Here is a 144,179-nt window from a genome sequence, read left to right on the forward strand (position 1 = left end):
AGTAAGTATCTTGGAATTGTAGGCACAAACAGCATAGGTACAGTTCAAGTGTAGAATTGGCACTCTCGGTCTGTCTGTCCGTCTGCGAGTGGTGGGCGGTGTAATATCTGTCGTCAATGGCAAATGATGAAGTCCGAACCTTCCAAAAGCGAGAGGTAAACAGGGTGCCTCGTTCCGTAACTAACTATGATTGATGGCAATCCAAAGTACCGGAAAACATTTCTAAGAAAAAGGTTAGCCAAGACGGGCGCTGATGGAAGACCTACACAGGGAACAAACAAGGCCATTTTGGTGTAGTAGTCCACCACCACCCAGATAGTATTGTTTGTTTTTTTGTTTGTTTATTAATTTGTATAGCGCACCAAACCCAAAGGTAACTGGGCGCAACAGAGAACAGAATACATGGATACTTTAAGCTTAGTTACAAAGTAAGGCGCAGGTAAATGCAAAGCATTACAAGTAACTAGAATGACAAATCAGGAGAGAGAATATACATATATATAAGCATAGAAAGTTGGGGTCAGGAAGGTATTTAGTAATTGAAGTAATTTGTGGTTAGTCCTTAGGGTCATTGGAGTGTAACCATACAAGAATATTGCGTCTGAAACTGTAGTAGGATTGTAACCTTGAACTGGATGTAACTCGACAACGAAATCCATTGAAATCATATGCCAGGGCATGTGTGGCACTGGGCGAGGTTGCAGAAGACCCACAGGTTTGTTCCGTGTAGACGTGTATTGTGCACTGATAGCACATGAGGAAAGATGATCAATGACATCACAGGACATAGAAGGCCACCAGGACTAGCGGCGTAACAAATCCAGGGTCGTCTGCCGGCCTGGATGTGCAGCAGTGAGGGAGTCATGCGACCAGAGAAGTGCGCAAGCCTGGGTCTCCCCGGGAGGTTTGTATAGCCTCCCCTGAATATAGGGCAGACCCTGGACAATGTCCAGGTTCAGGTCCATGATCTCCTCCGGATGAGTGGATACCCAATCTCGAATAAGTGACCGTAGGGAAGACTAAGGGGTACAGCCACAAGCAACCCGACTGGGCAGAAGCAGGGGAACGTCCCCACCGCCAGCATGGGACCCAGGATGTAAATGGAAGAGGGCGTCCGCACAAGCGTGCGGAAGGGCGGGCGGTAGGTAATCAGGAAATCAAACTGTGAGAAGAAAAGATGCCAGCGTGCCTGCCTGGCTGTGAGACATTTCATGGACTTAAAGGCCAGGACGCTATGATGGTCGGAATAGACAGTGACCGGATGACGGGCCCCCAACAGGTGATGCCTCAATTCCGTGAAGGCATCCTTGATGGCCAGCAGCTCCTATTCAGTAACTGTATAGCTCTGTTCATAAGGTGTCAGTTTCCTGGAATAGAAGGCTATGGGATGGACTTCTCCGGAGTCGGGGCACCACTGGGAGAGGATAGCACCTACTGCTAGACTAGATGCGTCTACTTCCACAAATAAAGGCAGCTTTGGGTTAGGGTGCTGCACGACTGGTGCTGTGGAGAAATCTGCCTTCAGGGTCTCGAAGGCTGCCTGTGCCTCAGGAGTCCAACGGATTGGCTTCTTGGCGCTGGTTAAGGTAGTCAATGGAGCGGCAATGAGAGATAACAAGTGTATAAAACGACAGTAGAAATTCAAGAATCCAAGAAAAGACTGAAGGGCCTTGATCATAGTAGGCATAGGCCAGTCCAGCACTACTTTAATCTTGGAACAGCTCATCCTGATGCCATGATTAGTCATGTCATACCCCAGAAATTCCACTTCCGTAGCGTGAAAGACACATTTCTGTGTCTTCACGTATAGATGAACGTCCCGTAACCGCTGTAGTACAGAGCGTACATGCGGGATGTGCTGTTCATAAGAGGGTGAATAGATCAGGATGTCATCAACGTAGACGACCACGTATTGGTACAGCACATTGTGGAAGACATCGTTCATGAACGCTTGGAAGGTTGCGGGGCGTTGCACAGGCCAAAGGGCATGACGAGATACTCAAATGACCTGTAGCGGGACTTGAAGGCTGTTTTCCACTCATTCCCCTCTTTTATGCAGACCAAGTTGTAGGCACCCCAGGGATCCAACTTAGTAAAGACGACAGAGGAGACGAGTTGATCCAGAAGGACCTAAATGAGGGGCAACGGGTATTGGTGATTGATAATTATTGTGTTCAGGGCCCAGTAATGTAATCTATGCAGGGCCTGAGGTCCCTCTCCTCCTTCAGAACAAAGAAGAGAGGTGATGCTGCAGGTGACTTGGATGGCCAAATTAATCCCGTGGTGAGAGCCTTGTCAATGTAGTCCTTGAGGACCTGATCTTCCTGAAGTGTTAGAGAATACACTCTACCAGAAGGGATCTGGGAACTAAGTCAATCAGGCAATCGTAAGGTCAGTGAGGCAGCAATGTTTCCTCTTTGCCCTTGTCAAAAACATCCAGAAAAGCAGAGTACTCGGTTGGGATGCTGGAAATCGGCCTGGCTGAAACCGAACCTATGAGAGACGTTGTGGCAACCATATCTTGACACAGGGTCCTCTGGGACACCATGAGACTGAAAACACCTATCATTACACACGGCCAAAGGGAACTGGATGGTTTGCGACCCCCAATCAATACGAGGGTTATGAAGCTGCCACCATGGAAGGCCCAGGATGACCTTAAACTGAGGCGCAGTGATGAGGTCAAAGGAGATAACCTCCGCGTGTCCACCCTCCGTGTGCATGTGGATCGATGTGGTCTGCTGGGTTAGCAAACCCAACACCAGGGCAGTACCGTCCACGACATTCACCGCTTCCGGCTTGGGTTTAGTCATGACAGGAATGCCAGAGGTGAGTGCGCACTCGAAGACCATGTAGTTCCGGTTAGCTCCTGAGTCAATAACGGCCAGGGCTGCAAAGGAACTAGCGAAGGACACCGAAAAGACCACTGGAAGAGTGAAGGGAACAGACAGAACAGCCTCATGGGAGCCCAAGGGAGGAACCCCCGGCATAGGGACTCCTTCTATCGCCGGGTTTTTGTGTTTTTATGACCAAATCGAACAGTCCTTGAAACGCCGTAGGGACAACAGGGACGGTGGCCAATGTGTCCTTTAGGTCTTCGGAGAGACCCTTGTAGAAGACCACCACCTTTTTCTCCTCGGGCCAATCCGTCTCAGCAGCCAGCTAATTAAACTTGGCCAGATAAGTCAGCAAGAGGGTGCTCCCCTGACGAAGGTTCAAGAATTCCAGGTTTGTCGCCTGGGTTTTATAGCGAATATCGAAGATCCTGTTCATTGCTGTGATTAAAGCATCCCAGTCATATAAGCCATAGCTGTTAGTTTCCAGAACAGGATTAGCCCAGGCTGCAGAGGTACCCCCAAGGTAAGACAGAATGAAGGCTGCTTTCATGCTTTCGTGGTAGAGTTCGGATAGGAGGAAGGGTGACAGAGGAAGTGCAATTTGCATTGGTTTATAAAGGTACGGTAATGTTTGGGATCTCCCGTGAACCATTCGGGAGCGGCTAAAGGGAACTGGGTGGACATCAGGACTGGCATAAGGTCTTGTCTTGGTAAAGGAAAGCTGGAACCAGAGGCATTAGCCACAGATGTCTCACCCCCTTGAGAATGGGAATGGGCCAGATCCTGTAAGTAATCAATCCTATAGCATAAAGCATCGTGAGCAGCGACTATATGTGTCCGGAGGTCAGCGACCATCTGCATCAGAGTGGCCAGAGTGTCAGATGCTTCTGTGGATTCTGATTCTGTTACTCACCGACCAGTTTCTCCGGTGGAGATGACAGGTGCGTGTTGGATCCCTTGGGATTCTGAGTTGATTGAAGCACTTGGGTATTCCTTAACCCAAGCCTCCTCACTTGAGGGGACTCTTTTCTATGATACACCCTTCTGTTGTATGAACAGAACAGTCAGAGGAGCAGATCAAATAAAATTGCGAGTAGAACACACCACCACAAGACCAGGCTGAAAGGGAAAAAACAAAATGGTCAATGGTGCGCAAGAATGATAATTCCTGACTTCTCTCTGTGTGATGGTCATTCACCTGTCACCATTCTGTAGGGCGTTCCAAACCAGGCCGGAAGGTGAAGATGTCAGAATCATGGTTCCTAGAGATAAACAAGATATGTATCACATAACTACTATAAGGATTCTAGTACAGTATGGTTCATAGAAGAATCTCTTAACGGTTTTTACTGAGCAGTGAGGACAACTGTGGAGGAATTGCAACCAGGGTCGGACTGGCCCTTTCGGTCTTTCGGCCCGTGGCCGATCAACTTTGGGGTCCCCTGGGGCCGGTTTTCCGGCAGCCACCTCTGGGGCCGGTTTTTTTTTTGGCATGCCGGGCCAGCGGCCCCGGCCTAGTGTGTGTGTGCTGCTGAGCTGCGCCGTGTGGAGCTCGCGTTGCGAGTATTCACGGCCGGCGGGAAGTCAGATGGGGATGGGGGGAGGGGGAGGGGGAATTGGAGGGGGAGGGGTGGTTGAGCCACCTGGGATCAGGGCTGGGCTGCGCAGCAGGGCATGGCAGGGAGCCAGGAGGGGGAGGCGCCGCGCGCCGGCAGCACTGTCTGACTCTGAAGCACAATCATCATAGCAGCAAGGTAACACTAGATGTTACCTTGCTTTGATGATTGCATCTGCATCATGCATGCATCATAATTTATGATGCATGCAGATGCAGATGCAAGCATGTGCATAATTCATTCACGCCACGGCGTCGGTGGGCCTGGGCCACCAGGCCGGCGGGCGGCGGCCATGCCGCCACTGCAGGGGGCGGCGGCGGCCGTGACTAAGGCGTGGCAGGCAGCCTCAGGCTGCAGCCACTTAACTCCGGGGCTGCCGTACTCGCCTCGGGCTGGCTGGCTGCCCCGCTTCAAGTGTTACATATTTAACATCTACTGGCTTGGCTTGGCTGCTTCCTGTGCCTGCTGCTGGGCTGGGAGCTGCCCTGGGGGTGGGCTGCCCCCTTCCCCCACCAAGAAGTTCATGCCATATAATAACAAGTTGCTTTCAACTTTGCACTTTACAAAGTTGAAAGCAACTTGTGCCTGGGGGCTAGGGATGCGGCTGACGGCTGAGTAGACTCTGTGCCGCCAACGCAACGCCAAGTGGACTACCACGTGACTCTCTCTCTCAGACAGAGCCAGAAGATAAAGTTGGGCCTCTTCCTGGCCCTGACATGATTTTGGCCAGCGGCAGCCACCCACAAGACACGAGTCATGACTGTGACACCCGCCGTCCAGCACAGCAGCAGCAGGCCTTGGCCCTTGGGCAGTGTGCAGCAGTAGGACTAGGCAGCACCTCTGGTAGTGGGCACACAGGGCACCGCACCAACTGCAGTGTGGCTGGCCTGGCAGCCAGAGCCAGGCACAGTCTCTACCGGCCCGCCTGACAGCCGCTCGGCTCAGCACTTGCTCCTCCACCTCTGAGTCCGAGGTGCAGTGCAGCCTCCGCTCAGGTTGGCCCGGCCTCCAGGCACACAGGCAGCCAGCAACAGCAGTAGAGAGAAGGAGAGAGACCCCCTGAGGCAGTCTGGATTGGCACTACTAGGTAAGATAATCGTGCCCCCATGATCTCTGACCCCATGTGCGTCTGCCCCCTGAAGCAATACATTGCCAGCCAGGAACCAGCCCTTTGTTTGTAATTGTAACCCACATCTGTCCTCTGCATGCGATCTGCTCTGCACCTGACCCTCATAGTTTCTTTCCATGGGTTGGGGACATTTAAGCTCCTTTATTGCACAGTTGAGTGAACGTCCAAGGAAAATGATTCAATTAGTCAGGCTGCCATGCCACACAATCCTGCCGTTCCTGTTAACATGTTTTTCCTTATTAGATCCCGCGTGAATAGGCAGGCGGCCTGATCTACCAACATTTCTTCGAGTTTATCATAAAATAAATGTGCAATGCTGCACTGCAGACATTATCATCACCACGCCCACTTAAACACATTGCGCTAGTCTCCCGCCTCCTTCCAACCCTCCCCAGAGAGCGCCCCGATTATTCTTGCCCAGCCCATGGTCCAGGGATCTCTGCTGCTCATCACATCAGAATGTACAGATCTGCGTGACTGCGTCCTCGACTCCCACCCTCTGAGTCTGGCCCCACACCTCCTGGTAGGAAAGTATGGATGGATGGGCTGGGAGTTAAGAAAAAGCAAGTGGCCACCTTAATGTTGCAGAACGTGAGCCATCCAGACATCTACTCTGACCCGAGAGTCCCCCTCGTCAGCGTCCAGTGGCAATTATTAACGTAGAGCATTTTATTGTTAGAACCTGCATTTGTATATATTTTCAGGCCATGAAGGAAGTGTGCTATGCATATGGTGAGCAAAAGTAATTGGACGGGACCCATGCTTTGAACTGTAGGGTTGGTGTGTGGTGCAGAGCAGCACCGCCCTTTGCGCGGGCAGTGCCAGTGAGGCGCCCAACGTGCGCTATCGAGTCAGCAGATACCCCCATAAGCCCTCTGTGCCGTGCGTGCCCCGATCTCGCAAGCTCATGCCCCTTGCCAAGTTGCCAGTAGCAGTCACACTGCCTTTAAGCCACCCTATAGGCTATGTGATTGTGCAGTGCAAGGCATATCAGGGTGATCCATCCGATAGTGTCAACTTGATACTCTCGGATGTTTCATATGCTGCTTGTCAACTCAATGCTTCATACCATAAAAAAGTTGCCTCTGTTATGCTGACGAGAACCCCCCGCCCCCCACCTCCACCCAGAATATAAGCAAGCTGCTGGTGCCTACCCAACCCATCCCCTGGACTGTGACAACGCATTTTTCTTTTTAATATACCCCCTTGTTCTAATATCAAAAGTCATAGAATTAACCAATTTCCCAACATATAACCTCTCAGCAACAGTCGCTCAACCTGCTGGGCGACCATGGTAGCCCGAAACTGCAATGTTCTATTGATCCCTTATTGCTATCCTGCCTACCAATGGTGTGTCTTGCCTTGGGCACTATATGTGAGGATGCAACATGCCACCCGGTTTCGAGCGCATCTACCCTCGGCCAGCTGCAGGAAGAACACCTTTTTTTTTGCTGTAGTATTTAGAAAGTGGGCCACTCCTCCAAAGTTTGCCCTGCCCAAGTGCCTGCTTATTGGAATGTCTCTCGCCGCCCCACACAGAGTAGAAAATGTAACATTGCCACTGCGCTTCTCTGTGAGTGATGGTGGTTAGGAGAAGGCACAGTAAACTAGGCCCAATTGATGTGTATGGAAATAGCCTGTCCTCGATAGACACTGTCATGTGCGCCATGTGACAGAAACCATGTTCACATCATTTAAGAGATTCGCTAATTCTAGCCATGTGATCCGTGTGTTATAGAAGCATCATTTGACATGCATTTGCATGCCCAATAGTTATCATGCTTCACATTGCAGGACTGTGTATTTAGTGATCTTTATTCTGCACTTCGATGCACATATTACAAGAACGTTACACAGTTGCTTGCAATGCAAATGTTTGCAGCAGTGCAAAAAAATGTACGCTTGCTGGTTTAATAATGCACAGCAAATGCTAACTACCTTTATTAATAGGGACCTGGTGAGTTGTTGCTCTACCTCTGTGTACCGTTGATATGTTAGTTGGCATTTGCATAGCACACATCTCCAACTGGTTTTGCTTCATAGCACTGTGATAAACAAATACACCATTATGAATGTGTCTTGACGCCAAGCACTTGTTTCATTACTGCAGGGCTGTCGCTAATGTTAGACATTTAAGCCACCGAATTTCCAGCGCATTACTTTAGATCCCTGCCAGCAGAGAAGATTCAAAACCAAAGGTGAATTGTTAATTCTCTTTTTTGTACTGCCCACCCCGACTGCTGCTGTCTGAGTTTCTCTCTCAGTGGCAAGGGTGTTGCATTCCAGGAGAGTAATAGTGCCCCATTAGTGCCTGGGGTGGGTGTGGGAAAGCTGCATGCGTAATGCGTTGTATGATCTGCATTTTCTGGTACAGCGCATAATGGCCTGTACTCACCCATTGATTGCACAAAACCATGCTAATGTATATTCCCACCAAACTCAATCCTGGGATCTGAGCTAGCTCTATCAAGCAGTAACATCAAACGTTGGCCGGCTAGTGTTATCTAAGCAGTCTGCTGAGAGTTAATGACTCAATTTCTGCTGTAAAAGAGCCCCTGTTGTAAAAAAAATGTCTTAACCAGGTGTGCCTTTAGCTATTTATAAGTAAAATGTTTGTCCTTGCAATTGTTCCTTGATCTGAAGTCCTGCTAAAAACAAGCAGTGCCAAAGCCAACAGTGCTGGCTTGTGTATTGGTGAGGCATTTGCCAGGCACTGACATCAAATGCCCAGGTAGTACCATTACGGCAATGCCTGCCAAATGCCTATTCCATGCCAAAACTCTTGGCTTTGCCAGTGCATGCTTATTTTAGGTCGATCCCAACCACCCTGCACACATCAATGTTAACTACTACTAGGTGAATCCAAGTCATTGTATGCCAACATGTTATTACACTCAAATTTAATAATTCATCTCATTCTCCCTGCGATAGAATTTCATATGGGCAATACAATGGCAGCCATGAGGTGGAATTCGAGCAGGGATAGCAGTTTTCAGCAAGAGTGACATGGGTGGGGCAGAACTGGGACAAGAGGCAGGCAGCATGAAAATGTGTTACAGTGGTAATGTGTTGTAATGTAACAGACACATGAACCCTCCATGAGTACCATTTTCTGTAAAGTCGTGAATTGACGCGATTCACGGATGATGGTTTGAGGGCCACTTTTTTGAGAGGGGTGGGACATTTTTTTGGGGGTGTCCGGGCCTATTTCTTGTCCCAGTCCGACCCTGATTGCAACAGGAGGCAATCCAAAGGAAATACAATGAAAAGGATAAAATAACAACAAGGGGAGTTAGTAGGGTTTCTGAGCCCAGGTGGCACGTGGGACGCACTAGTTCCGAGGTGGTGCTCGGATGGCTGCAGAGCGTCTCGTATGTGCACTTTAACCTGGATCGTGTAAAGTTCCCAACAACGGGCTGTAGAGGTAAGTGAGGAAGCCCTGAATGGGTGCTAGCGAAATAGAAGGCAGTTCAAGGTTGTAAATGAAAGAATTCTGTGTGACTAGATCTGGACAGTAGTGGAGTTCATGAAGTAGTTGAGGTCCGATGCGCCGTAGCACAGGTATAGGGACCAGAAGCAAAGGAAGTCAGTTAAACGGTCACAAGTCGGCAACAGCGTAGTAAAAGGGTACAGAAGTCAGAAGCAAAGGGAATCCATGAAACGGGCACAAGTCAGCAACACCGTCGCAAGGCAGAACCAAATCGGAAGGCAGAAGAAGTCCGATAACACAGGCCAAGGTCGGGTAGGAAAAAGGAAACTAGAACACAAAGAGTCACAAGGATAATGAGCTAACTGCAATCAGAAGCATCGCTCGCCGGGCTCGCAGGTCTTTTATGTGAATGCAAGGGCGTACCTTGCGGCTGCAACAGGCTGCTCCGATCATGTGACTCAGTAGATGTGGCTGCCATGGTAACGGGTTCTCTGAAACAAAGCATTGCCGCAGTTTGTTTCCAAGGCAATTTCCAACAAGGAAGGAATGGGGCAGTGTAATGGAGGATCAGGAAAGGGGTCGCAGGACGAGGCTACCTCGGAGCAGAGGGGGACCCAAGAATCGTATGGCTATGAAGGGGTGGAGCTGGATATCAGTAAGACGTATACACTGTCATGATGCCTACCCCCGGAGCACCAGGCCAGGCCCAGCACCCCCGGAAGCAGGCATCATGCCCTCGGGTAAAAGCCCAGTGGCCCCTTATAGGGGCTCTTTGGACTCAGTCCTAGCGCCTTGGGCGCCAGGCTCATGTTGGACATCAGTCCTGGCGCCATAGGCGCCAGGCTCATAAAGGGAGGTGTTTTGTGCACTTACCTGATGCAGACCATGCTGCACGCTTCAGGCCTCCCTGAGACCTGAAAGGGACTATTTTTTCATAGGGACTATTTTTTCACTCGGGCGTGGCCAGGGAAGGATACATACCTGGGACTTCTTTGGAGGCTATTTAAGCCACACCCAGACAGCAGCTCATGCTTCGCGTTGTTCTGCTTCCTGCAGTTTAACGCTCACCGTGTCTGCTCCTGCTCCTGGACTCCAGCCACGCCCGCCTCGAACCTGGAAGACCTGCAAGGAAGGAAGAGAAGAGAAAGGTGAAAACCAAGGACTATTTCAAACTTCTTACCTGCATCCGGAATCTTCTCGCCAGCATCCCTGAAGAAAGACTTCCATTTAAAAGCATCGGACGCCACATCTCTTCACCTAGGGGAGAGAGGAAGAAACAAAAGGTGAGCAGAAGGAACACAGAAGGAAAGCCTGATTAACAGCCATAATACTTACCGGCTTTTCTTCCACATTTCGGGTCGGCGCCGCCCCGTTGGCAGGTACCGTACCCCGGCCCTTATGGGGAAAGGACAAGAGACATTTCTGGGGAATGATAAGGACATTTAGAGGGATCGCCCTCATCACTACTCACCTCGGCAGTTTAACCCCTGGACGAATCGCATCCATCCTTCCAAACCATAAGGTGAGCTTAAACCGGGGTTTGGAGGAAGTTAGAGAGGAACGAAGGGGGAAGGGGGAAAGGGGGGAGCTAGCACACTATTCTGCAGACTGTTAATCCCCTTTCTCATCTGCAGAAGGATATTCCTACGGGCCAGGCAAGCACGATTTGGAGGTCCTGTCCAATCGGTGTTCCGGGTCCTGCGCATCACGCTAGAAGAGGCCACAGCAATCCAGACTAGACCAGCGCCCCCGTGGGAACCAGGTGAGCGTTACAGAACGCAAAGCCATCCTACAAATTCCCACCCAGGCGCTATGGAAACTTCCGAAACTGACCAGTTGGCCCAATTACTGGGGGAATTACGGGCCGAAGTACACGCCGCTCATCAAGAGACTAGTGCCCTCAGGAGGGAAGTGATTGTAATAAAGGATAGAGCTGATGACCTGGCTAGACAGCTCTTGCAAGGTCAAGCTGGACAAACTTCTTTACCCGGTTCCGGGGGGAACCCCGCTCCTGTGGTTTCCTGTAACCTGGTGCAGATTAATCTACCTGGAAACATGCCGCTGGCCCCACCTGAACGCTTTGCTGGGGACCCCAAACGATTCACCGTATTCATGAATCAGTGTCGTTTGCACTTCCTATGCAGACCTGGGGCCTTCCCTAATGATCAAACCAAGGTAGCCTTTGTGTTGTCATATCTCAGCGGCTGTGCTGCCGATTGGTCAGTCCCACTGGTAACTCAAGATGACCCGATTCTTCGTGATTTTCAAGGATTTCAAACAAGCATGGAAAGGTTATTTGCTCAACACTCCCAGGGACAGGCTCTGGATGACGAACTTCTTTCTCTGCGACAGGGCAATCAAGACCTTCTATCCTACATTGCAACCTTCAATAGACTAATTGTGGAAACTGGTTGGCCAGAGGATAAAAGAATCACGTTATTCTATCGAGGTCTACGCGGAGAACTTAAAGATGTCCTGGCACAAGTTGTAAATCCGCCCCAAGAATGCACTGAATATATAGACTTAGTGGTCCAATTGGATCACAGGCTGCAAAACAGAAAAGCAGATCGGTCCAAGTTTGAAACCCGGGTGTTGGCCAAGACCCACGCTAACCCCAAGAGGGCTGATGCCTCGGAGCCTATGCAAATCGGAGGTGTTAAAGGACCCCTAACTCAAAAAGAACGGGAAAGACGACGACAGATGCAATTATGCCTTTATTGTGGGTCCTCTGGACACTTTCTACGAGATTGCCCGGTTAAGCCGCCCAAGAAGGTGGTAGGAGCCGCTGATAAAATCCATGGAAACTCTGTATCGGGAAACGACCACGCCCGGCAAGCGTAGGGGTCCGCTTGCCGAGCTTGAAAACTAACTCTCAGACCTTGCATTTCATTGTGCCAATGGTCCTCGTAGATCCGGAACAGCCTAAACCGTTGCATGCTATAAAGGCATACATCGATAGCGGGGCTATAGGGAACTATGTGGATCGAGAATTGGTCTCTAGGATAAACCTCCCTCTGCGTCCTAAAACCAACAAAGATGTCATCACCACAGTAGATGGAACCGAAATTGCCTCTGGACCGGTAACACATTCCACAGCTGAGGTGACACTTGTATGTCCGGATGGCCATCGGGAGGCAGTTGTGTTTGATGTAATCAAGGCTCCACAGTTTCAGCTTATTCTCGGAATCCCTTGGTTAGAGACACATAATCCTCGAATTGATTGGCGAGCGAAGAGAATAACCTTCCCGGATTGTGCACAAACCTGCTACCCAGAAAATCCAAAGATTAATCTAGCATCAGTAACCTCTGTCCCCGTGCAACTACCTCCAGAGTACCAAGACTTTCAGGACGTCTTCCAAAAGGAACAGGCCAACAAGTTACCTCCCCACAGATCGTACGATTGCCAAATCGATCTGGTGCCTGGTGCACAACCCCCTTGTAGCAGGATTTACGCCCTTACTGAACCAGAGAATCTGCATTTGAGACAATATTTAGATCAATACCTCGCCAATGGTTTCATTCGCCCGTCAAAGTCCCCGGCATTCTCAGCTTTGTTCTTCGTGCCTAAAAAAGAAGGCGACCTTAGAACTTGTATCGATTACCGCGCATTGAACCAGATAACTGTTAAAAATCGTTACCCTCTGCCTCTGATCCCTGAACTCCTTGACCAGGTGAAGGACGCTTGCGTATACACCAAGTTAGATCTCCGGGGGGCTTATCATCTAGTACGAGTAAAAGAAGGCGACGAATGGAAAACGGCCTTCCGTACAAAATATGGACTATTCGAATACCAGGTGATGCCTTTTGGGTTGTGCAACGCACCTGCAGCCTTCCAATTCTTCATGAACTATGTCCTTCGGGAACTCATCGATGTCTGTGTTGTCGTGTATATCGATGACATTCTTGTGTACTCCTCTTCGGAATCTGATCACAGAAAGCATGTCAGGGCCGTCCTAGAGAAACTGCGCCAGCACAAACTGTTTGCCAAGCTGGAAAAATGTGTTTTCCATACCACCGAGGTTGAGTTTCTCGGATTCATCCTGACACCTAAAGGGGTCCGAATGGATTCACGGAAAGTGGATGCCATCCTCAAATGGCCATCACCTAGTTCGGTGAAAGGTGTCCAAAGCATGCTTGGTTTTGCCAACTTTTATCGCAGGTTTATCCCGGAGTGTTCACGTGTGGTGCAACCCATCACTGCACTCTTGCGAAAAAATAAACGTTTTGAATGGACCGAGGAAGCCGAACAGGCCTTTCAGGAGTTGGAAGCTAAGTTCACGTCCGCACCTATTTTGAAGCACCCGCGTCCCGATCTCCCATATATAGTCGAAACCGACGCGTCCAGCTTAGCCATGGGAGCTGTCCTGTCTCAGAGAGACCCTGAAACCAACCAACTGCACCCCGTAGCATTTTGGTCCAGAAAGTTCTCGCCGCCGGAGATAAATTATGCGATCACCGATAAGGAACTATTAGCCATTAAGTCTGCCTTCAAGGCTTGGCGGCATTATCTCCTCGGCGCCCGGCATACCATCACCGTGATCACTGATCACCGAAATTTACAATATTTAAAAACTGCCAAGGCTCAATCGTCTCGACAGCTCCGATGGGCTTTGTTCTTTGCTGAGTTTGATTTTGTAATCACCTACCGCCCCGGCTATAAGAATGGTAAGGCGGACGCTCTATCCCGAATTGGAATGGAAGAAATAGCCACAAACTCAGAACCTGTGCCGATAATTCCCGAACAAAGAATTTTGGGGATAACCACTTTACAAACCCTTGAAGACATTCAAGCACGAGTGAAACAATTCCTGGACTCTTCAGCCTTGCAGGATTGGATCAAAAGGGGGTCTAACTTTTCAGTCAAGGATGGCTTACCTTACTTCCAAGGACGCTTATTTTTGCCAGAAAAGGAATTGCAAGAACTGGTTATTTCCCGTCATCATGATACCCTGATGGAAGGACATCCTGGCATTGCCAAAACAGAGGAAAAGGTTAAACGACAATTCTGGTGGCCTTCCTGGCGAAAGGATATTAAATCTTTCGTGATGTCCTGTGGAGTTTGTGCCCAAAACAAAGGTCAAAAGACAAGACCCGCCGGTCTTCTTCAGCCCTTAGACATTCCACCAGCACCTTGGCACACCCTGTCACTAGATTTTATCACGGACCTGCCCTCTTGTAATGGTTACAATACTATTCTGGTCGTGGTGGATTTATTTTCCAAAATGGCCCACTTTATTCCGTTGAAAGGATTACCTTCAGCCTTTGTTCTTGCCAAAGAATTCCTCGAAAATATCATCCGTTTGCATGGATTCCCGTCCATACTAGTCTCCGATCGGGGAAGCCAGTTTATTTCTCATTTTTGGAAAAAGTGTTGTCAACTGGCACAAATCGACGTAAGACTCTCGACCAGCCACCACCCACAGACCGATGGTCAGACGGAGAGAACGAACCAGACCCTTGAACAATATCTACGATGTATGTTGCATCAATCAGAGGGTAATTGGAAGGACATTTTATGGGTGGCAGAATATGCATACAATAATTCGATACACTCTGGAACTGGTCAGAGCCCCTTTTATACCCTATATGGACATCACCCTCGTACTTCAGACTTGGACTCACCGCTGAGCCTTGAAATGCCCGCAGTGGACCATTTGCATTCTACGATTACTCAAGCCTTCAAGGATGCAACTGCACATTTGCAACATGCGAAAGGAAAATACAAAATGAATGCGGATCTGCATCGAAGAGAGGCGCCGCCATACCCAAAAGGGGATCAAGTATGGTTGGCTACCAAACACATATCACTCAAGGGGCCTCGAACTTTTAATCCAAGGTATTTAGGCCCTTACTCGATCAAAGCTATAATCAACCCAGTGGCAGTCAAGCTCGATCTACCAGCTAACATGCGGATTCACCCCGTTTTTCATGTGTCACTTTTGAAACCAGTGCACCCAGGAACCAGATTAACAAAGCCACCAGAACCGATTCAGATAGATGGGGAGCCTGAATTCGAGGTGAAGAACATTTTGGATTCTAAGATCTCAAAATCAAAACTTTTCTATCTAATTGATTGGAAAGGGTACGGGCCTCAGGAAAGGTCTTGGGAACCCAGTGATCACGTACATGCACCTCGGCTGGTAAAAAGGTTCCATCGGAATTTCCCAAACAAACCGAAACCTCCAGAAGGAACGACCTTGGGAGGAGCCTTGGGGGGGAGTGCTGTCATGATGCCTACCCCCAGAGCACCAGGCCAGGCCCAGCACCCCCGGAAGCAGGCATCATGCCCTCGGGTAAAAGCCCAGCGGCCCCTTATAGGGGCTCTTTGGACTCAGTCCTGGCGCCTTTGGCGCCAGGCTCATGTTGGACATCAGTCGGGGCCATAGGCGCCAGGCTCATAAAGGGAGGTGTTTTGTGCACTTACCTGATGCAGGCCATGCTGCACGCTTCAGGCCTCCCTGAGACCTGAAAGGGACTATTTTTTCATAGGGACTATTTTTTCACTCGGGCGTGGCCAGGGAAGGATACATACCTAGTTGGGGAAGGATACATACCTGGGACTTCTTTGGAGGCTATTTAAGCCACGCCCAGACAGCAGCTCATGCTTCGCGTTGTTCTGCTTCCTGCAGCTTAACGCTCACCGTGTCTGCTCCTGCTCCTGGACTCCAGCCACGCCCGCCTCGAACCTGGAAGACCTGCAAGGAAGGAAGAGAAGAGAAAGGTGAAAACCAAGGACTATTTCAAACTTCTTACCTGCATCCGGAATCTTCTCACCAGCATCCCTGAAGAAAGACTTCCATTTAAAAGCATCGGACGCCACATCTCTGCACCTAGGGGAGAGAGGAAGAAACAAAAGGTGAGCAAAAGGAACACAGAAGGAAAGCCTGATTAACAGCCATAATACTTACCGGCTTTTCTTCCACATTTCGGGTCGGCGCCGCCCCATTGGCAGGTACCGTACCCCGGCCCCTATGGGGAAAGGACAAGAGACATTTCTGGGGTATGATAAGGACATTTAGAGGGATCGCCCTCATCACTACTCACCTCGGCAGTTTAACCCCTCAACGCATCGCCTTCATTCTGCACCTGAAATAAAGGACAGATCACAGGTTAGAAAGACAACATAAAGGGGGCCTCACTTGAACTTTGAACTTTCATACTTACGGCGCATCGCTCAGGAAAGTCAAGTGGATTTTGCCAGCGCCATTCAGAAAACCAGTGAAATAACTGGACGAACACGCGCCCCTGCACCAGAAGCAGGATGGAGAGTTCATCCTTCCAAACCATAAGGTGAGCTTAAACCGGGGTTTGGAGGAAGTTAGAGAGGAACGAAGGGGGAAGGGTGAAAGGGGGGAGCTAGCACACTATTCTGCAGACTGTTAATCCACTTTCTCATCTGCAGAAGGATATTCCTACGGGCCAGGCAAACACGATTTGGAGGTCCTGTCCAATCGGTGTTCCGGGTCCTGCGCATCACGCTAGAAGAGGCCACAGCAATCCAGACTAGACCAGTGCCCCCGTGGGAACCAGGTGAGCGTTACATACACATGCTCTAATGGGGGGAGCCGATGCTCACAGTAAGGAGAACCGCCACGGCACACATACGGATAAAGAACAATACAGCCAAAACGAGCTGTACTCACCTCACGGGAACGCCAGTGCAAACAGCGTTGATTGCGTCTCAACACCAAGATGAGACACTGTGGAGAGGTAGTGCTGCTGCCACAGCGGACCCGTCTCCGGGGATGGAGAGGGACGCCACGCTAGAACAAGGGGACCTGGGGCCAGAACTCTCCCTTATGCTATACGGCCACAAAGCCTAGGGGATCAGACCAGGACAGGCTTCAGACACGTCACACAGGACTGCCGGGGGGAATAGAGATTGAGGACATGAGCGGCAGCTTTTAAAGGAGGTGGAACGCAGCGAAAGCAGCTAACAGAAGGCAAGGTAGGCAGGGCCAGGTCTTATTGGTGGGAAAGCGAACCATGCAAAGGAAACAAAAGCCCGCAAACTCACAAACTCTTTTGCTCTCATCACGTCGGAGGGGGAGGCAAGAGAAGGAACGAATGGTGGGCCTATCCGGACACAAAGGAGTAGGAGAAAGCTAAGGGAAACCAGCCTCTACTCCATAAGGAAAATACCTTGACAGTGAAGGAACCGTCAAGGACACTTATAAAGACATTTCAATTGTCTGTTTGTTGAAGAATACACAGAATTACTGCAGCATCCCTGGGCTCTTGAGTCGCAATTCCACAAGTGGCGACGAAGGTGGGATTACAGACAGCGCAATCGGAACGTTCATCCAAATGTTGTCAGAAGGACAACAACAATTGCAACAGTTAATCCAGCTGCAGACCCAACAAGCGGCTGCCGACCGCCGGGCTTTTCAATAAGTCATTCAGCTGCAGAGTACCCTACAAACGACGGCCCAAGATAAACAGCATGAAAACATCACCAGGCTCACTGATGCGGTTGCCAGCTCCAGAAACCAACCTTTGGTACCGTCTGCATTGCTTCAGAAATACAGGGAGGGAAAGGACCCCGCCTTTTTCTTCACAAGCTTCAAAAGGATTGCAAGAAATGGGCAATGGCCGCCTGAACAATGGGGACAGTATGTAGCACCCTTATTGTCAGAAGTGATGTAGGGGGCCTACCAGGCGGTGAAACCCAATGGTAGTACACCTTAGGGGGAGATCAAGGCAGCAGTGCTGGACCGCTGAGGCCTCGATGAAGAAGCCTATCGCATTCAGTTGAGGGATACAAAATTGAAAAGCTGGGAGAGTCCAAGACAGTTGTACTACCGTATCAAGGACTTGATAGAAAAGTGGTTACAAAACCCCACCTTGGCGAACCAACAATTGCTGGACAAAATCATTTTGGAGCAGTTTATTGAAGCGCTGCTGGGCCCGATGTAAAGGTGGGTTAGGCAGCACCACCGACCAACGTTAGCTGAAGCAGTGGATATAGCGACTGCATAACAGAAGGCTGGTTATAACAAGGTACCTACAACTGGGGTTACTGGGCGGATGATATTGCCCAGTACAGACCCTCACCTTCACAAGGGGGCAAGAACCACGTTTCCAAGATGGAGACAATCTGATGAAGCCCAAGGAAACCAGAAGATAAAAGACCCAACATGAAGAAAAACCATCTCCCATATCCCCGGGATACAGACAACCCCAGTGTTTCCATTGCAGCGAATGGGGCCATATTGCCCGATTCTGCCCCAGGAGAAGGGCTGCTGAACCTATGGAAATCGGCTACATGAAATCGTATCCTGAAGAACGTATCCCGGGCCCATACATCGTGGACATACGGGTTGACGGCAGGACAACACGGGTGCTACTGGACAGGGGCAGCAGGCAGACAGCCATCTCACCAACAGTGAGTAGCTCACCTAACTTGTCGAATGTAACAATGCAGATACAATGTATTTATGGGGATGCAAGGTCTTATCCAGTGAAGGAAATACAGATTGAATTAGATAATGAAAGCACTCCGTTAAGGGCTGCCGTCCTACCCTCTCCTCTCACCCCGGTGGTCTTAGGTACCAACCTACCCCACTTTGAACAGGCGATGAAAACCCTGGAAGAAAAGAAGGATTTCCCCAGGTCTGATACCATAGAGACAGGAAACACCCCGACTGCCCCAAGAAAAACACCAGGGATCCAAAGACAAAACCGATTAGCTTGGTGTCAGGCTAGCTACATGCCCCGTCCCATTGATTGGAAAACCGAAGACCACAAAGACTCCATTAAGGGGGAGACCCTATCAGACCCCACCCTTCGAGTGGCCTGTGAAAGAGCAACCCAGGAAAGGGACCCTGACATGTCCAAAGGACCGGGATTCCTATTTCGGCAGGGGTTATTGTGTAAAAAGTATAAAGCCTATGACGGGATGATAAAGGAACAATTGGTATTACCTAAGGCACATTGTACACTGATATTACAACTAGCACACAATCACCCCTGTGGCAGCCACATGGCTTCCTTGAAAACACAACAGAACACCCTGAAGAGGTTTTACTGGCCGGGTATTTATGGTGAAGTGGCCCGGTTTTGTAAAGGATGTCCGACATGCCAGCTGACTAGCGGTGTCATACCAGCAAAGGCACCATTACAGCGGATGCTACTTATAGCTGTACCATTCCAAAGGATTGATATGGACATAGTCAGACCCCTAGAACTGGCATGTAGGGGATACAAATACTTACTGGTAATCGTTGATTTTGCTACGCGATACCCGGAAGCCTTCCCTCTGATGGGAACATCAACCCAACAATTGTGTGACCAACTTATTCCATTCTTTGCAAGAGTGGCGGCTACCCTCCAAAGTCATCACTGATTAAGGAACACATTTCATGTCCACCCTCCTACACCAGGTTTGTGAAAGATTGCAAATCAAACAGCTACGGATCTCAGTATACCATCCTCAAACAGATGGACTAGTCGAAAGGTACAACAAGACGATCAAGAAAATGATAAAAAGAGTAACTGGACTGGAGGGAAAGAACTGGGACCGCGTAGTACCTTGAGTTCTAATGGTGTTAAGCGATACGCCTCAGTCCTCTACAGGCTTTTCGCCCTTCGAACTTTTATTTGGAAGACAACCACGGACCATACTGGACCTTGTAAAAGAGGAATGGGACACCTCAGAAGAGGTCTCCTTTACCCGAATACACGGGAGAGCTAAAGGATCACCTACCAACCCTACGATCAATGGCAGAAGTGAATCTCAGTCAGGCACAGCTAACCCAGGAAAAAGCCTACAATAAAGAAGGATGAGAACTTTTAGGCCAGGAGACCAGGTACTCCTACCCACCAGCGCCAACAAATTACTGGCCAGATGGAGGGGTCCCTATGAGATCAAGGATATTCTTAGTCCAGTGACTTATCGAGTACACCAACCCGACCGAGCCACCCCGGATAAGGTCTACCATGTAAACCTATTTGAAGGCATGGACAAAGCCGCTCCTAGCAGCAACAATGGACACATGCGAACAGACAGTGAATAAAGCACAAAACAACTGGAACACATCCAGTGGGGAAACGCCCTATCACCTGCCATGAAGTCAGAGTTATTGGCCAGATTGTCCCCCTATGCAGAAGCATTCTCCTCTCTACCTGGGAGAGCAAACATGATTGAACATGGAATCAAAACAGAACCCAGACAGATCATCCAGCTTAGACCATATAGAATCCCAGAAGCTAGGTGACAAGTCATCAAAACCGAAGTGGAGGATATGCTATGTATGAACATCATTCAACCCTCAACCAGCATATGGTCTTCCCCAATAGTACTAGTCCCTAAACCGGACGGTTCTCTTCAGTTTTGCATGGACTATAGACAGCTAAATTCAATATCCCAATATGAAGCATACCCCATGCCATACCCCATGCCACGAATGGATGAGTTACTGGAAAGGCTCAGATCCGCCCACTTCCTGAGCACACTAGACCTAACTAAGGGCTATAGACAAATCCCCTTATGAGCCCCGGATTGAGAAACATCCGCCTTCGCAACACCTCAAGGACTCTACCATTTCAAGGTCCTACAGTTTGGTCTACACGGTGCTCCCGCAACGTTCCAGAAATTGATGGACGTGGTACTACAGCTCCATGATGGATATGCCGCAGCATACCTGGACGATGGTATCGTGGTATACAGCAAAACATGGGACGACCATCTACACCACTTAGAAATGGTAGTGGCGGATTTACATAATGCCGGTCTACACATAAACCCCAGGAAGACCGTGATGGGAGCACATTGGGATTCATCGGGTACTACCAAAGATTCATACCAGAATTTTCTACAATTGCAGCGCCCTTAACTGACGCATTGAGAGGCAATGGATCTCCAGACCTGACCAAGAACGTGGCTACGATGAAGGCTATCGATGTCCTAAAGAAAAGGATCACGTCGAATCCCATCCTGCAGTGCCCGGACTTTCGGAAACATTTTGCCTACAGACCGATGCGTCAGACCAAGCGTTGGGGGCCGTACTCTCACAGGAACAAGATGGGGACCTTCAACCGGTCTGTTTTATAAGCAGGAAACTTGTGCCTCATGAGTCGACGTATTCCATGTTGAAAAAGAGTGTTTAGCTATCAAGTGGGCTGGTGACTCCCTCAAATACTATCAGTTGGGCCGATGCTTCACGTTGTAGACAGACCATGCACCGTTGCAATGGCTCGCTAAGCATAAAGACACTAACCAGCGAGTCCTCCGCTGGTTCCTCTCCCTGCAACCTTTCGATTTCCTTACCTTGCACAGGCCGGCCGGATTCCAGCTGTTAGCCGACTATCGGTCCAAGAGCTCTCCCTTGCCCGATCAGCCTGGGATTGTGGTGGGGATATGTAAGGGAGGATCAGGAAAGGGGTCGCAGGACGAGGCTACCTCGGAGCAGAGGGTGATCCAAGAATCGTATGGCTATGAAGGGGCAGAGCTGAATATCAGGAAGACGTATACACATGCTCTAATGGAGGGAGCCGATGCTCACAGTAAGGAGAACCGCCACGGCACACATATGAATAAAGAACAATACAGCCAAAACGAGCTGCACTCACCTCACGGGAACACCAGTGCAAACAGCAGTGAGTGCATCTTGACACCAAGACGAGATGCGTTGGAGAGCCGGCGGACCCGTCTCCGGGGATGGAGAAGGACGCTGCGCTAAAACAAGGGGACCCAGGGCCAGAACTCTCTCTTATGCTATACGGCCATGAAGCCGAGGGGATCAGGGAAGGACAGGCTTCAGAGACGTCCCACAGGACTGCCGGGGGAATCGAGATTAAGGACTTGGGCGGCAGCTTTTAAAGGAGGCGGAATGCAGCGAAAGCAGCCAATAGAAGGCAAGCTAGACAGGGCCAGGTCTGATTGGTGGGAAAGTGAGCCATGCAAAGGAAAGAAAAGCCTGCAAACTCACCAACTCTTTTGCTCTCATTACAGAACGTCGGAGGGGGAGGCGAGAGAAGGAACGAATGGTGGGCCTATCCGGACACCAAGGAGTAGGAGAAAGCTAAAGGAAACCAGCCTCTACTTCATAAGGAAAAGACCTTGACAGTGAAGGAACCGTCAAGGACACTTATAAAGATATTTCATTTACCTGTTTGTTGAAGAATAAACGTAATTACTGCAGCATCCCTGGGCTCCCGAGTCGTAATTCCACAGGCTGCCAAGCGTCGAGTCCCACGCTTTGCGGACCCTGGCACAGAGGGTCGTGAAGCTCAAACATGAGCACGGGATTGGGGAACCTTAACCACCTCCCCCAGGGTTAGGATCAGGTAGTAGCTTACCCTGGCCACATGGGAGAAAACTTTAGGCTGTGGTTTGGTGATGACTCGGCAGGATTCATCACAGTACACTCTGCAGACCACCAACCATAGACTCAGCCAACCAAATACCTTTAGGTTCTTAGCTTCAGCCCTCCGGTCTGTCGCAGGCTTCCCCTTTGCCTGTCTTCTGCTCGACTGCTCTCTGGGGCTCTTCTCGGCTTGCTGCAGTGTTTCCACGGCTCCTGTCCCTGTTCTGCATGCTACTAGTTGGACCGGGTGGTCCTGCAGTGCTGTACTGCTGGTGCTCTGCCCAGTCGGCTTTCTGCTTCTCTTGTGTCCCTTGTGTCCCTGTGCTTCTTGCCGTTCCGCATCCTGATCTTTCCCTGCTGTTCTCTGCGGTGAGTGTTTGCCATGTTCTCGGTTCTTCTGAGCAGGATCTGACAGACAGGTAAGTCTGTTCTCACTTTTATGTCAGCATTCAGTACTGTCTGTAGTTGAAGACTAGACCATTCATACAGGTTCCCCTGTGTGATCCTCGCGGATCCACACTTCTTCTTCGTCACAGTCCTTTGGCATGGATCTTCATAACAGCTTCCTCCACATTCCTTGTCTAAGCCCTTTCTACTTCCTGAATTCTACAGAAGTATACCGGATAGGAGGGTAGGGGCGGAGAGAGAGGGGGTGAAGGGGAGGTGTAGCGTGGATACTGTGAATGTTCTTACTGGTCCCATAGGGGGTTTCCCATACCATGAGATCCACCCGCTGACTGGCACACCCAGGGGGACTATCGGGTAGCGGCCTCACCTACCTGGCCTCATACGTAGGGGATCCCTCTATGGAAGCAGCGACGACATCCTGGGATTCGTCACAGCACCTGTATTAGGTCTTCTCGGAGTCAGGTTGCTTGGGAATGCAGCCTAAAGCGGGTGGTAAACTCCATCTAAGGATAAACACTGGTGCGAGACCGATAGCCAACAAGTACCTTAAGGGAAAGTTGAAAAGAACTTTGAAGAGAGAGTTCAAGAGGGTGTGAAACTGTTGCGAGGTAAACTGGTGGGGTCCGTGGGGTCCGTGCAGTGCACCCAAAGGATTCAACACGATGTGCAGGTTGGTCGCCTGGAACGGCAGATCCCCTCATGGGACCGCGGTTGTCCCTGCAAAGCACATTTCCTCCATGGCGGTGCACTGCAACCGGCTCTGGGTCAGCTGGGAAGGTCCCAGAGGGCAGGTGGCTCTTTACTTGGGCAGAGATGGTTAAAGCCCCCCTGCAGTAGTTTCGCTATGTCCATGGGGCAGATGGATTTTGACAACCGCCGCATCCTCTTCATGCAACCGGCCCAGTCCCTCTCAGAGATTTCTGAGGTGGCAACTGGGGACAGGCCCCCTGCTCCCAGTGCGACTGTTGACTGGGGTGGACTGTCCAAAGTGCACCCAGACCATGTCATGCCACCAGGTGGGCAGGCCCACAGAGTCTGCAGTGATGTCGGTTACCCACCGACCCATCTTGAAACACAGAACAAGGAGTCTAACATGTAAACTATGCCTGGGCAGGGTGAAGCCAGAGGAAACTCTGGTGGAGGTCCGTAGCGGACTGTAAGGGTTTGCAGGCGGTGGGACACCGTGAACAGGGAAAACTGCATTTCCCATGTTCCCTAGCAGCAACGTGTGTTTATCACGTGCCACTGCGGCTTGAAGAGGTCCGCAGCTGCCCGTGCTCAGTGCTGATTGTTAGGACCTCTATGAGTACAGGCAGGGTGTGGCGACGGCAGCGGCATACAGTGAAAGAGGGAGTGGCAGGCTGGAGGCAGAGTGGCCGTGCTGTGGCAGTGACTGTGCAGAAGCATTACTCTGGTTCGCCCAGGCAGTGGTGGTGATCCCAGAGTGTTTATTATACCTGGATGACATGTTAGCTTGTTGTTTTATTAGGGTGTCTAAGCCCCAGTATCATCTCCTTTGTTTTTCGTACCTAAGAAGGAAGTTACCCTGAGAACATGCATAGACTACAGAGCCTTGAATAAAGCGACCATAAAAAACAGGTTCCCCTTGCCCTTGATATCAGTTTTGTTGCACCAGGTAAAATCAGCAGCAATTTATACTGAGCTGGACCTTAGGGGAGCCTATCATTTGATAAGAGTTAAGGCCTGGGATGAGTGGAACACAGCATTTCAGACTTAGTTTGGCTTGTGTGAGTACATGGTGATGCTGTTCGGGCTGTGCAATGCCCCAGCAGCATTCCAATACTTCATGCAGGATGTACTAAGGGATTATATCAACATTTTTGTGACTTCCAAATGGCTGCCGGCAGGGGAAGTTGCGTCTGAACCGCGCGCCCCGCTGGGCCGCCAACAATAAAGCACCATAAATATTGAAATCCGAGCGTTTCAGTACCGGAACTTCAGCTCAACTCCCCAGAAGCTGCAGGCACAGGAGCAGCATGAAATCCTGCAACAAGACCCCCCTGGGCAGACACCGCCACCGAGAGAAGCTAGTGCCCCTCCCCCACCGAGGGAGATCACAGCAGACTCCCAGGAGAGGCCGCCGGGATACAAAACCGGAGGACCGCCCAGAGGACCAGGAGGTGCACGCTGGGCCATCTGACTCTCTCCCGCGGGAGAAGGACAAAGGGGAAAAACACTCCGACGCCTGAGGGCACTTCACACCCACATTGGCAACACAACAGTGGGTGCGGAGGGGGCGCCAACGCAACATCAAGAGGCCCCCCCCTGTATAAGAGGCGCTGAAGCGAAATTCCGCACACGGACAAACGGAGTGGGCCAGGCGGCCAGACGGGCCCAACCGGATCCCCACCGGGGACCCCAGTGCCTGTAAGACAGAAGATTCCACTGAAGCGGCCACCGGTAGGCTACGCGCCACACACAGGGACTCCGCGCACCCAGGAGACCGGCGAGAAGGAGGGGCACCAGCTGCAGAGGAAAGGAGTAACCAGGGACAGAGGTGAGAGCGCGAGCAAAGCATCCCTTCCTCTACTCACCCCACAATGGCCCGGACGGACGCACAACAAAAGAGCACCTCTCCCCGGACACCTCTCCCCAGACATAGGCGCGACAGCCCCCCCTCCACCCCTCCCAGCATCAGCCAAATAAAGCACAGAAGGGGGCGTGGCCCCAAGGGGGGGTGGAAACGGACCCCAAAAGCAGCACAGACGAAGAGTGAACGGGAGAGTCATATTACTCTCCCCCCTTCCGGCCCCTATCACACGCAATCGGTAGAAGGAGTAAACACCATCCCAGATCAATCCTATAACCAGAGACACCTAGAGGAGACACTGCAGGTGCCCCCACCACAACCCCTCAAGAGCCATCCGGAGTCAATACAGGACTCCCATAACCAGGGGACAATGTCCAGGGCGAAGGGGAAGGGGGGCGCATCTCAAGCCAGCCACCCAGACAAGACTCAAATTTACTCCATATGTGGTCATCGGAGGCCACGGCATCCTCAAGGGACAGATCAGCTAAAGAATCCACAACGAATACCACCCACCCAAACCAGTGCAATCTCCCCCCATCAAAAGACGACATGCATGCCTGGTTTGTGGAGCTGCAAGACAAGTTAATGTCCACAGTGCAGGACCAATTTACTTCAATGGGGAACGATATGAAGCAGGCAGTCCAGGAGTTGAAAATAGATGTAGCCAAGCTGGAGGAATGGACAGACGCCATAGAGAGAATAGTGCAAAATGTTGAAGACGAAGCCAGACAAAACAGTGAAACGCAGGAACACCTAGTCCGGTTAACCCATAACCTAGAAATCCAGTGTGAAGACTTGGAAAACTGCTCCCGCAGATCCAATATCCGCATAAAGTACATGCCTGAGTCAGTGTCAGATAAGGACCTCAATACTGCGGTTGAAGAAGTATTCAGAGATATATTAGAGGCCCAAGAAGCGGAGAGCATTGGAATCGACAGACTACACAGGGTAGGCCCGAGAAGGACGGGCGCCCCAGGGGAAAGACCAAGGGATGTATTGGCGGCTCTCTCATCATACCCACAGAAGGAGCCAATCCTAAGAAGAGCGAGGCAAATAGACCACATAAGGATGAATGGGGTGGAAATTCAGTTATACCAGGATCTGCCTTCGGCGACACTCTTAAAAAGGAGGGAGATGGCCCCACTCGTGAGGGAACTGGTGGCGAAAGAGATAAGATACAAGTGGACATTTCCTTTTGGCCTTCTGTTTGAGTGGGAAGGCAAACAGAGAAGAGTGACCACCAGTGAGGAAGGACTCTATATAATGGGTCTGCAAACGGAGGAGGCAGACCGGAGAAGAGCCCGAACCAAGGGGGAACCGCATAAGAGGCTGAGAGGATGGGACATTGTGCGGAAAAAAAGAAACAAAATGGGGGTGGGTTCACAGGGCTACCTGCAGGGGAGTAGAAGAAAAAAAAACTCTGACAAAAGTGTCAGTTCAACCCAAGTTGGGAAAAGGCGGGAGTCGACTAAGATGTGAAATCTCGGAATACCAGACGTACCACGGCCTGGCGGGAGACCAGGAAAGGACACTATCCAGGTATGTGGATGAAGCGGGGTTTAGGACCCCCCGCAAAGTTCATCCCGAGTCAAGTGAGGGCAAGGAGCGATAGGCGCAACGCCCTAGCAAACTTAGGTGCCTGGGCCCTTCTCGGGATCAAAGTTGAGTTAATGTTAACTGTTCGGGAGTTGTTGGGGAGTTTGGGGGGGAAACTGGGAAGGAGGGACTCCGGAAGAGAGATGGGATCACAACAAGTGGGAAAGGCAGCAGCAGCGATAGACTAAATAAGATGGGGAAGTTCAGAATCTATTCACTAAACGTGAGAGGGTTGAACTCGCCGGCAAAGAGGAAAAAAGTGGCGGCTCTGCTAAGGAGGGAGAAGGCAGACATGCTGTTCCTCCAGGAGACACATATAAAAGCCCAGGATAGACAGAAAGTAAACCTTAGAGGGTACACACTCTAGGCACAACGAACGCCAGGGAAAAGAGAGCAGGAGTGAGGTTAGCGGTAAAAAAGGGACTGGCGGCAACTCCCATAGATACACAGGTAGACAGGGAAGGGAGGTACGCATTTGCAAATGTCACAATAGAGGGTCTCCGGCTAACCCTAGCGACAATATATGCACCAAACTCAGGGCAAGACGGCTTTCTCTGAGATACCCTGGAGAAACTAGAGGGGTTTGCGAAAGGTTAGGTAATATTGGGAGGAGACCTGAACATGGCCTGGTAACTCAGAGTGGATAGGAGTGCGGGACGTTCCCAAGGTCAGGGGGCCCCATCCAAACAACTCAAACAAAAGATGGAGCAGTTGGCATTACGTGACACCTGGAGGGAACTGAAGGTTCAGGCAAGTGGTTTTACATACTACTTGCATGTGCACAACACGATGTTGAGAATAGATTATTTCTGGGTGTCAGTGGGACTGATAGGGAAAATACAAGGAATGGAAATGGGCTCTATAGCATTATCAGACCATGCCCCGCTGTGGTTGGACATCCAGACTCCCGAAAGGGAAAGAGGCCTCTGGTGGTGGAGGCTGCCATCTGATATTCTCACGGACCAAGTGATGGGACAAGCAGTAGGGGACAAAATCAAAGAATTCTTCGAAATGAACAACACTGGAGAAGTACCTCTAGGGACCGTATGGGAAGCCTTCAAGGCAGTGATCCGGGGACACTTTATAGAATTAAAGACCACCAAGGATAATCAGAAGTACGACTGGGAACGAACACTGGAAAAGAAAATAACAGACATCCAAGAGGAGCTGGCAGTCCACCCCACCAGAAGCCTCAAAAAGGCCCTGAAACATGTACAAGGTCAACTTGATATGCTTCACAATAAAAAGGCAGAAAGATCCCTCCTTAACCTAAAACAAAGATACTACATCAAGGCCAACAAGGCGGACAAATATCTAGCATGACAACTCAGAGAAAAACAAAATTTAATGACAATCTTGAACGTCAAAGATGCACATGGAAAAACACAAACACGCACTAAGGACATATGGGAGGCCTTTAAGGCATTCTATAAAGAGCTCTATGCGTCAGACCACCCGGATGAAGAGAAACAAGACAGATTCCTACAATCACTCCCCATTCCAACAATATCAGAGGAAGACAAATCAGTGCTGGAATCACAGATAACAGAAAAAGTCCGGAGGGCAATAGCAGACCTTCCAAATTCTAAGGCGCCAGGCCCAGATGGCTTTACGGCCCACTTCTATAAAAAATATGCAGACATTCTCATTCCAGTCCTGACAAGGCTACTGAACACATTCAAGGACAGCGGAAATGTAACCCCCTCCATGAACGAGGCAAAGCTCCTAGTGTTTCATAAATTAGGTAAAGACCCCACCCTCCCCGGCTCATATCGTCCCATTGCAGTGTCAAATTTGGATGCAAAGATCTACACCAAGGTACTGGCCACCAGACTATCTCCCCTCCTCCCGACCCTAATAAACACAGACCAATCTGGCTTCATATCCGGCAGGCAAACACATGACAACTTAAGAAGAATAATACACCTGGTAGAAAAAACAGGCATTACCCATACACCGGCAATACTGCTTTCATTAGACGCCGAAAAGGCATTCGACCGGGTAGAGTGGTCCATTCTCTTTAAGACACTGCGTCACATGGGATTTGTAGAACAATGTTTAAACATGGTCAAAGCCAATTACAAATCCCCATCCATTAGAATAGCAATACATGGGGAAGTCACAGACAGGGTGGAGATATCAAGAGGAACTAAACAGGGTTGCCCCCTTTCCCCTCTCCTATACGCCATATTCTTGGAACCCCTCCTAATTAAAATAAGGGAGTCGGCAGGGGTTAGGGGGATCGAGATGGCGGGCAGACAACACAAATTTATAGCATACGCAGATGATATGCTCCTAGCCCAGGAGGACCCTGTGAGATCCCTACCACAAACCCTAAAAGAACTGGAGGTCTTCGGAGCGATATCAGGATTAAAAATAAACAAGAAAAAATCTGAGATACTTTTTTTAGCGGGGGACAAGGGGACACTGATAGAAGAGGCGGGTTTCCTAGGACTAAAAACAGCAGAGGAGGGTATCAAGTACCTAGGGGTGACACTCACACATAAGGTGGATGGGCTGTATGCAAGTAACTACCCAAAGCTATTGGATAAAGTTAAGAAGGATCTAGATAGATGGAATCCGCTAAGGGTCTCCTGGTGGAGCAGAATACAATCCGTGAAAATGAACATACTCCCTCGGGTGCTATACTATTTCCATGCCCTCCCAATAACGGTCCCAAACTCCTTCTTTAACGCACTGTCAATGGCCATCTCGACCTATGTGTGGAACAGGAAACCTCCAAGGGTGGCCAGAGCCATCCTCACAGCACCAACCAAAGCAGGCGGAATGTCACTCCCACACTTCAGGAGATACTATCAAGCAGCACAACTCTGGGTCCTGAAAGAATGGCTGGGGGATGACCAAAGAACAATCTGGGTGACACAAGATAGGGCAGTCGCCAGGACCCCCTGGAGGACCTACTGTGGAAGTACAAACAACATAGACATCCGAATCTTCGCATAAGCGAGGTCATGAAAACCACCTTAGATGCCTGGGATGAACAAATCAAGAGGGGAATAATGACCACCCCACTGGCCCCCTTCACGCCCATAAGCTGAAATCCACAATTCCCACGGGGCCAAGATCCGGGGGCCTTCGAAAAATGGGAAGCCGCAGGGTGCAGGAAAATCGGGGAAATGATCCAAGACAAAGAAATAGGAACATTCGCGGAATGTAAAAAAATGTGGAACCTCACAGAAGCGGTTAGGTACAAATAAGAGCAAATCAAACACTGGATTACCACACCAGAGGTCTTACAGGGTGCCACCAGGGACCTAACACCATTTGAAAAATTCCTAATAACCAATCCAGGAGACAAGAAACTGGTGTCCACATTATACCACTTTATCAACACACAAGAAGAAGAAATCAAATGGACATACATGAAAAGATGGGAAAGCACGCTGGGGGAAGAAATACCCAGACAGCAATGGACCGAGCTGTGGACGGGAATCCCAAAACTCACCCGGGCAGTCCAAACCAGAGAAATGTGGCTTAAAATAATCACTCAATGGCACTACACTCCAGAGAGACTCAAAATAATGTACCCGGCAACATCGGACCGCTGTTGGAGGGATGCCCCGAACCTGGTTCATGGAGGCATATTTGGTGGGACTGTCAATGTTCCCAGAGGCCAACCAAATGGGGGAGCGGGTATGGATGTGTGGATTTAAGGACCCACAGGCCAAGAAACTACACAAAGCACAATGGAGAAGCTTCATGGGCCTACTCATCGTGGCATGGGCAACGATTGCCCAAAACTGGAAAAAACAAGACCTGCCACTAGCATTCACCTGGCTGCAGAAGGTGTCGTCGCAAATGACCATGGAAAAGATTACGCACCACCTTCAGGATCAGAAGAACTCCTTTATGAAGGAATGGGGGGTGGTTTTGGAATAACTGAAGTCGGACTATATGGAACAATGGTGCCCACACAACATCAAAATATCGGACATATACAGCACATAAGCTTTCCAGAAGCATAACTGAAGGAGGCCCGAATCTTCCGGGGGGAGACGGAGTGGGTGGGGGGGAGCGTTCTGGGATAAAAGTGTTGATGGTTAATGACATGAAAAACAATAAAAATATATTTTAAATATCAACATTTTTGTGATTGTCTATACTCACAATATTCTGATCTATTCTGAATCCAGGGAGGGGCACTTCTGGACAGACGCGAACCCATAGAGGTCCTTGCTATGCTAGAGTAGAGCGCTGCAGGAAACTTTATGGATGACATCTGGTTTAAAGAACACCTCATTCCACGCCAAAACAACACCGATCCGATACTGGTGGAAGGGGTAGATGGCACTCCCTTGATGTCAGAACCATCACTTAAGAAACCTGGGCTCTCCAAGTGTCTATGTTGTCCCATAAGGAGTCCATTGCATTTGATCTCATCCGGGCAGCCCACTTCCCAGTGATACTGGGCATTCCATGGCTTCGAAAACACAACCCATATATCGACTGGACATTAAACACCATCCAATTCCAGTCACATTATTGCCATCATCATTGTCTAGAACAGGAAGAATAAAAACCTCAAGTCGGAGTTACACTCTCTCTCTCGACTCCTGTAATACACTCCATTCCTCCTCAGTACCACGACTTTCAGTACGTGTTTGGCGATGTTCTACCAAGAAAACTACCACCCCACTGCAGAGAAGACTGCGTCATTGAACTCCAACCTGAGGCTACCGTCCATTTCGGAAGGATGTTTCCATTGTCATTATCAGAAGGAAGAGTGCTTAAGGGTTATCTCGGGAGTAACCTCCAAAACAGACTTTTTCGAGAGTCTAAATCCTCAGCGGGGGAATCACTTTTTTTTATCCTGAAGAAGGGACATCTGAGCTCTGACCCTGTATGGACTACCGTGGCCTCAACAGCCTCACCATCAGGGATAGATATCCCATGCCCCTGATAAAAGACATCCTTGAAGCAGTACAAGGGGCCAGTATATTCAAAAAATTAGATCTATGAGGGGCGTTCCACCTCTTGAGAATTAGAGCTGGTGACGAGTGGAAAATGGCCTTTCGGACTCCTTTGAGCCATTTCAAATATCAGGTCATGCCATTCGGACTCGTAAACACCCCAGCCCAATTCCAACGGTTTATGGATAAGGTATTCACCAATATCCTTTTCTCCTCTGTGGTGGTCTACCTATCTTGGTCTACTCGCCCAGTCTGTCTGAACATCGCAGACACATCTCTGAGGTTCTTCATCGCCTTAGTCAGCATCAATTGTTGGCCAAACCGGAAAAATGCATTTTCAAGGCATCCACAGTTTCCTCTCTAAGGGTGGTGTCCAAATGGATGCCAGCAAGACCAAGTCTATCCTCCAATGGCCAGCTCCAAGATCCATCAAGGACATTCAAAAAATCCTTGGGCCGGCGAACTTTTATCGGAAATGTATTCCCAACTTTTCTGAGATCGTCCTACCAATTACGGCTCTCCTCAAAAAGGGGTGAGATTGGAAGAAGCCTTCCAAGAACTAAGAAAGGCCTTTGCATCTGCACCGATACTCCGACAGCCTGACCAGACTATTCCGTTCCTGGTGGAGATCGATGCTTCAGGAGGGGCCTTAAAAGCGGCCTTGTTACAGAAAGGAGAAGACGGTTTACTACATCCCATTGCTTACTATTCCTTGAATCCTTACTCCAAGCGAGAGGAACTATTCCATTCTTGAAAAGGAACTCCTAGCCATACGACAAGCCTGAGAAGAATGGCATCATCTCCTACAAGGAGCAGCCTTTCCTTTCCAAGTACGCACGGATCACTGTAACCTCTGCATAATACAACAAATGGAGTTTTGAAACTCACGACATGCCAGATGGGCCTATTACTTTTCACAGTTTGACTTTACCATCACATATCTACCTGGTTGTGAGAATATCCTAGCGGACACTTTAGCAGCAGCCTCTGAGAGAATTCCGGACAGTAACAAGGGCACAAAAGGATTCTGGCAGGGAGGAATTTTGACTGAGAAGTCAACACTTTCCTTCAAAGGGTCAAACAGACTACCATCAATCAGACTCCAGGTACAAACCAGCCATTAGCACTAAGGAAGGGAATCCTCTTCAGGAAGGAAGTTTACTTGACCTCCAAGGAGCTGCAAATATTGGTGACTTCATGGTGTCACAACCTTCCCAAGGCAGACTATAGGGGCCAAGCTGCCACCCTGGAATTGACGTCACATCATTTCTGGTGCCCATTTATAAATAAGGACATAAGAGAATATGTTTCCTCTTGTCCCACATGTGCCCAGAACAAATACCCAACAGCCAAACTAGTGTGTCTTTTGCAACAGGAACCAACTCTTCGGGTCCCTGGCAACATCTTTCGATGGACTTCATAGTCGATCTTCCCCATCACAAGGTTCTACCACCATCATGGTTACTATTGATTGTTTCAGCAAATTGACTCATTTTACTCCTCTAGTTGGACTTCCTTCAGCTTCCACTATGGCTAACATGTTCATGCGGGATGTTGCAAGGCTTCACAGACTCCCTCTTACCATTGTGTCAGAGAGAGGAACGCAATTTACTTCTTTTGGTCTACACTCTGCAAACAACTGAACATCCAGCAAGCTCTGTCCTCGAGATACCACCCACAGAGTAATGAACAAAGAGAAAGACTCAATGCCACCCTAGACCAGTACTTAAGATGCTTTTGTAATCAAGAACAAGACGACTGGTCGGGACTACTCCCACTAGCACAGTTTGTGTACAACAACACCAAGCACACAGCTATCGGAATGAGCCCATTCTTCCCCACATACCGTTATCACCCCAAACATATTCCCATGACTGGATTCTCCCCTTCAAAAGTGCCCACAGTGGATCAGCTTCTGGAAACTCTAAAGAACACACACAAGGAAGCGCAGCAGAACCTGCTAACAAGCAAGCAGGCCGACAAGGTGTGGGCCGACAAGGGAAGGAGACAAAACCCTCTGTGGGACATAGGCTCAAAGGTCTGGCTCTCCACCAAGTACCTCCCTCAGTGGGTACATCTAGGGAAGTTTTCCCCTCGTTTCATTGGGCCATATACCATTGATGCAAGAGTCAATCCGGTAACCTTAATTTTAAAACTACCACATTGTTTGAGAAAGTTCCATCCAGCATTTCATACCTCCCTCCTAAAGGCCTATCTACCTGACCCCTACTCTCGGAAGATAGACCAGAAAGCACGCTCGACGATGAAACCAAGGAATATGAGTTGTCCAAGCTCATTGATTCCCGTTACGGGAAGGGTGGGTTGCAATACTTGGTTCATTGGAAAGGTTATCCTGAAACAGAGAGAACATGGGAACCCTCACAAAAGATCAAGGCTCCTCGTCTCATGCACGAGTTCCATAGGTTACATCCGGGTAAGCCGGTGGACCGCCGATCAGGAGGGATCATACTGTCATGATGCAGCCCTGGAAACTGTGGAGTCGCTGGAGACTCCATTAAAATCCCTGTCACGTTTCCTCCCTGAATGTGATCAGCAGTCTAGTTTCCATCTAAGATGGCCACCGCAGGCTTCTAACGGCTTTCCTGCACTCACTCGGTGCGTTGCAACCCTCGCCACAGCTTCGGGTAAGACGCTCCGTAGGTACGCCTTTTTTCTCTCTCTACTTTGTTTTCTTTTTGCCCTGTCCCCCCTCCTTGGGACATGGTGCTATTTTTGCTTGTGACCCTCCTTGCATCTTCGGGATGCAGCCTTCCTTTGTTCCTCTCTCTGCGCTGTTCTCCCGACAGCATTACTCTGCTACCTTTTTCCTCCGGCAGTGCAGTCTACGGAAGGGTCGAGGACTGCTTTTCCCCCTCTCTTTCTTCCGCACAGCCTCGTTTACCTGTTTGCTTCTCTCTCCCAGTGTATTCTGGTTCCTGCAGTGCTGTGTTGCTTTCCCTGTTATTTCTCTGTTATTAAGGGTTTTCTCACACTTGAGGTGCATTGCTCTGTGGGGCTCCCTGCCATTTCTCCTCTGCTGGACTCACCTGTCATCAGTATTCCTAACTATTTCTTTACTACCCCTCTCCACTTCTGTGCAACATCTACTTGCCGAGATTACCTGGATCTTACATTGTATCCCAAAACAACCAATCCAGATCCCTTCAGCATAACTCAATACCACCAGGGTTTTTCTGCCTTACGGCTTTTCCCTGAGCTGGGGTCGGCTCCCCAGAGTCCCCACTGCCTGGCAGATTGGATTTAAGGCAAAGTGGCCTCTAGGGGAGCTCGCCCTTATCGCTTCCAGAAAAAGGGCAAGAAGACAGACTCTAGAAGAAAGAAGGACGAATTGCCAGACAAATCAATAGAAGATCCAGGTGAGCAGACAGAGGAGGAAGTACCTATAGAATCTGAGAGGTGTATCCGACACAGCAGTGAAATTAAAGTTGCCTGGTACTTTGAGGATACATCTTATATTTCTTTAATTAAACCCGCAGTCCCTGGTACGCGGCCCAAGAAGCCACCTATTGTTCTGAAAGATGGGCAGAAGGAATATGAAGTACAAGGTATTCTGTACTCCAAGACATGCTATCGACGCCTGTGGTACTGATCACTCCAGGTAGCAGGCAGAAGAAGTTCATGCACCGAAACTGATACGATTGTTCCACAAAAGACATCCGGAGAAACCAGGACATTGGGACGGCCCTAGGAGAGGAGGTACGTGCCGCCGGGGTTTGAAGAGGCCCACACCAGCCCGGTGCTGATTGTTTTCACCTCTACAAGCACGGTCAGGGTGCAGTAGCAGCGGCATACAGTGGAAGAGGGAGTGGCAGGTTGGAGGCAGAGTGGCCGGGCTGTGGCGGTAACTATGCAGAAGCATAACTCTGGTATGCCCAGGCAGTGGCGGTGATCCCAGCGTGTTTATTATTCCATGACTTCATCAACACGCTCGGGGATGCCTCACGGCAAGATAAGTACAACCTCAGAAAGAGGACATGGTAGGGGAATTCAGTGTGCATCAGATGTTTGGACTCAATAAAGACTAAACATGTGTACATATTTGAGACCTGTGAAGGGACGAAGCAAACTTGAACAGTGATTTCTTACCTCCACTCAGATTCAAGCCTGGTGAGGTAACAGGTCTGCATTCAGGGGCATTAATGGTCCTGTGAGAGAACAGGGCAGCACTAGAACTACATTTACGAATTAAGTACTTTCACCCTCTGAGGCAAAGTACTGAGCATGTGGGGGATGACAACTGTACAGCCAGTGGTGTCGACATTGACTCTCTAGGTTCCATGTTTTCCATGTGAATTGTGTGTTCCCATGCATGGCTTCTTGTAGACAGTATTGTGATTCAGTTTTTATTCATGTTGCTCCATCACATTTATCCATTTATTTATTTATTGTACATTTGTGAGGTGCTTATACAACAAGTAAAATGTGTTTCAATGTGCCCACATGGCAGCAGGGAGAGAACATGGGATAGAACAACAATTAATGCACTGGAGGATAACAATGAACCTACTAGGCCTTGTGAGCATTCGAAGCATGCAAGTGCAAAGAGAGGAGAGGGGAGGCGGGGGGGTGTGGGGGGTGCTGGAGTGCCCATGCTCGTGAGTGAGCAGCAGATGTAAGTGCCCAGTGTAGGAAGTGCTAGGGAGCTTTCATCTGTAAAAAATAAAATAAATAAATGGGTAAATACAGGCCTACAGTGGCGAAGGCCATTAAGTGCCAGGGCAAGTGCTGTGTGTAGGCAGAGGCTGCAAGCGGTTGGGTGTTTCTAGGCCAGGGCCCCGAAGGACACATAAGGGCTCTGGTCCCCAATCACAGCAACTGTGAAATTAGCAGAGGAGGGAAGAAGGTAAGGAGCAGGTGAAAAGAAAGTCTTGAGGAGCTTCTGGAATTTGAGGAGGTCCAGCTCAAGACTAAGAGGAAGGGGGAGGCTGTTCTATAGGAGGGAGCCAGCTGAGGAAAGAGATAGGTCTACGGCCCTCTGTTTAGCGAAACGCTTGACACACAGAAAGTTGGAACCAGAGGAACGTAGAGGTCTAGAGCGAGAGTATTTAGTAAGAGCAAGTTGCAGATTGCGAGGTCCATGGTCCCAGACAACCTTATGGATGATGCAGAGGGATTTGAACTTGATCCTTGCAGCAACTGGGAGCCAGTAAAGAATTTTTAGGACAGGAGAGATGCGGTCCTTGAGCTTGAGGCCAAGGATAAGTCTTGCTGCTTATTCTGGATAACCTGAAGGGGTTGTAGAGAGGACGAGGTCCATGTGTTTGTGTGTTTAAAGGGGTTGGAGGACACCAGGAGAAAGAGGGCAGGATATAGGAGGAGTAGGTAGTAGGCAAGAGGTTACAGGATCAACTCAAGTAGGAGAATGGTAGGCTGTGTAGTGTTTGAATGCAGGTTGAATGTTTTTTTCCCACATTCCCTCATACCCAACCAATTACGGAACCCTAATCCTCTTTCCTGTGATCCTAACTCCTCCTTCCTATCCACAACCTCTGCCTTCCCCCATTGGCTGTCTCGTGGTGACCTGTCTACTAAGTATCAGGGACCTGCGCACTACCAAGTTGGGAGGGTCATACTCCCTTCAGCTTCCATGGTTAGGGAGGGTTGCGGATACCCATCCAAGTGTGACATGGTCCTGACATGCAAATTGGTTGTTTAATCTGGATATAGGGGCAACAGGCTAATCAAACCATCTAGTTGCTGGTTCCCTCTGAAGTTTCCTTCAGAATACCTGGCACCTAGGAAAGCCCAGTTTTGTCTGGTAAAGTTAATGCTTAGAGTTCTTAGGGCCTAAACAATCTCAACCTATTCTCAAACTTTAAATAGGTAAGAAGCCCAGCTCACTGGCACCCTGGAATGGGTTTGTCCCGAGAGAGGGGTCGAGCCTTGGAAAGCATTGCAGTTCCAGTGAGCTTTCGCTGGTCCTTGAAAATCCAGGGGAGAGGGTGTAAATCTTGCATCAGGCCATACCCATACACACAGCAGGTCTCCAATGTGACCAGCCTCTGACATGTTGGAACAATGTAGGTAAGGGGAGTCGGCAAGTCAGATCAGTAACTTTGGGATAAGGATTGGCTCCAAGGGTTCAGTCAGTTGGGCTGGGGCACAAAGCGGGGTTGGTGCACGCCATGGTTGGATGAGGTATCTCCCCCCATGGAGAATCCGCAAACTCTGGACACGAGCAGGGCCCTTCCTTTGGATCACCCTAGCTACGGTAGTCGCCTCTCTCTGTTCCCTTCTGAAGGTTCGGGGCAGGCGTTGTGCATTGGCCAATGCCTAGCAGCTGACTTAGAACTTGTGCAGACCAGGGTAATCCAACTGTTTAATTAAAACCAAGCATCACAAAGGAACAAAGCGGGTGTTGACACAATGTGATTTGTGCCCATTGCTCTGAATGTCAAAGTGAAGAAATTCAATGAAGTGGTGGGGGTAATTATGACTCTCTTAAGGTAGCAAAATGCTTTGTCATCTAATTAGTGATGAACGTGAATGGATGAATGAGATTTCCACTGTCCCTAGCTACTATCTAGTGAAACCACCGACAAGAGAAACGGATTGGTGGAATCAGCAGTTAAAGAAGACCCACTTGAGCTTGCCTCAAGTCTGGCACTGTGAAGCAACAGAAAAGGTGTAGGATAATTACTCTTATTGTTTTTTCATTACCCAATGAGGTGGGGGCAAGCCTGGTGGTGCTCTCGCTTCTGGCTCCAAGAAGCAGGGTGCAACCCGCTCCAAAGACAGTGGCAAGTGAGAAGTTTGACTGGGGCGGTACACCTGCCAAACAATAACGCAGGTGTCCTGAGGTGAACTCATGGGAGGACCTCCCATGGCGCAGAAGGGCAAAACTTTGCTTGATCTCGATTTTCAGCATAAATACAGGCTGTGAAAGCAGGCCCTCATAATCCTTCTGACATTTTGGGTTTCAAATAGGAGCCTGTCTGAAAAGTTACCATAGGGATAACTGGCTTGTGGCGGGCAAACATTCATAGCAATGTCACTTATTGTTAGATATTGGCTCTTCTCATTGTGAAGCAGAATTCACCAAGCGTTAGATTGTTCACCCACTAATAGGGAGGTGTGAGCTGTGTTTAGACCATCGTGACACAGCTTAGGTTCACCCTACTAATGATGCGTTGTTGCTCAGTACGACAGGAACCGCAGATTCAAACATCTGGTGTATGTACTTGGCTGTAGAGCCAATGGGTCAAAGCTACTATCTGTGGGATTATGACTGAACGCCTCTAAGTCAGAATCCCCCTAAACCATAACAATACTGCAGCACTGTGAGTCTCGGTTGGCCTAGGATATCCGGCCTCTGGGTCATGGCGTAGAGCCGCTCACATCGGGACTCGAGCATGGACAGAAGGGGGCCACCTCTCTCACCCGTAGTGCACTGCATGTTCGTGGGGAATTTGGTGCTAAATCCTTCGTAGAAGACCTGATTCTGGATCAGGGTTTCCTAAGTAGCAGAGCGGATTCCCTTGCTGTAATCTATTGAAAGTCATCCTCTGAGCCAAGCTTTAGTCAAAGTCGCCGTCATGGAGGTGGTGCTGCAAGGGTCTCCTGTAAGGGTGTCAAAGAAGGAAACTGAGACAAAGGTGGCATGGTTTTGGTTATAAATGTTTATTTCTCAAATAGAAAACCTCCCTGTCCCTATCTTTAAGGGGGGTTTCCCTGCCTCAAACTAAAACTATAGGAATCGTCAGAAGGTTTGTCAAATCAAAGTTCCACCATCCTGTGTCAAATCCTACTCTAACCCTCAGATCTATAACTAAAGGATACATTAACAGTAAATTCCTTCTTCGGGAGAATGGCTCCCTTCTCCTGCTTCTTGAACAGTGTCTAAAGAATGTTCTCTTTCAACAAGAAATACCAGGGGGATTGACTCCCTAGCCCTGCTTGCGGCCTTCACCCAGTGTTTATGCAATGTCTAACAGAATGACTCCCTCCTCCTGAAATAAACGTATGCAGTTTCCAATAGAGCCAGAGGAATTACTCACTTCCCCTGGTGTCTCCAGTACAACTCTCAGCCCAGAACCAGGAGAATACCTTATTTCTCCTTGAGTGACTTTGTACAGTTCACCACAAGTCCAGGGGGAATGACTCCCTTCCCCTTGTATCTTTATCACAGCTCTTTGTCTGATACCAGGAGAATTACTCCCTTCTCCTGGTAATGCTTGCTACAGTTCTTTTTCACTATTCGGATTCCAGACCCTTCTCTCGTGGCCAGTAGGTTCCTCACTACCACTTTCTCAGGCTTCTGAGTGTCTTCCCCTGGGACCCTCTCCTCACCTGTTTCGTCTGTGGAGCTTTCGGAGGTCTTTGTCTTCTTCTTTCTGCCGGTCTTCTTTGGTTCTTCTCCCTTGCGGTCTTTCTTCTTCTCTAAGAGGTAAGGCGTGCTCCCTGGAGGCCATCTTGACCTGATAAGGTAGCCCCAGGCAGGGGGACCCCGGGGAGCACGCCGCAGTCAGGGAAAAAGCCTTTGGCTGAAAAAACCCTGTTGTTGCTCCAAATACAGGCGTTGAGGTTTTGTGAAGATTTGTGGTAGGTTTGAGGTAATCTGCTGGAGCGTCTTCCAGAATGACACTGCCCAATAGCCCAAAGAAATTCTCGCTTCAGTCTACTCCAAATTGATAGTTCAAAAAGCCAGGTAAAACAGAAGACAGTTATCCTCCAAGTTGCCGGTGAAGGAGATGCAAAGAGAGAGAGAGGCGGAGTGAGTTAAACTACAGCAGGCTCCTCACTTGCTCCAGGTTGTCTGGTAAGTTCAATTGGCAGGAGGAGAGCTCCGTACAAAGGGAAAGAATACAGAGACAGAGAGCCAGGAAATCCAAGGAGGGAGACACGTTCCCCAGAGGAGAGGAGAACCGGCAGAGAAAGCGAGCAGCAGAGCAAAAGAGGAATAGCACGTTACCGCACGGAGGTGAGAGCAGCCAGGGAGAGGGACAAGTAGACTAGCAGAGTAACCAAGATAGGAACAGAAGGGTAAACTAGCGTCTCACCAGAGACGGAAAATCTAAGGTTGCAACGCACCGAGTCGCGCGTTGTGTGGTGTGAAATGCAATTGGCAGCCATATTGGGAACAAACACTAGATTGCGTCTAGCGTTATGTGGAAAACGTAACGGCCGCTAAAGGAACCGCCATTGCTGCTATTGCTTCCATTGGCGAAGCATGACACACTGTACCGAGGAACATTTCCTCCGGTGCTTTCCTTCTCAATGTTGGGGTCCCAGACTGTTAAGATGGATTTCTGAACTCTGACCTGGTGGGCAGAGGTTTCAGAAGGCTAACCTAGTTTCTTGGAACAAGGTAAGCTTCTGGACAAGCAAGACCAATCAAGGAAGCATTGGCGGCGGCCATGCCTAGGTCTCAGGAGGGGTGAGGGTGACTGAAAGACCTCAATGAGCACACAGAGTAACAGACACTTACAAATCACTCTCAGTCAGATGTATATATATCAAAAATACAAATACATTTATTCAAGGCCTTTGAAGTTCAACACACATTAATAATCACAGTAATACTTTTAAACTAGCACAATCCTACTAAAATACATACATACAAGACCAATGGGCCTAAAGGGTTAATGCACAAAATGGTCCACAACCTGTAAGGGAACTGAAGCAGGTAGTGCAAATAGTCTTTAGGCAATTCTGCAGTATTCACAATCCTAACTGAAAGGCTTTCCAATCCCTACGATGAGAGGAGCCTAATGCTCAAATGTACATGCAATGCTGGTGCATGCGGTAGTAGAGGGGCCCTCAGGTGCCACTTGTGCGTAAAAATTGATGGATGCGCTAAGGGCCACCGGTAAGGGTTGTTAGTACTCATCCTCCCCATGCGCACTCCAGACCAAATTTCGTCAGTCGAGTCCAATTCAGTTGCAGGTTCAAATGCAGCAATTTCTGCGGCTCTGGGGCTTTCAGCGACGAAGTGAAAGCGTTGATTGCCAAACGGGACAGTGGCAATTTCTCCGCTCCTGGTGGATGGATCAGGGCAGTTTCACTGTAGCAGGCTTCAGGGACAAGAGTGGCACAGCAGCAGCGCACCTGTAAAGTGTGTCACCACGACTGGGCGACACGGTAACCACGTGTACTCTGGTTCGGGCTCTCTTGCTTTACTCCAGACCTGGGAATACCAAGTGTATGAAATTTGGTGTGAGAGTGCCGTGAACACAGAGCTTGCGATGTACCAAGTAGCGAGGGCCTCCTCGAAACAGCGGCATTGACAGAGCAAAGGTCCTGTGCAAGCTGGTCAGCCCACCAGTTGGCTATGGGACACTTCCGAATAGGCTTACTTGCAGGGTTTGACGAAGGTGCCGAGAATAGTTGGTCCCACTATTCCAATGGGTTGCAGCATCTTTGCAGACCTTCTAGTTCGATCAGATGCAGAGGGGTCCAGCGGGACAACAGCGGGCTCAGGGTGCCAAACCTTCCAGCGGGTCACCAGCGGTTCCGCGACTTGGCTTCTTAGTTTCAGGATACTTGGATCCTATCCTTCGTTCAGTGAGAACTCAAGAGATCGACTTGGCATTGGTGTTTGGAGCCTTCTATTATCCAGAATCTCCTTTGTGCCAAAACGAAGAGGACCCAATAGGAGATATGCTCACATACAGGCACACCATACGTAGTCCAATCATGGACCACAGTGGTCCCAGGCATTCAAAGCACACCAGACTCTCTGGCACCCAGGATGTGGATTGGAACTAGACAGCTCAGCCCACATCCTGGGGGCACACACACAAGACATGCAGAAGCCCCGGAAAACCTGGCGCGTTGCGGGAAAATACATGCCCAAATAAGGACTGACCCGGGTCGACTCGACCTGGGGAAGGTGAAGGAGCAAGATGATCAAAGGACAGGACAAATAACCTCGTGGCATGGCCATTTTGGAGCCAGGCCACCTTTATGTGCCAAACGCGGTAAGCATGTTTTGTATGGCAAGAAAGGGTTAAAAATACATGAAAAGATAAGCTGCCACCAGCCCTGTCCGAAAAATCCCTTTGAGAGTGTCTATGGCCCTTGAAATTGACTAGAGGACCCAAGCACACTGTGTTATGTCCGGCCGGGACTTGCCCCGTCGTGTAGCCGAAGAGGTCTTCCCTGCAATGTACCCCTCTAACCTGAATAAGCAAATAGACAAGCTGAGGGATCCATTCCATGAAAGACAGGATGCAAGACGAGACGCAGGCCTGGAACACGGGATTCTGCGGTTCCGCTGTTACAAACAATGGTTAACAACAAACGGTTACCGTCACTAGACAACAAGACCAATTGGAAAACAAGCGTAACCATATAGTAATTAAAGTTACCACTGACCTGATGACCACAGGATATGGAAGCAACCAGGTAGGTTGATGTTTGTGCAATGGTTCCTGTCTGGGGGGTGTAGAAAAAACGATGTGCTGGGAGAAAGTTCAAGTAATTCCAAATTGCTAAAAAACCCAACTGGCTATTCCCGACGGCACGAGGACGCCTCTAGACTTCAGGCACACCAAAGGAAGTCTCTAGTCCGTGTGCCGAAATCCAAAAGTCACTGATTGGTTTTGTGAGTCTTGACAGAAAGTTCGAAAGCAATCCGTATGAGTTCCGTAGTCGGCAGGAGGCGGGCAGCAGAGAAAGCAAGACGTGTCCAAATTCAGTCCGTTCGGAGTTCCGTAGTCGGCAGGAGGCGGGCAGCAGAGAAAGCAAGACGTGTCCAAATTCAGTCCGTTCGGAGTTCCGTAGTCGGCAGGAGGAAGGCAGTAGAGAAGGCAAAGCGTGTCCACGGACACTCCTGGAGAATTCGGATGAGAGGCAGGGAAGGAGGGAGGACGGGTAGGAACAGGAGCAAGAACGGGAACAAAGAAGCAAGGAATTTACAAGGGACCAAGGAAGGATAGCGCTAACTGTTCGTAACAAAATTCAGAAGCACCGAAACAGCAGTGGGAGGTGCTTAAGTCACATGAACCTGCAACCACGCTCGAGTCGAACCTGTCACGTGACGGAAAACAGGCTTCCAGCGTTGCCATGCCAATTTCCAGGCGCCGGGCTGAGAACGTGGAACTCTTTGTTTAGTATACACAGGGACACCTGGATTACGGTGTTTATAGGGTAAAGCCCGGGCTGCCATGAAGCGTGTGTGAGGCTTGACAGATTCCTCCCCCAAAGGTAGCTTCCTCCTCCGGGAGGACCAAAACTGCGATAGAAGAGCCGGGGCATGAATGTGCTCAAAGGGTTCCCACGTACGCTCCTCGGGGCCGTAGCCTTTCCAGTCCACGAGATAAAGACGTTTGCCCTTCCGAACTTTAGTGTCCAAGATACCAGCCACCTCATATTCATCAGAACCCTGCACCAGTACAGGAGGGGGACGCGACAACAATCGGGTCGCAGGGTTATAGGGTTTAACCAAGGAGACATGAAATACAGGATGGGTCTTCCATGAGGAGGGAAGTGCAAGACGAACCGCCACGGGGTTGACGACCTCCGTGATCCTGTAGGGGCCCACAAAACGTGGAAGAAGTGATTTGTGACCCGGTAATCGGAGGTTGTGGGTGGACAACCAAACCATCATGCCTGAGTGGTATGTTGGGGCTGGTAAACGGTGACGATCGGCACCTGCCTTGGTTCGCTCCTGAGCCTTCAACAGATGTTCCCTTATTGAGGTATGTACTGCAGACAAATCCTTAACGCAGGCAAGAGCGGCAGGAGCATGTAGGGGAAGCTCAGGACTCAAGGGCAAGGAACGAGGGTGTCTCCCATACAAGGCGAAAAAAGGGGAGACCCCTGTTGCGGTGTGCAGAGAATTGTTGTATGCGAACTCTGCCAGAGCCAACACCGAAACCCATGTGCCCTGGAGTTGTAAGGTGAGGCAACGTAAGTATTGTTCCATGGTTGAATTTAGACGTTCGGTCTGACCGTCAGTTTGGGGGTGATAAGCACTAGAACACCTCGCGTTGACACCTAAGGCAATAGTCAATGCCTTCCAAAAGCGTGAGGTGAACTGCGGCCCCCGATCCGTAATGATGATAGAAGGCAGCCCAAAAAACCTAAAAACGTTCCCCATGAATAGGTCTGCTAATTTGGGAGCCGAAGGGATACCCCGACAGGGAACGAATAAGGCCGACTTGGTAAAGTAATCTGTTACAACCCATATGGTGTTGTAACCGTCCACCACAGGTAATTCAACGACGAAATCCATAGAGATCATCGTCCAAGGTTGATCCGGGACAGGCAGAGGATGCAGTAATCCAACGGGTTTACCACGGGATGCCTTACATTGTGCGCATACTGCACAAGTGGAAAGGTACTCGGCAACGTCCTTCTCCATTGAAGACCACCAGCACCAGCGTTTTAGGAGATCCATCGTTTTTCTGATACCTGGGTGTGCGGCTGCTGCTGAGTCATGACACCATTTCATTGCGGTAAGCCTAGTGTCGTGATTTGGTAGGTATATTTTACCCTGTTTGTAGGGGAGTGAATGGAACACTTTTAGGCCATGTTGAACCACCTCAGAAGGGTCGGTTTTTATCCAATCTTGTAACTGATCCCTGAGAGACGCACCTAGAGTACAGCCGCAAACCACTTGATGGGGTAACACGAGTTCCCCTTTATGGTGGGTTGTGCCAGGGCCACCGTGTATACGAGACAAGGCATCCGCTTTGGAATGCAGTGAACCAGGGCGATAAGTTATCTTGAAATTAAACATCGAGAAGAACTCATGCCAGCGGGCATGCCGAGCCGTAGTGCACTTCACTGATTGGAGTGCCAATAGGTTCCTATGGTCAGTGTATACTTGAACCGGATCAGAGGTACCTAAAAGATGATGTCGCCATACCAAGAAGGCGTCGCGGACCGCCAGTAATTCTTTCTCGGTGATGGTATAATTCTTTTCATAAGAGGTGAGTTTTCTGGAATGGTAAGCAACAGGATGCAAACCACTGGCGTCCGGACATTGTTGTGAAAGAATGGCTCCTAGAGCCACATCCGAAGCGTCGACCTCCACAATATATGGTAAGGCGGGATTAGGGTGTTGGAGCACAGGAGCAGTGGTAAATGCGGTTTTGAGAGCATCAAAGGCTTGTTGAGCTTGGTGGTTCCACTGAAATGTTCTTTTGGGGCTGGTTAAAGCAGTAAGGGGGGAAACAACGAGAGAGAAATCCTGGATAAACCGCCTGTAAAAGTTGGCGAAACCCAGAAAAGACTTTAGGGCTTTAAGACCGTTGGGTATTGGCCACTGAAGAATGGCAGACACTTTGGACTGGCTCATCTGGACTCCTCTACTCGTGATGTTGTATCCCAGAAACTCTACCTCTTGGACATGGAACAGACATTTTTCCAGTTTGGCATATAATTGATTGTCCGATAAACGTTGCAATACATTGGTAACATGGGATACATGAGTCTCATACGATGGGGAATATATGAGGATGTCATCCAAGTATACCACCACGTACTGGTCTAGCATATCGTGGAACACATCATTGATGAAATATTGAAACGTAGCTGGTGCATTGCAGAGTCCAAACGGCATAACACAGTACTCAAAAAGGCCGTATTTGGTTTTGAATGCGGTTTTCCATTCGTCTCCCTTGCGTATGCGCACCAGGTTATAAGCCCCTCGCAAATCCAACTTTGTGAAGATCACTGAGGATCCTAACTGATCCAATAGTACAGAAATAAGAGGGAGTGGATACTGGTTCCTGATCGTAACGGCATTTAACGCACGGTAGTCGATACAGGGGCGGAGATCTCCTTCCCTCTTAGGAACAAAAAACAAAGGAGCTGCCGCGGGGGACCGGGAAGGACGAATGAAACCGGAGTTCAAGGATTTGTCGATGTACTCCTTTAAGATGATGTCTTCCTTTTGGGTCAAGGAGTAGATACGCCCAGAGGGTATCTTGGCCCCCGGAACCAATTCGATTGGGCAATCATAGGGCCGATGGGGTGGCAGGACCTCAGCCCCACCAATATCAAAGACGCCTCTCAATGCTTGATATTCTTTAGGAAGGACAGTGCTGACCACTGCCCCAATCGTGGAAGCAGTGTCCAGAAGAGCGTGACTAGGACTAGAGGTCTCCTGGTTATTACTGAAGCATTTCACTTCACAATGCCCAGAGGGGAAACCTACCTCCCCTGTGAGCCAATCGATAGATGGATTGTGTAACCGTAACCAGGGAAGGCCAAGAATGATACGGTATTGTGGGGCAGTGATTAGATCAAACTGTATGTTCTCCTGGTGGCCGCATATTGTTGCCATGGATACTTCCACAGTGGAATCCGTAACAGGGCCAGACACTAACATGGTACCATCAACGGCTTTGATCAATTCCGGGCATGGTTTAGTGACAGATGGGATCCCTAATTCGTGAGCGTAGGTACTATCGATGTAGTTGCCCGTGGCACCTGAATCAAGAACGACCAAAACACCTGATTTCACCTTCCCAGAAAAGGCAAGGGTTACAGTCAAACGGTAGGGAATTAAACACATGGAGTCGCCTTTCGGAGTACCCGGCAATACGACTCCCTCTATTGCCGGGCTTTGGAGTTTCCCTGTTTCTTGACAGGTTTTTTGGGACAGGCACGTAATAGATGGTCTGATACCCCACAATAGAAACACAAACCATTTTTCCTTCTATGTTCTCTTGTTTCTGCTGACAAAGGACCTCGTATGGCACCGATTTGCATGGGCTCTGAGGTACTTGGGGCAGCAGCCGGAAGACCGGTAGGTGTCAAGGGAAGTGGCCTTTTTTCCCCTTTCCTCTCTGCGCGCCTTGAATCTATCTGTAGAACTAGATCCAAAAGCTCAGGAAAAGCGGTGGGTATGATCGGCACAGTAGCAAGGGTGTCCTTCAACGAGTCAGACAACCCCTTGTAAAACAGGGATGCCTTTTTGTCTTCAGGCCATCCTGTTTCAGCTACTAATTGGTTAAACCTTGCCAGATAGGAAAGGAGAGGCGTGTCGCCCTGTTGAAGCCCCAACAACTCTAAGTCTGTAGCTTGTGTAGCATACCGAGTGTCAAAAACACGGCTCATCGCCAATATTAGGGCATCACAATCGTAAAGGAGGTGACTGCCTTCTTCTAGAAGTGGATTAGCCCAAGCCGCGGCAGTTCCTCCCAAGTGGGACAATAGAAAAGCGGCTTTTGTAGTAGAGTCAGGGAACGAAACCGGACGACACAAAAAATGAAGTCTACATTGATTCAAGAAGGTTCTGTACGTTTTTGGGTCACCATTGAACCTCTCTGGTGGTGCCAAAGGGAACTGAGCGGTCATAAACACCGGGCCGGAGTCTTGTCGAGGTGGTTGTACCCCTGACCCAGAAGCCATGGCCTGTGGTAATGCATCAGCGCCAATGGGCGCCTGGAGCCCGACCTGCAGGTCGTCTATGCGCCGTTGCGTAGCCGTATGAGCTGCAGTCATATCGTTACGCAGCTCTGCCACCATTTGCAAAATAGTGGCCAAGGTCTCGTTTGCATCCATAGTTTATGAAGGCTTCTGAATATGTTATGTCCGGCCGGGACTTGCCCCGTCGTGTAGCCGAAGAGGTCTTCCCTGCAATGTACCCCTCTAACCTGAATAAGCAAATAGACAAGCTGAGGGATCCATTCCATGAAAGACAGGATGCAAGACGAGACGCAGGCCTGGAACACGGGATTCTGCGGTTCCGCTGTTACAAACAATGGTTAACAACAAACGGTTACCGTCACTAGACAACAAGACCAATTGGAAAACAAGCGTAACCATATAGTAATTAAAGTTACCACTGACCTGATGACCACAGGATATGGAAGCAACCAGGTAGGTTGATGTTTGTGCAATGGTTCCTGTCTGGGGGGTGTAGAAAAAACGATGTGCTGGGAGAAAGTTCAAGTAATTCCAAATTGCTAAAAAACCCAACTGGCTATTCCCGACGGCACGAGGACGCCTCTAGACTTCAGGCACACCAAAGGAAGTCTCTAGTCCGTGTGCCGAAATCCAAAAGTCACTGATTGGTTTTGTGAGTCTTGACAGAAAGTTCGAAAGCAATCCGTATGAGTTCCGTAGTCGGCAGGAGGCGGGCAGCAGAGAAAGCAAGACGTGTCCAAATTCAGTCCGTTCGGAGTTCCGTAGTCGGCAGGAGGCGGGCAGCAGAGAAAGCAAGACGTGTCCAAATTCAGTCCGTTCGGAGTTCCGTAGTCGGCAGGAGGAAGGCAGTAGAGAAGGCAAAGCGTGTCCACGGACACTCCTGGAGAATTCGGATGAGAGGCAGGGAAGGAGGGAGGACGGGTAGGAACAGGAGCAAGAACGGGAACAAAGAAGCAAGGAATTTACAAGGGACCAAGGAAGGATAGCGCTAACTGTTCGTAACGAAATTCAGAAGCACCGAAACAGCAGTGGGAGGTGCTTAAGTCACATGAACCGGCAACCACGCTCGAGTCGAACGTGTCACGTGACGGAAAACAGGCTTCCAGCGTTGCCATGCCAATTTCCAGGCGCCGGGCTGAGAACGTGGAACTCTTTGTTTAGTATACACAGGGACACCTGGATTACGGTGTTTATAGGGTAAAGCCCGGGCTGCCATGAAGCTTGTGTGAGGCTTGACACACTGTACTGTAAGGTACATGGTGCACATGTAACATGTTGCAGAAAAGTTGCAACATTGACAAGGAATCGGGAAACAAAGTCTCCCAGTACTGACTGTCTTTAAGGGCATTTCAATTTCCCCATAACAAAGTGAGCAAAAAGCCCAGTGGAGTGCAGCTGAAGGCTGGGCTACATTGGCAAAATCAGACTATGGTGTTTAAACCAAAGCAAAACGTTGAAGGGTTACACAACTGGAGGGAAAACTTCACATAAATGGGAATCTTTTCTAACACAGACCCTTCTTTGGTGGTCAGTGGTTTCCTTATCACTACTGCGCTGAGGAAGATTTCTTCTGATGCTCTTCTCACTGTTGTGGGCACTGACCCATCTTCGGTGGCCAGTGGTTTCCTTGCTACCACTGCGCAGAGGAAGATTTCCTCTGATGCCTTCCTTCTCACTATTGGGGCTCAGCACTTCTCTGGTGGCCAGTGGTTTCCTTGCTCCCACTGCGCAGAGGAAGATTTCCTCTGATGCTCTCTGTGATGAACCTAAAGGTGTCACCCCTTTTCGTTGGTAGTATCCCAGTAAAGAAACACCAGTACTAGGAATAACTAGCACTGCTATCAACGTTCGAGTGGTTGCTTAATTACGGACAATACCCATCCAATAAAAAGTGAGGAAGGACCAGAACGAAACACCCAGTGGCAGAAGTAGAAGCAGCAGTAGTAGTGGCGATTTGAGGTGGAGTTGTCTTGGAAGTAGACAGCAGGAAGGAAGTATAAAAATGGATCCAGAGTGACACATCTGGCCCGGCTGACTCCTACACTTGTCACTGCCTTGGTTCCATTAGCTTCCCGTTCATGGGGGCTTAATAGTCGATGGGAGCGGAGCGTGTGCAGAGGGTGTGCAGTCTTCTGCAGTCTTTCCTCTCTGTCGACCGCAGCCAGTTTCTTCAAAACCAGCATTTTCACCGCGGAGCGGTGAGCGGAGCGTGTGCAGAGGGTGTGCAGTCTTCTGCAGTCTTTCCTCTCTGTCGACCGCAGCCAGTTTCTTCAAAACCAGCATTTTCACCGTGGAGCGGTGAGCGGAGCGTGTGCAGAGGGTGTGCAGTCTTCTGCAGTCTTTCCTCTCTGTCGACCGCAGCCAGTTTCTTCAAAACCAGCATTTTCACCGCGGAGCGTGTGCAGAGGGTGTGCAGTCTTCTGCAGTCTTTCCTCTCTGTCGACCGCAGCCAGTTTCTTTAAAACCAGCATTTTCACCGCGGAGCGGTGAGCGGAGCGTGTGCAGAGGGTGTGCAGTCTTCTGTAGTCCGCGGCAGGAGGAGCGGATGGAGCCTATCGAGGAGACCCAGGCCCATACCTCCGTGCCGTGTCTCACCTCATTTGAATCAACATCAGAAGCGTCGCTTCGGACTCTGCGGAGCTCTTCAAAAACTTTGGAGAGTCACAAGTCCAAAGCATCTTCACATGTCAAAAGACTGAAGGAGGTAAGACCCCCCCCTAAGACTACTATGTCTATTCCTAGCTCTATCTCTCCATCGGTAATGAGCTCGCTAGAATCTACAACTCCTTCGAGCTTAGCGAACACACTGTGCCCAAAATCTCTGGATAAGATAAACAGGGTCCTGAACACGGCGGAGCTCGCTGTAGTCACAAAGTTTGGTAACGGTGTACCACTCTGCCTGAATACATCAACAACGACCTCTTTGTCTAAAGAAACGGCAAAATCAAATCTCACAAAAAACAGTCATGAAGCAGTCTCCTTAACAGTCACCTCCCCAACTCCGCAAACTTTACCTGGCCGTTTGGAGCCCCGATGTCGTGGCGTGCTGTCTCCAGATGCTTCCGCGGACCCGGCGGACACGGAGGGCTCGGTGGGTTTCCGACCGCCCCCTCGGCCTGAGGCTCTGTTGGGGACGCGCCTGGTTCCGGACGGCGGCCTCGCGCCCGCCCATTTGCCTCTGCCTTCCCGTCCCCCTTGCGGGGCGAGGGGTGCCTCGGCTCTGGCCGCCGGAGGGCGACAGGGTGAGGCCCCTGAGCAGGGGTTTCTGGGCGTGGGTGTGGGTGCGAGCCCTCTGAGAGGTGGGACGCTCGGGACCCTTGGAGGCCGGGAGATGGAGGGTCTGGTCGCACGGCCACTGGGCGCGGAAGTGGGGTCTCCTCTGCGGGTCCCGGAGGACGCCCCTGCCGCCTCTTTGCTGCTTTGCGACGTGCAGCAGCTAGGGCCGGGAGGCCCCGCGGAGGTCGTTCCGACACCAGCAGTCCCGGGAACTTTCGCATCGACAATGGTAGTGGAAGCACAGGTCCATGTCCACACCTCGTCAAGGCTCCAAAACATACTCCACACCACCCCCTGGTGTCCACCTTGTGAAGCTCCTTCCAGCGCCTTTCCACCTACGAACGAAGCAGAAATACTGTCGATGCCCAGTGAGACCCTAAAGGACCCCCTGGTGAAACCTGGTCCCTCCAGCGACGGTTCTCACTCAGATAAAAGGCTAACTCCGCCTTTGCGTCACACAACTCAAAGTCCTGGCTCCGAACGTGAAATTAATCACGGTGGCGAGATCTTAAAACAAAAACCGAAAAAGAAAAAAAAGTCCATAATAAATGTGAAACAGAAGCAATCCAACTCAAAAAAACCAGGGAAGCAAAATTTACCGACACCACTGCTCTCCAGCGCACTCAAGGATTTTATCAACAAACAATATAAAAGAAAGCTGGATCAGACAAACGAATTATCCGATGCGGAAATTTTGGAAGCAATTCAAGACCTTCCACCGGTAAACAAAGTAAGGAAACTAATGTCAGAGACACCAAATCAGGCTCAGATCCAATTAGCGATCCAAACTCAATTACTAGGATCAAAAGAGACCCTTAAGATTTCTGGCTCGGATAAAACATCACAAAAATCTGCAGTAGATATTAATAAAGAGGTGCAACGGATCAAGGACCCCAATAGCGAAACGGAAACTGCACCTCGACCGCTAAACGAAGAAGATCCCGCGGCATCTGGCAACCAAAATAACCTAGTGCCTACAGAAACTTCTCCGAAAGCAAATAATCAGAACATCAACAAAGAATCGGGGCCGCCGAATGAAAAACAACTGTCCTCAACACCGATTTATGGCCAAGTTTCCAGCAGGAATCCATCTCAGTCAATACCAGAGCCTCGTCCCCTTGCAGCTCGCTTAAATTTTGATGACGGCCAGACCCAAACGGAAGTGCTTTCAGAAACTCTTGATTTGTTCATTCAACACTCTTCGCGGCCCCCATCTCCTCTAAAAAATCGCAGACTCAGCAAAATAAATAACGTAGGAAACAAGGATTCTCCAGCCAAAAAAACTGATCTTCCTATAATCATGTCTGCAATCACAATAGCCTTAGCGCCATTCGGAAAACTCTACGAATCGATCAACGATACACTGAAGGACAACTCAGTACTAACGGGAATGATGCATTCGAAACTGATCTTCGTAGAAGGCTATATTACAGCTTTAGATCAAAGGAACAAGGCCCAGAACGAACTGTGGGATTCGAAACTAAATGAACTAGAATGTCTAATTCAGCATCTGAACCAACCGTCGACAACAACCTTCGAAAAAGTCACGCAGACCGAAGTACGTTCCAGCCCGCTCGCAGCGGCCCCGATATTTTCAAACAAAAAGGAACAACCGTCCCAGCATCCAGCGGCCGCTTCTTTACATCATAACGGAGCAGAAATTGCAGCACAGCAAGTAATATCAGATCCAAAAGACAAGCTCTTGTTAAAAATCACCACGGTCAGCGAATCTAACTCCAACGGATCACGGACTGTCTCGGCTTTGGACCCCCTGATGTCCTCACGAACCAAACAAAGAGACTTGAGGAAAGAAATTGTTAAGACGCCTTCCAGTTCTCAAAACCCTAACAAATCAGTTATTTGCTGCACTACGTCGCCAAAAACTACAGAGGAGTTCCTAGCACAAAGCTCTCTGATGGAGATAACTCAGCATTTGGTCACAATTGAAGAAAGCCCGACGCTACCAACAAGACCAATCGATCAGCCCTTAGTCACTCCGAAAAGCTCGAGCCAGACCCCAGTTGGGGTAAGTATTAATACTACAACCAAAATACAAGCAGACAAAATCGCCAAACCAAAAGCGTTCGTAACTGAACCGAAAGAGCAAAAGGATTCATCTCTTAAGAGAGATCGATCTAACAGAAGAACACCTCCTGTGACCCACCCAAGGAAGGAACATACAAGCACCAGTGACCGGCGTCTAGAATTGACCCGTCTCTTCAAAATTGAACAAAAAAGCACTAGTGACCATTATATGATCCTGAACAGAAATACAGTCCTTAAAATATTAAAAAAGGTGAAATTTCTGAAGAATCTAAAATCAGACGACTTTACCCTTATAGAGCCCTACCACAGAATGAATAAAGCAAAAGCCTTTCTCCACATTAAATCCCATGCGATGATCGAACTCTCACAAGAAACATATGGGGAGCTTGCCCACCTGGGTTTTAACTTCTATGAGATGACATCCTCAACCCGAAACGATCGGCAAAAAGAAAAAGACACTCATTCCCCAAGAAGATATTATAGATATAAATCCCGAATAGAAGACCTGTACGGAGCAACAAGAAGGGAAAGAAGTCCACGTCTAACTACTAATAAACCGCAAAAAATCAACAGTTCTACACCATATGGCTCCACTCCAAATGCTTGCTCAAGACACACCACAAGGAGAGGCGAGAAAACAGCCTACAGAGAGGACGACAAGACCAAACAAGATTACGAACATAAACAATTCTATTCAACAAGCCATCGAAGTCGTATCCAAGATGAGAGATTGTCGGTACCTATTCGAAAAGCCACAGAGAAACATGCAGATCGGTCTCCAATGGCTTCCGAAAAAACTCCAAAGGAAAGCAAATGGTCCTGGTTCCGCTCTATCCTAACATCAGGAGACAAAAGATAGCAACCATCTGGGGGGACATTGATGAAGAAACACTCCCCCAACTCAGCAGACCCAATAGACGCGAGTGATACCATAAGTATAGCATCCTGGAACACCAGAGGGCACGTGCATCTCACTAGGCCTGACTCGCATGATCTTGGCTTACACGACATCATATGCCTTCAGGAAACATGGCTTCGGGAAAAACCTGATTTAGATGGCTATCACATCGAAATCTCCCCGGCATTTAAAGGTCCTCTGGGCCGTCCTTCTTCGGGCTTACTAACAGCGATTAAAACAGGATCTGGCATAACCATCACAGAAGTTATAACCTGTAGCTATGAAATTCTGGCAGTGATGACCACATGGAATTCTACATCTGTTTTTTACAACTCAAACACAGCAGAGCGGGTAGCTATCATAAACATATATTGGAATCCGCAAAAGATCTCTACAGTGAACATGTGCGATAAAGTGGCAAACATCATCGATGAGATCGCAATTAAAAATAAATCTCCAAACATCCTGATTTGCGGAGACCTGAACGCTAACTGCCTACCATCCAGCGAACCAGAAGGTTTGGACTCGGCAAAATCATCTGCTTCAACTAGAGGTCTGGCGTGGAACAACATCATGAAATCCAGAAATCTGCTTAATGCGGCCTCTGTTACGCAGCAAAACTCGCTGATTCCGACTTGGGAACGCGGCGGGTCCTCCACTACCCTCGACTATATCTTTGCCTCTGAATCAGTTTTTTACAATATAACTGCCTTCGAAGTCATTAAAACAAAGTATAGTGACCACAATCTACTCAACGTTTTCTGCAAAAGCAATCGTCCTACACCTCAATATTATGACACCGCCATTGAGACGAATTCTCAAAACACCCGCTTACGTATGACTGATTCTGATGTCCAAAAAGTCGATGACCTTTTTTCCATCCAAATGTCTGATCCTACATCTAGAACGGACCTGGCAAGATCGAGCTACATTCCGCTTCTTCTTCCGTTTAAGAAACCGAGAAAAGTCAGCACTCATCCTCCCACTCAGCACACCCACGAATACAACACAGTCTTAGTCACCAAACGTCGATCTATAAGAAAACTAAAGAGAGACGCAGTCACTAAGAATCAGCCAGCACTCTGGGAAAATCTTGCCATAGAAACAAGACACTATAAACAATGGCTGAGAAACTCTAGAGAGTTACTTTACCAATCTGACGCCGAGGCGATGTTGAAGGCTCTGATAAATAAAAAGCCCCGCGACTTCTGGTCGTTAATCAATAAACCGTACAAACTTCAAAACTCACAGATGATAAACCCAGTTACAGAAGCTAAATGGACCGACCATTTTCGAAAACTGTTCGAGCCAGTCAAAGGAAACACCTACGAACCAGAACAACAAAAAGATTCAGCCTGGATCGACCAGATAGAAATCGACGAAATCAAATCAATCATTTTGAAATTGAAACCATCGAGAGCCCCGGGCCCTGACGGGCTCGCTAACTGCGACCTCAAACAAAATCCAGAGGAATGGGCGAACCTTATCTGCTCAATTTTTAAAGTTTGCCGAGAAAGTAAAACCATTCCGGACTCATGGTCAAAAGCTTTGATCGTTCCGATTTTTAAAAAGGGAGCCAGAGACGATCCCTCGAATTACAGGCCAATAGCCTTGTTAGATGCCATTGGAAAAGTTTTTGCTACAATCCTACTGAATCATTTTCGCAAATGGGCAGCCACTGCTGGCTGTTCAGATTTTCTCCAAACTGGATTCCAAAAAAATGCAAGTACGAGTGCAAATATTCTGTGCTTGAACCTACTCAAAGACAGAGTTATGACTGGATCTTCACGGATTTACCTAGCGTTCGTTGACCTGTCGGCTGCTTTTGACAGAGTGAACAGGTCCAAACTATGGTCCAAACTTAAGTGTTGGAAATGTCCTGCGACCATTTTGGACCCAATAATCAAACTTCACTCCGAAACCAGTATAAAAGTACGCCTAAATAATCAAGGCCTAATGTCTAACTCTATCCCGACTTTTCGAGGAGTAAAACAGGGTTGTCCCCTGGCCCCTGCTCTGTTCATATCATTCCTAGGAGATTTCAAAGAGTCCCAATCTAAAACCAGATCCTTTCCTCCGAAAATAGGCAACACTCAGGTGCCTAGACTTCTATATGCGGATGATTTAATATTGCTTGATCAGACCCAGATCGGTTTGCAATGACAACTAGACAACCTTTCGACCTATACCACCGAAAACAACTTGGAAATCAATAAATCGAAAACTAAGATAATGATTCTCCAAAAACAAGGCACCAAAAAGAAAGTGGCTTTCAATTGGCTCCTCTACGACACCAAAATAGAAGTGGTCGAGTCGTTCAAGTATCTCGGAATTCAACTCGACAGCACAAAGTGGGCCAGGAACCTGCAAAATGACCTATGGGCGAAGGCTAAGAATCTAGCTGCGCAATTGAGAGCTGTTGATCGGAAATACGGGAAATTCTCTCTGCAACCAGCTATCAACTTTTACAAGGCCAAGATTATCCCCTCGTTGACTTATGGCATGGACGCCACCCCGTCTATTCCTCAGGGCCTCTGGGTCAAACTCGAAGGTTTTATCTGGAGATCGGTGCTGGGTTTACCTAACTCCGTTGCTGTAGCCCCGATCCAACGGGAACTCGGTCTTGTCTCCCTAAAAGCGGTGGTGGACATCGCAACTCTATATCTGTACAGGAAAGTCATCCATCCGGAGAGCCTAGAAATCTATCAAATAATTGCCGAAGAGATCGAGAAGGGCAATAACCAAACGATGAATAAATGGGCTCAGGACCAAAATTTGAAATTGGAGGAAATCGCTTGTACTAAAGAAGAATTAAAGTACAATCCTGTTAGGATTAAAACCAAACTACAGTGTACAGATTGGATCCTGACAATCGAAAAAGCAACTGGTAATAAATTATTAGCCCATCTTCCTACGAACATCAACAAATTGAAAGAACCAATGGCATATTGCAAACGATATCCCAACAAAGCCTTAATGAGAACCTTCCTAAAAGCCCGTCTCAACGTTCTCCCGATGCAGGAAATTCTGGCGATCAGGACAGGATCCACGACAAAAGCCTGTAGACTTTGCAAAAACGCTGAAGAAATAGAATCCATCAGACATCTGCTAATGCTCTGTCCTGCCCTGCACCAAGAAAGGATGGCCTTTTTCAGCTCCCTGACTGCTAACTCGTTTGCAAGCAATGAAGGCATCTGGTGGAACCGCTTAATTACTGGGGACAAGACAAGATGGCATACGGCGTCAGCTAAACTGTTGAACTTAGCATTCCAAAAAATTACTTTGACCACTGCCATTTGACGCAGCATCTCTTTATGGGTGGAAGCTTAGTCCTTGTTCCCCTGGTGATGCTTTTCACTCTCCTTCTTCTCTTGAGCTCTTGTAAAAATCTTGTTTGATTATACACAAGTAAATAAAAAAAAAATAAAAAAAAAATAGTCGATGGGAAGTGTCTTCTTGTGAGGCGGCTCCTCCTCCGCACCTGGACCGGCGCCCCTGGAAGACAGCAAGCCTCCCACCCCAGGTGGCCAGGGGCCACCAAAGCAGGTGGTGTCCAACGGGCCTGAGTGCAGAGCGAGGGCGGCATCTGAGAGTCCGGGGCGGTCTCTGGGGTCCAGCAGCACTCTGAATGATATGCTATTTGCCGCCCAGAATGTGTTAATTCAGATCGATCACACCCAGTATTGTTTGCATGCCGAGTGTTTCCCTCAGCACATGCGTTCTGTTTCGCATTGACACTTGCGGTGATTTTGCATTCTATATTCAGCTCGCAGTCATGCCCTGAATCAGGCGAAGCGGTAAAACATGCAGTGTTTGGAAATAGTGCATGTTTTATCATTTCCACCGACCTCTAATTGAGGCCCTAAGAACACTCTGGGCCTCAGCAACGAACAATGGGCGCATGATAAAGTGTGATTATGTGCTGGAACCCATGACAAACACCCTTGATGATTATCAACGTATTTTTGTGTCAGACTTTTGGAAAACGTTTGCTCTCACTTGAACACTTAACTCGCACAGCGATCAGTAGAGCCTACGCGGGGGCTCTGCGAGGACCACTGTTCTTCCTCCTTCTGCGTGTGTGGCACACCCTGCGAGAAAAAAATGCTGCCTAGAAACATCACGGGGAACAAGACTTGACATGTCTGTTGCAACGTTTCCTGAGGCGGGAAAACATTTCGCGTTTTATTTAGAAATTCTCTGAGAAGAGTGCGCCTGCGCCATGGTCTCTGACATGTGTGCGTATTTTACCAGTGTTTAGGAAGTTACAGTGCTGTGGGGTCCAGCTACCCTGACTTTCACGTTATCCATTAGCTCTATGTTTGATAAACATGATACATGAGGCAGCAGTAAAGTGTCATTCACAAAATCTCTAATCATAATGAAAATTGTACTTTGTGCTCTAAGCGTGGACCGTGCATCGAACCTGTGCTGCTCAGTGTCGTCTTGCTTCCAAGGCGAGCACGTTGCTGCTGAATTATCTTCCCAGTAGCGTGACCAGACTTCCCGGTTTTCCCGGGACAATCCAGGGAAATCACCCTCCGTCCAGGGGTCCACCCCGTCCGGGGTTTGCAGGGATGGGTGGCTAAGGTTATTAAAATTGTAATTTTTTTACACAACACTGTCAGAATTTTGATGTTGGAGGATTGGTTCAAACCCCCAACCTTTCAGGTACAAGTCACAACGCTTACAGACTGTGCCGGAATGAGTGTACAGCAAGCCATGTTATAACAATTAGAGCAAACACCTGTTTTGTCTGTGAATTTTGCCATGTTAATGCAAAACTGCACAAATGAGATCCTCAGTTTATAGAAAGGAGAAGTGCTGGAAATATGATTAGGTGGTGGTTGTGGAGGCGTGTTGGGGGAGGGGCGTAAATTAGTGGACTGCGATGGGGTAGTCCCTCTTTTATGTTGTTGGCCGTCCCGGTTTTTCTTTTTGGAAATCTGGTCACCCTACCTCCCAGTGAAAAGCAAATGCAAGAATGCATAGGAACGAGTCCCGACAAACATGAAAGATAACTTTCAAGAACACTGCAAAGGGATTTGTTAGGAGAGGGGGCGCCGAGCTTCGTGGAATATTCCGGTAAGGTTTAGTGTGCCCATGGATGTCACAGAAACTGTATACTAATCCAGCTGCTGTGAGAGCAAGGCACTGCTTGGCATGACATGCAGGGTTGCTGCTAGAGTTGGAATACTGTGCGCGTGAGGAAGGAAAGGCGAGCACGGATTCAGAACTTATACCTCGCATGGTCTGTGACACACTGGCCCTCATTCCAACACCGGCGCTAAACCATGGCGCTATTAGCACCATGGTTGGTGCCGGGATTGTAACGAGTCCGCCATGGTGAAATGGGGAAGTACCACCCCATTCCAAGGTTGGCGGGGCGGTACTTCCCCATTTCACTATGGCCCTTCCCCATTCCCATTTTCGCCCCATAGGGCATAATGGGAATGGGGAAGGCGGTAAGTACGGTACCGCAAATTGCGGTACCGTACTTACCTCGGAAGTCCGTTTGTGGGTCCCTACTTTAACGACTGGTCTAGACCAGCTGTTAAGGTCGGGTCTCGCAAAGGGACCTCGTAATTAGGCGCTAATGGGTTAAAGGCGCCACAGCCTTTTTACGGCGCCGTTAACCCCTTAGCGCCAGGGTCGTAATGACCCCCACTGTGAGGGTTCACAGATGTTAGAGTGCAAACTGGGATGACTGCCAGGGTTTAAATGAGGGCAAAACAAATGCTGCTGAGAAGTAAAAATAAATTAAGTTGAAGCATAATGCTTGCCTTCTAGTCTTTAATAGAATTAATACCACCTGCTCAATTAGAAGGGGTAATCTTCATTATTATAAAGGCCTGCTATAAGCTGATCCAACCTGAGGACTAACTTCCTGTTTCAGCAGTGCCTCCTCTTATTAAAAAAAAATCTTTATTTATTAGAAACACCAAGACAGATGTTCGTTTACATTTATTTTGGCACATGCAAGCCGTACAAGTATCATACAACAAATAAATACATACATTAACATTTAGTCACTTGGCAATAATAAGATATGCACAATAGGATAAGAAATACAGACTTTTTTAATAGATAAAACCTAATAAGCATGTACTGGCACCGTAAAATGCCTTCTAGACTCACAGATGCTATAAGAAATTAAAACACAGGGTATTAAAAATCGGAACAAGATCCTCCACAACATTTTGGCATTCGCATTAGTACATTAATGCAAATGTTTCATCTTAAAAAATACACTAAGTACTAGGCAGATATAATTCACACATGTTGGTCTACAGCGTAATGGCCTTCATCCTTCTCCTCCATGGCCATAGCACAAAGTTCCCTAAGAAGTGTGTTGCCAACGGGTCCTTAGCCGCCAAACACAGGTGTAGTGCATCTCCGGCACTACGAATTCTGCGCTGCTTGGACAAGGGCCTCAGGTACTTCTTCCTTATATCAACATACCTCGCGGACAAGAGGACAAAAAGGGCCCCACTCTCTATTATGTTTGAGCAATGCGGGCAGTCTGGCGAATTACTCCCTTTCCACTTGTTTCTCAGGCTCGCCATATGCAGTTCAGGTAGTCGTTATACAGGGCATTAGCTTCATGCATTAGTATCCCAACAGTACAGTTGTACAGTATACAGTTCATATTAATCACATATTAATCTTGTCAGGTGAAACATTAGGGCCAGTGTCCCCTTGGTTGTTCCACCTGTGCGTCAGGGAGTAGAGAGAGAGAGGGAAGAAAGAGAATGAAGCGGAGAGTTAGGGGTTGGTCAGTCATTTTTGAGGCTACTAATAGCATGGTAAGCAACGGGTGGACCAATCAGGCAACCCATTTGTCTAGAGAGTCTCTTATTTGTCTAACGAGTGGTTTGACGTGGAGTGAGTCTCCCATGCACACGATTCATGATATCAATTGATAGGTATCCGTTTGTGCTTGAGTTGGAGTTTGTCTTAGTGTGAGCATGCCGTTACATCCCAATTTGTATGGTGCTCATTCCAATGTTCTCTGGAGATATAGTGCTTATAAGTGGGCGTGGGATGGTTCATAACCATTATGTCTGTGGGTAGATTGTCTGTTTGTGTGGTTAGGTTTTCTCCCTCACTGTCGACATCAGAACTGTTAGGGGAAGCACCTGGTGTGCTGGTTCTTGAGGATGTTCTGTGCCGATCATCGTATTTGGGTTGGAAGGTGAATACCCTATCCTGTATGTGATCTTTATCATACCTAGATGTCTTTTATCCTTTTCTTAGTTTCACTTCGTCTTGGTGGCGTTTAAGAATATTGGCCAAATTGGCGTCCATTTTATGTATTTCTTTCTCAATTTTCTCCATGTCTGTTGAGAGAACATTTCATTCTCTCAACAGAAACAATTCAGCTTTTCAGACTGAATGTTTGGACAAGCGTCCAACCAAAGAAACCAATTAACGGATCTCAGGTTCATATTATCCAGGTAACTGACATCATGGCCCAGTGTGAACGCAATTTGCAGCATGACTTGGCAGGGTTCACACATGATTTAGGTTATAGATCTGCCTCTTGACCACCCACTCAGGTAGTCACCCAGACATACATGGGCGAGAAGAGAGGGGGGATGGGGAGTTGGAGAGAGAGGAGAAGATAAGGGAGGAGGCAAAGAGAAAAACCATGAGCACGAAAGGGGACAGATTGACTCAAGCCATGTTTCCGTAAGGTACATTTTTCCTACATCCCCTTTACACCATTGACCACTGGTTAGAGCATGGAATTTACAAAGTCCCTGAGAGAGTTTAGCTAGAGATGGCGAACTGCCTCTCGGTCTTCATCCCTACTATAAATCAGACATTAGACAGTAGTAGTCAACAATAACAATCTACTAACCCAGAGCCAGGGACGTCTGGGCTAAGGAGAGGGTGCTTTGCAAGACAAGCAAGAGAGAGAGACAGTGAGAGACAGAGAGAGGTACTGCCATAGGGCCCATTAAAAAACAATAAAACCCTTGAACCGTCTGAGTCTTGTAATGATTCCTGATCCATTTGTGACACTACTCAAAAGAATTGAGAATTCAATACTAAGATCGAGTTAAAAAGGGGTTTTCAAATTCTAAAACTTAAAATGCAATTTGCCTACTAAGAACCATCAATTGAAGCATTTCAGGAAAATAACAAGTTTGCACTGAAAAACTTTCTCATAGGTTACCCAGAATGGTATCATACAAATAGTTTGGTATATTTGGGATAATTTATGGCGAATCCCAGAGTGGTTAAGGTCTGGATAGTTCCCGTTGTATGCTGCACTGTCAGTTCTTGAGAGCTGGACTGGATTAGCCAGTCATCCAGGTATGGATAGACGTAGACACCCAGAGATGAATAAAAGATGCCACAGGTGCCAAGCATTTGGTCAAGAACCTTAGAGCCGATTTCAGGCAAAAGGGCAGTGCCTTAAATTGGTAGTGTCTTCCTTGGACGACAAACCAGAAGAACTTTCAGTGCTTTGGAGAATGGGGATGTGAAAATATGTGTCTTGCAAATCCAGTGATCCCAATAAATCCCGTTTCCTGCTGCTCGGTCACGTGCTGCAACATGATCATCCTGAACTTCTGACACATCAGGAACTTGTTGAGACGTCTTAAGTCGAGGATGGATCTCCACCCTCTGGACTATATCTGGACCAGAAAGTATATGGAGTATACTCTGGAGCACCAGAGTCATAGAGGGACAGGCTCTGGTGTCCCTTTCTGCAACATGGTTTAGACTTCCTTGAGGAGTTAGGCCCCATGCTGTGCCTGCCTTGAGATGGGAGGGATGCAAGGGCATTTGCTTTGAAACTCCAAGGGACCAGGGCGCAAATAATGGGCTTCACATACGCCAGCCCGTTATTTGCGCCCTCCCCATTCCCATTGAGCCCTATGGGGGCTCAAATGGGAATGGGGAATGGCATTTTCAATGGAGACTTACCGGTCCCGCCAAGGTCTTACTACACCGGTAAGTCCCCATTGAACTAGACCGGTGCCGGACCCATTATTGGTGGCAGTCATGACGCAAATAGCGCCATGACTACTACCAACCTCGGAATGAGGCCCAATGACTGAGAGCCCTGCCCGAAACTGGTATGAATGCAGTGTGGAGTGCTGAATGGCAGAGTGTTTGTCTGAATCCACATTCCGTGTTGTGAGTGTCTGGATGGAGAACAATGGCCTGAATGCGCTGTGCGCCTGATTGGCTGCCTGCCTGCCTAAATGCCCTTCTGAATGATTGGTTGCCTAAGTGTGACCCAGCAGGGTGAATGGGAGAACAACAGTATATCTGGGGGCCTCTCACTGCTAGAAATCGGTCAGAAGCTGAAGTTGAAACTGATGCTTAACTTTGAGGCCCACTGGAAGAAGAAGAACTGCTGCTGCTGTCCTCCGCTAATCTGAAAGCTGTGTGACTGTCAAGGAACTGATCCAAGAGAGGACCTTTGCTAGAATCCAGAGTTCGCAATGTCTAGGGCGATGGTGATAGCATGGTCGGAGGCTACCTCACCCTCGTGGCAGATGGCTAGCGCCTCTGCCTTCTTATCATATGGAAGGAATTCAAGCAAGCGGCCCAGCTTGTACCAAAGCTCTCTATCGTAACAAGAGTGAGTGGCTAAGGCATTGCTGGCCTTGAACATAGACGCCACAATTGTAGCGATGTGCTTCCCAGCAGCATCTAACTTCTTCCCCTCCTGGTCCGGCGGGATTGCAAAAGACAAAGAAAAGTTCAACATCCTTTTTCTAGCTGCTGCAGAGACCACCAAGTCTGGTGTGGGATGGATTCTGAGGCATTTGGGTGCCATGTCCGCAACTCTATTTCTTTTCCAAAACGCTCCTTTTCGGGAGGAGCAGAGTGAAGGTTCCTCAACACCACCAGACCGTCTTTCCAGATGTCATCCAGGAGAGGAACAGAGACTGCTGTCTTCCTGGCAGACTCACAACATTGAAAAAGAAAACCTTCCTTCTTTTTCCTCCTCAGGGACGAGGTTAAACAGCTTTGCAGCTCGGAAGATCATGGCTTGAAAGGATTCGATGTCATCCGGGGGAAAGTCACTAGCTTACAAGTCTGCATCTGGAAGCTCGGCATCCGCTGTGACGTAGTCGTCATGCTAATCTATCCCCTGAGTTCCATCCATGTCTGGGTTGGTGACAGTAGTGGTATCTGTACCTGTAAGACCAGGCTCCCAAGATATTACGGTGTGGAACAGGTAGTTGCTCTGGAACAGCAGGAACTGACTGGGGTGGTGTCTGGCGAGTTCGGGGCAGTTTTGGAGGACTTGTAGCCGGCGCCCGGTCCAGGAACCATTGGAGGGCTGGGAGCCACTGCTGGAAGATGTTGCTCAGTCTCTGAGACTTAAGTATGGGGAGTGGTCAAAATGGCAATTGACACATCCCTGGGAGCTGTAGGTCCCAGTATGGGAACCAACAAAACACAAAAAGAGGTGCAAGGGAAAAAAAACACCCTCCGATAGCGATCCCTCATATAGGTTATCAACCTTTAACAACAGACAAAAAGCACTATGGGGCAACTGTGGTTCAATGGGAATGATCCAATACAATGCTGATTAAATCAGACTATCGTCTGTACCAAAAATAAAAGCAAACGTTACATTTATCACAATTATTATTCATATTAATACAATCTAAAAACATCATAAAAATACACAGACTTTATTAATGGCCTATATTTCATTTATGGTCACATAAACAGTGCAGCCAGTGGTAGGCAGTTTAACACAAAAAGAGCATTCCAATTGCTACTTTCTTTTGTTTAACACAACAAAGTGACTCGTGCTGTGCAAAATGTATACGATAAAACACACCAAGCACTCCATTCGCACTTACTCATATTTCACTCATAGCAATTCATTCCTCAATAAAGCATCCCACCATGTTTCTTTCCATATTATTTATAGCAAAGATGCATTGGAAATTCTCCAGGGGCTGCCTAAATCCAGCTACCGCACTGCTGTCCAAAATATATGCTCAAGAAAACACTGATATCGAAATTAGCAAACACACTGCCATTCTCACTTGATGGCAATTCTTTCTTTCTGATAGGCTACCGATTCCCAGAGCGCATCAGTCCACTTAACAACCAGCATTGAGGATCATCCCCTGAACTAATGCTTTGGTTGCAACGAAAAATGGGAAGCAGCCCATGTTGATATGGGGCGTTCTGGCGCTGTGTTGCAATGTCTTCACGCATTTCACAATTCCAATTCAGGATAGTGCAGCAACACGTGTGTAATCCTTTTACTGGGTTAGGGGTCTGGCAGACTTTCTGCAGCACCCCCCGTGTCGAGTTGCCGAAATGGAAGGTCAGGTTTCTTTAATTGGCAAGCACTCTGACCGCATAATATAAAGAGCGTCTAACAAGGCTTTACTGCGGTAAACGTGTGCAAAATTCAACTCCGACACTGGATTGTAATTCCGTGTGGAGGCGGTCCCAGACCTCCGGCTGCTCCGTCAACATGACAGTCAATTGGCATCCAACCAGTATGGGGACATGAGACCAATGGCTCCTAGGGAGAGAAGGGCGCTGTTCCTGTGGAGTTGGTTGCAGAGCAGGGTCACCAGGACTACCTTCTGGGTCTGAAAAACACCCCCTGGGAAATCATCATCTGACCAAGTGAAAGGTGGAACCAATGGAGCAGGGGGGGTGCCCTGGGAGGCCTCACTGGAGACATGGTGAGGGACTGCGCAGGTCTGGTAGACCTAGGAAGAAAAGGGAGTGCTGGAGGCAACTCTTTCTCCATACTGGATCCCATAGGGAAGGAGGCAATCACTGGAGCACATGGTGATGCAAGCGTCTTTGTTGCAGCCCCAACTGTGGCTGACGGAGGCATTGGAAGCAAGGCCACTCTGGACATGGTCGTAGTCGCTGTCCAGACGGTAACCACTGCCGTCGACTGCGGACTTGGTAGACAATGTCGACGACGGTCTAGCCGTAGACGAAGTCGTCAATGAGGACTTGGAAAGATGAAGTCTTATGTTTCATCGATGGAGTCTTGTCTGTCTTGGTAGCTGAGCAGTCGACACTGATGATGATCGCCAGGCCTCAGATGAAGGGATCATTTTCATGGATGTCGACGACCCGGTTGATAGAGATACACCAGCCGCAGTGCTCGTCGATGGAGAAGTCGATGTGTGGGACAGCTTTGTCTCTTTTGGTATCTTCCCCTTATTAGTGGCCTCAAAGGACCTCGACCTCGTCAGAGGAAGTATGCTGTTTGGGTCTGTTGGTCCTGGCAGAGGCATGACTATGCACATACAATGAGTCAGAAGCCCTACCCTTGTCGATCCATCTAACCAACCTTCTATGATGGGCCCTCCGCATCTTAGAGGAGAAAGATTGGCAGATCGAACTGCCATCCACATCGTAGTCTGGATGAAGGCAGTAGATGCACTTTTGATGGCGATCTTCTACGAAGATGTTCTCCCCAGTGATGATGGATTTTTAAAAAATCAAAATAGGCAAATACAGGATCTTCGAAGAGCAAAACTGGAGGACTCCAGACACAAGAACGTGCAGTAAAAATCTGAAGATGGCCACCATGGGTGGAGCTAAGGAGGACGGATGTCATCGGATGGGGCAATATGACACAAAGTGATAGCGATAGGCTATACAAGGGACATGCACTTTTTCCTTAAAGCTCAACAAGGGGCACCAATGTGGAAGCAGCAGTATGGGTGGAGCATTTTACATCCCTTTAGGGGGCTAGAGTACATTTGGTGGAACCCAGAAGGGACTGTACCACATTGTGTTTTAGGCTAGAGGATGTTTCTTTAGCCATCAAATCACAGGCTCGTAATGAGGCCCCTGGTCCCGATACTATCCCTTCGGATTTGTTTTGGGCCCACGCTCGATCTATGGGTGCCCGTGTTGACTATAGCGTTTAATGCTTGCTTGGATTCTGGCCATTTTCTGACCTCTTGGAAGTCTGCTATTATCGTCCAAATTTTTAAAAAAGTGGTTCCTGCCAATCCAATGTCATATATACCTATTTCCCTACTGGACACCTTGTTCAAGATATTTGTGATGGTGCTTTTGGGGCACATAGAGTCATGGCTAACAGAGGGTGTATAACTGGAAAAGTTTGTTGACCGATCAAGACAAAGAAACATACAAAGCAACTGTGAAAAGGTTTAAGGCGGCGGTCATTATGGATAGAAATCGTATCTGGGTGACCGCATAGCTAAGGCAAAGTCCCAACCAAGGGAACTTTTTGAGGTACTGAAAGAACTTGAAAGCACTAAACAAAATAACACAGATACAATCATTAGAGATGTGGAATAGTGCAGGTCAGTACATGAGGCCATGGACTCTAAACTTAAGAAAATTAAGGATGGGATTGTTCTAGCGAGAGAAGCCATTGCCCATAAAGACCCTGACACCCCTAATACGTCCTACAGGACATGGAAAACTGAAGAGCAGTTCACCTTCAAACCCATATATGAACCTGAGCTGGCGCTGATTATTGAGAAATTGAAACCTACAAATTGTCATTAAGGCTTGCTCCTCCGCTTTGATCTCTACTTTGTGTAGGTTTCTTAATGCTTCATTTAGGGACAGATGTGTGTCTGATTGCATTAAAAACTCCTGGATAACACCCTTGCTGAGTGATCCTCTGAACTATCGCACTATTTCAAACCCTCCCTTTCTACTTAAAATTTTAGACAGGGTGGCGTACTTGCAAGTACTCACCCACCTTAGATCATATAATATTCGGAACCAGCGGCAATCTGGATTCAGAGAGAGTCGTGGAACGGAGACGTTGTTGCTTGATCTAAAGTCCAGGCTTCTCCGCCATATGGATAAAGGAGAAACAAGCATGTTGATGCTTCTTGACCTGTCTGCCGCCTCCGACCTGGTGGACCATGTATCTTTGGTCACCAGGTTGGAGGAGGTAGTAGGTTTTGCTACCTCTGCAGCACAATGGGTTAAATCCGTTCTCTGTGAACGTCAGTGGAGGGTGAGGAGTGCCCTGGCTGATGCTTGTCTTAAAGAGCTGGACCAAGGAGTGCCATAGGGGGCCTGTCTGTCCCCCATGTTTTATAACATTTTTACAATGCCATTCCTTGATTTCCTAGATGATAATGGCATTGAATTTACCAACTACGCCGATGACACACAATGTGTCATCCCTTTAACAGGTGTCTTTGGGGAAGACAAACTTAACATTAATAGGATCTATGGACTAATACAAAACTGGATGTGCATCAATGGACTCTCACTCAATACCGGTAAAACAGAGTTCATGCTAGTGGGGACGGAAGCTAAAACCCATTAGATGGAAGAGGAGTACGCCCAGCTTCAGATCGATGGGTGTACAATTCAGATAAAAAAGAAGGTCAAAACCCTCAGGGTTTATCTCGACTGCAACTTGAACATGAAGGCCCAAGTTAGTAGCCTAGTTGCATCAGTCTCGTACTATATTAAGCTGCTGGCCCATGCGTGCCCCTTTCTCTCAGAAGCAGTGGTCGAAGTGAGAGGGAGTGGTCGGGAAATTACGTTTTACAGCTTCTATACTTTTATTTTAAAAAGAAACTGTTCCGGAATGGTTTCGTTTTAAAATAAAAGTGTAGGAAGACGTTGCAGCTTGCATTTTCAGTACACTGCACTGAACGTTCCCTTAAACAACAGGTGCAAGTGTTTGGGTGTTTGTATTGTGTGTGGGAGGGGGTGTGGTGTCAAGGTTTGTGGGGAGTGGGTGCAGGCCAGCAGGGAGCATAGTTCCACTACTTATTTTCGTACACTTCGACCACTGCTCAAAAGAGTCGGGAAACATAAGCACGAGCACTGATGGGATCATGAATCGACTACTGTAGCAGTCTCCTTATTGGTTTACCAAATTCTAAGGTTAATAAACTGCAAGTGTGCAAAACAATGCAGTCAGAGTCATTGTGGACCGTAGTAAAAGGAACCATATTGCTGATGCGAGAAAAGACATTTCATTGGTTCCCCCTTAAAGACAGAATTTGTTTTCGTCTTATGGTGATCACGCACAAATGTCTGAGAAATACAGCACTAGTATATCTTAAAGATGAACTCATTCTAAAAGCCAGTACATATAATCTGAGATCTAACAGTTCATCTCAACTAAAAACGCAGTTAAAAAAATGTTGAAAATGTTGAAAAAATTAGCTTTTTATACAGCAAAACTGGTGCTATGGAATGGTCTGCCTCTTAGTTTGAGAGAGGAGACTTCTATTACGGTTTTCAGGAAAAGATTAAAGACCTTCTTATTTAACTAACTATATTCTCCTCTCTGATATACAGTAATTTACTGGTAGTTCTCTTCCTGTCTTAATTATGTGTATGTTGTTCATGTCTTGCCCATTAGTACCCTTAAGCCTCTGGTTCAGTGGCAGCGCTATACAAATCATTAAAGTAAAGTAAAGTGAAGGGCTTTCAGATATTCATCTTGGTTTCCATCCTAGGGTGGGCAGTATGGAACAGGGGCTGAATCTGTATCTCTTAGTAACTAACTCCGTCTTTTGCAGGGGGGGGGGGCAGTGTATCTGGCGTTCATGGACCTGAGCACGGGTTTCGAAAATGTGGATAGATCAAAACTGTGGAACGTGCTCGGGTCCATGGGATGCTCAAAGAATATTGTTAGTGTGCTGCGAGAACTTCACAGGGAGAATAGGGCGTGTGTGCGCAGTGGATAGGGAGGTCATTTCACAGCATGGTTTGATGTGGGTAGCGGGGTTCACCAGGGGTGTGTTTTGACCCCAATTGTATTCACACTTTACATCAACGGTCTCTTGAAAGCCCTGGTGGATACTGGGACAGATTTCCCTGAGTCTGGGCGGAGGGGCCTTTGCGGTCCTGGCTTACGCGGATGATACAGTGCTGATAGCCAGGACCCCAAAGGCCCTTCAGAATATGATAAATGCCCAAGCAGATTTTATGAACAACTTGGGGTTAAAAATAAACATCTCAAAATCTGCAGTAATGAGGTGCGGGGACAGGATGAGATCAGTGAAAATGAGCCCTATGCCCTGCAACGGGATCATCCCCAGAGTCAAAGAATTCGACTATTTGGGACTTAGATTCTCAGAGTCAGTTAAGGGGCTGAGCGCATGCCAACAAACAATCCCTGAGGATGACCCAATATGTATTTCTCGATTATTGTCTCGATGTCAGTGACAATCACTGGATCTGGTTCTAAAAGTTTACACCGTGCAGACTAAGGCTGCAACATTATATGGAGCAACATTGGGGGGTAACACAAAAGCCCCAGAGATACAGGTGAAAGAAAACACAATTTTTAGAAGATTATTGGGACTGCCGGGATCCTCTGCCTGTGTTTCAGCCCATAGGGAACTGGGCATGGATTTCTGGAAGGACCAATGGTCGTTAACCCCGACTATCTTTTGGCTTTGCCTGTGAGCTCAGGAGCGTGCTACTTTATGTCATTATATTATTAGGTCTGTCATGGATAGGGCAATTTGGGCTAAAATCCCTTGGTTAGGATTTATTGTTGCATCCCTGTCTAGAAGTGACATTCAAGTTCTCTTTCCTCCAGCCAGTCTGCTGACCACTAGGCAATTGCGCTCTTAAAAGCGCATCTTGAATCTGGCAATGAGGGAAAAAAGGGACTCAATGGAACTGGCTCTTAATCATTACAGAAATAATGCCATAATTAGCAGGATGAATGAGATTCAGCCATACCTTCTCCTGAGTCCAAAAAGGGAGAGCGTTGGCTGTTCGCATGAACCAAATTTGACTGCTTACAGCCAAGGGGAAATACGGTAAATTGGGCAGGGTATCTCAATCTATCAAGTTGTCCAGCCTGTGGGGCGGATAGAGAGTATCTGAAGCACCTCATATTGTTTTGTCCAGTGTTAGTGACATTAGAAGGTCTACAATTTTACCGGTCCTCAGGTCATCGAATATTCGTTCCCGCAGGCCGACTTTGCTATATCGTTTGGCAGCAGATTCTGTTTTGACATCTTGGGCATTTCTGTTGTTCTTGAAAAGAGCCATGTACCAGAGAAAGGGGATTTTGGTACAACTGCAATGACTCTACTTTTTATGTTATTGGACATGCACTGTATTTATATTATTTTTAACAAAATTGTATTTATAATGAATAAAGGAAGAGGTGAGGTGGTAATGCGCTTTACACTCAAAACAATAAAGCACGATGATGAGAGTGTTGATGCTTTAATTGAACCAGAAACAGCCGACACTTGTTTCGACACGCAGGTCGTTCTCAAGGCAAACGTAAGTCAATTGTAATAGTGTATTCTTAAACACGCTTTCTGTGCTAATGTAACGTTCGAGTAATCAAATGGGGAACTGGTAACCCGTATCAAAGAAGAGTAGACGCCAGAATGGCAGTATGAATATATAACTCGTAAAATCGAGCATCCAATTGTAGAAGGGAATGACCTGCGTGTCAAAACACGTGTCAGCTGTTTCTGTTTCAATTAAAGCATCAACACTCTCATAATTGTGCTTTATTGTTTTGAGTGTAAAGCGCATTACCACCTCACCTCTTCCTTTATTACTTTCCAGTACCAGCCAGGGTGGACTGGCTGGCGTAGGTGGTTCTGCTGCTTGCACTACAATTTGTAATACGATACCTCAGTGTTATCAGTGATCACTAGCGCACACACCCTTGTTTGCGAACCCATGGTATTTATAATGTACTGATCATGCAGCAAATTTGAATCCCGGATATTGTGGTTTTATAATTGTGATGAATTGTGTACTCTGTTGACATTTTATGGGCTATTGGTTTCTTATCGTTTTTAATAGATTAATTTATCCGAATAAACAAAATTAACTGACTGGCTTTATATTACTGAGGATTCCCAGACTGATGACGCAGAACATTCATGAGCATGTGAATCAATGTAAGACCCCATGCTGGAGAATTTACATCAGATAATCTTCACAGTAAGAACAATCCTTTATAGCGTCTGTGTCCTTTTCTGATCCGCCACAACCTCTTTCAGCATTTTATGGACCTTACTTTGGCTGAGTTCACACAGTTTCTGTCTTTTATCTCGAATTCTGGAGATAATTTCCTCCTGATCACCCCCAGGGAACAGTTCCTCCCTCAACATCAACATTTCCTCCAACAACCTGGCCTCCTCCTGCCTTTTGACCCTCTTGATCCTGCCCCCTCTGTTTTGAGCGGACATCGGATGGTGCCCTTCACCGCTTCCCATATCATATTCAATTCAACGTCACCAGTATCATTCATGACAAAGAAGTGTTGCATTTCCTCCCTGAGGAAATCTCAGAAGGGGCAATCCTTCAAGAGGGTATCTTTGCATAACCATCTCACCCCCTGGACTTTGGTCCACCACATCAAACCTCCATCTGTACTCCATCGTGGTCCAACCAGCCAACCACCAAGACTTCCACTCCTTCTACAAAGTGTTCAGTGCCCTTACTTATCAGGAGATAATCTATCCTTGTAAACGACCCGTGGGGATGGGTGTAAAAGGTAAAGCTTCCTGGATTGGGACGAAAGCGCTTTCTAAATGTAATTACAACTGTATTTATCCCACCCTTCATCGACATGGCACTCAACCTTCTTCTAGGTATGCATTTCCAACCTTATGGCATTAAAGGTCACCCTCAAGATTCAAATGAAATCCGCCCAGCCCTCCAACCCCTGAAGCGCCTCTTCCATGAATCATCATGGGCATTGGTTAGGTTCTGTGGTGGGTTAGAAGAAGGAGTCGGACACTTTAAGGACATTTTAAGGTTTTTTTTATTTAAACTATAAGAAAAAGGCCTATTTTTCCCCTTTCGCTAAAGGGATTACCCTGCCTATCTAAATAACTAAAGGTGCTCTTCTGTCGTCAGGAAGTCCAAAATAAATGTCCTCGGTTCAAACCTAACTCTACCTGACCCTGCCACTAATATGAACAACTCAACATAGATCAAAAGAATGTCTCTCTTCTCCTGATATTTTCTTGCCTCCTTATATTCACTTTGCATAAAGGTCTCTGATTCAAACGTACATTTCTTAAGACAATCTTAGACGATATTCTCTTGATATCTCCTTTATGAGCTCTTGTAGCTCTTTCAAAACATTGCTAGATCTTCTACTCTCTTTAGTGATAAGCTTTTTTTAAAGCTTTCCTTGAGACACACACTAATATTCTTGTCTTTGGTATTATATCTCTCACAGTCTTTAAATGCACGCTCTCCTGGGTTTGATATGACTTCATCCAATTTTAGTCCCCCCTCTCCTCGGTTCTCTGTATTGGATTATTACTTCTCTTATATTGCTCACTTGACAGTCTTATTTCTCAACACTTGTACGTTTTTGTCACGTGTTCTCTGCACTCTTCCACCCTGTACTCCTGGGGCCTTTCCCCTTCTTCCCATGGTATTAGTTTAAAGTCTCTTTTTACTTCCCATACAGAGGTATTCATTAAGTTCTTTATTGGCTTTTCACAGTGCCAGATAGGCTGGTTTATTGTTTGTATATTGTCCTTATGACTGGGACAAGGTTCTCCTGTTCTCCCTGGTACCTTTGTGTATGCAGGGGAACCTGGCAGGACTTGGCAATCATTGGGTAATCAACTCCGTTGTATGGCTTCACAGTCTTTTGTTTTGCTGGCGTTCCGTTGTCAGCTTCCCTGCAGGCTACCGTCTACAGAAGCTGCCAGTTGAGAGCTGCCAACGCTCCCGGTTACAATGGTCTTAGAGTTGTTAGCCGGGCGTCTCACCCAACCCCGACACGATTGTGTTCACGCCACCATCTTGCATTTGATTCCTTTTCTCCATCTACAAGCGGCTTCCTCGTTGTTGGACTCACCGACGTCTCAAGTTGGCGTTCTCTGGTTTTCCAAAAGTCACAGACTCGGCAGCTTGCTTCTGCTCCGCGTCTCCAAGATAGACTTATGTCAGGGGGCATCCCCTGCGAACAATACGCTCTCTCTCTTCGTAATCCACTTGTCCGAGTTAAATACATGTCTCTTCTCAAAGAGACATCGTTTGCTTTTGATAACTGATTTGCTTCAGCATTGCCGGCAGCCAAATGTAAGGACAGATGATTTTTCATAGCAGACAGTCCTATATATGCTGATTTGGTGCTTGGTCTACGGAATTCCTCATCAGAACGAGAGTTCTTGTCCCCTAAGGGGGAAGTCACTCCCAGTGAGGTCCCACTTGCCCAGACCCTAGGGAGGGTCTTGAGGAGTGGGCTCCCCTCCCGAGCCTGAAAGGGGTTGGCTCCCCCTTGGGAAGAAGGGACAAATACTCTCAATTTGTCACAGCGCAAATAAGTTGGCCACCGTCGACATTGTCCCTTGAAACTTGCCCTTCAACATCAAAAGTCTCCCATCTAGATATCGTTTTAGTTGATTTAATAATTCAGGTTAACCTGAGGATGCAAAATAATCCCCACCTTTTGACCGGTGCTGATGACCAACACCATTGACCTACACCTCTCCCATGGATTCTGGCTTCCTCATCCCGTCTGAAATGCATCTCCTGGACCATTAACACAAACAACCCCTGCAACCTCATTTCCCTCCCCAGCAGTGATCTCTTGGCAGGAGAGTTGTGACACTTCACATTGAGGGTAGTAATCTTGAGGGACCCCATCCCCTCATTACACAAGTTATTCTAAAGTAGAGATCTTGGCCCATTCTGAGTGTTATCCTCAGTGCTCACACCAATGTATTTGGGTTACCCTGTACCCCTTTCGCTCCTCTTAACCTCCTCCCTTACCCTCTTTTAGGTGCAGACCCCTCCATCATTTTTGAACATCCATCAAACGTATCTAAATTCGGTAGAGCACATTTGCAGCTGTCTCCGGAGAGGCCCCCCTGATCAGAGGTCTGGGACATGCCAGGCCAACAAGGAGCTGTGACCTCCCGACCGCCCCCAATGAGGAACCACCCTCAACTAAACCCTTGATCCCATATCTCCCCCCATGGAGGACCATGTACAAACATTCAGATCATAAACTGATAACATCAAACATTGAACACCCCTGTTCTTTCCCCCATTCCACTCACAGGCTTCCCAGCTCTCATCCTTTTGGGTCCAAACCACAATTTCTGGCTTCAACGCTTAGGTCTGCCTGGCGATGGACCTGCCACCTTTCTGAATTTCTGGCAGCCCGACATCTTAATCCTGGATCCCTTGCTGTTGAAGGCCTTCAGAAACATGTCTAGCTTATCCTTCTTCCCTTTGTTCGGTGAGTGGACAGATCCACCCATTAGTTTTTCCAGGGCATCTGGGATCTCCTCTGAGCCAGTTAGCTTGTGTGGTACTCATTTGTGTTCTAACGATATTGAAAAAGGGTACCCCCATCTTGTTACGTCAGCCAGGTTGTGAAGGGCCTGAAGCGTTTGCTGCGGGATAATGTGCCTCCTGATAGATCCTGGAAGATCTGGATGTTGGATCCCTCAAAACTGATTTGCTTCTTTATCTCCAGAATCTCCATCTTGTCCCTATATTAGTGACATTTGGCCGCAATAGACTTGGGACCTTCCCTTGTACCCCCTGCCCTGTAGATTTGGTCAAATTGTAACTTCCTCTGATTTTTGTCTTTGAGAAGGAGAGCAATCATCTGTAACACCTACCTCTGCAGGACAAGCGCTGACTCACCTTCCACATCAGGCAGACTCCAGATACGGATATTATTACGTCTTTCCCTATCCCTAGATCATCCATTCTAAGCGCAATGCCTCTGTCTCTGGCATCCAATACCTTCAAGCGGGCAACCTTCTGCACTTCTTCAAGAATGTCCACTGAGAGTTGGTTATGTTCGACCTTCTTCAACCGGTTCTCCACTGCAGTCACTCTATTATGACCACAATGCTCAATGCACAAATTACACATAAAAAACAATTGGCCCTTACCTGTGTATAGTGCTGACCACTCAATGAGGACAATAAGGGAGCCATCCACACCCCTCACCTGGTCCCTGGAAATGAGAGACTGTGGGAAAATACTTATTTTTATTACCACCTGTAATCAGAACTTCAAAGCAAAATGAAACACCGGACAAGAATGTGGATTTAAAAGCTCAGAGATACAACTTATAATACTACTGTATCACAACCCCGTCACCAAAGTACGGACCAACAAGGCGATATCATCTGTATTCCACCTACAGAGAGGCACCAGGCAAGGTTTCCCACTTTCCCCACTAATATTTGCACTAACGATAGAAGGAATGGGGGCATACCTGCGTAACAAACATGCCTGGAGAGGTATCCGCATTATGGGAACCCCGCAGTTCATCTCTCTTTATGCGGATGATACAATGCTCTACTTCAGAAACCCCGACACACACTTGCCACCTGTGATGCGAGACATTATGGAATTTGCAAAACATTCAGGGGATAAGATCAACCAGGCTAAGTCCGAAATAATACCGCTATCCAGTTCCACAGTCCAAACCACAGCCATGTGCGACTTTCGGTGGTCCCCCGCCACAGCTAGATACCTGGGCATTATACTAGCTCCAGACAGAAATACACTCTATGCCAATACCTAAGCCCCACTACTGCTTCAGTTGTAATGCAAGCTTAACTTATGGACTAAGTTACCACTCTCCCTGTATGGCTGTATCTTCTTACTGAAAATGGTAGTGGTACCAAAACTGCTATATCTATTCAACGGCATCCCAATCTGGCCAGGTAAAAAATTCTTTGACACAATACAGAAAATATCATCCCAATTCGAATGGGGGGGGGGGGCGTACAGCCAGAATCAGCTGGGCTAAACTGTGCGAAAGCTATGAGACCGGTGGGCTAGTGGCCCCAGACTTTCTTCTATACTACCACTCGGCACAGGCACATTTCGCAAGATACTGGAATGATGCTACTGAACACTATGCGCACATATGAGCAGAAGAGGTTGCAGCATCCCCCATGAACCTTAAAAGCACGATCTTCACTAAGGTGACAGAAGAGAGAACGCTGGCAAGAGAGTGGGATGCGACATACCATTCTGGCCACATCTACCACTGTGGCACTACCCCGGACTCGAACCCACTGGGAACCGAACAATACAGATTAGATGGGACCTAGAAGAGCAGGCTAAGGTGGGAGACCTTTTTCCGGAGGGACGGTTTGTTACAGCTATAGAGATCCAGAACAGAGCGGGAACCGGACTATTCACAGTACTACAGCACCAACGTCCTTCCCGATGGCGCCACCTATACATAAATTCCCAATTGATATTCTGACACATGATGGCTTTACCAGCAGTGTCTCCACGTTGTTTGTGCAAAACAATACCCCATCCAAGAACGAGATGAAAAGCAAATGGGAAGCAGACTTAAACATTGAAATTGATGAGCAACACTTGTCAAATTACTGCAGATATACCAAATACATCTCCCTATGCGCTAACCTCAGACTTATACAGTTCAAAATCTTAAATCATCTACATGTCACTCCTGGTAAAATCGCCAAGTTCGACCCCTCAAAACAAACGACATGCCCCAAGTGCGGCGTAAGAGCGGCAAACTCGATACACATGTACTGGGAATGGCCACCAATCAGAAGATTCTGGGAGGAAGTCGCAGAAACAATGAACGATATGCTGAACACACAGATTCCAGCCACGCCGCTGAAATACCTACTAGGGAATATTGGGAAAGCAACCACGAGGACCCGCAGACTATTCACAGTGGGAGGAGCTATAGCCAAACGCTGCATATTTATGAAATGGAAATCCATAGTCCCTCCAACACACACCACCTGGCTTCGGGACCTCATAAATGTCCAGGAATGCGAAGAGACTTATATACTAGGCATTCGAATCACCTTGAGACCCAAAGTCATATGGGCCCCCCCTTAGGGCGTACCTACAAAACGCAGACAACTCACAAGACAATATGGATGGATGAAACAGCGATAAAGCAACCCGAAACCATAACCTAAACTGAATCCATCTCATGCATGAATTTTCTACTGTTATGTTATAACTGTAATGATCTACAATGTGTATTGCCAGTAATAAATAAAGTTTTAAAAAAAAAGCTCAGAGACACAGGTTTTTATTTCCACTGCAGCAAACTCCACATGGTCATACAATCTACCATATGAACCGTGAACCACCTGGTCTCTCTCATTATCTCTCTGTGTCCTCCCTCCCCGTTCAAAATGAGAGCATGTATACATTTTAAAGTTAGTGTAGTCTTACAAAGGTTTTTGACCCTGGGCTAAATCTGAACTCCAGCCAGGGCGTCAACTTACTCTCTTGCAGCTGTTCCTTGGCTCTATAACACACTAAGCTTGCTTGTGAGCACAAGTGAGCAGCTGAATCTATACATGGGCATTCCATGTTGTTGCAAGTTCCGGATTTCTAAAGCAAGAAATGTTCACAGCTTTCCTGGCTTGGAGAATCTATGTCACAGAATTCTACAAAGCCTACCATTTTAATACAAAGTTTACAATTAATCCTTTTTTTTTACATTGTTCTCCAAACATCTGTAACCAGTATTTTCCTTAACCACATTCTCTTGCATAGTAAAACATTTGTAATGGATTCTAAAGTTGCCTGTGATCTGTGAAAGGAAGAAATTAGAGACATGAATTACGATACTAAAAAAGGATAGCGCTACATAAAATTCCAGTAATAACCTACTCACCTAATCTAGAAATATTTAGTTTTACCAGTACTGCAGGCACAAGCCCCTTGGCACGTCTTTTTTGTTGATTTTTCTTCTTTGCACAAATCCTCTCTGGGATGAAATAGCCATACGTGTGGTTTTGGCAAAGCTTATTATGGAGTAAAGTGAAACAGCAAAGGAAAATCCCATCAGGACAGATTGTATGGAGCCAAATTGCTCCTTGGAGCATCTCTTTTCACCCCTAGTAGTCTTTAATGGTGGCATTGCTCATTTGGTAGGTGTTCTTTACAGGAAGGAATCCCTATTCTCCATTTGCAAATCTGCTTCCAGCTTCCTGGATATTGTGATTTCTCTGTTGATCCAAAATTGTCTTTTGACGAATGGCAATGATGCAAATGTCCAATGTTTCAGCAGAAGGGGTACCCTTTTAGTACCGGACAGACCAGGCAATGTTGTGGGTAGAAGGAGGATGAAGCTTGCTTTTAAGCATAAAAGTGTGGATCCAAAACTAGAAGCCACAATATTTTTGCTGTCGTCTGAGTGGTAAGCAATGGCCTTTTTCAACTGGGCTGCAGTCCTCATGCTGACAGATACCCATTAACCAGCATGGCTGCCGTGGCCTGCCCCCTTCCAATGGTATGTTAGGAAAATATTTCAATCCGTAACCTTTTTGCAGAGAATAGACAGGTGTTTAGCTAACTCTTACAGTAGTTGATTAACAGCAGATAAAACACATGTTTTGGGTGCTGGGCGGCTCAGGACTACTTCATAAAGATAACATCCAAAACCTGAATGCCAGCATTTGCAACACTAATAGGCCTAGGACAACGAAGAACCGCCCCCAGCAACCTCAGCACTCATATATTGTGTACTCTGTACTTTGCATCTTCTATGTCTTTTTTGCTCCTTTTCTATGCTAGCTTGTCGACCAACTTGTAACCCATGTCAACATGCCTTCTCTCCCCTTCTCCTATATGTATCTACCTGTAACCCACATGTATGTTCAAGCACCCAGATACCTCAGGGTTGGGTGCGCTCTAGAAATAATAAACTTAACTAAATTAAACTAACAATGTATATCCATTGCTGTTGCTGCATTCAGTATAAAGCAGACCAAATCGGGGTAAATACTCCTCTATGTAAGTTTAACAATGCTTACTGTAGTACTGTTCTGTCTGCCAAATGCTTCTGGTTAGTTGCTAAACATACATACTATGACTAACATTATTCTCTTTGACAGGGAGGCAACTTTAATAAACACTGACTATAATGCTTCAAAAGAAATGCAGGTAGCTTAAAAAATGCTCTTTTTGGGGCTTCCTCACTCTCACCAGTGTTACGGGCCACACATACTAAACAGTTCTACAATACGCAACCATGGCTGATCTTATGTTTTAGTGTTACTCCCCTCTTGGAGTGTGCAACCCTGCTGCACCTAGATAAAATGGACCCTGAGCACAGAACAACATTAAAGTAAATACAATTACTTAGCCAATAACCATCTACATATTTCTCAGTCGGTTTCCATTCCTGAAGCTCTTGATCAGTGGACTCAACCTAAATAGTTCGCTCTATCCGGCAGAGGATACACTTCCTCCGTAACGTTTCACCTTTTATGCAGCTCCCACGTGTGTTTGCCCAACCTGTGTACTATTGCAAATATAAGAGTATCTCGTTGCTGGGGCACGTACACTTTACCCTGTTCCACTCCTAGTAGCCAATCTTTTATCCATGCTAACATTACTTTTTCTGTGGTTTCTCTGTCATGGGCTGTAATCCTGTGGGCACGAGGTGGCAAGGAGATCACCTCATTACCAGGTACCCGGTAGGGGGGTGGAGGAGGCCTTTTTACCATTAAACATTCTAACAATTGATCTGCCTCTAAGAACATTTTTGATTTGGGTGTCGGAGCTGAGGGGTAAGCCCTGGCTACGTATACACCCATCATTCTAATTAAATCTTTACGGTCTCCCTCTTTGTAATCCTTAATTTTATTCTGATTATCAAATGTGTGCACTTTATCTCTTTCAGATTGTGGTTTACGGTTTTTAATCTGTGCTTCTCTCAAATAATTTTATCTTGAAAAATCTTCCCATTGCTTGAAGGCTTCCCATTGTAGGGGCCTAATAGCCTTATCACCCTTAGCAGTTAACACTTCCTTTAAATGTCCTATTTGTTCTAGGTCAAAAGCCCATACACTGGGAATTGCAAATCAGGGTTGTTGGCAGTGTATTCATGCCATTGTTTCAAATATAACTCTACCCCCAAGCCTCTCTTAATATTATCTCCCACCCAGGCATTCCTTCCAGTGGAGTAGACACATGTTTTTCTAATTCCTGTTGACTCTTACAACATTTTAATCACATCTCTTTATTCATTACTTTGTTTCCCCTTTTCTTTTGTGATCACAAACGCTGCTTTGTAATGGCCCACTTGAAATGCAGTGCAGCCACAATCAATAATAATAATAATTTAGCATTTATATAGCGCTATGAACCCTCAGGTATCTGAGCGCTGCTTATTATTACCCACAGTGTGTGGTGCTCATTTATTGACCTCGGAAGGATGAAAGGCTGAGTTTGGCCCTGCCGGGATTCAAACCTGCATCAGCAGGCTCTGCACAGATGTCAAAGTGAGCACTCTACTTGCTGTGCTATCGAACATACTCAATTCATGAGTCTTCCATTTCCATGGTGTCAACTGTGTACACGGAGTGTATTTCTCTATGGTTCATTTTAGCAGTAAGATGCCACAGAAACACATAATTACATTTCTAAGCGCATTCCCCTATGGCTCGTTAACAGTATGCTTTCCACAGGGAACACAGCATTACATTTTTATAATATCAAACCATTAAATATCATTCTGGAACGTTCTCACCTAATTTTCTGCTGAATTCTGTGCCAGTGCTTCACCAGGAATGTAAATCCATTTTCCTCAAACTGATGGGGATCCTCAGTTGTAGGGATCAATCATGTGAAAGAGGTCAGCTGGTGAGTGAAGGTGTTGCTGCAAGGAAAATGTCTTGTCCCGATAACAGTAGTGCGCCCCACGGCCGACTCCCAGCTTTTGCCTGCTCTCCAACCGTGACACATTTAGTCCAACTGGATCTTAACTGCAATGAGGTCCAATCTGGTGTTGCCAATTGTGGGAAATACTTATTTGTATTACCGCCTGTGTTCAGAAAATAACTTTAAGGCAAAATGAAACACTGGAACAGAATGTTGATTTAAAAGCTCAGAGACACAGGTTTTTATTTCTGCTGCAGCAAACTCTACATTGTTCTACAATCGACCATGTGAGCCACCTGGCCTCTCTCATGATCTCTATGTGTCTGCCCTCCCCTATTCACAAAGAGAGCATGTATACATTTTACAGTTAGTGTTGTGTTACAAAGGTTTTTGACCCAAGGCTAAATCTGACCTCCAGCCATGGTGTCAGCGTACTCTCTCGCAGCTGTTCCTTGGCTATATAGCACACTAAGGTTGCTTTGTAAGCACAAGTGAGCATCTGAATCCATACATGGGCATTCTATGTTGTTGCAAGCTCAAGATTTCTAAAGCAAGACAAGTTTGCAGCCTTCCTGGTTTGGAGAATCTATGTCACAGAATTTTACAAAGCCTGCCATTTTAATACAATGTTTACAATACAGGACCTGAGGGACAACCCAGTAGAAATCATAGGACAGCTTCTTGAAGGAATCCTCTATGCACAAACTATGTGTTGTAGTTGAGTATTCCAATGTACTAGAAATGCTGGGAGCATATAGTCAGAAAGAAATGAAATATTTATCAAGGAAATGGAGGGTATGCAAGCTATAAAAGAAAAAGCATATAACACTAACAGCAACACTGCCTTGCAAATGTACTGGAATAAAGATAACAAATGATAGCTTCACGGTGTAAGTATATAACGGAGACTAGTTCTTGCTCAAGGCACCGTTTGTCAGATAGATCAAGGAGAAGTTAAAGCTATAGTCACAGGGACTTGTAACTATGTGAGACACTGTTAATAATGTAAGCGCAGCTCCTTAGCGAGCAAAAATTAATGCGGGAAGGTAAGCAGGGAGGCGGCACTGTTGTGGAGCGAATGTGCACTCTGACTATAAGTGAGAACCTCTGATTACAAGGAGAGGCAGCGTGCAAGTCTGTGAAATGCCAGTCGGCACGTTAGAATGCTGCGATCCAGGGGGGCGCTGTTGAGCGCCAAACAAGATGGCCGCCTGAGCGTTCCTCTCCGTGGCAGGCAGATCTTATGATCCTTCGTTTGGCACCTTCCTGCCTGGTACTCTGCCCTGGAGGGCACAACTCTGCTTATTGAAGATATTGGGCACCATCCGCCCCGATCCTGATCGAAATCGGAGCCGGGAGCCCCGAGATCTGAACGTCTCTCTCCCCTCCCCCACCGGCGCTGCGGCTTCACGCCAACATCGAGCCTGATGGGGGGAGACTGGCCGGGCCTTTCTCGCCCGCATCTGCTGGTGCATATCCTGCGGGGGCGAGTCCGTCGGAGACACGGCCCCGTACCTGCTACTGGACCACCCCCGGCTGCTGTGGGGTGCCGCGGCTGCGTCCGCCGCAGCTGTGCGACCTCCTGGAACCTGCTGTTCGCGTGGGGGAGGGCCTGCCGGAGGCTTCGTGGACCCGGCCCCCCTCGCTGCTTTTGCTGTCCCGCGTCCCGTGGGGACGGGCCCCTGGGAGACGCGGCCCCGCGCCTGCTCCTCGACCGTCCCCCGCTGCTGCGGGGGTGCCGCGACTGCGGCCGCTGCTGCTCTGAGACTCGTCACCACATCAAAGGATTCCTACAGAGTCGCCGTGTCCTGGCCGTGCCGGTGGGCCCTCCGGAGGCTGCGTGGGGCTGAGGCGCGCCACAGGACACCGGACGCTGTGCCCCCCGGCGGCCCTGCCGGAGTACACCCGGTGTTGACGGGGAACGTGGTGGTGGGGTGCCCCTCTCCTCCCCCCCACACCCCCCCTGCTGGACTCTGTGATCTTGTGTGCTGGACTGGCACTTGGCACACTTGAACCCCCCCCCCTGGAGTGCCCCTCTGCCATCACCTGCTCGCCTCGTTGGGGGTGCCCTGGACCTCACTTGCCTCTGGATCGCCGTCTCCTGAGCGGTCTCAGGTCTGCTGTATCACATGGGACCTGCCAACCAGCGCGCCCTAGGACTCCAGGTGCAGACTCGCAGGGGGGACTAAGGTACGTCAAGGGGGGGTGCTGCTGCACGCCCCCCCTGTCTGGTTTCATGATCCTGGGGCAAACCTTGAACACTGATCTTCCCCCGTGCCCGCTGTGCCTGTACTCCCATTAGCACCAACTCTTCGGTGTGCCCCCCTGCTTGGTGGTTCTCCCTCCACTCATTTGTTCTACTGGGGGCACCCCTGGGCCTTGCTGGTCATCCATACCCCCACTCTTGGGGGTCTCCTATCCCCTGGGTGGGCCGCGGCGTTCTCGGAGCTACCACTCTACACAGGTTCTGCCTTTCACCTAGGACCTGCCTCACCCCATATCGCTGCTCCCGGGGCTGTGGCCGGCCCGCCCCTGCTGGGTCAAGCATCCCTGAACCCCTACATCCACGGTGACGGCCGGGCAGCATCGTCCCCACTCCTGGGGTCTCCTGCTCTTGTGCTCCCCTAGCATCGCCCCCCAGACCTCCCTGGGCTAGCTAAGCTTCTAAGCTTCTACAATCTGTACTGGCAGCCGCAACATTTCCATTTATTGATCCATAGCCTCTGGCTCCTTCGGGCTACCCCCGGTTCCATACCACACTTCTGTATACTGTGCCGCGTGGTGCCTGGTCCGCGTTCCCCCCGCCTTTCTCCTTGGGCTGTTGGGTCCCCCCCTCACCCCGCCCGACCTTCAACACTGCCAGGAGGACCAAGGGGGGCGCGAGGAAACAGAGTTCCATCAACATGTTTGCGAGGGCGGCAGTGAGTTCGCCGGAGGAGACCGCTGGATAGGCCCCTGCCGCTTCATCTGATACAACCCCGGACTCCCAAAACATGATGGACTTTATTCGGGAGGGCTTCACCGCACTCCACTCAAAATTAGATGACATGAATGGCACTATATCCTCTATTAAAGCCCACATCGAGAGAACGGATAGCCGAGTGTCGGAGGTCGAGACACGGGTCGGCTCCGCTGAGGACGCACTGGGTGCCCTGCGCTCTGAGGTTGCCGCTCTCTCCGGCCGAGTGCTTGAGGTGGAAAAGAAGAATCAAGACTTGGAATCCCGCTCAAGGCGTAACAACCTCCGCATTATTGGGGTTCCCGAGAACGAAATCCATTAGCCGATGGAGGATTTTGTTGAGCATACATTGCTGTCGCTCCTGGATTCACCCAAGCTTTCCCCTCACTTGCTATTGAGCGGGCACACCGTGCCCTGACGGCTAAACCTAAACCCGGGGCTCCACCTCGGCCCATCATAGCCCGAGTGTTGAACTACCGTGACCGTGACGCCCTCCTTAGGGCCGCAAGGCTCAAGGGTGAGCTATCACTAGGTGGCGCAAGAATTCATCTTTACCCGGACTTTTCAACAGCCGTCCAACGTGAACGCAAGATTTTCCAAGCGTGAAGCGAAGATTGCGAGACTACTCAATCAAATACGCTATGCTCTACCCCGCCAAACTTCGCATAGAACATGCTAACCAGGTGTTTTTCTTCACGATCCCAGAGGAGGCCTCCAAATTCATTGACGAACATTTCCCTGGCTGATCCCCCTCCTCCGACCACGGCTCTACAGTTACCCTTTTGTCTCCGACCGGGAGAGGCCAGGCCTGGCCGCCCCCCTGCATCGGGACCACACTGATCCTTTATTCCGTAATCTGTTTGTTCTGCTCATTTTACAAATATGTGCCATACCACCATGTGCAAAAACTTTGCCCAAGTTACTAGTAATTCTATTGTGGGCACCTCCTGTTCTACTTGATCTGCCGTAGCCCGGAGAGACGGGGCCAGTCTGGCCCACAGGCCCCCAGGCGCTGATGCCTCTGGTTTGGTTTTGGTTGAGGGGGGTTGGGATTATCATCCCTCTGTTTGGGGGAGGGATGTGGGTGGGGGTGGGACATGTTTGGGGTTATGTTATTAAAAAGTTAGCGCCGGCAGCAAGGGCGGACCGCAAAGCGGCACTCAGGTATGGTTGCCGCAGGACTGCAGAACTAACCCACTGGTTATTGCCATTTTCTCTTATTCAAACGCCACTGCATCTGTGACCGAGAGTGACTTGATTTTCATGAGCTGGAACGTACGGGGGTTGGGCAATTATAAAAAGATGAGACAGCTCCAGTTGCAGGCCGAGCGCCATGGGTCCAAGATTCTCTTTCTTCAAGAGACACATGCCCGCACGGAACAGTGCATGCGATTTGCCAAAACCTGGGGCCCCCACAGATTTTTCACCGATTTCTCTACTCAAAGCCGCAGGGTTATGACCCTTATTCAGAAGAGTCTCAAGTTCACCCTTATTTCCTCACAGATTGACCCCCAAGGCAGGTATGTTCTGCTTCATGCCACACTCCAGAACAAGGAAGTGGTTCTGCTGAATATCTACGGCCCTAATCTAGATGACCCGGAGTTTTATGTACAGATCACGTCCCTCCTCGATGGCTTCCCCCTTGTCCCCATCCTCTGGGGTGGTGATTTCAACACAATCTTCGATGTAGCCCTCGATAGATCTGGCACCAAGCCCCGTCATCTCTCCAGGGCAGCTTATGCGGCCCTATCATCCTTACCACGCCTGGCCATGGTAGATGCATGGAGGTTCTTTTACCCGGATTCCCGCATTTACTCTTTCTACTCCTCAGTCCACGACTCCTATTCCCGAATTGATAGGTGGGTGATCTCCAACGAATTGGTTAAGAATGTTATACAATTAATGATTCTCCCCAGAACCCTGTCTGACCATTCTCCAGTTACGATTACCGTAGGTTGGGGCCCGGACCCCGGCCGGACTCGCTGCTGGAGGATGAAGCCCCTTTCCCTACTGGACCCGGAGTTCTGCTCCGAGCTCGAGGAGTCTATCGAAGAGTTCTTCGGGTTTAACACGGGCTCGGTAACATCTCAGGCCACTCTATGGGAGTCCTTCAAGGCATATATTAGAGGGGTTGCGCTGTCCAAGGAGAATGGGGTCCTTAAGTCGATCCGGAGAGATCTTGCCACGAGCGAATCCAAACTATCGACCCTGGAAGCTACATGCTCACTTAACTCTACCCCGGGTAACCAAGCGGACATCGGGGTGGAGCTTGATACGTTTCGATCCCTCGCGGAACGCGAACAAAGGTTTTTGGACAATCCCGGTATTGCGAGGAGATACGGGGAGGGTGAACGCCCTGGCCGATTCCTGGCGAGACTGATCCGTCACGAGACGGGGTCCCCACACATACTGGGGATCGAGAGGCCTGACGGCTCCATGGCTGTCTCCTCACAGGATATCAATGCGGAATTTTTCACTTTTTATGAAACCCTATATTCTAACTCAGATGAGGTCTCGATGGCGGAGATCGACTCCTTTCTCGATGCCCTTCCTTTGTCGACTCTATCTCCGGAGACCGCTGGTTCCCTTGATTCCCCACTCACGCTAGAGGAGCTCTCAGAGGCTATCGACTCCTTATCCTCGGGGAGAGCCCCTGGCTCGGATGGTATCCCAATCGAATTTTATAAGCGTTACAAGTCACTGCTGCCCCCCCATTTGCTGGCTCTATGGGAGGAGTCGGTGGAGGCTGGTGTATTTCCCCCTTCACTCCGTGAGGCCACAATTACAGTATTACTTAAATCCGGCAAACCCCCCTCACAATGTGGCTCATATCACCCGCTATCACTTATAAATTGTGATGTCAAAATATACGCAAAGGCTCTGGCGCTCCGTCTAGCTCCCCTTTTACCATCCATCATCCATCCGATCAAGCGGGCTTCATCCCAGGTCGCTCTACTTCCCTGAACCTGAGGCGCCTATTCAACATAATTAACAGAATCATCCCCAAGACACGCGCAGTGGCGGCCACACTCGACATGCAAAAAGCATTTGACTCAGTTTCATGGCGGAATCTGTGGCGGGTTCTCGAGAGCTGCAAATTTGGTCCCTCCTTTCTCTCTTGGGTTAGATTGCTTTACTCAACCCCTGTGGCCAGGGTCCGCACCGATGACTGTTGCTCCCCTCTCTTTGAGATCGCCAGGGGGACTAGACAGGGGTGCCCCTTCTCTCCTCTGATCTTTGCGATAGCGATAGAGCCGTTCGCTGATATGCTCCGTCAATTTCACGATCACAGAGGCCTCCGCACTGTGGGCCAGGCGGACATAGTGTCCCTATATGCGGATGACGCATTACTGTTCATACGCTCCCCCTCCACCAACCTACCCCCGATACTGGACGACATCATTCAGTTTGGTCGGATCTCAGGCCTTAAGGTGAATTGCTCGAAATCCATTCTCTTCCCACTCACGGAATGCACCCTCCCCCCTCCTGACACACTGGGATTCACATGGGCTCAATCCACGTTTACCTACCTGGGGATAGCGGTAACATGCCAGCAATCACTGACCTTCAAGGAGAACTATCAAAAGTATCTCACACATCTTACGGCCAGAGTTTTAGTCTGGGACAAGCTCCCGATATCCCTCGCGGGCAGAATAGGGCTACTGAAGATGGTGGTGTTGCCTCAGTTACTTTACAGGTTTACCAATGTACCCTTGTGGCCAGGTCGGAGCTTCTTTCGTGATTTGACCCGCACAGTTAACTCCTTTCTTTGGCACTCGGGGGCGGTCCGTCTCAAAATCGAGACCTTGTCTACCCCTATGACCAACGGGGGCTTTGGTGCCCCGGACTTCCTTAAATACTGGCTGGTATCCCAGATACAATATACATCCTACTGGTTCAACACGACGGACCCCCCTCCGCATGTCTGACTCGAGAAACTGGCGGTCTGTGACCGCGACATCCGTTCTTTGGTGATACAACACGCTACCCTGGCACTGGACTCACAGAGCCTGGTTGCCTGCACATCCCTTGCACTGGCGAGAACTTGAAGACTGTCCGGGACTGCTTACGCCTTCCATGGTAACCTCCCTCTTTGGAACTTCCTCCCGGGGGTCCCACGGGTGTCGTCACTTACGGTCCGCCGCTGGGCTGAAGCGGGCTATGAGCTGCTGCGGGACTTGTTTGATCAGGGTATATTTGTCGAATGGTCTGATCTCCCACTGCCCTTGAGGAGCGGTCAGAGTGTATGGCTCCAATATTCGTCTCTCCGCAGGACCCTTAAGCGCAACTACCAAATGTTCCCCGCATTGCCACCGGATGACCCTGCCATCGAGGAACTCACCTCCCCCTCGCCCATGAGAGGCAAAATCTCCAGGCTATACACGATGCTGCAGTCCAGATCTGTCCCAGAATTTGCTAAACTAAAGCGTGCTTGGGAGGTGGACCTGGGTGTTGAAATGTCGGATGAGCGCTGGGCACACTTATGCGAGCGCACACACCGAGTGTCCCTCAACTCCCGCTTTAAACTTATCCAGTTCAAAGTATTACATAGGTTCCACTACACCCCGATCAGACTGCACCGCATGTCCAGTGATCATCCCTCTAGCTGCCCTAGATGCGATCAAGACGATGCCCACTACATCCACATGATTTGGTCCTGCCCCCACCTTTCACAGTTTTGGGCGGCAGTTTGCTCGACGGTGTCTGCCATGCTCGATCATCCCATTGATCCTTCTCCGGCGCTATGCCTCTTCCATGACCTCCCTGGCCTTTCCCGTAACTCCAAAAAACTAGCTGGCCTCTGCATGCTTCTCGCGGTACGATCAATCCTGCTCTGTTGGATTCGCCCCTCACCTCCCACCCACGCCCAATGGCTAAGGGCAGCCACGTGGGCCTCGGACACCGAGGAAACCTGGGCCCACATGCAACCTACTCACTCCAGGCCTAGGAACATCTGGCTCAGGTTCCGTTCATACATGTCTGATCTCAACACGACACTAGACGCTTCACCCTTGCCAGCTTCCCCCCACCAGCTCGGGTCCTCACCCCTTGCATAGCTCTCCCCCACTCCTCCTATTCCATAAATGTGCCCATTAATTGTGTTACGGCGTGAAGCAACCTTTGAATGCCTATACTGTGTACACTGTATTCACATTGTAAATGCCTGGTGCTGTTCGCCTGTGTTTTGCTGCCACGCTGAATAATAAAAAGAAGTTTAAAAAAAAAAAGGAATGCTGCGATCCCGTTTGTAAATAAAAACGGAGCTCAGAGCTTGTATATTGTATAACGCCGACAGATGAACGTGCTGCGCCAGGATTCACCTAAGGGAGATGAAGTCCAGTAGTCCCACACCGCTATGTTGGCAAAAGAGAAAGGCTAAGCAAGATGGAGAGAGCAAGTAGTAAAATGGGCAGGGAGAAAGGGAAGAGAAAGAGAAAAGTCCAGGAAAGCCAGGGGAGCAGAAATACTTACAGAACCGTTATCGTCAGGATAGAAGCAACGCACTGCATTGGCTGCTGAGAGGCTATTTAAACATTGAGATGGCTCTTTCTGGCTTGAGCGACACACTCTTCCATCAGCTCACTGAGTGAGGCATGTAGGTCAGAACACACGGCCTATATCTCCTGCAGAATACAGTGATGCTTTTTGTCAGGTCCTCCCCCCACCAAGGTCCAGCGGCCGTGGTTGTGACTCTACTGAGTCTGCCATTGTCCTAATCCCAGTAGACCCTCCTGGCCTCGACCTGCACAACACACTGTGGGTACTTCCTGCAAGCTCCACTAGGTCCTGCTTCTTGTCCTCTTCTAGCCACCCTTTCCCTGGTCCGCTGGGAACCTCAGGATTGCCTTGTCCATGGACAGGACCGGGCCAAGTACCACCTCCTCAATAGTGCGCCTCTCCACTTGTTCTGCTCTTCTTTTTATTAGGCCAGTTTTAATGGCCCTCCTTCCCCACTCAGCCCCCTACCGTAGGACCCGGTGGGGTGGGCTTGACTCCCCCTCCGATGCATCCGTCACAACCTCAACAGGCCCCGACATTCACAGACTCCCCCGGGAGCGGTACGGCTTCTCCGGTGAGGACACTGGTGGAGTGGAGCCAGCCAGACCCACTGCTTCTTGCTTCATGGCCGACGTCAAGTGCACCATGCTCACAGCACACCTGAGACTCCACAAAGCCTTACGCCACCACATCCACCGTTCAGCACTTCCTGGCCTGTGGCACCCATGGGGCTCTCTCACCTCCGAAGTCTCCTTGAGTCTTCCGCGGTCACCCCGGATCCCGGCACCCATCCTTGAGGGGGGGATCCCTGTGACAGCAACTCGGTCCGGCCGAGTTCCGTAACTCGCGCAGTCAGGGCCACCCGCAAGCGGCACTCCCATGAAGGCCCAGCCCAGTATCAGGGTGGTGCCTGACCTATGAGCTCTGCATGATGTCACCATCAGCTCTTTCTGAGGTAATGTCTATATGCACCCCGGCGCCTTCCTAGACCACGGGGCGTGTCCCGCAATTGGTCTCCTCGTCGGGGCAGCCGGAACATGGTGTTTCTGCTGCCATCTTCCCTGCACCCCCGCCTGATCTCAGCACACAATTTCCAACTCCATCTTCAGGCATTTATTTTAATTACTCTCAGACTTGCTGGAAAATAAAAAAGGTTTTAGAAAACAAAAGTTCATGTATCTTGTAGCTTTATCTGGATGTGTTTGTTTGCCTTTTGTTTTCCTTTCAAATTGGCATCACACTGTTTTTCGTGGTATACGTACACAACATAGAAGACATGTAGTACTTTCACGCGGGTCCAATTCACTGGCCGCCATTTATCAAGAAACTAAAGTCTTTTAATGATAGAAGAATGGATATTATATTATGCCAAGGGTGCTTGTCACTATTCTATAAATACAACATAATACAACATTTGATATGGCTATCAACATCATTTACTGTAACTGAATTCTCTTCTAAATGCAAGAGTAGAAAACACTTTCAAAATCCATATATGTCTGCTTTCCGCAGTCTCCATCGGACATCAGCCTGAAAGGCTGTGTAATGGGAGACTGGGAAGCTGGGCTTGCAATCGGCTATCAGATAAAGAAAGCCATGAATACCGACAAGCATTAAAGGGGAGAGTGTGGGCATTCCCGCGGAGTGAACTAACATACCCACCAGAATATGCATTACAAAGCACATACACGTTCTGGAGCAGTCTCGACAGAACAATAGCATTACATGTTATATGATATTTGACCTATAAGCATATCTGTCTTTTAATGGATGTTTTCCTTTATTGAAATGGCTATTTGCGTGTGACTTTAAACCCTGTGAATTGCTGACAGGAACGAGTTCTGGGATATGTATGAACTTAGGAAGGCACTATTTTCCGTGCAGATGTGGTGCGAGGCCTCGACGCCCCTCTCCTGACAACCACAGTCCCAGTTGTGCCCTGCTATAGGGGTTCTGCATGTGTGATCTTCAGCATAAGGAAAGAGGATTGCAGGATTCAAAATCACCTTTCCTTCCACACATACTGGGGGAAGGGGAAATACTCTTTCCTTTTGCTGAAGATCACACATGCCTGGACCCCCACCCGACCCCTCCTGTGTGTGTGGAAAGAACGGAGGCCTGCATCCTCCGCATAAGTGCTGCCAGAATGTCTGCCAGGCCTGCATGAAGCTACGCTGACGATTGGTGGGGTTCCTTGGTGCATTCCTGAGGGAATGTTCCTGAGGAGTTGCCTAGTGTCTGGCAGCTGAATGACATGGCGTGCCGGTGTGTGTCTCTCTCCTCTTCAGTCTGTCCCCTAAGTCTCGGCAGGATAGCTCAGAGGCAACGCGCCTCGTCACGACGCAGAGCAACACAGTTTCGTTCCCCGGGTCTGCCGTAGAAACCTCTGGGTATTAAGCGCGTTATAAATAACCAACTACAATTACTTATTTTGGCCTTCTATGAAGCACCATGAACTTGTAACCTGTGACTTGTACTGGAATAAAAATGAGTAGATCCGACCTAAAGTGCGCGAGGTCTACTGTAGTGGGGTAAGACTAGCTGCATCACCAGACCTATGAGGCTACACTCAACACCTCAAGCAATAACAGATACACAAACGAGTATAGGGTTGGTTGGTTGCGCTTGCCTATATTATACATTGACACACTTCACTTGTGTTATACATAACGTCAAATCAAATGTCCAAAGCCGCTAGGTAAGTAGACATTTCATCGATATATGTAACAGAAAATGTGTTTGTTATCGCAGCTTCATGTGATTAACAATGATTTCCCTTGTTGGGCCTTCCGATAAATAACACAAGATTTGAGCTCTTTCTTTCTTTCTTTCTTTCTTTCTTTCTTTCTTTCTTTCTTTCTTTCTTTCTTTCTTTCTTTCTTTCTTTCTTTCTTTCTTTCTTTCTTTCTTTCTTTCTTTCTTTCTTTCTCTCTTTCTCTCTTTCTTTCTTTATTTCTCTCTTTCTTTCTTTCTTTCTCTCTTTCTTTCTTCACCTGTTTCGACACACAAGTGTCTTTGTCAAGGCAAGATGTACCCCTGGTAATGTTCTGTATGTTATGGCCAGTGAATCTCATAATGTGACAGGTGATAGTCATAAGTAAACAGTCAGATCGATAGTTCCATAGTTTCGAGAAATGGCGCCGAAGTATTTTTTTGATTACAATCTCAGTGGCTGAATGCAGTTATATTGCCCTTAATAGGAAGCCAACGGCCGTATTCCCCTTTGATGTGCCGGCAAACCCATCCGGTCCTGGCGCTTTATTCAATGGAAATGCCCAAATGGCTCCCTCCACCTCCTCCTCCCTAATGTCTCTGTCCAGCTCTTTCTGTTCCATTGCCGTTATCTTTGGCAAAGATATATCTGGAAAGTACCAATGTATCTTACGAGGGTTGGGGTGTTCTGATGCATATAGGGAATTGCACCCCAACCATCGGACTGCATAATCCGCTGGATCGTCCTAGCCGCCTCTGATCCTTTCAACTGCCGAGCCAGCAGTTCATCCGCTTTGTTGGCTCGTGCTTAGTACATCTGTTTGGTCATTAACAGGGATCTCTCTGCCCTGCGGGTCCGCAACAAATCTAATTGGCTATGTAGTTCCTTTAACCTTTCATGTAGGGCCTGCGTTCTACGTTTCACTATAGCCTGTTGGGTATCTCGCAATTGAGCTTCTAGGTCCCCTTCCATTCTCACCCTCTGTTTCTCCCAGTGAGCTTGCAATGTGATAAATTCCCCCTGCATCACTGCCTTAAAGGCGTCCCAGGTACCTTCTGGCGAGACAGCTTGGTTGCCATTAACAGAGAAATATCCATCAATATTGTCCCTAATCACCTGTACCACTCCTTCATCACTCAGCAGTTCAACTGGAAACGTCCAGGTCCACAGCCACCTCGACGTGGCCCCGTATCCCTAATTATCACTAGTAAAGGGGCATGATCGGTCAATGATATGGACCCCAGATCTATTTCCCTTACCTCCCCCATTAGCCTAGCTGTTACCCATGCATAATCAATTCTGAACAGGGATTTATATACATGCGAAAAGCCTGTCTATCCCCTTTTCTCTCCTCTCTTAGTCCACCAAACATTTTATAGTGTTACATTTTCAAAGCTTTCCTTTAGCGCCTGTGTAGGGAGTTCTGTTCTCTTCCCCGCACCATCCCTTCTATCTATCATAGGGTCCCACGCCAAATTAAAGTCACCTGCAAATATAATTTCACCTGCTGCAAAGCCCTCCACCCGAGTCACTACCTCTCGTAGGAAGCCAACCGGCCCTGTGTTAGGCGCATATACTGTTGCCAAGGTAATGTGTCTATATTCCAATTGCACTAATAAAAATAGATACCTCCCCTCCATATTCCTAAATGAATTTTTGAGTCCTATCAAAACTCCTGATGTCTTCCCCACTGCATTCGGGAGAAAAGCAGCCATTTTACTGCAGGTTTATCTGCCTTCTTAATATGTGTCTTCTGTAACATAATTACATTGGCACTCTCCTTTTTCATTAAAGGGATGGTCTAGTAAAATTTTTTATTTAAAAACATGAAAAAAATACTAGCATTCTCCGTTTTAAAACTTCCTATGTAAAATTTTGAGCTATTCAAGCTCAAAATTCGCAAAAGCAAGCACATGGGCGCATCCATTTTGTGAAATGGAGGCCCTCCTGTGCTGGCTTTTGCTTTTGCGGCACTAATGAAGGAAAAGCCAGCCAGCTGTAGTAAACAAAGGCTACCGCTGGGTGGCTTTCCCTTCATTAGTGCTGTAGGCGGAGGACGGGGACCGGAGACCAGAGCAGGAAAGCTGCAGCTGAATCTCGGTAAGTGCTATTTATTTTTTTTTTAAAAATAAGCACTAGCTGTGGGTTTTTTTCTAAGTGTTCCGGGCTGGAGGAGCCCGGAAAACTTAGAAATAAAACCGCAGCTTTAAAAACGTTGTATTTATGTTTGCGGTCGCTTTTGAAGCGACCACAAACATAAATACAACGTTATTGTGTTGGAAAACGCTGCGGTTTTTCTTTCCAAGTTTCTCAGGCTCCTCCGGCTCGGAGGAGCCTGAGAAACTTGGAAAGAAAAACCGCAGCGTTTTCCAACACAACCGCAGGTGTTTCTGCCTGCAGTAGGTTATCACTTTGGGTCTCCGGTGCTCCCAGGGGAGCACCAGAGACCCAAGGTGAAAGCCACAGCAGGCAGAAACACAACGCGGTTATGTTTACATGCCGCGTAGTGTTTCTACCTACAGCTGATTTCCCATTTGGGGTTCTCGGGCTCCACGTGGGGAGCCCGAGAGACCCAAATGGGAAATGCTAAATGCTGCGTTGTGTCTGTCTAAATCTGCTTTCCCATTTGGGGCTCTCTGGCTCTCCGTGTGGAGCCTGAGAGCCCCAAATGGGAAAGCAGATTCAGGCAGAAACAACGCGGTTGTTTTCTGCAATGCCGCGTTGTTTCTGCCTGAATCTGCTTACCCATTTGGGGCTCTCGGGCTCCCTGTGGGGAGCCCGAGAGCCAGAGAGCCCCAAATGGGAAAGCAGATTCAGGCAGAAACAACGCGGTTGTTTTCCGCAATGCCGCGTTGTTTCTGCCTGAATGTGCTTTCCCATTTGGGGCTCTCGGGCTCCCCGTGGGGAGCCCGAGAACTCCAAATGGGAAAGCAGATTCAGGCAGAAACAACGCGGTTGTGTTGGAAAACGCTGCGGTTTTTCTTTCTGAGTTTCTCAGGCTCCTCCGAGCCGGAGGAGCCTGAGAAACTTAGAAAAAAAACCGCAGCTAGTGCTTATCTTAAAAAAATAAATAAATAGCACTTACCGAGATTCAGCTGCAGCTTTCCTGCTCTGGTCTCCGGTCCCCGTCCTCCGCCTACAGCACTAATGAAGGGAAAGCCACCCAGCGGTAGCTTTTGTTTACTACAGCTGGCTGGCTTTTCTTTCATTAGTGCCGCAAAAGCAAAAGCCAGCACAGGAGGGCCTCCATTTCACAAAACGGATGCGCCCATGTGCTTGCTTTTGCGAATTTTGAGCTTGAATAGCTCAAAATTTTACATAGGAAGTTTTAAAACGGAGAATGCTAGTATTTTATTTTTTTATGTTGCCTATCTATTTTTTAAATAACATTTTTTATTAGTCCATCCCTTTAAAGCTTCCATGTTTTTATGCTTTACAGGGGAATCTAATCCCCTTACATTATAAGATACTACCTTGAACGCAGAACATAATTGGACTGCTCAATGCCTCCGACAGTGTCCATTTGTCCACACCCTCTGCCCCCATCCCCTGCAGCCCTCCCAACTTCCCCAACCTAACCTCCCCCTTAAGAAGCCATCTCAGGACCAGGCCGAAGATCCTATGATACCCTCGGGACCATCTCCAAAGCTTTGGCCTAGAAAATTACCTGAGGTCACCCCCTCTGGGAAGTATCCTAACACCTCCATCAGATTCCAAGACATTATCCACCAGCCCTCCCTCCGCTCCAGGTGAATAACCAATGACCAACCCCACATTGTCTACCCACCTTCGCCTCTGTTTTAGCTTCACCATTTACTCCTATGAGACACCATTCGCTCCCCCATCCGCTGCTCCTCCTTGCCCTCTCCCCAGCAGACCTTTCAATTTTGCCCCCCTGCCACACCTCTTCCCCTGCACCATAGACTAGTACCAGAGTGGCCAGAGTGAAGGGGTCCATGATCACCGCGACAAATGGAAGAAGGACGGTAACCAGGAACTCCGCTTTCTTCAGGAGACTTGAGGTAAGCCAGCCATTGGAGGAGGTAAGAGGGGCGGCAGACAGCTAGGACAGTGGCAGTTATGCAGGTCAAGGATAGCCCCCAGACCCAATCATCCCCAGTCCGGTAAGTGAAAGGCAGTCAGGAAAGGGAGGAACTCAGAGATACTCTCTACGTGAAGAGAAGTGCATGCCTGGAGCCCAGCAGCATAAGACTGCGTGCGTGTCATCTGTTCACAGAGGTGCTGGCGGCTCACATGGCAGTTTGGGGGAAACTGACAACACAACCCTAGGGGTGTATAAGCAAGGGTTTGAGAACCATGATCCAGGGTGAAGACCCAAGGGGAAAACTATCTTTTGAAGGGTGATCTTACTCAGCCCTAAGACAATGACCACCGAGACAATCTTAAAACCACTGGGCCTCATTACGACCCTCACTGGCACCGCTCTTACCGGACCGGCAGAGTACAAGTTTACGAGCCGGCTGCCGTCCCGCTGAAATGCAGCTGCTCGCAGACTTTGACGGTAGCACCGGCACCATTATGAATGGTGTCGGGCTACCGTCTTGCCCATTCCCATTGAGTCCTATGGGACTTGAATGGGAATGCGGAATACCATTTTCCCACGCCTGACTTCCCAAAATGCCGGGATCGTAATACCCTGGTAATTCCAGGAAGCCAGGCGCCAAAAAAATCACAAGTCCGGCGGCCAGTCTGCTGGTTTTACCGGCACGGCTACCGCCAGACTCGTAATGAGGCCCACTGTCTTTTCAGCACAAACGTTTCCAGTGGGCCTCACAAAAGGCCTCACACCATGCCTGAAGACAGAGGGACCAGGTTCTGCTGTATCAGCGCTGGCACCTATCAGACAGCAAAAGAGGCTCCGTGAATGGCAGCAAATGCTTCCCCTCTGGAGGGGCACTGCGGATGGGCTGAGGTGTGCGGTGAGCATGTGAGGTACCCACTCTGCTCCTTACCAACCTCTGCCCTGCGTGCTTGACTTCAGCACGGGACTGGGATTGGCAATGCAGTTACACGTCTGTAGAGCTTAATGCTTTGGACGTGTTGCCATCCTCAGCCCTAGGTGGAAGGCTCTGGCCAGGGCTCAGTCCTAGCCACCTTCAAATATCAAAACACATGAGGTGAGGACTGGAAGGTTTAGAATTAATCTTCACCTCTGGCCTTGCTCTGGGCAGCCCTCCAGACCATCGTTCTTCATCTGCCAATCTAAAATCGTTGATGCCTATTTATACCCCAGCCAGACTCCTGGGCTCACCAGACCAGTCTCTGATTAAGTGCATAGGATATAAGTGCAAAAATGGGCTGTGCTGCTCCTTTCCAGTCTGAGTTTAAGACAGGAGCAAATTCCAACACTCTTCCTTCAGTCCTTAAAAATCTTCCTCTTTGAGTAGTGGACTGACTTCTCTCTGACTGTTGCCTTGATCATTGCATTTGTCTTGTCTTTACCTGCTCGTCTTCTTTTGTGAATGTGCGCCCCGATGCCCGTGGGCGTTACAAATAAACAAATAAATAAATTATAAAAATACAGAAGGGGAAAGACCATATGCAAATCAGGCTTGGTCCTACCCCTAAAAGGGACAGTCCAGCCTGAACTGCTTGGTCACATCCCTTTTGCACGAGACCATGGCTGTCCAAGTTAGCACTATCTGGAAGGGCATTTTCATTTGCAGCTGAGGATATTGTGTAAAACGCTATTCTTTTTGCCTAGTCACCTGCGCCCGGCGGTTGTGGCTTCATTGATACTTAGTAGATTAGACTACTGCAATGCCCCGTTTCTGGTGCAGCCAGTTGGGTTTATCCCTCGATTACAGGTGCCGCAGAATATAGCTGCCAGGGGAGCAACCAAGTCTCCTTATGGAATGCATATTTCTCCGGTTCTACTATCCCTTCACTGGCTCCCAGTGCATAGGAGAGTGCAATGTAAGGCACTCTGCCTTGTTCACCGGGCCTACTGTCAGCAGGGGGCCCTATGATAAGTTTGTCCCATATATTCCTAGTCGGAGTCTTCGTTCTGAGGATTCTTGTCCGGTGGTAGTCCCTAGGTATCGTCGGGTTTGAATGGGAGGCTGGCTTTTTCGATATCATCCGCCAAGCTGTGGAATGGGCTTCCGCCTGCCTGGAGACGCATCCAGAACTATCTAGAATTTAGAGGGAAGTTGAAAACTCTACGCTTTTGGGTCTCTCTCTTTGCTTGCCTTCTGTGTGTTTTTAGCACCAAGATGCCTATTGGCCTACGAGCGCTTTATAAGTCACATTAACATAACATAACAGAAGCATCCCCAGACATGTTTCTGCCTTGTTGTGCCTCATCAGTGAGGAGTAGCTTGGGTCTCTAGGCTTCACATATCACCTTTGTGCCAGGGCTCTGCCAGGGCTCTTCAAACTGTCTTCCCGACCGATTCTTTCCACAATAATGTACATGAAATGAGTGGCAATGCTGCTCTTTGACAGTAGATGGCACCATCAACCCATGTTTAAGAGTTTAATTCGGTTTTTTGCAACTGGAGGTGAACTATCAGTGATGTCTACCAGTTGGCAGTGTGGCTGACGTGTGTTTCCTTGCTTAAATGGCTTATTCTTCTTTCAAATAGAAAGTAAATTATAAGACATATATTGTTTGTTTTTTGCAACACATTGTATTAACAGATTGTAATTACATTATTTGGTGCATAAGAATCAAGGATTTCTTTCAAAAGAACTATGGGACTGCATGGAGCACTGACCTTTTTTGATTTGATGTTCTATTTTACATGTGTATATTTTTATTCTCATCAACATTCAACAGCAGATTCATTATATTTGAATACTTCTTTCAAAGTTGAATTTACTCCCTTTCTATGTGCATATAAAAACTCAATTTGATCTTTTAGGTCACTCCTTAAATTACATAGGCACGCCCTCTGTTAAAGGTGTATTGGCTACTTGTTCTTTGAGGCAGGCAAGACCCTTTTTAGGGCCCACCCCCAAATATTGCATCATATAAACGGTTAAAAGCCCCTCCTCAATTTCTAATCCCACTCAAAGCACTTACTCTGGCTGAGCCTGAGTAGGGCTACCCGACCCGTGGGACAGAGGGAGCATGACAACACAATGCACAGAATAATGCACATTGGCCAATCAGTGCCCAGATGGGGACAATCAGATTGTAACAATCTGTTTGGCCCTCGCTGGGTTGTTACCCAGGCCGACAAAGACTTACCTGACTTTGTCCGCGCAAGTCCCTCGAAGTTCCTCCCCATTCTCTGTCTGGCCGCCATGGAAAGAGAGAAGGGGCTACATTTAGTCCCTTCTCCCTGTTCCATGGTGGCCATTTTGTTTATTTACTTTTTTCCTTCCCTATTCAATGGCCGCCATGTAAAGGGAGAAGGGACTATGTGTATGTAGTCCCTTATCCCCGATCCCTGGCGTTTTTTTTTTTCTCGAGTTGAGAAACGCTCCCAATGCCGTGTCTCAACTCGAGAAAAATTACTATTAGTACCCCGGTACAATGTGCCATGGTACAAATAGCAATAGAACCCTTGGGTGGGGGCATTACCGGTCCGGTAATGCCCCAGGCTTTCGCAACTGCATTCATGCCAACCCTCCCGATTTAGGCAGGAGACTCACGATTTTTCAGTGAAAAATATTTTTCTTTTTCACGTTCTCCCACCTGAAATAATTGTAGACCAATGCATTCCTATGGGAAAATGTAGGTCTACCGATTTCCTTGACGAAATCTCCCTTCCAGGTGCGTTTGAATGTTGGCGTGTATGTAACTGTCGCTCTGGGGACATTACCTCACGCTAATGCCCCTACTCTTCGAGTTCTGTTGCTTTATTAGAACCCTAAATAAATAGGGCCCTGTTCATCCACTGATAATAGGATCTGTGAGCCAAAATATTATATTTCTAACATGATTTTAGCACTTTTGGGTGAATTTAAAAATAAATGCTGGATGGATTTTCACCAGACCAACACATAATGGCGAGTCAGACCAGACTCGAGCTCTTCCTGCTGGTTGCCGCCAAACCGGCCAGCTGGTTTTGCTGTAGCCGATAGCAAAAATTGACCTATGAGAAAAACTACATTGAACATGTTCTCGTAATCCTATAATGTTGCCCCCTCCAGAACCTCACAAAACGTTCAGAAAATGCAGTGTTTTTTGTTGAAAAGTTAGTAAAGATTTGTTGAACGACCCAAAGTTATGAGTCTGAAAAACGACTCTTCAAGGCACACCCAATTCATTTCTAAATGGAATTAGCAAAGTGTACAATGCATAATTATGTACATGACAAAGTAGTCGTTCTTTAAAGAACAATGATTATTAACGGTTCCATTTGAAACCATTTGCAGCGATGTGACTAAAAATAAATGTATGTCGTAAATGGCCACTCATGTGGCAATAGGTTGAAAGCATGCACTCTCTCCACTAGATGGCAGTGGCATCCCATTTAAAATAGTAAAGAAAACGGGTAGACGCGAAGTTGCTTTGCAAGGACAAGCATTGAAAGTAATTGGACATCGTAGGGATCTGCTATCGATGGTTTTATGTTAAAGGCATGGTCTAGTAAAATTTTTTATTGTCCCTACGGGTCGGCCATGTTTTTTAAGCCTAAGTGGCTCGATTTTAGAAAACTTTCCTATGGACCTTACCCGAGTTTTCGTCCATTAAACGCACGTGAAAACAAGCACCAGGGAGCTGCCATTTTCTGATAATCCTATCTTTTCCCCGATCGTCCTGGCTGACCTGCTTTTGCGGCTCTAAATCAATTCCCCCGCCCCTGAGCATGTCATCAGTAGACTCGTACCGCCCCTTTCCCAACGCCAAAGCACGTCTCGTGTCAACATTCGCTGCGCTTCAGATAATGACGTGTCGCCATGGAAATGGCAGGACGCCTCTTTCCTCAATAAGTATAAACAGACCGTTTCACAACACACAGCAGCAGATTTTCGATTCCATTCCTCTCTCTGTGTTACTTTGAGTATTCTGTGACTCGTTTCAGTGCTCTGGTCAGCTACCTTCGCCGCTTGTAGCCCGTGTGAACAGATATCAGTACCACCGCTATAAATTATTTTAGTTTGTTTAACACACAATGGCTACAATAATGCCCTACATGTACGAGCCCGAGTATACCGAAGAGGAACTACTGGAAAGGGAAGCACGCGAAAACGATGGGGATTCGGACGGCAGTTGGCAGGACGAATCAACAGATGAAGAGCCTGGGCCTAGTCGAATGGACGGCGTCTTCACCTGGTGCACATGCAATCGGTGTGAGCTAATGCCGACCGAGGAGGAGAACTGCTGCTGCCGAGAAAACTCGGGATGCCTGGCCTACATTTCGGAAGGCAAGCCACGACCGCAATGCATCACCGAGCTGCCAGACTTCAGGGCAGCCTGCCTCACACGGGCCGTGTTGAGAATAATAATGGTGCTTATGCACGAACTTCGCGCAACTGTTCGTCCTCTTAATCCGAGTAACGAGTAAGTATACTCTGCTTGTCATGCCACTCCTATTTCATGTTCTTCTACTATATCCAAAATTACATCTACATATCATTGTAACGCATGTAAGTCGTTCAATAGTGTGCATTGTCTAGATAGCATTTGTCCGTGCAGAATGCCATTAGTTGCAAGAATTGTCATTGACAACAAACGTTTATTAAACTTATCTTGGTCATTTAAAAACAGTTTGTTCCATTCCTTTTCACAGGTGGTACAGGCTGGTGGCCTATCGTTCCTTTACATGGTGGCTCCACAGGAGGCTTGGACACCGCGTTCGAAGAGTGATACCCGCCTGTGCCGTTCGTGCCATTAGCGAAACATTCCGGAGTGACATCGGTCAGTACAGGGGATTGTACAATGTTTAAAGTCTTGTATTTTTGTGTCATCAAAATAAGAAACAAAATAAAACACCACATATAATTTAACAATGGTTGTTTCGATTTTTTAAATGAATCAAGTGTGTCTCCATTCAAGGATGGACGTCAGACATCTGTGCTCCGAATGGGTGAAGGTCTGGTCGCTGTGAAGCAGGGTGGTCACTATCTATCTAAGCTAACATAACATATTCAAAGTCTTTCAGTGGGTTATGTCTCTATAAAAGTCACACATATGTCTATACTAACAATTACCATTGGATTATACAGGCCTTGGGTCTTGACCACTATAATACACCGGTTGAAGTGTGGGTCTGTGCTCACAAGAATCTCCGGTATGTGGCATTTGTTATTGATAAGCAACGATAAACTATCATTGATTTAAAGACGATATACTATATATTGATATAAAGGCAGTTTGCGTCGGTGGATGCGAGCTGGCATGGGGGGCTGTCAGGGGCGCGAAAGGCCAAGGTGCCAAACTACATGTACACTTCAAAAGGTGTCCCACGCCAAGGGGCCATCGGTCACATGGCCTCCTCAGACCCCGTGTCTCCAGCCAGGCCTCCCCTTGAAGCAGGCCGCCCCCCTGCAATCCACATAAGTGTGTCTCCATTCAGCAGTCTTCCTGGGCCTTATCTGCACGCCCCAGGCCCATCCATCCCACCCCCCTGTATCAAAGGCGGTTCGCGCCGGTGGAGGCGCGCTGGCATGGCGGGCTGTCAGGGGCGCGAAAGGCCAAGGTGCCAAACTACATGTACACTTCAAAAGGTGTCCCATGCCAAGGGGCCATCGGTCACATGGCCTCCTCAGACCCCGTGTCTCCAGCCAGGCCTCCCCTTGAAGCAGGCTGCCCCCCTGCAATCCACATAAGTGTGTCTCCATTCAGCAGTCTTCCTGTGCCTTATCTGCACGCCCCAGGCCCATCCATCCCACCCCCCTGTATCAAAGGCGGTTCGTGCCGGTGGATACGCGCTGGCATGGGGGGCTGTCAGGGGCGCGAAAGGCCAAGGTACCAAACTACATCTGCACTTCAAAAGATGTCCCACGCCAAGGGGCCATCGGTCACATGGCCTCGTCAGACCCTGTGTCTCCAGCCAGGCCTCCCCTTGAAGCAGGCCACCCCCTGCAATCCACATAAGTGTGTCTCCATTCAGCAGTCTTCCTGTGCCTTATCTGCACGCCCCAGGCCCATCCATCCCACCCCCCTGTATCAAAGGCGGTTTGCGCCGGTGGATGCGTGCTGGCATGGGGGGCTGTCAGGGGCGCGAAAGGCCAAGGTGCCAAACTACATATGCACTTCAAAAGGTGTCCCACGCCAAGGGGCCATCGGTCACATGGCCTCCTCAGACCCCGTGTCTCCAGCCAGGCCTCCCCTTGAAGCAGGCTGCCCCCCCTAAGACCACGACATACATACTTCATTCATTCACAAACACACCCCTGTTTCTAATACTTTATAAACCACTTGATATGTCTCATGAGAACACCTTTGTGCTTTGCAAGTCAACTCCTGAACATGTTACCTGGCAACCACTGAGATCTACGCTAATCTGCTCGTCGTCGTGCTATCCGTGAACTTCTGTGAACACTTAGAGCAAACCCATCAGTGTGCTACCTGTGGCCACCCACCTATTCTCCTGCAACATACTGCTCTGCTTGCTGAATCCAACTGTTTGTTGGTCAAGGTAAGGCCATGTATCCTAGTCATATTTCGCAGATTTTTAAATTTCTATCTATTTGCGAGTTGAGTACACAATAGTGCTAGGTTCATTGGTCTCATTGCTATTGACTTGAGTTTCCATTGCTATGCTATCAATAGATCTATTTATTTTCATCTGTGTCTATTGTCATCGAATTGCACCCTTCGGTGGTCCAGTCTATAATGTAAGCATGTTTCCTTCTCGTGCAATACAGAACATCCAAGGGATGAGTCACATGTTCAGTTTTTAGTCACATCATTTATACATTTCTGCAACTTATGCAAATACTAAGCCGCACATAATGAACTGGTATAGTTCATGCGACCAAAACAAACCTTGCATTGATCATTGTATGATTCATTTACTTTTGTATCAAATCTTTATTCTTGAAGATTGTATAATAATGTTGATATTTACTTTTCAGATTTATCAACAATGCCTGCCTGTTCGATTAGTGGTTGCCCTTCGAAGACCCATGCTAAATCTGAAGGCACTACAATGCATGCATTCCCGAAAACTGTTGATCGAATAAGAGAATGGGTCAGACATTGCGGATATCCACTGGATGAGCTGGAAAGTAGAGTCCAACAAGTCTTACAGGACAAGAGGGGTGATCGATACTGCATCTGCAGCCGGCACTTTTCCTTGGACATGTACACAACATCTTGGGTAACAAAGAAGAATAAATGGCGAACGACACGGAAATTGCTCGAAAAAGCTATTCCCACTCTATTCGTCCACATTCCGCCACTGGTGAGTAAAGTGTCCGGATTTAGCTTTAGGCCTTGCGGTAGTGTGTAGGTATCCAAACGGATTAATTGATATTGTAGGTGTTCTATCCCTTGTAATAATTTCGATATTGATATGAGTGTATAGTTTTTTGAATAATGACATTTACCAATATATTCTTTTTCGATTTCATAACCCACAAACGCAATGTATATATATGGGAACAGGGAACTGTGCTGTATTGAGCATTTTACAAGTATTCTGTCGCCTTACATGGCTATTTTTAATATTGGCATTTCATTATCAATCATTAATTTACCTTTACAACTTCTTGACTATCCCTTGAATCTGAAGCAAGAGCATTCTACATCCTTGACGTGGTCGCAGTTATCAACCACTTCTAGCGCGTATCAGGTAATCTTACTAGGCTTATCCGCTACAGACCTGTTTTATGCATGTCAAGTAATATTTTTATTTTATCGTCTAATCATTTTACCAAATGTTTGGTTAGTACTTTCCAATTGATATACACCTTAGTTATCGTCCACTGGTGTTTGTTTTCAGTTATAATTAGTGTTATCCATACTAATGCAAGTACTGTCTTTCAGGGAGATGCTGAAGCGTCCGCCACATTACAACATTTCTAGATGTTCTTCAACAGCTCCATCGAGCGTCATCATCAGAGCTGGAATTCTTGTCGTTTGATTGTTCTACACAATGTTTCATTCGTGGTTAGCCGTTGATATGTACCTGTGCTGTCGACCCCAGGTGTGTGTTATGTTTTCACTATTGTAATCCTCACTAATGCAAGTACTATGTTTCAGGCAGTTGATGGAGCGTCAACCCCTGCACTTGATGCAGAGCCTGACATTCAAGTAATTCCAGGGGAAGTGGAAGCGGGACCATGCGTATACGAATCGTCGCAACAGCTTTCGGAAGTGCGCACTACATTTGCAACATCCATAGATATTCTTGAGCAGCACGAGGTATGGATAATGACAGCTCCATCATGCGTGATCATATAACGTGATTCCATTTGCTATACTTTCTTCCCTATTAACGCAAGTGCTGTGTTTCAGGGAGACGACGAAGCTTCCACTACAATCACAACATCCAATTTAGATGATGCAGATGTAAATAAATCGGAGAAATAAGTCGATGAAATGTGATCATATTTAGATTTTCCTTGATTCTTTTGGACAATGCATCATTTGCGGTTATCTCTTTATATGTACCTGTGCGTTTCGACCCCAAGTGTGTGTTATGTTTCCAATATTGAAAACCATACTAATCCAAGTACTGTGTTTCAGGGAGACGACTGAGCTTCCACCACACAACATCTCATTTAGATGATGCAGATGTAAAGTAATCGTTGAAATAAATCGAAGAAATGTGATCATATTTGGATTTTCCTTGATTCTTTTGGACAATGCATCATTTGTGGTTATCTCTTTATATGTACCTGTGCCGTCGACCCCAAGTGTGTGTTGTGTTTCCAATATTGAAAAGCATACTAATGCAAGTACTGTGTTTCAGGGAGATGCGGATGCCTCCTCTCCAATACAACCATTCATGGCAGTCCATGCAGAGCCAGAGGTATGGATACTGACAGTTCCATCGAAATAGATCATCACTGGTCGAATACTTGTCGTTTGATTGTTGCACACAATGTTTAAATCATGTTTGGCTATTGAGATCTACCTGTGTGTTCGTCCTCACGTGTGTTTTATGCTAACAATATTTTGATACATAGTAATGAAAGTACTATGGTTCAGGGAGACGATGGAGCCTCATTCCGTGCTGTCTATGCGGATACAGAAAATATAGTCGCTGCAGCGCAAGAGGAAGGGAGGACATGCGGAAACGAATCGGAGCTACAGCGTGCAGATGTTGAAGGTCGAGTCAAAAAAGTTGCAAAGAAAAAAAAACAAAAAAGGTTAGTTACAAACAGTTCATAACTTTAAAAAAATGTTTGTGCTGGGGACTATTTTAGGTTATTTTCCAGTCAATTCTACTACACTCCATCTTGTGTTTAAATTGAACATCCTTTTTCCAATCTCTCCTCCAGTTACCCGTGGGTGTCAGAACTATACACACACAGACAGTGAAGCGAATGAGAGATGTGGCTTGCCAGACCGTGTACACTATGGAGGAACTATTAAATGAGGCGAGGCGTGTTCAGGCTCGAGATTCTCATGTCCAATGGCCAGAACATGAATTAACTGTGTTTGGAGACTACAGAAAAGTTGCATTGGACCATAGCTACAGTGCGACCGCACCACCACAAGAAGAGGTTATTGAATGTATTGAAGATAGCTCTGAAGTAGTTGCAGATCAATTTACACAATCTACACCCGCCAAAAATTTTCCACCAAAAAACCTATCGACATTGTTGTGTTCTCCCATCAATGTTGAAGTAATAGATGTCGAAATGACAGAGAATGAACCAGCCGCAGCATCCATAGATGCATCAGAACTTGATATCAGCGATATTACTTTCCAATGTGTTGAAATCTCCACAACGTCACAAGCCGAAACAACGTTGACACAGGATGACAGTCTAATGAAAGAGAGCAAATACATTGTATTCGACAGTTGTTTGATGGAAATTATAAGTATGCTGAAATGTGTGCATTCCATTAAAGGGAAAGTATGTGGGAAGCCATTGATTAATGTGACTCGTCAAATAAAAGGCAGTAACGTCAAAATAAATGCCGCCTGTAGATTAAATCGTAGGTTCTCATGGTCTGCACAACCGATTCTGGGGAAACTGCCAGCAGGCAATCTACTGTGTGCAGCTGCATCACTTTTTAGTGGCTCCAGTTTTAGAAAGTTAGAGGCTTTCTTTCAGTTTGTGGGACTCCATTTCATTTCTAAAGCGCTGTACTACATATACCAACGTGATTATCTGTTTCCGGCCATTAGTGATGCTTGGAAAAATGAACAATTGTCTCTAGCAAGTACATTCGAAGGCAAACGATTCAGGCTAGCCGGCGATGGACAGTGCGACAGCCCTGTATTTTCTGCCAAGTACAGCACCTATCACTTTCAGGACATGGATAGTAAGAAAATTGTAAGTTCGGTGGTCGTGCAGGTACATCGTCAGTGGCCATGGAGAAACTAGGATTTATAAAATCAGTGGAATATCTACAATCAAGGGGAATGCACATCGACCTCATAGCCACGGATAGACACGTTTCAATTGCCAAGACAATGAGAGAGCAGTTCCCTCATATTAAACATCAATTTGACGTATGGCATCTTGCTAAATCAATCAATAAGAAAATCTCGGCTGCAGGGGAAAAAAAAGGTTTTGAAAGTATTTTGCAGTGGTCACATTCTATCACCAACCATCTTTGGTGGAGCTCAAAAACTTGTGAGGGGTCAGTGGAAATACTACTTGAAAAATGGCGGTCACTGATGCACCACTGTACCAACGTTCACTGCTGGACAGCAAATTAACATTTCCACCAATGTGAACATGGCCCTTTCTCCCCAGAGGAGGCACGGAAGAAGAAGTGGTTGATTCCATCTTCACCGACACACAAAGCCATTGAAAAGATTGTTTTCGACAAAACTCTATCAAGAGATTTGAGAGGACTGACAGAATTCTGTCACACATGAGATTTGGAGGTGTTCCACAATATGTGCCTAAAGTACAGGCCAAAGCGCTTGCATTTTAGCTTTCGGGGCATGAAACATCGCACTCTACTAGCGGTCTTGGCCCATAACAGCAATGTCGGACGTGAACAATCTAGGACTAGGGGTAAAGTAAGGATGCCTCGCTACACTAAGGTGTTTTCAAAACGAAGTAAGCAATGGGTGATCAAACCAGTCTATGATAAAATGCAGTTCGACTTTGTGAAAGGCATTATTGTTGCTGTGTTAGAGAAGCACAGATATGGAATTTTGGACGTTTCTGTGCAGAGCAGTGATCCATTGCCACCGAACATGGCGACTGTGCCATGCCCACCCGAAGCACAGCTGATTGTGAAGTACAAATCCCGGTTTAAATAATTGCAATACGATTGTCTTTTTGTAAATAAATTTTATTGTACAGTGTACCTGTAAACCTAACCCCTACCTTCACCATCATGGGTGGCGAACAAGCTGGGTGTCATCTTTGAATTCTCTCTATTCACGTCACATATGTGTATGTATATATTTTTCTCATGTCTCATCTCATGTAAATGTAAATGCTGCGCACTGTTAACGGAGGGGAGGCTTGCGTATTGCAAATAATAAAATAATAAAACAAACAAACAAACAATAAATCTCACTTTTAACTCAACTCCTGTGGTACTTTATACTTTCCCTGACCTTCCGCAAAAAATTAAATGTCTCAATTTGGGCTGCAAAGCTCGCAGACAACGGGGACAAAATTGGGGCACTTAGAACGCGCCAGCCAAGCAGGCCGTGGCATTTGGGAGAGAAGCCAGTTCGCATTTGCACATTGAGGCGCACTACATAGACGGATTCTAAACTTCAAGTTCTCAAAGATGCCTATACTACGTGATGTTGTAAATAAAGAATGCGAAGGACAGCGCCCAGATGAGGCCCACAAGTCGCACTGGAAGTATAAGGGTCTATTGTTTTTTGACCTTGAGACAGGGACCATGCCGAAAGAACTACATTTGAAGGGTGTGCGCAATAACGTAAGAGACGATAAGGCAGAAAATTCAGAAACTAGACTGAGTTTCATTTTAGTTCAGTATACGAAAAATCGTTGTCAAGATCACGGTCCGTTTTACAGACTACATTACGAAGAGACACAAAGGAAATTTCAAATATAATGTAAGTAAATCTTTACACGCTTTTATACCGGAATGAAGATTTAATGAATGGATGCATGAATAAACGAATGAATGAAGAGCTAGGAAAAGCAAGTAAAACGTGTTCGTAGTGGGCACAAGGACATGCAGGTCCACTGGTCTCACCGATCTCGGTCCTTGGCCCAGCCACTTTTCCCTGCACTGCCTACCTGCACTACGGGACTGTCTCTGTATCCTTCAGCCCCTTCTCCCGGCATTTACCTTGCACTTGCCACCAGCTGGCCCTATTATTTAAATTGTATTCAACTAACCATGTACAGCCCTTCCCCATGCGCGATCAGAAAGACACCTGGCCTAGTAGGATCGTTGTCTGTCTGCCCTTGTTCCCCACCTGCCTCGTCACGCCTAGAAACACTTGAGTATAGGTGCGTTACAAATGCCATATCATATATCATATCATTCCTCACGCATGTAGACTAACTGTTGTTTATCATTGTGTGTTGGCCTCGATTTATCTCGTTACTTTTCGCATTGATTTTAGAGACGAACATACTCCATTGAACTATCCTTGCAAGCAAATAGTTTCTGATCGGCCGTAATAAATAAAATGAGTAATATTAATGAAGTTCGGCTAGCGAGACCAATTATAATTTTTTTGTTTTCATAACAGGTATTTGATCCCATTCTGCCACTGCCATCTGTTTGAGACACCGGCGGATGGATTCTTCAGCAGACACCTGCAGCTTCGTGTCAACAACTGGAGCACGATCAATATATATTAGGGGACGATCGCCAAGGGCCCACATGCCCTTACGCTGTACTAGTGGCTAGAAGCAACATATCAACCTTTAGGCTGGACTAGTGCCTAGTTGATGGAACAGCCTTGCGGTTCACCGTGCTTCCAAAGTGATTCTTTTTACGAAAATGAACACCCTGTGTACCATAAAGGAACAGCGCGTGACTCAAGATGAAACGGAACAGTTATTGCGGATACAGATAAAAGAAAATAAATGGCTTTCGGAGTTCATATGGCAATTGCTGAATATTCTTTAAACATTTAATGTCAAATAAATGTACTTTACCAAATGTACCGTGTTGCTGTTTCATTTTAAAGTACAGTTTCATATTCCGAATTGTGGCGCACTGTGTTGTGAGTTGATCTGTGTTGGTTTCCGGGTTCTGTGTGGAGTCGCGCAGAAGTCGACTGAGCGCGTTTGCCTACGCAGCACAGTAACGTCATGGAGAGAGGCGGGGAATATGAATGTTTTGCTAATGTCAGGCTCAGGGGCGGGGGAATTGATTTAGTGCCACAAAAGCAGGTCAGCCAGGGTGATGGGGGAAAAGATAGGATTATCAGAAAATGGCAGCTCCCTGGTGCTTGTTTTCGCGTGCGTTTAATGGACGAAAACTCGGGTAAGGTCCGTAGGAAAGTTTTCTATAATCGAGCCACTTAGGCTTTAAAAAACATGGCCGACCCGTAGGGACAATAACATTTTTTACTAGACCATGCCTTTAAGCTGTGACAGCTAGAGGTGGATTGTTACTGCTACTACTCTGTGTGGTGTGTGGCCCTCCCACGTGTATTGCCTTTTAAGATGAAAAGGAGCAACTCCAGGCATGTGCCGCAGACTCCATAAGGGAATGACTGAGTTTGTTTCTCATTTATGTCTGCAGGCCCACCCTGTTTGAGCAAGGACCTGCAGGGCACGATGGTATGATATGATGGGTTATTTATAACGTGCGTAATAACCAAGGGTTTCTAAGCGCGAACCCGGGGATCGAACCTGTGTTGCTCCATGTCGTCTTGCTTCCAAGGCGAGCACGTTGCCCCTGAACTATCCTCCCGAGACGTATGGTCTGCCCTGCCCCTCAAGAAGACCAAGTGTTCGCCGGCACCCCCCTGAGGCAATGGGCCTCTAAGGTGCTGATGGCCATAGCACCAACAGGGCCAGCTTGGTGCCTCTAGCCCGCCCCATAACACTCTGTAGCTCATCGAGCTCTGTCACAAATTGACTAAAATGTACTTCCTTTAACAAAGGCTTCAAGAGTGGGGGACGTGACTTATCTACCCAGGGGGAGTTTGCTCCCCCTGCGTTCCCCCACCCTATGGCTATTGTGGAAATATCAGTCCATTGGCATGTCAATATGTGGTGGCTCAATACATATCATTTAGGAGATATCTGTAAAGTCAGATTTCATGGCGGCCACCAGTGGTCGGCCATCCCCTTCCAGACATGAATCTTTCTATTTCGGCCATATAAACCCATGATCCTTCATTTTGCGAGTGTCCAGATCCCAAGAAACCTCCAAATGCCTAGGTTTTAAAATGAAATGCCAGCAGATTGTGACGTGCTGTAACTTCCAAGAACCACGCCAACACTAATCTGACGTTCAATGGAATTTATTGGATATTAAATACTGACTGATCAGCCGGTGGATTTTCTACACAGTTTGGGTCCATCCAGGGTCTTGGAGGATTGTTGCACTTTGGCCTTCCTCACCTTCCCCTTCCTAGCCCGTGCGTCTGTAATGGGTGCTAGTGCTATGGCCAGGTGGCACTGTCCGTTTCTGTCTTTGGTTATCCATTGTTTCCCTAAGACACTGGCTCTCCGATTCCCTAGGGGCCTTCTAGCTGTCCCTTGCCAGCCCTACTTAGTGTTCTAGGGTGTATAGGGATGGTGCCTCTGTGTGTGTGTGTGTGGTTCAAATCGCTCCGCACGCACACCCAGTGCCACCTTGGCCTCTTCTATACTGGTATCCGAGGAGGTTGCGCTACCCCGCTACTCTGCTTCCTTCCGATATTCCACTCCGACTTCCTACCTGCCCCTCTTTGATGTTACCTTGTTTCCTCCTCTCACTACTTTCCTCCTCTGCTACCAGCTACTACTGCTCTACTACTCCACCTGCTACCTCTCTTCTACTACTACACCTGCTTGCCACTGCTACTTCTCTACTACTGCCTCTACCCCCACTATCGCTTCCCTCTACTACCACTTCCACTACTACTCTGCTGTTACCACTACTCCCACCTCTACTTGCAACAACTACTCCTCCACGACTACCACTTCTAGTATGACTTCTCTCCTCTCCCTGCTCTACTATGCCCTACCTTCCACTACACCTACCACTCCACTGCTAGCCCTACCTCCACTACAACTACTATCTCTACATACAACTACTGCTACCTCCCCTCTACTCCTGCTCTACCACTATTTTGCTCACTCCTCACACCCACACACAACCTCACCACAGAACCCTCTCTCCAAAATCCGCCACACTCCTTCCACACTGTCCTCCGCTGGTCTCTCAGATGCCCTCATTCCACAGCATGTCCTCACCCAACTAAAACCTGAGGTAACCATCCCCAGGCTTCTCTTTATATTACCCTCCCCCTCCCAGGACTGGCCAGCTCTCCCAGCCCAATCAATTACCTGGTGTGAGGAGTGTGACAGGGAAAGGGCTGGGAAAGGCTTCAAAAGGGCTTTAAGCCCTGCCCCCTTTTCCACACGTCCCTGCCAATTTCCCAATATGGGCAATGTAAGTGGCCTGTAGGGAACTGCTGTCCCCTATTCAGATAGCCTTCCTGGAGGTATAAAAAAATCCCTGCTGGTTTAGTGGGCTGTTTTGCTGTGGGTGGGTGTTAGGGAGAATTCTCTTATAAGGCTAACTTCCCAAACTTGTGAGTCCCCCAGCAGCTTTGCTGGATATTTGGGGTTTGTTTTTTTCTCCTGCTAAGAGTGAGACTCTTTCCTCCCACTCTTAGGCATGATTTGAGGTATGTCCTTAACTTGTTATGTGCTTATGGGCTATGGGGTTCCTTTTTACTCCATAGGGTATCATCTGTTTTTCTGCATGTGTGGTACACAGCACCCTCAGTGCAGTACCACAGGGGTGTCACAGTGACCCCCAAACATAGACTCCATACCCTGGGACTGACTACTCTCTCCCAGGGCATGTAAAGTCACCATTGACTATACTAGTCTTAAATTGTGAACAGAACCAGTACAAACCATCATATTGTGGAAGTACTGGTAAGGGGTAATTCGATTGCCCCTGGGCCTGTTCTCAAGGGGGCACTGTCCAGTACCCCCTTGTCGAGTTTCTGGCTGGTGGCAGTGGTTACCACGCGAAATATTCCACCGGAATATTCTCTATGGGATTTTCCCATTCGTTTTAAACGCACCACTTTTTGGTGCAATGTTAAAGATACCGCTGGTTTATTCATTTAATATTAAATCCCCGGTTGGGTATTTTTGCCAGAACTCACTTCTAAAATGGTGTTTGTGTCCGTCTCTGTAACTCTGACCAAGGTCGAGCCCTATGTTCCACTTTTTGGCAGGCTTCTCCACAGAAGCCCTCCAAATGGTGCCACTCTGTCTGGGTTACACAGGAAGGGTGGAGGGAGGAATTGGCACCCTGGACTGCGTTGCCTCAACAACCCAAGTCACACTCTACTCTGATTGGCCCGAGTGGTGAGCCGCCCAGTTCACCACTTAGCATGTGTGATTGACAGCTAGGCTGTTGAATGGGTTTTTGTCTGCATAAAAGCAGGGCCTTTGGTACTGGAACTTTAGAAGTCGCCACAGGACCTAAGAATCTGAAGAGGGACGAAGCTGAGCCACCTGCAATGATGACACCACCGGTGAAGCCCTGCTGCAGCTACCTCACCACTTTCCCGACGACAAGAGAATATCTTCTGCTGGGCGAGTCTTCTTCCTCTGAGCTGGTGGGACCAACCAGTCCACCCTTTCGCCTTCCTGAAACGGCTCTTGGTCGAATCGCCCGTGCCAAGCACCCCGGCGGCTGGATAGCCAAGCTCACCACTTTTGACCGCGAAAGAAAGGACCGCACCTTTTAATCGGGAACTCCGCAGCTGGTTTCATCCCTGTGCAGTGCAACGACTCCACAGTTCCTCCTCGACGAGATCTTCTCTTCCCCTGGTCGGAAACCACGAACTTCAACCACTGCCAGGAACAACTGCCCCTACTGGTGCTTCCTTCCCCTTTAAAGTACTGTGTCCTGCCTGGCCTCCCTTTCTACAGATTGCTAAAGGTGACCCTTAAATCATTGGCTTCTAAACTGGGTTGGCTCCAGGCCTTCTAGCTATATCTTTTGAATCACCCCAACCTCTTTTGAACTCCCTGCAAAGACTTTCAGTGCACTTTAAACCGTGTGATCCTGGGCACATTTCGCTTTGCTCCATTTAAAGTCGGCCTGGCCTATGAACTTTGGCTCTACAGTATAACCTGCCTTTCTCCCCTTGCTCTGAACTCTTAAAAGTGTTGGGAACTGTTTTATTTTATGCTCTGCCTTTTCTCTCCCTTTTTAACCTAAACTATTGGAGTGCCATCTAGGTTAAGCGCTCACTTCTGTCTTAACAAATAGTTGTGCTTTAACCCTGACTTGTCCAATAGTTATCAAGGGAGGTGTATATACTTACCTGACTGTGTTTTTGATTACTTTTTACTGAGAGTGCTAGTGTATTGCCTAAAGTGTGTTTTAAATAAATAATTATATACTTTTTATACAAAGCTCTGGTCAGTGTTTGTTTGCTCTACTGTGTTTTTGGCCCTATTGTGTATACTCTACATACTGCCCTACTCTTCTTGAGAGAAGTCTGACTGCTCAGCCACAGCTACCAGGTAAATTTGGGAGGTGCAGACTGCTACGAATTGGGTTTACTGCTTACTCCTGTAGTCTTAATCTTTTTGCAGTGTTCCCCAAGGGAACTGCACAGGATTCTGCCTAACAGTGGGCTCCAGCAGATACTGTCTGCTGGAGCCGGAGTCCTCTGTCTGATGATGCGTTGCCACGCCCGGGATCGTGGTGGTTGCTGCTCTGGGCCGGCGCTGTCGAGACATCCTTCTTGGCCCCTACTCCTTCACTCCTGGCGTTTTGCCACGGCTCTTCGGTCTTCACTATGGCACTGGCTCTCCTGACTGCCCCCCAAATCCCTGGACGGCACAGCGTCTGGCTCCGGCCAAGTGCGATTAATCCTGCAAAGTCATCACTGATCCCCAGTCTAAAGTCTCCTTCCATATGGGTAGGGGAAGGCAGCTGCTACATTGGCGTTGGTATAATGAGGGAGGAGCACATGGGAGGAGATAGCTGTCAGGGGGAAGTGGTGACTCTCTTGGGAGAGACGTAGTGTTCTTCTTCTTAAAAAGATGAGGATCCTATGATTCCTACATATCTAATGGCATGCTGTCACTGTGAAAGTTCATCCCAATAGAAAACCCAAAGAACAGTATATAAGAATCCTCCTAAGCAGAATAAGATTTCCCCTTTAGAGATCTCTGGGCATCATGTAATGTCCCCTAATTGTAATGGTTCTGTTTTGGGTAAGAATCCTAACTCCATTATTACTGCACCTACTATTGCTGTAGCATCTTTTGGTGCTAGTAAATTCAAATCTAACCAACGATTCAGGCAAAGGGACTTTGAAAAGAGTACATTATGAATTTCAGCACCCATAATTCCTATGGTACTGGCATGAGGAAGAGGAACACAGAGTTGATAGTGATCAAAAGTGTTGCTACGAAGAACATGCAATCTAGTTGTTGTTATTTCAATCAACCAAGTGGGACATTTAAAGATGGAAATTATCTGTCTGTGAGAGAAGCAGGAGTTGAAGGAGAACTCGTGTGGTGCTGCAGAGTACGCAGAGCAGGAAGCGGAATTGTAGAAGAAGGCAGAGGCACGGAAGGAAGCCCAGCTGCAGGGAAGAGGTACTCCCAAGTGGCTGGGGGTTTCTACGAAGCACCAAAGTGTCAGGAGACCCGAAAGAGCCATTAAAGCTTCACGGACATGCCAAGCAGATGAAGGCAGCCACAGAAGAGCTGCCAACGACACCGTCATCTGGAAGAGTAGCAACCTTACTGGCGGAGAGGTAGAAGGCTGACCAGGGAACTGGAGGAGGGCTTGACATTGTTCCGAAGTCTTGTCTGCAGTAATATCGCACAGTGGCAGGCCAACATGATATGGCGACACCAGGAAAAGCCGGTGAGTGGGCCTAACAGCAAAGGTAACCCCGGGGCACTCCAAAAGTGTCAATTGAAACGAAAAGCAGTTTTTGAATACCGAACAAGTATAGCAGACAGGCAAAAAGGGTGCAATTCTCTTATCGTGAAATATCAGTTTAGGGAAATCAGTAACCCACATTGCAACCAGCCAAGAGACTCTAAAAAAGAGATAAAAGAGCAAAGAGGGCACAATTCTCCTCTAATGAGATATCAGTTTGGATAAGCCTGTAACCTGCATTGCCATCAGTCAAGAGACTATAAAGACAGGCGAGCATTGTACACATCTACTCATATGAGTTATGCAGACGCTTGGAACAAACATTGCCACTAACAGAAGAAACAATTTTCAATCCTGGCAGGCGAGTAGACCAGGCAAAGGAACAAAGTTGTGTGAAGTAGAAGTTAATCCTGGCAGGTGATTAAACCGGAGGAGGAACAAAGTTGTGTGAAGTAGGAACTAATCCTGGCAGGCCAGTAAACCAGGAAAGGATCAGTTGCTTTACAGTTGCTTTAAAGTAAGAAACCTGGTTGTGTTAAAGAGTGTTGTGCAAAGAAAATATCTACTGAAATTCATCATCCTGACAAACTGTTATATAACAAAAGACATGTGTTGTGCTGTCCTAACAAAAGTATTCTACAGAAAGAATGATTATTAAGTCCAGCGGTAGCCGTGCCGGTAAAAATGGCAGGCTGCCGCCGGACTTGTGAATTTTTCCAGCACCTGGCTTCACGGAAACACCAGAGCTTTACAGCCCAGCCGGTCCATTAAATCAGGCGCCGGAAAATATAAATCCCTATTCCTATTTGAGTCCCATAGTACTCAATGGGAATGCGGAGCACAGAAGCACTGGCACTGTGTGCAACAGTGCTGGTGCTTAGGTGTAAGTCTGCGGCCGAGTGCCATCCATCCCGCCAGGTCAGACCCTGGTGGGCAGGACGGCAACCACCCACAGACTCGTAGTGTGCCGGTCCGGTAACAACAGTGCTGGTAGGCTTACTGGCACTGTTGTTACTGGACCGGCACACTTATAATGAGGTCCATTTTCTTTCTTTATTCATTTGAATGATGGGTTGGATGGATAGACATTTTTTCTTTGAACTGAATAGAACATTGTTGAAACTAAACTCTTTCAAAAGTCTTCCTGAACTGATTTAGGGGGAGGGACTCAAACCATGGATGCAAGGACTGCTTTGTGGGAATCATACGTTGGAACTTTTGCATTTGTTGGTTGAACTGAAAGCAGCCACATCTGCATTATTGTCATGATTCCTGCCCCTCATGTCCCCAGCCCTCCAAGATGTCAGGCTGGAGCCAGGCCACGATCACCTACATGGCCCTGACGGGCCTCTCCATCCCTCCAAAGACTCACTTGGAGTCACACTTGGCGCTTGTGGCACCAGACTCACTCACTCCCATAGAATAACATTGGGGATTGGACTTGTAGTGCATTGATGGGGACAAGATGGATGCCTCCACATATTTCGGTTCTCAGAACTGTATGTGCAGTCTAGTCTTTTGGGTGTGGTTCAGGCCAGAGACACCTCGGATACCCAGAGACTATTTAAGCCACGCCCAGGCTGAGAAACATGCTTTGTGTTTTCTGCACCTGCAGCGTGACACTCACCGTGTTCGGATCGGTCTCCAGTAGGCATGCATCTTTCTTCTGCGCTCAGCTCCTGCAAGAACAAGAACACCATTAGGAACAGCCTTACCTTGCGGCGCTTCTGCTCATCTTTCATCGCTTCTTCTGTTCTGCATGCATCTTCGGCGGTGTCATTCCCATCCCGGCACGCCGCTTCCTAAGGGAAAAGAACAGAAAAAAGGCATTAGTAAGCATTCAGCAAATCTTCGCTTATTTTACCTGAATCCCAGCCGCTGTGGGGGAACTCTGTCTCTGGAACTTCTCATCCATCTGCAAGAGGGAAAAGACACTGCAGGTTAGCGTGGAAACATCTAGAGGCGCCGCATACCACGCTTACACACCGCATTTCTTCTTCATAACCGACATCCACGCTGAAAACGTTGTAGCACCTAAAAGACACAGAAAAATAACTCAGTTCAATACAAATACGAAAGGGTCGCATCGCGCATCATGCTCTCAGTCACCTTCAGCACTACTCATCTCAGCAGCACGTCACCATCCCCGGACGCCGGCCATCATCTAAGGAAGGAAAGGAACGAAGTTAGAGAACTGTTCACAAGACTCAATATACTTACCTGTCGATTCTTGCCAGTGAAGTAACTAGGCAGCAACGAGCCCGCATCAATCAACGCGCCCCTGCGCTGTAAGCAGGACGGAGAGCACACTTTCCAAGAAAACAAGGTGAGCTGTGGATCAAAGGGAAGGGTTGGACCCTCGGGGAAGAAGGGGTTCAAGCACACAGAGACAATAGGGAGTTAAACTCGACCAATCCTGTGTTTCAGGCCCAGTCTCCAGTCGAGTAGACTCCAGGGAAGGGTTTGAGGTTGTAAGAGGTCAGAACAGGCTGAGTGACGTCCCCGTGGATACCAGGTGAGCGTTACACTTATGTGTTTGGTTGTGCATGTTAGTGTGAGGGTCAGATATATTTGGACGCAAGGTCATCTTTCTTTAGTTTTAGTTTGCTAGGTAGGAACATTCTCGGTAGGATAGGGACAGATAGGCATTTATCTCACCCCTATTTAATTTCAATAAATATGGCAAACCTTGAGAAAACTTCAGCTTTGTGCCCGTCTCTCAATTCTGATCCCTCACAAAAGACACCATCCGCTCAGCACAGGGACTGGGAGGGGACCCGCTCCCTGGCACCTGAAGGGGTGTTAGATGTGACAGGGCCACAGTCACGGCCCTGTCAGGGGAGGGAGCCTGAACCCTGCCCCATTACACTGCTTGAGTGTGGGATCCTCTCCAAGCCATTCCGGTACCTGGAGACCACCTCTGGAGCAGCAGCAGGATTCAAGAAGAATGCTGCGGGAGGCAGCCCATGTAACGACCCTGGCTGAGCCCACGCCACAGGATGAAACCAAGCTGTAACAGACTGTACGGCATCAAGGGATGCGACAGGCAGCTCAGCACCGGCCACAAGAAAGAGGGACGCCACAGAAAATATACAAGTTGACGTGGCATCCTGGAATTAACCCTACATACAAGGACAATCCCACTAAGCTACCAGGGACATTTAATTTAATCACCCAAGGTCTGCAAAACGGCCTTACCCCACTAAACCACCAGTACGCTTTAATTTAAAAGGCAAACAAGATGGCCCAGAAACAAGGAGCAACAATTCCCCATAAACTGCTGTGCCTCCCATGCCCAAACTGCAGTCAGGCTGCATGGAGAAGAGGGCAGGGTTACAAGCTCTTTAGAATGGTGAAAACTGCGACATCCACACTCTTAATCCAACTACAGAAGCTGCAAGTACACAACCCTCCCACCTTGGTTGGCAGATGTTAATGTTAATGTTAAAGGATATTTATACCGCTCACTATCACTACTGTAGTACCCCTGGTGGATCTGAAAGAAAGGGGGGTAATTTAGGGGTGTTAGTAGGACAAAGTTTGGGTTCTGAAAGAAAGGGGCGTAATTTAGGGGTGTTAGTAGGACAAAGTTTGGAGAAACAGCAAGGGAGCTGTGATGTGCTGTTGGTAGCTCCAGTTCGGTTAACACTGTTCGATGAGCTTTTTGGAGTCCGTTGTGTGCTGTTGTGTAAGGCTCTGTGTGGTGTGATTGTTGTTGCAGTATGGTGAAGCGCATGCGGGTTGCTGTGGTTTAAGAAGTATGGTTGTGTTTAGTTAGGGTTGGTTATTAGCATTGTTGTCTGGGGAAACACACACTCATATATTGTGTCTCTCGGGATTAAGACAAAATGTCTTCCTTACAGTGATATGGTTTCAGCATGACAAGGCTGACTCTCATCTCTCTGATCATATGTTGCGCTCGTTAATCTCTACAATTCTATATTTGGTCTTACTCAGGCCAACCCCTACACACTAGTCTGTGGCTCATGCAAAGTGCTCCCAGCAGATCTATCTAGTGACCTATGTCCATACCCATCGCTCTGTCTGAGTGTGACGGGCTACCGTTTGGTCCTTACGAGGATCTCTGGATTGGTGGAAGTAAATCACTATACCTATGTCTCAGATGATTTTGTTGTGTGTGTTTTGGCTTAATCGTTCGGAAGGCGGTACATCTCCAATAATACTGCTAGGGTATCGAGTGTGTTGGTCTTGTGCATTCTGTCTTTTACTTACTAGCTTTCGTGTGGGTTTCTAGGTGTGGTGATAATGGTCTCGTTTTGGTTGGTGGGTTAGCTTATATGGAGGGGTGTCTTTGAGGGTCGTTGTCTTGTGAGCTTGAGGTGGTAGTTGGATAGTGTGGAAGCCCAATTGGTTTGGGTTGGGGTTTATACAAGGACCATGTAGTCATGTCTGTCAGGGGGAGGTTTGGTGGTGGGTAAGGTTCATGATTGTGCCTGTTGTTTGTGTCAGCCTTGTTAGCTATTTTTCTGTCCTGATGGGTGTTGCTCGTGGTCGGTTCCGCCTAGCATTGTCTCCCTTGTTCTTGTGGGTGTTCTCCTCTCTGTCGGTTCTAGGTGTTCTCTGTAACGTCATGGGTTCTGTCAACTGGATCTCTTCGCATTTTCGGTTTTATTGTTTCAGTTGTTTTTGCCTGGATCCAAGGTGTTGAAGAGTCAGGTTTTTAGTAGTTTTCAGAATGTTAGGTGGTCTTTGGTGTTTCTTATTCCTTATGGGAGGTTGTTCCAGGTTTTTGACGCCAGGTAGGAGAAAGAGAAGCCCCAAGTTTTTTCCTGGCGTATGGCTTTGGTTCTAGGCGGATTTCATTGCTTGATCTAAGGAGTCTCGTCAGCTTGTAGATAGTTATTTTCTTTTGAAGGAATTCTGCTCCCCAGCCACTGATTGCTCTGTGTGTTATATACATTGTTTTGAAAGTGATAAATTGTTTGATTGGAAGCCAGTGTAGCATGTTTAGCGCTGGTGTGATGTGATCTCTTTTAGATAGTTTGAGGAGGGGTCTAGCTGCTGTGTTTTGGATGCGTTGTAGTATCTTCAGCAGGTGTTCCAGCATTCCGAGGTAGAGGCTATTGGCGTAGTCAATTCTTGACATGATGAGGGTGACAATCGTCAGTGTTTTGTGGGTGAAGGACAGAATGGTAGGATTCTTTTTGTTGAATGAAGAAGGAAGAAGTGTTTCTTAATTATTGCGTTTACTTTTGGTTCTAATGTTAGTGCGTTGTCCATTAGGACTCCCAGGTTTTTTACTACATTTGATGGTCTGGGCGCGGTTCCCAATTCAGAAGGCCACAATATGTAGGTATTGTTCTATTGGTTTTTGGATATAATCATGATTTCTGTCTTTCCTGGGTTGATTTTTAGCTTGTTGGCGTTCATTGAGTCATAGATTTTTTTGAGACATTCTCCTAGAGTTGAATGTTCTTCTTGTGCATCTTTTTGTAGATGATTTGAGTGTTGTCTTCATAAGTGTAGCACACAAGATTGTAAGGAGATGTAGGGAGTAATGAGTTGCCTACTTTGATTACACAGACCATCTCCAGGCAATCAATGGGGGGGAAGAGGGTTGGGTAGAGGGTGTGGATAGGTACATGGGAGTTAGGGTAGCCAGAAAGAGGGTTAGGAACAAGAAATGGATAGGTAGGCGAAAGCACAGTATAAATGCACAACCGCTGACATATATTCTCACTTATTTCCAGAACTTCCTGTGAGCCTGGTCACACTACTCCTGACTTGCGTCTATTAGCGCTCATTCGCAAACATGTAATCAACTCCCGAAAAACACATTACCACAAACATGTCCATGCCATCTTCAATACCCAATCCTATACGCACAATGTCTCAACATGCTGTCAAGTGTGCACACCCACAATGTTCTACATGTACCCCAAATCACACTGTTGCCCCCAGTACATCAAATCCCAATATAAAGTTAGCCACAACTTAAATCGCATTCCATGTGCGCAATTCATAGTCCATACAGTTCTTTGAAGCTGCAAGAAGAAAATCAAACAAGGCGTTAAAAATGTTAGCCTCTTGACACACAAGATGGCCGCCGGCACTGAGTAGACGTGCCGACGGCGTTCTCCGGACCCGACTGAAGTGAGGTGCCCACTGCCCCTTCAGCAAGCTTTTGTCGTGGTCAGGACTGACCTTTGGCGTGCGGGGACGGAGTGGGAATTAACTGGAGTCAGCAGGCACTTGTCACGGGTCCTCGGGAGTGGTGCAGCCGTTGCGGGGCTGGAGGCAGCTGGCGCGGCAGACAGTGGGAGCTCCTGGGGAGGCGCCAAAGCAATCGAGACCAGCAGCGTGCAGAGCCTGGAGGCTCGGTGAAGAGCCGGGCCACGGAGTGTGACATGCGAGCCCAGCGACACTCCAAAAGTGGGCTGCAGGCATAGACGGACGTGTGGAGCTTGCGCCACGGCTTGCCCATCCCCCCCGAGGTGAAACGGTGCAGAGTGCCGGGAGGAGCTGCTGTGGCGTGGGGGGCCATGGAGCACAAGTCGTAGGAGGTGTCCGGCGGAGGAGGAGGAGCGGCGAGGCGCCGGAGGGGCTGTTCGTGTGCAGCTGAGTTTGTGGAAGTGCTGCGGGGACACTCCTGCCCCTCCGGACCAGGCGCTGCAGGCTTGGAGACCGCCGAAGCCAGAGCTTCCTCCGAGTCCCCACCAGGTACGCGGGAGAGCGAGAAGAAAACGGGACTGAAGGTAGCCGAGAGGAGCTGCGGTGCGTGGGACGGCTCGGGAGAGGGCCGAGGAGCGCAAGTCTCAGGTGTAGGTCGGCGGAGGAGGAGGGGCCCTGGGGCGCCGGGGAGGCTGAGCTGCTGGAGGTAACGTGTGGGTGCCCCCGGCCCCCAGGTCAGGCGCCGCAGATCTGGGAGGCCTGCCGCGGTCCCATCAAGTCAGCAGAAGCGGTGGGGGAGAACGGGAGAGAAGGGGGAGAAAAGGGGGAGGCTACGGGACTTTGAAGGTGGTTGGAAGACTGATAAGTCACCCCGAGCTGAAGGAAAGACTGCACACTTGGCACCGGGCCCTGGTGGCCCTCCGCGACCCCCCCCTGGAGGGGAAGAGAACCCTCCCACCAATTGAGGAGACCTAGAGAAGAGGGGTCGGGCGGGCCAGCCTGGGAGGGAAGCGAGGGCCGGGGCAGCCTAGTCAGCCTCCACTGAAGATTCAAGTGAGCCTTTCCCGGCAACGCTCAGCAGGGCACGTATCCACAACGGTTTGCAGTGACTTCGCTCCCCGCTTCCTAGAGTTCAGAAACCTCACCCCTTCCAGGTACAGAGGGAGGTCTACCATCCAGGACTGCCTTAAAGTCGCAATATTTCAGGGGAGATCGCAACATGAGCACCAAGAGCAAAAATAAAGGGGGGAGGGCGGCCCCGGCCCCAGGCGACACGGTAGGCACGCTTCCAGCAATTTGGCCAGCACAGTCTTCGCAGAAAGCCTATGGGTCCTGTCGGGAGGAGCCCGGGGAGGATTTAGACCGGGGAAGCTTGGAGGAGCAGGCAGCGATGTCCAGACGGGAATTCCGGGGGGAGTTGCAGGCTTTGCAATTGAATCTAGCAAAGACATTTCAGGAACAATTTCAATTGATGAGGGCTGACCTAAATGAAGCACTGGGAGAGATTAGACAAGAGCTGAGGCAATTGGGTGAAAGAACCGACACGCTGGAAAAAGGTCTCCAAGAAGTGGAGGATGACACCATAGCTAACAGCGAGGCTATAGAGAGGATCGATGTGGCAACACGAAACTTAGAGGCTCAGATGGAAGATTTAGAAAACAGATCCCGAAGGATCAACATTAGAGTGAAACTTCTACCGGAGTCGGTGTCAGATAAGGACTTGAAAGCGGTCCTTCAGGGCATTTTTACTGACATCCTGAACGAAGAGTGCCCTGAGAAGGTTGAACTCGACCGGGTGCACAGAACGGGGCGGTAGCCCAAAGGCCAGATGGCGAGGCCTAGAGATGTACTGGCTGCTTTTACTAGATTTGCCCAGAGGGAGTGTTAGGCAGAAACCTGTGCAGTTCCCTTAGGGACCACTGCAAAAGGCTTAGGACTACAGGTGTTGACAGTAAACCCAATTGGTAGCAGTCTGTACCACAAAGATTTACCTGGAAGCTGTGGCTGAGCAGCCAGACTTCTCTCAAGAAGAGTTAGACAGTATATAGAGTATACAAGATAGGTACCAACAATACAGTAGCACAAGCAAACACTGACCAGAGCTTTGGTATCAAGTATATAATTATTTATTTAAAGACACACTTAGGAACACTCTAGCACTATTATTCTAAGCAAGTTCAAAAACACAGTCACTATTAATATATGTACATCCCTTATTACTTATTAGACAATTCTTAGTTAACACCACTTATTTACAGACAGAGGTGAGCGCTTAACTAAAGATGGCACTCCAATAAGTTTAAGAAAAAAGGGAGGGAAAAGGCAGAAATTAGGAACAGCACAACACAATACTTTAGAAGCACTCAGCAAGGCAGGAAAGTCAAAGTCTACTTGTGAGCAAAAAGTTCAGAGGCCAGGCTCCCTCTTGGAGAGAGTAGAACACCAATGCGCCCAAGATCACACAGTTTAAAAGGCTTGGAAAGTCTTGCAGAGAGTTTAAAAAGGAATCAGTTCAGCTCAGAAAAGTTCAGTTAGCCAGCCTAGGGCCGACCCAAGTGGTAAGTTGAAGATTTACGAGACACCCCACACAGACCGTTGTGAGGGAGGCCAGGCGGACACAGTACCTTGAAAGTGGAGAGAATCCTCCAGCGGGGGCAGTTGTTCCTGAGAGTGGATGCAAGTCACCGTGTCGTCCAGAGGAAGAGATGATCTTGACGTGGAGGAAAGCTGAAGGTCGTTGCACTCCCAGGGAAGAAACCAGCCGCGGAGTTCTCCGGTTAAAAGGTACTACCCTTTTATTCGTGGTAGTGGAAAAATGTGGTATCCCGGGTTGCCGGGGTGCTTGGCACAGGCAAGGCGGCCACGAGATGATCCGAGAAGGCGAAAAGGCGGGCAAACTGGTTATCCCCACCAGTCAAAGGAAGAAGACTCTTCGGGATGAAGATCTCCTCTGTCGTTGGAAGAAGTGGTGAGGCGGTTCAGCAGGGCTCCACCGGTGGTGTCATTGTTGCAGGTCGGCTCAGCTTCTCCCTCTTCGGATTCTTTGGTCCTGTGATGACGTCTGAAGTCCCAGTCCCCAAAGCCCTGCTTTTATGCAGAAAACCCCCATTCATCAGTCCTAGCTGTCACTCAAACATGCTAAGTGGTGAGCCGGGAGGCTCACCACTGGGCCAATCACACAAGAGTGCGACTTGAGTTGCCGAGGCAACTCAGTCCAGGGTGCCTAAACCCCCTCCCACATCCCCTGTGGTACCCAGACAGAGTGCCACCACTTTTGGAGGCTTCTGTGAAGAAACCCGCCAAAATGTGGAACAAAGGGCTCGACTTGGGTTGGAGTCACAGAAGCGAACACAAACGCCATTTTGGAACCGAGTTCTGGCAAAAAATACCAACCGGTGAATTAATATTAAATAAATAAACCGGCGGTATGTTTGAGGCTGTGTAAAAAAGTATTAGCCTCGAACAATGGGAAAATTCCATAGGAATATATTCACGGTTGTATCCACTGCCACCAGCCAAAACTCGCTCAGGGGGGACTGGACAGTGCCCCCTCGAACAACAGACCATGGGGTAATCGAATTGCCCCTACCAGTATGCCCACAATATGATGGTTTGTACTGGTTCTGTTCACAATTTAGGACTAGTAAAGCCAATGGTGACTTTACATGCCCTGGGAGACAGTAGTCAGTCCCAGGGTACGGAGTCTATGTTTGGGGGTCACTATGACACCCCTGTGGTACTGCACTGAGGGTGCTGTGTACCACACATGCAGAAAAACAGATGATACCCTATGGAGTGAAAGACCCCATAGCCCATAAAACACATTCCAAAGTCAAAGGATATCTCAAATCATGTCTAAGAGTGGGAGAAAAAGAGTCTCACTCTTAGCAGGAGAAAAATATAAACCCCAAAAATCCAGCAAAGCTGCTGGGGGACTCACTAGGTTTGGGAAATTAGCCTTAACCGAGAATTCTCCCTAACAAGGAGGCAGTACTGCAGGCAGCTCGGTAGCGGGAGCCCATTACATTCAAAGGTCAGCAAATAGCGCTGTTTCAGGACTTGGCAAGTAGCACGCTCCTAAAAAGAAGACAAAAGGGCCCGTTGCTAAAGGTCCTCAACGAGAAGGACATACGGTACAAATTGACTTTCCCCTTTGGCCTGATTTTTAATGGGAGGGTGGCCAGAAGCAAGTTACATCGTTACAGGAGGGGGCTGATCTCCTACACATGGACATTGAGGAAATTCCCTCGAGCTCAGGGGCTCAGAGTGGGAAGATCCGCCCCAGGCAGAAACCCTGGGGATGGACGACAGTAGGAGCGAGCAGGAAAAGAGGGGGTAACAAAAGCAAGAAGCAGCGAAAAGGAAACCCCGGCGAGGACAGGAACGGATCATTAGTCGACTCCTGATTTCGAGAGCGGTAAAGGGGGTGGTGGGCCTCTAACAAGGGATTTGAGGAAATGGGTCTTAGGAGGAGCAACTATTTTGGGAACGGAAAGGGCGGTGAGGCCCGAGGTTGGAGGGGTGAGTAGACGGGAAGGGGATGCCCTTTCAGGGAGGGGGGTAGGGGGGAAATGGGGTTGTTGGAGGGAGTGGGTCAAGGGGTGGGGGGGGAGTCATCCAGAGGAGGGAGGGGAGAGAGGACAGAAGCTTTTGGCGTGGCCCAGTTCGCAAATCATGACTCCTTAAGTGTTTAACGTATAATGTGAGAGGGCTAAACTCCCCTCTAAAGAGGAAGAAGTTGGAGCTCTTTACGAGAAAAGAGAAACCCAATGTTATGGGGCTTCAAGAAACAAACCTGTTACACAAGGACCAGGGTAGACTGAAGCTGCGAGGATTCTCTCAGATCTTCCATGCCTCAGGGCAGAGTAAAGCAAGGGAGGTCGCTCTAGCAATTGGGAACACTGTGGACTTCGTTGCTGAAGCAGTTATGAGAGATAAGGAGGGGAGATACTTAGTGGTCAGGGGAAATATCAGGATACCCCATATACCTTTGCGGTTATGTATGGCCCCAATTCCAGACAGGAACAGTTCTTGCTGCAGGTTTTGAAAATATTGGAGAAGCATTCTAAGGGGCAGATTATTTTGCTGGGAGACCTAAACATCGCTTGGGATAGGGAGAGGAACAGAAATGGTAAGCGAGCAGGGGGGATCGGTAATGTCGGTTGAGGGAGAGGATTGGGAGGTTGGGTCTGAAGGACGTGTGGAGAGAGTTGAAGGGGGAGGAGGGCTGCACATTCTTATCGGGAGTACATGGATCGCAATCCAGAATATACTATATATGGGATTCGGTAGGACTGATGGGAAGTATTTGTGATGTGATAGTGGGTCCGATAGGTATAGCGGATCATAAGATAGTCTCTGCAGTTCTAGATCTGGGTGGAAGGGTGAGGGGAGTGTGGGGCTGGACATTTCCATGGGCAGTTCTGAGAGACCCCGTTGTTCGCAGTGACATAGAGGAGAGGATTGGGACCTTCTTCTGTTTTAATAGAAAGGAAGATACGGGAGAAGGGGTACGTTGGGATGCGTTTAAGGCCACTATCAGAGGGGACTTAATTGCTGCAACTGCTCTCCTTGTGAAACAATTGAAGGCTTTAGAGGCTCAACTTGAATCTGAGGTGGAAGCGGCTAGGCAGGCGGCGGGAATGACTCCTTCGCGGGTTGCTATGCGGGAATATAGGAAAGCAGTAGGCCAGCTGGAACTCCTGGGTACCAAAAAGGCTGAGGGGGATCTGCTAGCAGTAAGACAGAAATTTTATGCGAAGGCAAATAAAGCGGATACGCCGTTGCGTTGACACGTCTCCTTAGGGGAAAAAGAGCGCAGAACGCTATAACTGCGCTGAAAGTGGGCTCAGGAGTAAGAGTCACCAAATGGGCAGAACTACAGGAGGCCATAGCGGGGTTCTATGAATCCCTATATGCGTCCCAAAACCCCTCTGGGGATGCGCAGGACAGGTTCTTACAGTCGGTACAATTAAGGGAAATTGATAGGGAGTCGAGAGTCGCCCATAATCGAGAAATTACAGAAGAGGAAGTTCGAGGGGTGATTAGAGCCCTCCCAAAAAACAAGGCCCCAGGTCCGGATGGTTTTACTGCAGCCTTTTATAAGATGTTCATCACGCAGCTGGCCCCCCACCTGACCTCTCTGTTCAATTAATTTCGGCAATTGGGTAGAATTGCCCCGTCCATGGAGGAAGCGAAGGTGACCCTTGTTCTCAAACCAAATAAGGACCCAGAAGAGAGAACGGCCTATCGACCTATAGCATTAATCAATGTTGATACCAAGATTTATACAAAAATCTTGGCTAATAGAATCGATACGATTCTCCCATCTATGATCCAGCCTGACCAGGCGGGCTTCGAAAGGGGACGGCAAACGGCCGATAACATCAGGCGCGTGGCCCATTTAGTAGAAGAGGTCCAGCGAACAAACACTCCCGGGGTCTTGGTAGCATTAGACGCGGAAAAAGCCTTTGACCATGTGGAGTGGTCCTTCTTGTTCCGGGTAATGGAAAAGATGGGCATTAGGGGGGAATTTCTGACCATGGTGCAGGCCAATTATCAAGCTCCCTCGATTAGAATAATGGTCAATGGGTTAGCCACTAGGCGGGTCAATCTCCAGAGGGGAACGAAACAAGGTTGCCAGCTATCCCCAATCCTCTATGTGATTTATTTGGAACCATTGTGGCAAGCTATTAGGGAAGCGCCGAGCATACCGAGTATCCCATTTGGAGGGGACCAGCATAAGGTTGCAGCCTTTGCGGACGATATGCTGCTTATGCTGACGGCCCCAGGATCCTCGCTACAAGATAGCTTGTCACTGCTGGAACAGTTTGGGGAGGCCTCAGGATTAAAAGTTAACACTACCAAATCGGAGGTCCTCAACTTGACGCTGAGGGGAATGGAACAGGACGAGCTAAAAGGGGGCACTCCTCTCATGTGGAGTCCGGGGGGGATCAGATATCTAGGGGTAAGGATTACGGCGACTCTGTCAGGGTGCTATGCAGCGAATTTCCCCCCTCTCCACAAAGCAATCAAACGGGATTTCCAAAAGTGGAGGAGCCTTAGGGTTTCTTAGTTAGGGCGATTAGCTGCGGTAAAGATGGTAACACTCCCGCGACTTATGCACTTATTCCAAGCGGTCCCTCAACCGGTTCCCAAAAGTTTTTTTAAGGAGTTAGGGACCCTGACCAAAGAATTTATATGGGAAGGGAAGAGACCTAGGGTGGGCGGTAACTTGATGATGGCTCCCAAGAGTGAAGGAGGCCTAGCGCGCCCAAACTTTCGATGTTATTATGAGGCTACTCAGTTGCGCATTATTAGAGAGTGGTTGATGGGGGACGAAAACCAGCAAGATACGCTCTGGGTGAAAATGGACAGGACGGTTGCTCACCGCGCTTTATCAGAAGTGCTCTGGCTCCCCAAAGAGCATAGGCCACGGCACCTTTATGAAAGTACCATAACTAGACTCATGGCAGATACTTGGGATAGGCTGGCCGGCTCTAAGGGTATTACTTCATATCCATCCCCTTTTACCCCCATCTTTGGTAATGGGAACTTCACCCCGGCCTGGAGAAAGGGGCTTTCGAGAAGTGGCGTGAGGGTGGCTGTGCGAAGTTATGTGATATGTTTCGTGAGGGGGAAATATTGTCGTTTGACGAGTGCAAACGTGAATTCGCTATACAGGAGAGGGAAAGATTGAGATATGCTCAGTTAAGACATTGGGTGCTCCACCCGGGAGTCAGGAGGGCGGCAACTAGGGAACCGACACAGTTCGAAAAGTTCCTTTTAACCGATGATGGTTCGAAAGGCCTTATCTCTCATATTTACAAGATTTTAAATAGCTCTTCTTTGGATCCTCGGTGGGCGTACATGCTGGAATGGGAAAAGGTTTTAGGGAGAGTCATCAGTAGGGCGGAGTGGGAAAGATTGTGGTGACGGATACCTAAATTGGTTAGGGCAACACAGCTTCAGGAGGCATGGTATACGATTTTATTTGGCTGGCATTATAACCCTGCCAGGCTGCATAGGATGTTCCCCACAGTATCGGGTAGTTGCTGGAGGGGGTGCGATATGGCAGGCACAGCAGAGCATATCTGGTGGAAGTGCCCCAAGATTGCATCCTTCTGGGAGGAGGTACAAAGGGAGCAGAACCAGGCTTTTGATCAGGTGGATGTACGAACCCCAATGCATATTCTTTTGGGCATTCGAGAAACTCCCGAAATGGGGGAAAAACAGAGGTAGGGAGAACGCGAAAGTGATCCTGACGCTTGCAGCAATGTTGTTGATAGCGCAAAGATGGAGGGGCCATGAGATCCCCCAGATTCAGGACTGGTTGCGGAAAATCTGGGAAATAGTAGCCTTGGAGTGGGCAACCTACGCCATGGAGGACAAAGTGCAAAATATTGCTGCGGAATGGGGAGAGGTGATGGCCTTTCTTAAAAATGACTACAGAGTGATGTGGTGCCCACAGCGCTTGAGACTACTTGAGCTCCAATAAGATGGAAGAACTAGCTTGAAGAAAGAAGATTTAGGTCTGGATGGCTCGTTTTAAGGGGTCGGGGGAGGTGGGGAGGGGTGGGAGGGAATGTTTTACTTTTTTGCTTTTGTCTTGTTGCAAAATTCAATAAAAGAGTTTACAAAAAATAAAATAATGTTTGCCTCCTTTTTAACGTTCAATCAACATAAATCAAGCAAAGTGCTTGCATTCTTAACTGAAGCCTCTCAACCGGCGGGTGAGTTCAAAGGTGCGGGCGAGCTCTGCCAAATGGACGTGGGACGTTCTGCTGCAGCGCTTCTGCCCCCAGTTACTGTGTTGTCCTGGAATTCACCACCGTGACCCGAGGAAAATGAAAAATTGTCACCACTGTGGCCCGGGCAAAGTCACAGCCCGTATCCAGGCTCTCCTCTGGTGTTTGCTCGTGTGAACCCAGAGACAGCATTCCGTAATAGAATCCTTGTGGCAGCAGTAGTGTGGAGCGCATGCTTCAGGTGCTAATCACAAGCACCGATTGAAGCACCCCTCCCACTTATGAGTCATGCTGCATGTGACCTTGCCCCAAGGCCTCTGGGAATTGTAGTTGCGTGCCAGAGCCTCCCCATTCCCTTGCACCACTTTACTCTGGCGCGGACTACTCCCAGCCTTACTCCCCGCCTCTTGCTGACAGTAAGCCTCCCCTGCCAAACCCCTGGAAGCAAGTTAAGTAAAATCAGGGGATGGGAGTGGGCTATTTAAAGGTAAGCCTGGGAGTAGATCAGTGTGGGTTAGTTGGGTGAGGACATGAGGTGGAGGAGGATGTCATCCACGAGACCAGAGGAGGCGAGTGTGAAAGGAGTGCAGAGGCTATTTAGAGAGGGGGTATGTGGAGTGTCTGTCAGTGAGAGTAAGGAGTGTGTGGAATAGCGACAGAGTGGGCAGTTGTGGTACTAGAAGGTAGTAGTATTCGGGAGTAGAGGTAGTGGTAGCAAGAATAGTAGAATAGTATTTAGAGGTAGATAAAGTAAGGAGTAGGAGTGGTAGCGGGCATAAAGAATAAGACTGGAAGTGGAAGCGGTAGTAGAGTGGTAGTGGTGGGAGAGAAATGGTAGTGGCAGTAAAGCATGAGCAGAGGTATTGAAATAGTAGTAGTGGTAGCAGAGAAGCGATAGTGATAGGGGAGTAAGAACTAGTAGTGAGACCAGAGAGGCGATAGTAGTGGTAGTAGAGGAATACTAGAGGCAAAGAAGTAGAGCAGGAGGAAGAAGACGATATCAATAGAGGTAGTCGGAGGTACGATAGTAGGGAGTGAAGGATTTGAGAAACAGGAGGAGGAGAACAAATATCAAAGGGTGGGGGCAGGCAGAGTGTGAGTCAAGGGAGAGGTGGATGTCTTAAGTGTCCAGTATAGCAAAGGGTCAGGCACGAGCCGGTGTGAGAGAAGTGAGAGTGACACTGAGCGTAAGAAGGCACCATCCATAACTCCCTATAATACTAAACGGAATAGGTTAGGCAAAGTATAGAAAATCCCCAGGGAGTTAGTCAGCCATCGATTTAGGGAAACCACCACCAGTATAATTCAGCAAACAGACACCCTTGGAGCGTTACTGGTTCATCAGAGTGGTTATTTGTGGTGGGCACCCCGTCACATATGGATCGCGCTCCCTCTTGTGACAGAGCCTGGACACAGACCCTGTCACATGTTCTAATGCCAGCCAACTAATGCCATGTATGTCAGCTGAATAATAATGTATTATAATGTATTTCTGGTTCAAAACTGAGGTCTCACATAGAATCAAAACAAAACTGAGGTCTCACAAGCCATACCACAACTCCAACTAAAATGGTTTTCTCGATAATGATAAAATGCATAAACAGTCTTTATTATTTAAAAGTCCCAGCGGCAATAAAGAAGGACAGAAGGAGCATTTGTTAGCACAGGATGATACAATACTTAAACATGATTAAATATAGTTTGGAATTATGCCATAACACAAGTAAAGTGTTACCACACAGGAGTTGATGGCAGAAATTGTACAAATAGAATACAAGGTGAGGGTCCTATCGGACCACTTGCCTCTGGTTCTGACATGGCAATACAGACCTCCAAGGGCCAGGATTCTAACGTGGCGGCTTAGAGCTGAAGCACTGAAAGATACAATGTTCAGGAAGGACCGGAGAGAAGAAATTATAAATTACTTTGAGACCAATATTGGAAGTGTTGAGTCCGCCAGTACACTATGGGAAGCTTTCAAAGGGGTGGTGAGAGGGATAGCTATAGCCAAGTCTAAAGGGCTGTAGGGAGCCATATTAAGGGAATTGTAGAAGTCAGAAACCAATCTGGAAATAGTCCTGAGCAGGGGAGGTAGCACTAAAGAAGATGCTGCAACTATAAGCCAACTGCAACAGGAGTATGCAGGACATTGGGAAAGATTATGTAACCTGAACTATAAAAAGTATGTAGAGAGGCAATATGCGGGCGCAGACAAGCCAGGGAGGATGTTGGCATGGTTGTAAAAAAGCGAGACCCCCAGACCTGCGATTAGAGCAATAACTGGGGAGGACGGGCAAATAGTGCACACCCAAGAGGGTGTAAACCGAGAGTTTCTTGAATATTATCAAAGATTATATGGGGATGAAGAAGGGAGTGACAATAGGGAGATAATGGACACAGTAGAGGGCATAGGTATGCCACGAATAAGCGCAGAGGAGTGAGAGGACTCCCAATCACTATAGAAGAACTAGAAGAGGTGGTAGTACAACTACCCACTAGTAAGACCCCCGGGGCAGACGGACTTCCCAGTGAGTTTTATAAAATGTATAGAAATTAGGTGTTTCCCCCGCTGCTAATAATGATAAAAGTGTCATTTGAAACAGGGCGGCTACCAATATCCCTGAGAGAAGCGATCATTGTTCCACTTCCCAAACCCAATAAGCCAGGCAAGGATTGTGGGTCGTTCAGACCGCTATCGATGCTGAACCAAGATAGCAAAATGCTCACGGCGGTGCTGGCAAACAGAATGAAACTGATTATTAACAAACTAATACACCCGGATCAAACAGGATATATCCTGTGCAGAAACATACCCGACAAGCTCAGACGACTTCACCGGGTTATAGAACATACAAAAGGGAACTCAGGTGAGATGACAATAATATCGCTGAATGCAATAAAAGCCTTTGACTCAGTCAAATGGCCATGGCTGATTGCGGCCCTGACTAACTATGGGATAGGGCCGGGGGTACCTTAAATGGGTCAAACTATTGTATAGTGCACTGCTAGCCAGAGTCAAAACCGAGGCGTTCATTTCGGAACGGTGGCAACTGAGTAGGGGCATTAGGCAAGGATGCCTGTGGTCTCCGATGCTGTACATCTTAGCACTGGAACCCCTGGCGATATACCTGAGGCAGCAGTACGAGGTAGTAGGGATAAGCATAAAAGGAGAGCCGCATTTGGTCTTGCTGTATGCAGACGATATGCTGCTATACTTACGATACCCTGAAGAAAACCTCCAGTATATCCTTGAAGTGATGGAGCGATTTGCGTCGCTATCTGGAATAGCAGTGAACCCCAGAAAATCATGCATATTCCCTTTAGGGAGGTAAGGAGGAGTCCCACTGGATAAATTACCAATCTTGCAAATACCATGGGAGCCAAACACGTTCAGACACCTGGGGATAGAGATTTACCATACGGTAGAGGCAGAACATCAACATAAAACTGAGAAAGAGGTAAAGAACATCGAAAATAGTATGAGGTTCTGGACTAAACTCCCCTTGGCAATGAAGGGAAGGGGGTGCTGCTGAAAATGGTTGTATTGCCGTGATTAGTACATTTTATTTGGAACATACTATACTTGATACCGAGGAGATTTTTTGTCAAGCTACATAGCATATGCAGGGAATTTCTATGGCACGGGACTAGGAATAGAATCGCCCTCTGGAAGTTGCAGAACACGCACGATAAAGGGGGTATAAAACTGCCAAACTATGAGATCTACTACTTAGCTAGTCAACTACAATACGTGGCCAAATGGTTATCAGAAGACCGACCTCAGAATCTAGAGTGTGCCCGTACTTCCTGAAAGAAATTATATGGCTGCCCAAACTAGATGTGAAAGAGCGCTCAAAGATGTTGGTGCTGGGATGGAAGGTATGGCGTAGAGCGTGTCAGGTCATGGAGAACCCGGCCCTGTGTTCTCCACAAGTGCCGTTGGTCGCATTGACGGGAGGGGATGGGCAGCTAATGAAGTCGATTAGGAGGCACTGGGAACCGGTGGGAATTGTAACACTGGGAGACATATGGCAAGAAGGAGAGACAAAGGAATTCGGGACGTTAGAGGAGGAAGCAGGGTTACATAAGGGACAATATATTACATATAACAGAATGGTATGGCAAATTAGAGAGACATGGTCGGAAATAACACTAGAAGAACAACCTGACGCAGCCATGGAAACGATACATGATATAGCAGATGGAGGGCATGAGATATCCAGATTATATGAGCTACTGATGTCCAAAGTGGGGAAGGAAGTGGCACAATTGAGATATGACTGGGAAGAAGAGGCTGGGATACCCATGAGTGACGGGATGTGGGAAAGGGCCCAAAGGTACCATAAGAAAGTATCTAGGAACGCGAGGCTACAGCAAATACAGCTATACATAACCCACAGGGCATATATGACACCCCAGAGGATAGCTAAATTTAAAAACGCAGAACGACAAACATGCCCCAATTGCCGGGAGGAAAACGTGGGGATGACGCATATGTTTTGGGCATGTCCTGAAAATGGGAAAATCTGGAAGGAAGTAGCACACCGGCTAGAAGAGAAAGGGATCAAGATAAATGTCGAATCAGTGTGGGCATGCTTGGTAGGAGGATTCCCTAGGCCACGCCAATTAAAACATGCAAGTAAATTAAAGGACTTGGCATACATACTTGCCACGCATAGAATCGCCATGGGATTGAAGGCATGCAACAGACCTAGGATAGAAATCTGGGCGAAAGACCTTCAGAAATGGACTGAAGCTGAAACAGCAGTGTGGCAAGAAGCGGATAACAGAGGAGGGGAGGAAGAGGCAGAAACCCTGACAGCCTGGAAACACTTAATGGCCACACTATACGGCGGGCCCACCCAGGACTGGTCGAGCGACCAGGACTCTGTTGAAGACGCAGAGAAAGGAACCCCTTTGGAAGAGGAAGATGCGGACTGCGAAGTGGAGTAGGCTCGAATGGGGGGAGGGAAAGGGGTAAGCAGTAGACACTGAATGATATATGCAAATTTTGAAATGTTAAGACATGTACTGCAAGGTTTTGTTGTATGTTTATTTTGTGTGATAAAACCAATAAAACATTTTTTATTTTAAAAAACACAAGTAAAGTGTCTTTCCTATAAGGGTAAAATACAATCAGAGGTAAGTAAAACACTTCTCTTTTCTAGGCCAGAAAGTTGGGAGGAGGCCAAGAGGGAGCCTGTTTGTGGATTTGGGCCATCTTTTGTGTGAAAGGGCTACCTTCTGCAAAAATGTCAAAATTAGCAGAGTTCCAGTGGAGTTGAAGCCTAAGAAGACTATTGTTGATAAAGAGGGGATTCAGAGATTATGTTTATCTAGTGAAGAAAGGATACACCAATGGCACTGAAGAGTCAGGAGGACAGTACCGTAAGCCCAAAAGTAGTTCTGCAGCAGGCGGTTTTGCGGATTCCAGAAGCATATCCTGTGTAGGTTGATTAGCATGAACCGTAGGTTCCAGCGATGACACAACAGTGCAGTAGGGATCCCATAACCCTTGGGGGCGAAAGATTACTCAAGATTCGGTGGATCCTGGGTCGAGAGTCGGAGCCAGAGGAGCTGAAAGGTGATGAAGCTGCGGTCAGAGGTAGTCAGCGATGCAGGGTTCCTCTGTCATCCTCAACAGTATTCTGCTTCTGAGGCTGAGGTCTGCTAGAGAAGTTCTCTGGGAAGAACGATTATCATAGCTATTCTTTAGAAATCTCAAAGAATAGGATCCAGCCAAGGAAGGATGACCAGGAGGTAAGTTTGGTTGCAGGATGAAGGGATGCACAGGCCCCTGCAGATTCCCAGAGGAGGAAGATGGAACCAGAGCAGTTGCCTGGGGTGAAGAAGCTCTGGTTGGCTTGGCACTGATAGTCTTCGGGTGCCCATGTTTGGATCTGGCAATGCAAGCATGGTCAGGAGCTTCAGCGTGATGAGGCCTTTGAGCAGGACCTGTGATCCACTTGTCCGCATCGGATCAAGGGCAACACGTGCTACTATTGGGTCCGGCTAGTTTCTTTAAGAGGCAGAGCCTCACCACCATATTCAGAAGAGGGTCAAAGGATGTTGGTACAGAGGCTTGGTCTTTAACTAATGAGCAGGCTTTCCAAGGCTTGATAAAGTAAGGGGGTGACATGGTTTGCTTTTATCCTTCTCCAGGAGCAGTGATTGAACAAAGCACCTGATCACACACCAAATACCCTTCAAACTTAGCTGTGTGCAGCCAATCGTAGACCATCCTTCCAAATGCACCCATGCAGTTAAGAAGGGAATCCACCTAACCCCTCTTTGTGTGTGAGCGAGGAGGAAACCATCATAGATGCCTGTATCCCAGGACTGTGAGCTATAGTCAGCCTGAAAACATTTCTGACTTACATATGTAATCTGCAATCTACCATGAGACCCCCTCAGGTCTTTAAGGCAAACAAAGACAACACCATTTTGGTGAAATGGGAGAAGAGGTTAAAAAGTACCGAGCTAGATCAAATGGTTTCCAAGTGGAACCATTTTACAAGCAAAACACTACCAACAATCTAGCCACATGGCGAAAAGAGAGGAAGTACCTGTTCTGGGACACTATGGAGTACCTTTGGGGTACATCTGCCTTAGGAGTCATACAGACTCTTAAAGCAGAGCACATACAAACAGAGCCACACTCTTAGCCAGGCTTTTTATTAAGCCTGGTTGGGAGGGAAACTAAAGTCCAAAACCCACAAATGCTTCACCCTCTTGTCGAGAAGGGAAACATTCCCTGGATTCCTCACATCCATTCAGACTAATGTGGCTTTGTGCCATGTAGATCTACACGAAGGAGCCAATGGAGACTGTTACGAATGCTGGCTCCACCAGCGGAGCATCTAAGTCAACAGTTGCTGCTGTTATTTGTGGATTAAGAAAACGATTTTGACTAGATCAAACAAACTTATCTGGGTGCCGTGGGAAAACAACCACAAAATCTTCTGGTGGATTGGTGAACGTGTTTAATAGCAGTCAGCAAAGCCATAACGCATAGGACAAACAGCAACCCAACGGCAGAATGAGACCCTCCCTCAGTGTACAGTGTTTTTATACAGAATAGTACACATGCATTTCATTGGAAGGGGTGGTTCAGTCATGGCATGAGATCGCAAGCAACAATGTTTCTGGAGGCTGTTCACAGTTTTGCAGCATAGAAGTGACCAGCAGAGGCTACGTTCTCATGCCTGGAAAGGCACCATCTTGATGTTAGCGGGAGCCTTTTTACGATATATTACAATTCCTGCTGTGCACACTACTTGTACACTCACCACACGGTTCAGGGTTCGATGGCTCGCTTACTATGGCTACTTCCGTCTGCTGAAGCTGCCTTACCTAGTGAGGTGTCTCTCTAAAACACGCTTAGATATGCCAAAAGGAAAACACATCAGAAATGAGAACTTGTAGAAGCAGGCATCATTATGTGGTGGAAAGCCTAGCGCCTATCGGTTAACACACACACTCTATGACATAGGACTAACACCATTATGGCAAGAAGGCATTGTTAAACGTTGCAGCTAGTAAATACGTTATCATAACTAGCAGGGCAACGGCGGTATCTAAGGAGTTTGACACTTTATAATTCATAGTTTCCCCCCACATGGGCCTAGCTGCAGAGATGGACTATGGACAACTTTTTACCAGCTGGGTGTTGTCTGGTATGCATGAACCAGCTGGCTAGGATTAGGGTCAATTGATATATTTAAAGCAATTCCCACGGTAGATGAATGAGTGAGGGCTGCCCTCTTTCCACTCTCTTTTTCCCCTTTGGCAGTCAAGCCCCAGGCAGACTGTATCAGGAGAGATCTGGTGTTAGCGAGTTGTGAGGGGTCAGAAACGCAAGATGGACACACAGAAATAGTTTTCTCACAAGTTACCATTTTATTAAATAAAAAGGGGTCAGACAAACGCCTATCTTTCCCTAGCCTAACAAGGATACCACTGTCTAACAAACTAGGGCTAAAGAAAAATGCCCTAATATCCAAATGGTATCTGACCCTCACAAATTATATACACAATACAATTATACAGGAATTTTTTGGCTGTTTTAAACTCCACAAAATAACATATAAATTCTAAGTCAAAAGTTATAAACATTAATCCTCGTGACCAGGGTTGGATTCCCTTCCCTTGGATCATTTCAAGATTCTCTGGAACAACTTTCAGTTTCAAGAAAGTTCTGTTCAATAACAAAGTTCCACTCAATGTAGAAAACAAAATCTTTTCTATTCAATATATCCTTTCACTTGGCAAACGTTTGCTCACACTTCAAAGCAATTTTTAACGTTTCCACAACCTCCTGTTTTGTAAACCAAAAGTCTTTTCCTCCCAATTTAAATTCAAAATCATATGCAAATGTTATTTTTTCCAAAGGCCAATCACTTGTCAGTACATCATACTTCTTCTTTATAAGGAACACTTTAGTCAAGATGGTTCATTCACAGGAAACACTTTCGGTTATGCAAAAGCTCATCAAAACAAGATGATGGAATTGACACTTATTTTCCACCACAACCTTTTTACCACAATTTATTTATTGTTTATTTGTATAGCGCTTATACACAGGTGACGTGCTTCAAAGTGCTTCAAGGCGGGAAGGAAAACAAGGGAAAACAATGATAATTCTTTGGCCTTGAAGATTCCCAATGATATAAACAGAGAAACTAGCATACTAGGACTGACGACATTTCTCCTAGTTCAAGGCATGAAGTGGAACAGTTGCGACATAGGTCAGGAGGGGGAGACATGGGGGGAGATTTTGTGGGGGAGCCATATGAACTAACTGGTCCTAGTACATTTAGGTCATGCATACATACAGATAGAGGTGTAGAGACAAGGGAGGGGTGGTGGTTGGGGTGGTACAAAGAGTCCGACCAGCATGGCCCTGGGTTAAGCGCAGATAGCTTCCCCCACTCAAGGAGCGTAAGCTGAAAGTGCAGTAATGTTGAACAAAGTGCAGCGTCCCGGAGGCAAGTGCAAAAGACTGGCGGGGGAGCCTAGGACCTGTAGGCTCTGGAGGTGAACCAAGAAACCAGTCAGCAAAACTGAACAGAGTTAGGGAGTAGAAGGAGGGTGGAGAGAAAAGAAAGGAGGTTAGCAGGGGAGAGAAGGAGGAAGAGAAATGCAGGGTCTTGAGAGGTTTCCGGAACTTAAGATGCTCTGGCTCAAGATGGAGAGAGGCAGGGAGGCTGTTTCAGAGGGAAGCACCCTCAGAGGATAAGGATCTACCCCCAAATCTCTGTTTGTGAAAGCGGCTCACCCGCAGAGAGTTGGAGGAGGATGAGTGGAGGGCTCTAGAGGGAGAGTATTTAGGAAGAGAGCGTTGTAGATAGTGCGGGCACTGGCCCCAGAAAGCCTTGTGGATTATGCTTAGGGTTTTGATCCTTGCAGCCACGGTAAGCAAGTGAAGGGATTTCAGCACCGGAGAGATGCGGTCCCAGGGCTTGAGGCCAAGCATAGGTCTTGCGGTTCTGTTCTGGATGAGTTGTAGAAGATGGAGAGTAAAAGTAGGAAGATTGAGAAGGAGGCTGTTGCAATAGTCGAGTCTAGAGTGAACCAGGGCTCTCGAGGTGATGAGCCTCTGGGGGAAAGTGAGAAAATGTAGAATACCTCTGAGGAGGTGCAGCTGGTAGTTGGAGACTTTTTGGAGATGTCAGAGATGTGAGAAGAGAAGGAGATAGTGGAGTCGAAGATGACCCCAAGATTTTTTGCCTCATTGGTAGGTAGCAGCTCTATTCACATGATTTGCGTGGTACCAGTGTGGTTTGCCGTCCAAAGATTGTGACACCGGAGTCCTCCGTAATTGCCTGCTTTCCAATTCTGGGTGCCTTAACATTAGAAACTGTACAAGCAGAAGGAAATTCATAAAGAAACGTGTTTTTGATTACCAAACTGACCTAAAGCAGACAGATCATTCTTTTGTAAACCAAGCTTACTTAAAAAGGAACAAGTGGAAGAATAAGGGTCATCACAAGTTGGGCGGTCACCCTTAAATCCGGCGAAAACTGTATTAGTGCCGCCAATACCGCTCCACCAGATCACGACTACAAATGCTGGTGGTGCTATTACAGTCGGCGCTAATACAGCTGGCTGTAATAGCGCCAGCTATAATAGCAGTGGCAACCAAACGTGCTATTAGAGCCCCAACACAAGTACAGCATTGGCGCTCTTAGCACCGGAAATCCGGCGCTAATACTGCCAAAAATACCCCTGGCCAAATGCCAGTGGTAAATGAGACAGCAATAAGGCCCCAGGCGTAAACAATGCACGCAAGAGGCCTACAAAAGACCCACCCATGCACCATGCACCCTTCCCAACACCATGCATAGATTTGGAGCTGGGAGCCCTGATGTCGACATCCACAATCTGCGCCAGGATCTACAGAGGCCTGACCACCAGGCCAGGGCCCTGGGAGCAAAGTGGGGGTTGGGGGAGAAGGAGGAGGAGGGGGATGAGGAGGAGGAGGAGGAGACCAGCACCAGCAAGTGACTTATGGGCAGCTGGTGTCTCAGTACAGGTTGGCCAGGGCAACCATCACCCAGTTGCTGGACACAATCCAGGGTGACATATCCAGCAGGATAGCCATCAGCACTGCTGTGCCCCGACTTGTGAAGCCTGTCTCTGACCTACAGTACCCAGGGTCGGTGCTTCCAACATACAATTGCCTTGATGCATGGTATGGCCCAGTCCACATTCATTGCCATGCTGGGACAGGTGCTGGATGTACTGCTTCTCCATGTTAATGAGCACATAGCATTGGCAGGCACAGGTCAACCAAGTCAAGGCACAGCCCCATGCCCCATGCCATTGGCCAAGTCCCGAACGTCATTGCAGCCCTAGACTGCACACATGTTGCACTTGCAGCACCCCGGGACCATGAACCAGCATACAGTAACCGGAAGAGTTCCCATTCCATCAACGTGCAGATTACCTGTAGCCCCTGACCTGATTTTCAGCCACTGCTGTGCCCGTTATCCAGGATCTACCCACGACTCCATGGTGCTGTGCAACAGTACCCTTCCAGCGTACATGGAGCGGCACCTAGGCCAACGCATTTGGATGTTGGGTGAGTAGAAATCCTGCATGACATGCATACCAACATTCACCAAATGAAGGGGGGGTGATACACAGGAATCCTTGCATGCCACCAGGAAACTCAGTCAGCACTAGTACATCACCATTTCCCATGTATGTGTGTCACACAAGGACCCCTGCACATGTTCTCCACAACATAACACACAGAAGGTGAATTCCACACACCTGTGAATACACATTCACACCGGGAAAGACAACAACCACAATGCATCTTGTCTGTCTTGCAGTGCTGCTACTCACCCTGACACCAAAGAACAATCTGACCCTGGTCACCACACAGGAATGCCTAGTGAGTCCAATTTAAAACACATCCACAACACCACTGTAGACGAGCAGGTGAAGGCATGACCATGAACATCCCTGAGATACTGACCCCTGAATGGCCATTCACATGCCTTTCCAAATGTAGGCAAATGTTCAATGTACCAAAGGCAACAACAGCTATGGACACAGCCACCACCCATCACTCAACAATACAGTATGTGAGCAGGCAGACATCACGGGAGCCCCATCCTGAAGTAAGGTATGCACCACTGTGGCAAAGAGACACAGGGGGTGGTGCATGCAGTAAGGTCCCCATAAAGGAAATGGGGCACATTGCAGAGCACACACAGTGCACATGAAGACACCACAATCATAGGACAAATGGAAACATGATCGTACCTGGTCAGCATGAGTGTCACACACATATCCATAGTCTTTGATACACTACTGCATGTACATTGACACCAAGTGCATGCAAAAGTAACCTGCCACGTAAGACCTTACTCATTTACACAGGCTGTATGTATAGGTCGGCCCATGCATGTCCCTAAAGATGCTGGGTGTATACAGATATTGCAATGAGATAGCATGTAGTTGTTGCACACGTACATGATTATAGTGCTTAGGGAATGATTTGTAAACCTTGCACATCCACTGCACCAACCTCCGCCTAATGTACACATCTTTCCTCCGGCATGTGAT

This window comes from Ambystoma mexicanum, chromosome 12 (assembly GCF_040938575.1).
Source record: "Ambystoma mexicanum isolate Mex_15411 chromosome 12, UKY_AmexF1_1, whole genome shotgun sequence".
Classification (NCBI taxonomy): Eukaryota; Metazoa; Chordata; class Amphibia; order Caudata; family Ambystomatidae; genus Ambystoma; species Ambystoma mexicanum.